The sequence below is a fragment of the Crotalus tigris genome, unplaced genomic scaffold, assembly GCF_016545835.1.
Source record: "Crotalus tigris isolate CLP2741 ecotype Arizona unplaced genomic scaffold, ASM1654583v1 scf7180000019001.135134, whole genome shotgun sequence".
Lineage (NCBI taxonomy): Eukaryota > Metazoa > Chordata > Lepidosauria > Squamata > Viperidae > Crotalus > Crotalus tigris.
This window is the reverse complement of record NW_024097318.1, coordinates 12,225-135,134: the sequence shown is the minus strand read 5'-3', so window position 1 is coordinate 135,134 and position 122,910 is coordinate 12,225. Positions and strand designations below refer to the sequence as shown.

Genomic DNA, 122,910 nt, shown 5'->3' with positions numbered 1-122,910 from the left:
TGTTCTTCTTCTTCTTCTTCTTCTTCTTCTTCTTCTTCTTCTCCTCCTCCTCCTCCTCCTCCTCCTCCTCCTCCTCCTCCTTCTTCTTCTTCCAATTCTAATTCTTCTAATTCTCCTCCTCCTCCTCTTCTTTACTTCTTCTTCTTCTTCTTCTTCTTCTTCTTCTTCTTCTTCTTCTTCTTCTTCTTCTTCTTCTTCCTCTTCCTCTCCTCCTCCTCCTCCTCTTCTTCTAATTCCAATTCTAATTCCGATTCTTGTTCTTCTAATTCTCCTCCACCTCCTCCCTCATCCCATTTGTTCTCTACTTCTCCTTCACAGTAGTTCACTGAATTCTTTTCTACTTTCATTCTTTCCTCCCTCCCTCCTTCCCTCCCTCTGTCTTCCTCCCTCCTTCCCTCCCTCCTCCTTTACCTTAATTGCAGCACTCACAACTGTACCCCTAGTTCCATAAAATATCACTTATCAACCCAATCTGGAGGGCGCACCCATCTTTGGGATCGCAAGTTGCCTCACTGAAATTCCAGACAAAAACACAGGGCTGGGTGAAGATGAATTTATTAAAGGGCATGGACATTTTGGCTAGAAATCAGCCGTCGTTTCCAATTGCTTGCAAAAATAAAAAAAAAACGGCTTCACGGCGAACAATGGCTTTGCTTAACAACCGCAGTGTTCGCTTAATGACTATCCTGTTTGCTTTCTGAGTTTTGGTGTTTGCTTCATAACTGCTGCTGCAAAAAAAAAAATCATAAAATTGGGTCTGGTCATGCTTTATGACCCTCACGGCAATTTGTAGGATTTAATTACAGTTGTAACATGAGGACTATCTGCACCTCTTTATGCATTTGGGAGACAAACCTTATTCCTTGGATTTTTAAAGATTTTGCTATGTTTTTTCTCACCTTTGATTTTTTTTTTTTTTGAGGTTAACTTATCCAGAATTATTCTTACACAAAGCTAAAGGGATTATATTCCTTGGGCCTTCAAAAACTTATCAATAATAATAGCACGATATTATAAGCCTCTTAATCTAGCGGTGCTTTATTTTATATCTTATAATTGATTAGTATGTTATAATATTACTGCTGTTTTTAATGCTATTTCTGTGCTGGTTTTAATTGCAGGTGCACAATAAATTCATTTAATGCTTACTACCAGAAGTACGAACCATATAAAAACACAGGAGAAGACGGGGAATGAGGAAGTAAGGACCAGATTCCGACAGAAGAGAATTTTTGTAGCTCAGAGTTGAAATAAAGGGTCCTTGGTGCTCTCTGAGCTGGGTGGTTTTCTTGCAGACATTTCATGACCCAACTAAGTAACATCATCAGTGCTAGAATGGAGTGGGGTTTGTGGAGTAGAGGAGGAAGAGAACTATGGGAATCTTGGTGCTCTCTGAGCTTGGTTGTTTTTTTGCAGACGTTTCACGACCCAAATAGGTAATATCATCAGTGCTAGAAGGGAGTAGGGCTTGCTTGCTCAGTCAGTGTTGGTGGTTCTTGGTGATTTTGACTTGTTTATCTAGTACCTTGATTGTTGGTCTAGTGTTAATTTTGGTTTTAAACTTGACTGTTGGTCTAGTGTTAATCTTGGTGTTAATCTTGATTTTTGGTCTAGTGTTAATCTTGATTGTTGGTCTAGTGCAGGGGTAGGCAACCTTGGCTCTTTTGTGACTCATGGACTTCAACTCCCAGAATTCCTGAGCCAGCCATGCTGAGGGGAAAGGGAGAGGTTTCCAAGCTGAGCCATGTTGGCTCAGGAATTCTGGGAGTTGAAGTCCACAAGTCATAAAAGAGCCAAGGTTGCCTACCCCTGGTCTAGTGTTAATCTTGGTGTTAATCTTGATTTTTGGTCTAGTGTTAATCTTGACTGTTGGTCTAGTGTTAATCTTGGTGTTAATCTTGACTGTTGGTCTAGTGTTAATCTCGACTGTTGGTCTAGTGTTCATCTTGGTGTTGATTTTTGGTCTAGTGTTAATCTTGACTGTTGGTCTAGTGTTAATCTTGGTTTTAATCTTGACTGTTGGTCTAGTGTTAATCTTGATTTTAATCTTGACTGTTGGTCTAGTGTTCATCTTGGTGTTAATCTTGATTTTTGGTCTGGTGTTAATCTTGACTGTTGGTCTAGTGACCAGTGCAGACACACAAGCTAATAGTAAACAACAACTTAATCAAGGAAACACCAAGAACACTCTCACCAACACTGAGGGGGCAAACCACTAGTACATAAAAATAAAAGCAGACCCCCTCACTCCCTTCTAGACTGGTGATGCTACCTAGTTGGGTTGTGAAATGTCTGCAAGAAAACCACTAAGCTCAGAGAGCATCAAGGAGTCGTCGTTGTCGTCGTCCTCCTCTCTGCAAACCCCATTCCTTCTAGCACTGATGATGTTACCTAGTTAGCTCATGAAACATCTGCAAGAAAACCACCAAGCTTTAAAGAGCCCCAAGGACCCCACAAATGACAACATGGCTGAACCCTAAAATGTGAGGGGCAACGGACCCGAAAAAGCAGCTTCTTCAGTTTGGCCATTGGATTCAAATCTCCAGGCACCAAATTTCTGAAAATCAAATCAGAAAGTCCAGTTGTACGGTCAGGTCAGAAGTCCACAAGTCAAATTACTTTCCTTACCCCCAACCCCCCCCCAAAATAATAATTTGGAAAAATCAACCTGCCTCGAAGGTCTGAACGGATTCAACTGATCAAGTAGAAGCGAGCAGGGATCCAAGTCCTGGGTGTGATCAAATGTGATCTGAACGTCCCGGGTTTTGACCAGTGATCCTGGATGGAACTGTAGAACCGAAGATGACAGGAGGTGGAAATTTACATCTAACAGGTATATGGTGGCCAGGGAAGGTGATCCAGCACCACGTTGCCTTGAGTTTCATAGCTCAGGTTGGACCATTCGATCATGGGTGGATCGTGGACACTGTCGGTAGAATTCCACATGTACACTTGCTGGATCTCTCCCTGAAAGAAGATCTCCTCGTGGTGGGCTCGGCCAAGCTGGACCAAAGCATGCGGTCTGATGAAGTAGCCTTGACGTACCATCTTCCTGGGCAACGTTTTTCCATTGAACTGCAAGGTGAGGACCCCCGTTTCAGATGCCCAGGTGATGCAGATCTTCTGCCACTCTTGGTAGAAATCCGGGACTCGGAAGCGCTGAGGCACACCGCCTATGTAGACCGTGTACCACCAAGAACCATCCAAACCTTGAACCTTCTCGATCAGGATTTCCTTGTCTTGGTCTTTGGTGGCATAGGAGAACAGAGCTTGTTTGGCCGGCGAGTCGGAGAAAGAACAGAGGCAGACGGTGATGTTCTGGAGAAATTCTTGAGATTCATCCACCTCGAAGATCACGTAGCCTTTGTGGGAGAAGATGAAGGAATAGTCCTGCAGATCTGGGGGAACGAAAAAAAAAAAAAAAAAGAGAGAGAGAGAGAGAGAGAGAGAGAGAGAGAGAAAAGAGAGAGACAGACAGACAGACAAAGACAGAGAAAAAAAAGAGAGACACACAGAGAGAGAGACAGAGAGAGAAAGAAAAAGAGAGACAGACAGAGAGACAGAGAGAGAGAGACAGAGAAAGAGAAAAAAAAAGAGAGAGAGACAGAGAGGAGACACAGAGAGAGAGAGACAGACAGAGAGAGAGAGAAAAAGAAAAAAGAGAGAGACAGAGAGAAAGAAAAAGAGAGACAGACAGAGAGACAGAGAGAGACAGACAGAGACAGAGAAAGAGAAAAAGAGACAGAGAGAGAGAGAAAAAGAAAAAGAGAGAGAGAAAAAGAGAAAGAGAAAGAGAGAGAGAGAGAAGACAGATTAATTCGTATTGTGTCTTAGTACATTTCCATCAAGACAGAATTTCCATCGCTGAGTTTTGCCCCATTTTACGACCTTTCTTGCCACAGTGGTTAAGTCCATCGCTGCAGTTGTTAAGTGAGCTACCTGATGATTAAGTGAACCTGGCTTCCCTTATTGACTTTGTTTGTCAGAAGGTTGCAAAGGACGATCACGTGATCTCAGGAGACGGCAACCGTCATAAATACGAGTCAGTTGCCAAGTGCCTGAATTTTAACCATGTGACCGAGTGAATGCGGCATTGGTCCTAAGTGTGAGGACCAGTCATAAATCCCCTTTCTCAGTGCCATTGTAAGTTCAAATGAACTTCCAACGAATAGCTGTAAATTGAGGGGCGAGGCCTAAAAAACGGCTGTAAATTGTGGGGCGAGGCCTAAAAAAACCCAAGATGGTCGCCATGAGATGATGGCGCTTCAATTGCCATGGTGGCCATCTTGTTTTTCAATCCTACCCCAGCTCCAAAGAGCTGCCCTCGTGCGGTGTTCATTCATGGGGTTGTTGCCACGCAGCCAGCAGGTCAATAGTGGTGACCTTCTCTTTTCATTGGTCATTCGGTCCTCGGCCAGCTAAGATTGCAGCCGGCTGGATCTCTGTGTGCCAATCTCACCCCTGGCATTAGACCAAAAAAAAATCATCCAGGGCAGTTTTTTTTCCCTAGTTTATCCACCCCCTTTCTTTATGCTCTTAGTTTGTTTGATATAATAATAATAATAATAATAATAATAATAATAATAATAATAATAATAATAATAACAACAACAACAACAATAATAAAGTTGGAAGGGACCTTGGAAGTCATCTAGTCCAACCCCCTGCTCAGGTAGGAAACCCTATACCGTTTCGGACACATGGCTGTCCAGTCTCTTCTTAAAAACCAGGAACTTTACGAAATACCAGCAAACTTTACGATCCACAGAGAGAGCAGAGAATACAGAAGAACGGGGTCATTGGAAGGGATCTTAGAGGTCTTCTAGTCCAACCCCCTGCCCAGGCAGGAGACCCTATATAATTTTAGATTCCTGTCCAGTTTCTCCTTAAATCTTCCCACAATTCCTGGAGAGAAGCTGTCCCACTGGTTAATTGTCCTCACTGTTAGGAAGTTTCTCCTTAATTCCAGGTTGCTTCTCTCCTTGATTAGTTTCCATTCGTTGCTTCTTGTCCTTTGGAGAATAGCTTGACACCCCCCGTCTTCTTCATGGCAGCCCCTCAAATATTGGAAAACTGCTATCATGTCACCCCAGAGTGGGAAGAATTCCTTTAGAGTTTTTCCAAACTTTATAATGGCAAAATTAAATGGAATTAGATCAGATGGAAACGAATCTCCTGGGGGAAAAAAACTGCGGAAAAAAATAAAATAGGGTCCTTCTCGACATCCTGGCTGGTGGATTTGGGAAAAACCGTGGCTTAGAAGCAGCCGAGCCGTGACCAAAACGGCTAAGCAACTGTCCGCCCCACTCCTCTTGCAAATAATAAAAAAGAAATTTCTGCTAACTTCTGTTCTGCTAAGCAAACTTTGGGCTTTTCAGAGAGAGAGAGAGAAAGAGAGAGAGGGGGAGGGAGGGAGAGAGGGAGAGAGAGAGAGAGAGAGAGAGAGAGAGAGAGAGAGAGAGAGAGAGAGAGAGAGAGAGATAAAAATAAGGGGGAGGGCAGAAAATCTGAAAATACTTCTGGATTGGCAGGAAATTTAGACCCACCCCTTTTAAGTTCAGGATAAAAGTCTAGGAAATTGGGGGCTGAAATCTGCAAAGCAGGCTTGGTTCCAGCTGGGTTGGACCAACTGTGCTTTCTCCTTCTGGTGGTGGCTATATCAGCATGAAGATCTTCTTCTCTTTTCTTCTGCCGGGCCTGCTGGAGGCGTTCTGCCAGGAAAGTGAGTATTAGCATGAAAGTCTATGGAGACTCTTGGTCATCTGGGCCATGGTTATCCCCCAGGTGCTTTTCCAAAAGCCAACTGGACGTGTTTTTTCTCTGAAGACGAGTCGCTTCTCATCCAAGAAGCTTCTTTGGTTCTGAGTGAATAGTGGAGGATGGAAGGACTAATATTTCTCGCAGTCCTCTGGTCGTTAGTGCTCCTCCTGAGAGTCTTTGAGGCCACTTGGAGGTTTATCTGTGCCCTCAGAGTCGTCTGAGTAGTGCAAATGGGTGTGGAACGCAGTCCTTTCGGCAGTTCCAAGAAGGTTCCTTCTTCTCCTTCTTCTCCTTCACCTCCTCCTTCACCTCCTTCATCTCCTGTTCCTCCTTCACCTTCTCTTCTTCCTCCTCCTCCTTCTCATCCACCTCTTCCTTCACCTCCTCCTTCTCATCCACCTCTTCCTTCACCTCTTCCTTCTCCTTCACCTCCTCCTCCTCTTCCTCCTTCACCTTCTTCTCCTCCTCATTCACCTTCTCCTCCTCCTTCTCCTCCTCCTTCACCCCCTTCCTCTTCCTCCTTTACCTTCTTCTCCTCCTCCTTCATCTCCTCCTTCTCCACCCTCTCTTCCTCCACCTTCTCCTCCTCCTCCTCCTTCACCTTTTCCTCCTCCTTCACCTTTTCCTCCTCCTTCACCTTCTCCTCCTCCACCTTCTCCTCCTCCTTCACCTTCTCCTCCTCCACCTTCTCCTTCTCTTCCTCCTTTACCTCTTCTTCCTTCACCTCCTCCTCCTCCTCCATCTCCTGCTTAGGTTTCATTGTTGTAGTCTTTGTATTTATTATTATTCCATTCTTGAGCTGATGCCTGATACGAACTGAAGATTGCAAAAATGAAAAGTGAGCATCTGCTCTCATAGAAACACCCTCAAAGACACATCCATTCTTGGAGAACTTTTTTTTTTTTTTTGCTTTCTGTTCTGCATCAGAGAGAAGGGACGCATTTCACAAAAACGGGGTTCCTTCCCCCAGGGCATTCTGGGAAAGATCAAGGTCTACTTAAGAGAAAGGCTGAGCGGTCTTGACGTCGAGATATCAGAAAGTAAGACGATCAGAGAGATGTTTCTGATCGGAAAGCTTTATAGGACCTCAATGTTGGTTGGGTGTAGAACTGTCAACAGTCAAAGCAGAATGCATGTTTAGGACAGGTTCCCTAGAGGCAGACAGGACCATTCATGATTCCTCTGTTGGTTTCCTCCCAGACTTTGAAGGGAAAGCCTTTGTGTTCCCGTTGGCTTCCAGCTTGGCCTTCGTGAAGTTGAAGATGGACCTCCAGAAGCCTCTGACCAGCTTCACGGTGTGCGAGAGGTTCCAAACGGACTTGGTGCGCCCGTTTGTCCTCTTCTCTTACGCCACTATGGACGACGACAACGAATTCTTGCTCCACACCAATAAGCAAAACATCCTGAGCGTCTTCATGAAGCAGGGGGTCGTCAACTTTGACACCTCCAAAACAGCTGTGTCGTCCACCTGCAAGGAACACCTCTGTTTCACCTGGGACTCCGAGACTGGATTGGCAGCTTTGTGGTGGAACGGGCAACCCTTACCTCGAAAAATCATTAAAAATCTCAACGTCCAAGGCAACGCCTCCATCATTTTAGGACAGGAACAAGATTCCTTCGGTGGCCAGTTTGACGCCAACCAATGCTTTGTGGGAGAGATTGAAGATGTCTACTTTTGGGACCGGGTCCTGCGGCCGGAGGAAATTTGCCGAGTTTGGGACAATCGGGGGGTGCCCCATCCGCTCATCAACTGGCGAGAGCTGGATTACCAAATCCACGGAAACGTTCTGGTGGCACCTTCCAACATCTGTGCCTGCCGCAGGGCGAACGCTTGGACTCCCACACAGGCGTGAAAAATTAGCCCATGGTCTGAAGTTTGGTTCCCACCTGAGTGACTCGGTCAAGAGTGGGACAGCAATGGCCCCTCTTTGGGTTATGAAACGCACCAGCGTTCTCTCACGAAAAGACCCTCCCTGTACATAAAAGCTGCGGATTTGCTTATTTTGTCTTAAGAGAATGTTTCGGTTCTGTCTTGAAAGCGCAGATGTTGTGTGTGTGAGAGAGAGAAGGAGGGAAGGAAAGAAGGAAGATGGAAGGGAGGGAGGGAGGGAGGAAGGAATATAAGAGGAAGAAAGGAAGGAAGGAAGATGGGAGGGAGGGGGGAAGGGAGAAAGGAAGAAAGATGGGAGGGAGGAAGAGAAGAAGGAAGAGAGGAAGGAAGGAAGGAAGGAAGGAAGGGAAATGGGAGGGAAGGAGGGAGAGAGGGAAGAAGATGGGAGGGAGAAAGGGAGGGAGAGAGGGAGGCAGGAAAGAAGGAAGATGGGAGGAAGGAGGAGGGAAGGAAGGAAAGGAAAGAAGACAGACAGAAAAAAGAAAAAAGAAAGACAGACAGAAAAAGAAATAAAGAAAGGAAGAAAGAGAGAGACAAGAAAGAAAAAGAAAAGAAAGAAAAGAAAGAAAGAAGGAAGGAAAGGAAAGAGAAAGAAAGAAAGAAAGAAAGAAAGAAAGAAAGAAAGAGAAGGAAAGGAAGAAAGGAAGAAAGAAAAAGAAAGAAAGACATTAATCAGAAGCTACCTTTTTAGCTAATGGGAATAACAGAACATAGAATGTAGAACAATAGGCTTCTAACTTAATAGGATAACAATACACTATTATATCTCCATATGTAGGATAATAGAATTATAGGAATGTTCTGAGTTAGGCCACGGACGTTCGCCAATCACCCCTGTGGACATTCTGCCTTTACTACCCCAGTTCCCTTCCTTTGGTTCTCTTTCTGTCCTTGCCAAATCTCACAGCTCCATACATTATAAGTCGAAATAACATCTTACCACCACGTTGTGCATGCATTAGCAGGTGTGGGATTGATGTTCCTTGTGACGCTTCCAGATCAGGCTAATTATTTGCTGGTCTCTCCAACTCCTGCTGCAATTATCACCCCCCAGCAAAACTCAGCGAGTGCCAGACGCTCTCTTTTTTTTCTCCTGGCTCTGATCAGTTGGCAGGTCGGCAGCCTTTGACCTCACCACCAGGAAATCTTTCAGACTGGCGCTTAAAAGCCGCAAACACACAACTGATCAGTTGCATAAGCAGAGGCACAGAATCAAAAACACATGAAGTGTTAGTACCGCTTTGTAAAGCCTTAGGAAGGCCACCGCTGGAACGTGGCATCCAGTTTTGATCGCCACGTTAGAAAAAAAAGGATGTCGAGACTTTGGAAAAAGTGCAAAGAAGAGCAACTAGGATGCTTAAAGGCCTGGAGATTAAAACACACGAAGAACGGTTGCAGGAATTGGGTATGGCTGGTCTAGAGAAAAGAAGGATACATGGTAGACATATTCCAGTATTTGAAGGGCTGCCCCAAAGAAGAGGGAGTCAAGCTATTCTCCAAAGCACCAGAAGGCCGGACAAGAAACAATGGATGGAAACTAATCAAGGAGAGAAGCAACCTGGAACTAAGGAGAAATTTCCTGACAGTGAGGACAATTAACCAGTGGAACCGCTTGCCACCAGAAGTTGTGGGTGCTTTTAAGAAGAGACTGGACAGCCATTTCTCTGGAATGGTGTAGGGTCTCCTTGCTGGAGCAGGGGGTTGGACTAGATGATCACCAAGGTCCCTTCCAGCTCTTTTCTGATGGATTGTCAACCCTTTAGCAGTGATCCAGGGGGTAACATCAGATTATTATCCAAAGAAGCCACAGGAAAGGGGGAGAGATTCAGAGAGGAAGGGGATCATGGGTAAGGAAATTGTTGTTGCACGTGTACATCTTGCCAGGGGAGAATTAAGGAAGGACGTGTTGTGGTGTTGGAACACAAATACATATCCTTTAAGGGTGTGTATTACAGTGTCCTCATGTTCACAAGGCAGCTCTATATTCACCAGCCCCTAACTGAAATTTAACATGCTTCGTTATTGATTCAGTGGATTGGTAAAGAAGCCTGTGATTGACAAGTACATATTTTTAAAAAACTTTAATAACTATTTGAGCACAATTGCTTTCCTCTGCACTAAAATGGTGTGTTTTCGATTAGGCATCAAATGCCATTTCCGAGGGAGGGTCTGTAGGTTTTGCCAGAGCCTCAAAGGGGTTCATGGAGCCCCCCCAAAGGGCATGGACCCCCCACAATGTTGCCACTTAAGTCCTTGTGTGCAAGGGAAAGAGAAGAAGGAAGGAAAAAAAGAAAGGAAAGAAAGGAGAAAGAGGAAGGGAGGGAGGGAGGAAGGGAGGAAGGAAGGAAAGAAGGAAGGAAGGAAAGGAAAAAGAGAAAGGGAGAGAGAGGGAGGAAAGAAGGAAGAAAGGAAGAAGGAGAAAGAGAGAAAGGGAGGGAGAGGGAGAGGGAGGGAGGAAGGAAAGAAGGAAAGAAGGAAAGGAAAAAGGGGAAGGGAGAGGGAGGAAGTAAAGAAGGAAGGATGGAAAAAGGAGAAAGAGAGAAAGAGGGAGGGGAGGGAGGAAGGAAAGAAGGAAAGGAGGGAGAAGGAGGGAGGGAAAGAGAGAGCAAGAACGGAAAGAAGAAAAAGGAAAGGAAAGGAAAGGAAAGAAAGAAAGAAAGAAAGAAAGAAAGAAAAGGAGGGAAGAAGCAAGAAAGGGAGGAGAAGGAGGGAGGGAAAGAGAGAGCAAGAACGGAAAGAAGAAAAAGGAAAGGAAATGAAAGGAAAGAAAGAAAGAAAGAAAGAAAGAAAGGAAGAAAGAAAGAAAGAAAAGGAGGGAAGAAGCAAGAAAGGGAGGAGAAGGAGGGAGGGAAAGAGAGAGCAAGAATGGAAAGAAGAAAAAGGAAAGGAAAGGAAAGGAAAGAAAGAAAGAAAGAAAGAAAGAAAGAAAGAAAGAAAGGGAGGGAAAAAGGAAAGGGAGGGAAGAAGCAAGAAAGGGAGGAGAAGGAGGGAGGGAAAGAGAGCAAGAAAGTAAGAAGGAAGGAAGAAAGAAAGAAAGAAAGAGAAAGAAAGAAAGAGAAAGAAAGAGAAAGAAAAAGAACAAAAGAAACAAGGAAAGGGAGGGAAGAAGGAAGGGAGGGAGGGAGGAGAAGGAGGGAGGGAAAGAGCAAGAAAGGAAAGAAGAAAGGAAGAAAGAAGGAAGGAAGGGAGGGAGGGAGGAGAAGGAGGGAGGGAGGGAGGGAGGAAGAGAGGAAGGGAGTGGAAGAGAGGATGGGAGGGAAGGAGTGAGAAGGAGGGAAGAGGGAGGGAAGAAGGGCTGGAGTAGCAGACACAGCCCCCTATGTGACTATCCAATGTGCCGACAGGAAAAAAAAAATCAGGTATGGAGCAAACACAAGCCCCGCACGGGAACTCTCTCTGCAAAATCTTGCAAAGATCCATCTTGACTTTCCTTACTCAAGGACCAATTATTGGGGAGGGGGGCAGGGAGGGAGGGGCTCGCCCCAAACCCTGGGTCTTGCAGCCCAATTTTCCATCAATGCCGTCCATGAGAATCCACTAGCTTTGGCTCTCTGCTCTTTTTGACACATACAAGAAAGGAAGTCAGAGAAAAACAAAGGATTCTTGACAGCCCCCCCCCTTTTTTTTTAAATTGATGTCAGGACGTTTGCTGCTGCCTCCTGTTCCGAGTGTGGAAAAATGAAATATTTCCTTATCAGCATCTGCCCAAACCAGCTGACTCTCCCCCTGCTTCCTTTATGGCGGCCGACTAATTAAATAATTTGTATCGCATAAATCATTTCCTTGGCCATTAACCTCCCGTTAAAATGAAATGTCATTTTCACCCCGTGTTTGCAATGTCCCACTGCCTTTCCGCTACCTACCGCCATTAGCCACCCCCAAATTCCACCCGTATATAATGCCCCCCGTTGAAGGGGTTTCTTAAACAAACATGACAGCGTTCATAATTCTAGCAATATGTGCTTTTTATTAGCTACGTCTAGGTCAAGTTGCATCGACGGCCTATTTTCCTTCCCAAACACCCCCCTTGTGAAGGGACTTGAGTTTCTGTTGAATTGAGAAGAAAAGAAAGAAGAAGAAGAAAGAGAGAATGGGAGGAAGGGAGGAAGGACTAAGGAAGGGAAGGGAAGGAAAGGAAGAATGAGAAGGAGGAAGGAAGGACTAAGAGAGAGAGGGAAGGGAAGAAAGGAAGAATGGGAGGGAGGAAGGAAGGACTGAGAGAGAGAGGGAAGGGAAGGGAAAGGTAGAATGGGAAGGAGGAAGTAAGAAGAGACAGAAGGAAGGGAAGAAAAAGAAAGGAAGAATGGGAGGGAGGGAGGAAGAAGAGACAGGGAAGGGAAGAAAAAGAAAGGAAAAGAAAGATAGGAAGGGAGGGAGGGAGGACTAACAGAGAGGGAAGGGAAGGAAAGGAAGAATGAGAAGGAGGAAGGAAGGACTAAGAGAGAGAGGGAAGGGAAGGAAAGGAAAGAAAGAAAAGGAAGAATGGGAGGGAGGGAGGAAGGACTGAGAGAGAGAGGGAAGGAAAGGGAAAGGTAGAATGGGAAGGAGGAAGTAAGAAGAGACAGAGGGAAGGGAAGAAAAAGAAAGGAAAGGAAAAGAAAGGAAGAATGGGAGGGAGGGAGGAAGAAGAGAGGGAAGGTAAGAAAAAGAAAAGAAAGATAGGAAGGGAGGGAGGGAGGACTAACAGAGAGGGAAGGAAAGGGAAGGGAAGGGAAAATGGGACGGAGGGAGGAAGAACTAAGAGAAAAAGGAAAGGGAAGCGAAAGGATGGAAGTAAATGGATGAAGAAAGGAGGGAAAGGAAAGGAAAACACAAAGCAAAGGCAAAGGCAAAGTAAACTAAAGAGTAAAGTAAAAAAAAAAAGTAAACAGTGCTGAGTAAAACGTAAAATAGCAAGACCAGTAGCCCAATCTTCTGGGCCAGGATTTTTTGCACCTTAAGTCGGTTTGAAACCTGGCCTGGAGACTGGGCTGCTCATCCACCTCGGATGACTCCACAAATACTCACTTTCCTGGAGAGACGTTTTGGAGAGACTGGCCAAGAGGAGCATGCAGACCCACCACGGGGCCATCTTCTCCTTGCCCCGGGAGAAGAAACCAGGCAAGGGGCTGGAGACGGAATTTGGTCCGTGGGAAGCTGAGCTCAGCGGTGGCTGCAAGCTGGCTTTGCAACCAGCAAATATATAGCCTCCCGGGGCCGTGTCTAAATTTATCCTGCAGCGTGATTGGGGTGGAATCCAATTCCTGTCCCACAAATATTTTGGGGTGGACTTCATCTAGCGGGGGCAAAAGAGGTCTTTTTAAACTCAATGTCTGTGGAGATTCTCAGTCATCCAGGGCATGGCTGTCCCCAAACTGCTTTTTCAAAATCAATCTGGACTTTCTTTGTTAATAATAATAATAATAATAATAATAATAATAATAATAATAATAATAATATGACAATATCTGTAATACCATCAAACATCCACATCTGCCTATCCCAGGTCCTGGGTAAGGACTCAATAGGTAGACAAAATGCCAAATCCAGTCTGAACATCTGGCTGACTGTGTGATGATCCATATTAATAATAATAATGGTAAAGTTGGAAGGGACCTTGGAGGTCATCTAGTCCAACCTCCATCTCTTGTTCCTGCCCTCTGGTGGCCCTTTAGATCTTTGCAGCCCAGATCTGGAAATCTTCTCCAGGACCATGGATGCTGGTTTGGGCCAGGCTGATGTGTCTTTAAATTGCCTTTGATGGACTTGTTTTCTTCCCAAGGAACAAAATCAGCGCTTTGTGTGTTGGCTCTGGCAAAGCGTTAAGAGTCAGGCGCTTCACAGCTGAAGCCGCCTGTCAGGTGCTCCAGTAGAAATGTCTTTTTTTCATGAAATTTGATAAATCAACAACATGTTGTTCCCGAAAGTCAGCTCTTTGGATTCTGCCTTGGGCAGAATGAATGTCGATCCTGTTTTTTGATGGTCAAGGGGTAAAATACATCTCAGCTGGGTTGAACAGGGTGGTTTTGTTCTCCAAACACGTCAAACTGTCAATCTGGAATAATACAAACACCATTTGTGTCCATGCAATGTGCTCTGCATAAACGGATAAACTATATTTAATTTCTTAAGATGGTGGCTTCTTTCAAGGCTTGTCATGGAGATCAGCCTTAGCTTGCAAGGTTTGACAAGTTTTCCTTCCTTCCTTCCTTCCTTCCTTCCTTCCTTCCTTCCTTCCTTCCTTCCTTCCTTCCTTCCTTCCTTCTTTCCTTCCTTCCTTCCTCCCTCCCTCTTCATACTCCTTTCCTTTCCTCTCCTTCTCCTCCGCCCATTCTCCTTCCTCTTCTCCTCTCCTCCTCTCCTCTCCTCTCCTCCCCTCCCCTCCCCTCCCCTCCCCTCCTCCTTTCCTTGACATTTTAAAGTAAGAAATGAGAAGGCAACAGCCTATGTCTACCCCCAAACGACGGGTGATTCACTTTCCTTGCCTCTCTCGACAAGCCGAGATCTATGCCATGTCCCCCGACCCAGCCAGGGGACAATTACAGACCACAGATGAGCTTGTCACTTCTTCTCCCACTGTGAAGCCATCTTGGATGACAGGGGACTGCCAAGCGTGGGCAGCCCTGGGGCCGAAGGCAGGAGACGAAGCACTGCCTCTCCTAATAACTTGTCAACTGCCCTGTCAGCGGTGAAAGAGCAAATCGTGGTGAGATGTTCCTTTATTAAAATAATAATAATAATAATTTTTTAAAAAAGGAGAGCGATCAGATCAGGAGACAAAGAACATCTGTGTGGTCAACAGAAGGCTGAACTTGTGATAGAGTCGCCTCTAGAAGAGATGGGCCATACACAAATCTAGTAAAGAAGTAAGCGTATGAATAAATAAATAAAGATGATTTATGGAATACAGGGTAACAGAGGACTTTGGATGCTGGTGTTTTCAGGCACGATCCCAATCCAATCAGAACAGAGCTGGAAGGAACCTTGGAGGTCATCTAGCCCAACCCCCTGCTCCAGCAGGAGACCCTACACCATTCCAGAGAAATGGCCGTCCAGTCTCTTCTTAAAAGCCTCCAGGGATGGAGCATCCACAACCTCTGCCTCTATTACAATATAGCCTTTCTCAATAAACATTATTTTAGCCTTCCTGGCGGAGTTGATTTCCTGATCTTTCCTGCCTCGTGGCAGTGACAACCCTCTTTTTTTTTTTTTAGCAACCTGGATTTCTGTCCGCCTCTTCGCCTGGCTGCCTTGCTAATTTGTCGTGTTTCTGTGGCCTGCTTTTAATGCAGTTTGACAATAATCACTTAGAGATGCACAAGCTTTGATGGAGGTCATTAGAGTCGAAGGCAAGGCAGTCCAATCAGCTTGTCAATGTGATGTTTTCTCCCAAGCAGATTTGGGAGCTCCAATTTGGCTGAATTTTCTGTTCGCCTGAACAGAAAAAAAGCCAGCCAGAGTCCTCTGGACACGTCGAACATAGATGCTTAGGACTGGAAGAGACCCTAGAGATCTTCCAGTCCAACCCCTGCTCAAGCAGGAGAATGTCTAATAAGAATAGAATAGAATAGAATAGAATAGAATAGAATAGAATAGAATAGAATAGAATAGAATAGAATGTAGAAAGAATGGAATGGAATGGAATGGAATGGAATGGAATAGAATAGAATAGAATAGAATAGAATAGAATAGAATAGAATAGAATAGAATAGAATAGAAGCTGGAAGGGACCTTGGAGGTCTTCTAGTCCAACCCCCTGCTCAAGCAGGAGAATGTCTAATAAGAATAGAATAGAATAGAATAGAATAGAATAGAATAGAATAGAATAGAAGCTGGAAGGGACCTTGGAGATCTTCTAGTCCAGCCCCCTGCTCAACCAGGAGAACCTATACCGTCTCAGATAGGTGAATGTCTAATAGAATAGAATAGAATTAGAATAGAATAGAATAGAATAGAGTAGAGTAGAGTAGAGTAGAGTAGAATAGAATAGAATAGAATAGAATAGAGTAGCGTAGAGTAGAGTAGCGTAGAATAAGGAGAGTAGGTAGAGTAGAGTAGAGTAGAGTAGAATAGAATAGAATAGAATAGAGTAGAGTAGAGTAGAGTAGAGTAGAATAGAATAGAATAGAATAGAATAGAATAGAGTAGCGTAGAGTAGAGTAGCGTAGAATAAGGAGAGTAGGTAGAGTAGAATAGAGTAGAGTAGAATAGAATAGAATAGAATAGAATAGAGTAGCGTAGAGTAGAGTAGAGTAGAGTAGAATAGAATAGAATAGAATAGAGTAGAGTAGAGTAGAGTAGAGTAGAGTAGAATAGAATAGAATAGAATAGAAGCTGGAAGGGACACTGGGGGTCTTCTAGTCCAGCCCCCTGCTCAGGCAGGAGAATCTACACCATCTCAGACAGGCGAATATCCAATCTCCTCTTAAAAATCTCCAGGGATGGAGCGCCCACGAGTTCTGGGGCTAAGTTGTTCCACCGTTCAGCTCGTCTTTGCCTTCCTCATTAGCTACAATCTTCGCTTCCCGAGGCTGCATTGCAATGAAATTTCGTAAGCCGTTGTCGTCGGCAATTCATAATCCGGAGAGGATTCATCCATGAGGCAAGGGCGATTGTTATCTTACAAGCTGCAATGCCGGGGGGGGGGGCTTTCCTCCCCTCCCTGGGGTGCCAGGCTCCCTCTGCGAGCATTTCCTATCCCTACCCTACGCTGCCAAGCCAAGGGTACTCATTACGAATTCTCTCGCTCAAATAATTAAGATTCCCAGGGGAGAAATTGCTGGGAAGCTGGAGTTTCCACCCCCCCCCCCCGGCTTCCAAATTAGAGAAGAAAGTTAACAACACCGGAGAACGCGGGAAAATGGTGCAGCTAACATCAAACATCCAAGGACTTTTTATTTAGAGCAGGGAGTGGGACTGTCACACTAGTCTGGAAAAAGGCAGAAACGAGACTAGACAGGTAGTCCTCGGCTTATAGTTAGTTCATTTAGTGACCATTTGAAGTTACAACGGTACTGAATAAGTGACTTTTGACCATTTTTTTTTTTCACACTCACCACAACTGCAGGATCCCCGTGGCCATGTGATTTACCTTCAGAGGCTCGGCAGCCTCCTACCTATCTATCTTGAAAATCTCCAGTGACAGAGCACCCACTACCTCTGGAGGCAGGCACTTCCACTGGTCAATTGTTCTCAACGTTAGGAAATTTCTCCTTAATTCCAGGTTGCTTCTCTCCTGGGTTAGTTTCCACCCATGATTTCTCGTCTTGCCTTCTAGTGCTTTGGAAAATAGTTTGATCCCCTCAAACGTTAGAACAGTGCTAAACACTAAATGAGAAGGACTCCTTTGCTATTTTTTTTTCCAAACCATGGATTGTGTTGATTTTCCTACAATTGTCTTGGAGGGAAGCCGTAATCAACTCTGGATCGACCCTTCCCAGAAACAGTCGGGGGCTGGCGGTGTCTATGAACCCCTTGATTAACAAAGACTTCCAGATGCTTTTCGCTCTGCCCAAAACCGGCATGTTTATTTTGGCACCTTGTCCTCCATTGCTTCCCAAAAGTCTGATTTAATCGCTCGGTACTTTGGCAGCGATCAGTCGCTTAAAGCAAGAGCTTTCTTGGAATAATTTTTTTTTTTCCTGGTGGAACAGCACAGTTTCCTTTCTTGGAAGGATCCAAGGCTGGAAGTTTAGAAGATCAGGAGAAAAGAGAGGGGTTTTCCTAATTAGGGATGTCCTTCTCGCTAACTCAAAGATATTAAGGTGCTTTCCACAAGGAAGGTGTGTAATTGTGAGTCTTTTCTGTATCTCCCTGGCTGAGCGAAGAATCTAAAGATGGTCATAAAGGTGGGGGCAGAAAATTCAGGATTGAGTTTGGTGTAGTTGTTAAATGAGTCATTTTTTTTAAAAAAAATGTATTCATTATTATCTCTAGGAAGTCCTATGCTCTCCGGAATTGAACAGTCATGTTAATAGAATAGAATAGAAATTAGAATAGAATAGAATAGAATAGAATAGAATAGAATAGAATAGAATAGAATTACAGAATAGAAACATGGAATAGAAATACGGAATAGAATTACAGAATGGAATGGAATGAAATAAAATGGAATGGAGTGGAATGGAATGGAATAGAATAGAATAGACTTGATTCAGCCAAAAGCATATGAGAAGGTACATTTTAAAAATATTTTATTTGCGATGCTAAAAAACACCCTGGTGGAAGACAGAAGGTGGTCTGTTGCATAGCGGAAGCTCAGATGTCAGTGCATCAGAGGCGGCCTCGGTGGCTTCATCCCAAGAGGCAAAGGAGACTGCTGGACAGATTGCTCAGGATCCAGATAGTCCTCAACTTACATCTATTCATTTAGTGATGGTCTGAAGTTACGACGGCGCTGGAAAAAGTGACTTGCCTTTATGATCATTGGGCAGCATCCCCACGGTCGCCTGAAACAAAGTTCAGATGCCTGGCAAACCAGGATATATTTACGACGGCTGCAGCATCCCGGGGTCAAGTGATCACACGACTTTCCCCAGCTGACATCGGACAAGCAAAGTCAGTGGGGACACGCTTAATGACCGTGTGAGTCACTTAACAACAGTCGTGGTTCGTTTAACCCCCTTAGCAAAAAGGTTGCAACATTGGGCACGTCTCATTTCAACAAACCGCCTTGCTTAGCGGGAGAAATTCTGGTCTTCGTTGCCGTAAGCCGAGGGCTACCTGTAGGGACTTTGAGGGGTGGTCTTCCCCGTTTAGGCCGTCTTTCGACGACAAAAGCCCACCCCCAGAATTAAGACGGGGCACAGGTAACAGTGGAGCATTCCCCATCCTTCCGACAGGCCCAGAAAGAGATTGAGATGTTCCAGAAATCTGCAACTTTGGGAAAACGAAGTTTCCTCCTGAAGCATGTCCAGGAACACGGCCACGCCGTAGGGACCCCAGAAAAGATAAAAAAACCAGCTGATGTTCAAACGGGGGTGCCCCCTCTCTCCACACCCCTTGAGACCCACGGTGGCGGAGACCACGATGAGCGGGAGAAGGAGCAGAAGCACCAAGCAGAAGGTCGCATGGACCAGGGACCAGGCGTGAAGCGTGGCGAGACGGTTTGGTATGCAGAGTCCATTGGCGCTGCTCACCAGCGCAGCTGGAACGGCGCAGAGGAAGCCCATGGTCCACAGCAGGGTGGCCAGAAGCGGCCTGGGGAGACCCCGGGGGCTCGGGCAGGCAGTGCCCGCTGCCAGCAAGGCCTGAGCAAAGAGGCTGCCAAATTGGATTCCGTGCATCGCTTGGCAGAGGCGGTCTTCAAAGGCCCAGTTCCAGCCGATGCCCAGGGCGAAAAACGGCAAGGTGGAAGCGAAAAGCAGCCCCGCGATGGCGTGCAGAGCAAGGTCCGCCTTGCCTGGCTGGCGCTGGTCCCAGAACCGAGGGCATTTGGCCAAGGCAACGCCAAGGATCACGTTGCTCACAATTCCCAGGGTGCAGCTGATCCCTAGGAAAACTGGAATCCCGCGGACGAAGGTGGAACAAAAGGTGAACTGGCACGGCTCGGCGAAGTTTTGGTACCAGTCGTAGTCCTCCGTTTGGTTCAGGGTGAAGTTGTCAATCAGCTGCCAGTAGTCCAGGTGGGCTGAGTAGTCAAAGAGGGTGGTGTTGCCTTCCTCCTGCCGCTGGGAGAGAGAAGGTGGAGAGGTGAAGGGGCGGAAGGGAATAAACGAGAAATGGGAAAGAAAAGAGGAAGGAGACAGGAGAAAGAAGGGGAAAACCAGGGTGACTGGTGGCTGAAGCTTCCCCGACAGACTTGGTAGTCATAGCCAGGACCGAAAATCACGTGAAGGAGCTAAATGGCATCGGGTGTTGGCAGTCCTGCTGGCCCCAGTTGGGTCTGGATTTGTGGCTTGGAAGGAGGCAGAAGGGGGTTGCCTGGTTGTCAAAGTTAAACAAAGATTCAGCTGTGAGTCTAATTGGGGTTTAGGTAGAGAAGCAGCTGGGGCCCTGCCTTTTGCCTCAGGCATCACAAATGCAGGTCTGTTGGTTCCTGGTCTTTGAACAAGGGGATTGTTTAAGCTGGTATTAGAAGGAGAAAGAAGAAATAAGGAAGGAGGAGAAAGAGGAGAAAGAGAAGGAGAAGAAGAAGGAGGAGGAGGAGGAGGAGATATAGAGGAGAAAGAGAATAAGGAGAGATGAGGAGGAGGAGGAGGGGAAGAAGAAGAAAGAAGAAAGAAAGAAGAAGAAGATAAAGAGAATAAGGAGAGGAGGAGAAGGAGGTGGTAGTGGAGGAGAAGGAGGAGAAGAAGAAGAGGAAAAAGAAGGAGAAGGAGAAGGAGAAGGAGGAGGAGGAGGAGGAGGAGGAGGAGGAGAAGAAGAAGAAGAAGAAGAAGAAGAAGAAGGAGGAGGAGGAGGAGGAGGAGGAGGAGAAGGAGAAGAAGAAGAAGAAGAAGAAGAAGAAGAAGAAGAAGAAGAAGAAGAAGAAGAAGAAGAAGAAGAAGAAGAAGAAAAGAATAAGGAGAGGAGGAAGAGGAGGAGGTGGAAGAGGAGGAGGAGAAGAAGAAGATATAGAGGAGAAGGAGAATAAGGAGAGATGAGGAGGAGGAGGAGGAGGTGGAGGAGGGGAAGAAGAAAGAAAGAAAGAAAGGAGGAGAGATAATGATACAGCCGAGAACATAGGAAGGGCAACACGTGGAAGATGTCATCTCTCTTTGTGCAAAATCTGGTGTGGGAAAAAATATGGGGCCTAGGGGAGTTTTTGCACATCCCAAGGTGGAAAAGCTGCAGGAGGATTGGTGGGTGTTTGTGTTTCAGATCTCAGAGAGCGGAGGATCTCCTTGGCTTAGGAAGAAGGGAGAAAGAAGGGCAGACCGGCTTGGCATGCGAATTTGTTTCCCTTTGATAACTTTATGCCTCCCTTGCTAGGCTGCTTCTCGGAATTAATGGAAATTTATCTCTCACCTTAGCCTTTCCTTAAGCCCGTTTATTATCGGGGAGTTATGTGGATGGCTCGCCAAACAGCCTGGGGGGGGGGGAAACTCACTTTTGGGAGGCTGAGAGAGAGAGACCTGCCCCAAAAGGGAAGCTGAGAGTGAAATGTTGGAAGGAGGAGGAGAAGGAATAGGAAAAGAAGGAATAGGAGAAGAAGGAGGAGAAGAAGGGAAGGAGAAGGAATAGGAGAAGGAGAAGGAGGAGATGGAGAAGGAGAAAGGAGAGGGAGAAGGAATAGGAATAGGAGAAGGAGAAGAAGGGCAGGAGAAGGAATAGGAGAAGGAGAAGGAGGAGATGGAGAAGGAGAAGGAGAAAGAGAAGAGGGAGAAGGAGAAGGAATAGGAATAAGGAGAAGGAGAAGAAGGGCAGGAGGAGAAGGAGAAAGAGATGATGGAGGACATGGAAGAGGAAGAAGGAGAAAGAGATGATGATGGAGGACATGGAAGAGGAAGAGAAGGAGAAGGAGAAGTAGGAGGAAGAGAAGGAGAAGGAGGAGAAGGAGAAAGATGATGATGGAGGACATGGAAGAGGAAGAGAAAGAAGGAGAAAGAGATGGTGATGATGATGGAGATGGAAGAGGAAGAAGGAGAAGGGAGAGGAAGAGGAGGAAAGATGGTGATGATGATGGAGATAGAAGAGGAGGAGGAGGAGCAGAAGGAGAAGGACAAAGAGGAAGAGGAAGATAGGTAGGAGAAGACTTTTAAGGTTGCAATCAGACAAAGGACCTCCAGTGCCATTCACACAACAGGGTTGAGCTCAGGGATTAGCCGAAAGACCAGACCACGGAAGGCTGAAGAAACTTTGGGGAGGGGGGTCTTGTATTCCTCCTCCGATGAAAAACACATCACGAGGGCCAGACTCCTCCTCAACCCCCCCCCCCCCCTAGGGAAAGCACCCCAGTCCCTTTGCAAAAATTGTTCAGTGTTTCATTGGGAAATATTTGTCGGACATTCAAAATCTTTGGATTCTGTCTGTCGGGCCAGTCCTCAAAATCCTGTAAGCAGACTACACAGCCAGTCCTTGATTTATAAACATTCATTTAGTGACCGTTTGAAGCTGCAGTGGCATCAGAAAAAAGTGCTTCTTTTGGTGCTCGGCCACTGACTCCTATTTATGACGGTTGCCGTGTCCCGGGGTCACGTGAACCCCTTTTTGTGACCTACTGATAAGCAGAGTCAATGGGGGAGCCATTCATATTTGAAAGGGAGATACTAATACTAATAATAAGAATAAAGTTGGCAGGGACCTTGGAGGTCATCTAGTCCAACCCCCTGCTCAAGCAGGAAACCCTACACCATTTCGGACAAATGGCTGTCCAGTTTCTTCTTAAAAACGTCCAGTGTTGGAGCATTCACCGCTTCTGGAGGCAGGTTGTTCCACTGGTTAATTGTTCTCACTGTCAGGAAGTTTCTCCTTAGTTCTAGGTTGCTTCTCTCCTTGATAACCTTTATTGTCATTTGTTTTACTGTGGGCACAACGGCCCGCATCAAAAATGAAATTTTGTTGCCTGCTCTCAAATAAAACACACAATTTCGTTGCCCGCTCTCAAATAAAACACACACATAAACCTACTATATACAGCATATGTATAGACCCACACCCCTACATATGGCGTAACAAATAAATATTAAGCACTGTCCATCTCTCTTCTTTTCCCTCTAAATATATGGCACAACCTGGTCTGGTTTGGTTTTGAGTACAACTTTGTCTGTTCCGAGGGAAAGGAGGTCGAGATGGACATCCAGGTTGGAGATGAGCCATTCCCAAAAGATTAAAACCGAAGTTTGTCTTTTTTTCATTAGGGCTGATGTTTCCATTTGCCAGCTGGAAAAAAAAAAAAACACGGTGCCAGTTTGTGTGTGTTGTGTTGTGTGTGTGTGTTGTGTTGTGTGTGCGTGAGAGATCTCTTCTCAGAGTGAAAGCTTGCTTAAAGCGTGAGACTGGTGAATTTTTATACATTTAATAACTCTTCCCTGTGGCTATCGCTTCATCCTGCGTGGAAGAAGATGAGGCCATTTTTCATTCTCTCCCTTTAGGTGAGGATAAGATCAAGGGCTTGAATTAGAAAAAGGCGCCGCACAGAGGGCAGCCTATTTATCCCCCATCGTGGTTTAATGAAGCAGAGATCCCTGGTTCTTCTAAAAACTCTTCCTTCCTTCCTTCCTTCCTTCCTTCCTTCCCTCCCTCCCTCCCTCTCATCTTCCTTCCTTCCCTCCCTCCCTCTCTCCCTCCCTTTCCTTCCTTCCTCCTTCCTTCCTTCCTCCCTCCCTCCTTCCCTTCCTTCCCTCCTTCCCTCCCTTCCTCCCTCCTTCCTTCTGTCCCTCCTTCCCTCTCTCCCTCCCATCTTCCTTCCCTCCCTCCCATCGTCTTTCCTTTTCTCCCTCCCTCCCATCTTCCTTTCTCCCTCCCTCCCTCCCTTTCCTTCCTTCCTTCCTCCTTCCTTCCTTCCTTCCCTCCCTCCCTACCATCGTCTTTCCTTTTCTCCCTCCCTCCCATCTTCCTCCCTCCCTCCCTCTCCTTCCTTCCTTCCTTCCTTCCTTCCTTCCTTCCTTCCTTCCTTCTTCCTTCCTTCCCTCCCTCCCTTCCTCATCTTCCCTCCTTCCTTCCTTCCCCTCCTTCCCTCTCTCCCTCCCATCTTCCTTCCTTCCTGTCTCCCTCCCTCCTCTCTCCCTCCCTTCTTCCCTCTCTTCTTCCCTCCCTCCCTCCCATTTGACTCCTTCACAAATATATTTCTACCCCATCTTTTAATTTAAAAAGAGCTCAAGCTGCTTTCCCAAGCAGGAACATCATTAAAATACCATAAAATTGCTAGATTGCAAACCTAATAAAAAACAGTAAAATATAGAACGCAGCAGAACATAATGAACAGCTTTACAGTAACATTCCAGAAGCGGCACAGAACATCATGAAGATAAGTCGTTCTGGACCAGAGTGGAGCCCCCCTTAGCTTAGTACAATCTCACTTGCACGCCAATCTGCCTGGAGGCCAAACCAAGCAGCGGCTCCTCTTGATGTTTCTTCTCCCAGTAAATGACGCGCTAAGGTAAACTACCCCTGAACATGGACGCTCTAGCAGGATAACGTATCCAAAACATATGGCTAGACCCGTATTTTGTGCCTTTCCACCTGGCCAATGGTTACACTGCTGGGAATTTGCCTCTTGCCTGTGATCGGTGTGGGTAACCAGGCTGTTGCACTCTTATTTTTGCACGCGAATTTGCACACGCTGAAACCGCTTCTCCTAATCTTTTTTTTGCAAAATCCGAGCCCGTCCTTGCGGAGTACCAGGGCTTCAGCCAAACCGAAATAAAAATTGCTCCTCTCTTGTGCCCCCCAGGCGGGTTCCCCTCGCACGTGCATTTGTGCAAATTGAGGAACTGTTTGCAGATAGTCCTCAACTTATGACGGATTTGCTTAGTGACTGTTTGAAGTTCCAACAGTCCTATCTGGGGGGGGGGTTTCTTACAACCTGGATCGGTCTCTTTAGCCTCCGAGCCGCTTTTTACAGACGTTTGCAGCATCCCGCAGTCACGTGACCCTGTTTTACGACGGTTTTTTGCTGAAAGTCAAGATTGACTTTTGAATTTCAGCAAAACTCAGCCCATTGATTTGCTTAACGACCAGAGTGTTCGCTTAACGAACAAGGATTTGGTGAACGACAGCTGCAAAAAAAGGGCATGAAATCAGGTTGGTCATATCTGGCTTGCTTTATGACCGTAATGGGGAGGCTCTATTGTGGTCGTAAGGCGAGGATTGCTTGCACAAAAGCCAAGGGATTTGGCTTTCTTTAATAATATCATATCATTTTGTTTATTGATATCTCAGACTTTTATTAGATCGATTGTCTAGCTTCTGTTTGCCGTTTTTGTGTTACCGTATATCAATACCGTTATTTCTGGGAAATTTGGGGAGAAGAAAGCTTTTCTTTCTTTCAGCTCATAACATATAAAATTTCCATTTAAATACCGATTTGGAAGATCTATATATTCTGAAGCCTGCTACAATTAGGGGCACGTATACCTGTCTTGTATCAAGTTGCATAATTCTTTCATTTTTACTCTCTGCGCGGGAAGGTCACAGGCTCCAGCGAACAAATTTTGCCTTCTTTTCATGATTATTTGGTAAGCCCCAGAAAGTTTAATGTCAGATTTGAAAGAAGAGTTCCAAACGTAAATTAATTTACTGGATGGTTTGAGGCTAACTGTGGAATTTGACTTTTGAAAAGGTTCAGAATCCATTTTTCTTTTTTTGTCTAAGCAAAAAAAAACCAAAAACCCAAACCCCACGTATCTTTGCTTCTCTGAAACTCGTCGTAAAAGTTGTAAGCGACCTGGAATTAAAGAGAAACTTCCTGACAGTGAGGACAATTAACCAGTGGAACAGCTTGCCACCAGAAATCGTGGGCGCTCCATCACTGGAAATTATTAAGAAGAGGCTGGACAGTCACTTGTCTGAGAGAGAGAGAAAAACACATAGAGAGAAAAACAAAGAGACAAAGAAACAGAGAGACACACACACAGAGAAAGAGACAGAAAGAGAGAAAAACAGAGAAACACACACACACAGAGGCAGAATGAGAAAAAAACAGACAGAAACACACAGAGAGAGACAGAGAAAAAAAACAGACAGAAAGACAGAGAACGAGAGAAAAACAGAGAGAGAAACAGAGACAGACAAAAAGGAGAGAAAAACAGAGAGAGACAGAAAAAGAAACAGAGAGACAGACAGAATGAGAGAAAATCAGAGAGAGAGAAACAGAGAGAGAGAGACAGAATGAGAGAAAAAACAGAAACAGAGAGACAGAGAGAGAGAAAAGGGAGAGGGGGAGAGGGGAAGGGAGGGAGAGAGAGAGAAAGGGAGAAAGAAAGAAAGAGAGAGAGAGAGAGAGAGAAAGAAAGAAAGAAAGAAAGAAAGAAAGAAAGAAAGAAAGAAAGAAAGAATGTAACTAGCTAAAAGCATCAATGGACTTTCCATGGCCAAGGCAGGAATTGAACCCAGGACTCCAGACTCCTAATCCAGCTCTTTCACCACTATCAGTAGTCCTCAATTTACGACTACAGTTGGGACCAGAACTTCTGTTGCTAAGCTCTCACCCACAACTTTTTGCTGTGGTTGCTAAGTGAATCACTGCAGTCCTTAAGTGAATCACATGGTCGTTAAGAGAATCCAGCTCCCCCTATTGACTTTTCCGGCTGGAAGGCCCTGGAAAGGGGGCAAATGGGGATCAAGGGATGCTGCAACCCTTGTAAATACATACCGGTTGTCAGGCACATAAATTGTGGGGACGCTGCGCCAGTCATAAGCTTCATCATTGTTACATGATAGTAGTACCCTCACCCTTCTTCCTCCCAGGCCCCCCACCACACACGACCTCAAAAGCCTTGGAAAGACTCACTCCGTGAACGCAGTTACCCATGATGTCTACACCGAGCCTGGTGGTAGCTTCTACCGACGTTTGGGATCTGGTAGCTCCAACAGTCTTCAGAAGTGGCAAATGGTCTTGATAGATAAGATGGGAGGGGGGAAAAATGGGGGAGGACGATAAGCAAGGTGGGTGGGTGTTCTTGGACAGGAAGCACCAAGCGGACTCCATCTTCTGAGTGGAAAACGGAAGGCGAAGAGAGACGGGCGTTTGGCAGGAACTTGAGGAAATATCTCCAGGGGGTTTAGAAGGCATGCAAAAATCCCCCAGTTTTGACCTTCTTCCTGTCTTGATAACCTTCTTCAAAGTGGGACAAAAGCAACAAAGAGGTCACAGAAGAGATTCCACAGGAGAGAGAGCCAGGTCAGGTTGGTACAACAAACCGACAACGTGCCTTGTATGGTGTTTTGAAGACCAACCCATTTCTTTAATGAGGGTTTGTGGCTGTGCAAGTCTTCTCCGTAGGAATATGGTGGAGAGACTGAGCTTTGTGTAGACCCAACCGTGTTGAAGACGAAGGAAAGAGGACGGGGGTGGAAGGCAGAAGGAGACTTATCTACAGATCAGGGTCTCTCAACCTTGGCAACTTTAAGAGGGGTGGGCTTCAACTCCCAGAATCCCCCAGCCAGCATGCTTTAAGGTGGATGGACTTCAACTCCCAGAATTCCCCAGCCAACAATCTTTAAGGTAGGTGGACTTCAACTCCCACAATTCCCCAGCCAGAATGGACCTCCCCCCAAAAGATACTTACCATACTCCAGCACCAAACACCCATTGTGAACAATGGGCTCCACTTAATGACTGTGGATTTGCTTAATGACCGCTGCAAAAATTAGGTTGGTTATGTGATGATCCACTTAACAACCGGCACGGGCTGAATTACAGTCATAAGTCCAGGACTACCTGCCATCTGTTCCCCTGTTTGACAGCACATACAGTCAGAAATATTCCTTTTATCTTTGCAGCTCCATTGCCTTTCTCTGGTTTTTTTGGTGGCCTTTGGTATTCTAAGGTAGACAGTCACTGCTCAGGGAGGCTCCACCACGTGCCTGTTGACCGTTCCCCTCCCAGGTCCAGCATCAGAGCCTCTCTGAAAAGCAGTCAGCACTTAGAAACTGTCTCTAGCAGAAATGATTGATTGCCCTGAATCAGTTAGAGAGCTTTTGGGGAGAAACATGTCAGCATTAGAGGGAGAAGATCAATTTGATCTGACTGTTGATTATACTTTCCGCCTTTTTTGCTTATATTACCATGATGATGTTTTATTGCTTTTATTCTTATTGGTATGATAATTTTTATCGTATTTTCTGACACTGCTCCATCCTCTGTAAGCTTTCTTTCTTTCTTTCTTTCTTTTCTTTCTTTCTTTCTTTTTCTTTCCCTTCCTTCCTTAGTCTGTCCTTCCTTCCGTCCTTCTCTCTTTTTCTTTCTTTCTCTTTTCTTTCTTTCTTTTTCTTTCTTTCTCTCTTTCTTTCTTTCTCTTCCTTTCTTTCTCTTCCTTCCTTCCTTCCTTCCTTCCTTCCTTCCTTTCTTTCTTTCTTTCTTTCTTTTTCTTTCTCTTCCTTCCTTAGTCTGTCCTTCCTTCCTTCCTTCTCTCTCTTTTTCTTTCTCTCTTTTCTTTCTTTCTTTTTCTTTCTTTCTCTCTTTCTTTCTTTCTCTTCCTTTCTCTTCCTTCCTTCCTTCCTTCCTTCCTTCCTTCCTTCCTTCCTTTCTTTCTTTCTTTTTCTTCCTTCCTTAGTCCTTCCTTCCTTCTTTCTCTCTCTTTTTCTTTCTTTCTCTCTTCTTTGCTTCATCTTTCTTTCTTTCTTTTCCTTCCTTAGTTCTTTCTTTCTCTTTCTTTCTTTCTTTCTTTCTTTCTTTCTTTCTTTCTTTCTTTCTTTCTTTCTCTTCCTTCCTTAGTCCTTCTTTCCTTCCTTCCTTCTTTCTCTCTTTTCTTTCTTTCTTTCTTTCTTTGAAGTCCATACAGCTTAAAGCATGCTGGCTGGGGAATTCTGGGAATCGATTCCACCCAGCTTAAAATTGCCAAGGCTGAGAAACGCTTCAGGAGAAGGAATATCACTATCACCATCATTATCCTACGATGTTCAATGAACTTTATTCCCCGCACACAATGCGCAAGATCGTATCTCATTCTTTAATTTAATTTGCACAGCGCCCGGCTTAATATTAATAAACATATAATTGCCTTTATATTAGACACGGACTCTTCCCATCCCAGGGCAGATACTGTTGGCAAGCTTCTCAAATTAGTTTGCAGAGCTTATTTCACTGTCACGTGTCAGTATTAAAAAAATGTGGGTTGTCTCTTTTTTTTAAGGGGGGCAAGGAAACCTCCCACACAACACCTGCAACATCTCACAATTGTGCGGTCACAAACACAACTGGCTTTACTGCCAGTTCCTGGCAGGTGACGCTTCCAGAGGGCCCCGTTTTCCCCGCCGGCGAATTCCTGCGCGGTTTTAGTAATTACTCAGGATCTGAATAATTCAGCAATAATTTTGTATAACAACCGAAGTTTCACATTCTTTAATTACAGCAGTGAAGTGCCAGAGAGTGTGCGCGCATTTGTGCTAAATTATTCATCACTTATCATCTCCACAAGCAACTATTAAGACAGATTACTCCGGGGACAGACCAACCTGTTTGCGGGGAACGTGCTAAATTATTGCTTTTCCACTGATTTATCTCTTCTTAAGACCCCGCCCCACGTCTTAGGGGCTTCTTTTTTCCTTCTCCAGAAAGAAAATCTGGGTTCCCATTTCTTAATTCTCTTGCAAGCAAACATAAATAATCTCTTTGGCTTTAAAGAAGCAACGGACGGAAACCAATCCAGAAGAGAAGCAACCCAGAACTAAGGAGAAACTTCCTGACAGTTAGAACAATTAACCAGTGGAACTACCTGCCTCCAGAAGCGGTGAATGCTCCAATGCTGGAAGTTTTTAAGAAGAGACTGGACAAACCATTTGTCTGAAATGGTATATAGGGTTTCCTGCCTGAGCAGGGGGTTGGACTGGATGACCTCCAAGGTCCCTTCCAACATTATTATTATTATTATTATTATTATTATTATTATTATTATTATTATTACTATAGCTGAAACCAAAGGAAATTAGCCCAGCCTTCAAAGTTTAATCAGGAGATGCTTCATGCTTTTGCACTGATTATATCCAGGTAAGTCCTCGACTTACGACAGTTCGTTTAGTGACGTTTCAAAGTTACAACGGCACGAAAAAAAGTGAATTATGACCGTTTTTCACACTTAGGACCGTTGCAGCGTCCCCAGGGTCATGTGATCAAAATTGAGAGACTTGGCAACTGACTCACATTTATGACGGTCTCGTCTAGGGATCCTGGGATCCCCTTTTGCAACCTTCTAATCAGCAAAGTCAGATTCACTTAACAACCGTGTTACTAATTTCACAATTGCGGCGATTCGCTTAACAAGCGTGGCAGGAAAAGTCGTAAAATGGGACTTAAGAAATTTCTAGCTTAGCAACAGAAGTTTTGGGCTGAACTGTGGTCGTATGTTGAGGACTATCTGTACACAGCTTCTTTTTTTCCTTCCTTTGGCCAGCTGTTTGAATGAAACCTCCACAAACTGGCGCAGTCTATCTTTCAAGACAGTGCCAGCAGCAGACCAGATCAGGTTTGAGGAAGCTTCTTGTCCACATCTTTGAGAGTATTCCAGTGAAATTATGATTATTTATATGATATACATTGTATTATCCAAGCCCCAGGTGTGTCGTTATTACGTTATTTCATTTTTCTTAAAGAGAAACAGAGTCCTCCATTTACGACCGCAGTCAGGATGAGAACTTCCACTGCTAAGCAAGGCGGATAGGTGAGCTGCACCCGAGTTTACAATCTTTGGGGCTACCGTTGTTAAACGAATCAGCTGAAGTCGTTAAATGAATCACGTGGTTGCTAAGCAAACCCGGCTTTGCCTTACAAATGGGGGTCGCACGGCCCCGGGATGCTACAACTGTCTTAGATACACTCCAGGTGTGATGATGTGGCCATGGGAATGCTGCCTTGGTCGTAAGTGCGAGGACCGGTCGCTAAGTCACCTTTTTCAGTACCGTGGTAAGTTTGAACGATCATTAACTGAATGATGGTAAGTGGAGAAGTACCGTATTTGCATTTCCCTTTAAAAAATAATAATAACGTGACTTCTTAAGCACTCAGAGGTGCTGAAAGGGCTGGGCTGCAATGCTAATCCCCAAAGACCCATGCTCCTTCACACCCCAAAACCCATTTCTTTCACTTCCAAAATAGTAAGAGAATAAATAGCTTTAATTCCTATTTATTGTCCCCCCCCCTTGGCCTAGTGGCCAGAAGGTGGCACTGTGGAGCTATCGATCCCAGCCAGACCCTCCCTCCATGGATGCTGCTGAAAAATTTGGGGTGGAGTGGGGGGGCGGTGGTGGAGGTAAAAATCTGGTGAATAAAAGACTGGGGGAGGGAAGAAATAAAGGAAGGAAGGAAGGAAGGAAGGAAGGAAGGAAGGAAGGAAGGGAGGGAGGGAGGGAGGAAGGAGGGAGAAGAAGGAAGGAACTTGCTGCAAAAGACAAATGGGCTAATTACACTCCAGGATAATCTCAATATAGCCTCGTTTGTGGCCCTCAATCAAGAGAGATGGCAGGCGAGGTGGGGTGGATTGGGGGCAAAGAAGCAGCTTTTCAAAATGGGGCCTTTCGGTGTGGTAGGATTGAAAGCTTTGATCCTCTTTCATCATCAAAAGCCATGATCAACCCATAAGGACCAGTCATAAGTACCAGTCAGTTGCCCAGCGTCTAAATTCTGATCACGTGACGGTGGGGGATGCAGCAAGTATGAAAAACGGTTCTTTTTACAGGGCTGTTGCAACTTCGAACGGCCACTAAACAAACTTGTTGTAAGTTGAGGACTGATCTGTCCTGAACCCTCTCAACCGGGCGCATTCCGCCATGTCTTCCAGGCGCTCACCAAGGTTCTCCCTCCTGTTTTTTTTTACGAGCAGGAATAAACGATCTGCCCGTATTATCCCTGTGTTCAAATTCCCCTTCTTGTTTTATTACGGTGGATGACAGATGGAGCCCCTGCAGGTCATGGAAACGGTAAGCGTTTCTGAGCTTGGTAACTGATGAGTAACTTCACGCGGCGTCTAGGAAAGGCGAGGCGAGGGCATCCATCTCGCAGGTAACGGCAAATTTCCACCGGGGAAGAGACTGTTTACGGGCTTGGCTTTATTACGATGATTATTTTTAACAAGAGGACTAGGGTTTTTCCTCAGCCTCGCCGTGGGAGAGATGAAATTCAGCGTGGAGGCGGCCGTGGGCGAGACGCAATCACGGAGTTGAGTGCCTAGAGCGTCCTCCCTTGCTGGGTAGGAAGCCAGGAAGAATATGTTAATATTTTGGTAGGGGTTTGGGGTCTATTTTTTGGGGGGGTGGGTGGGAGAAGGTGGGTGGTCCAGAGGAAGGCAAGGGGATGTGTTGGTAAGTTGGTTAGAAAAAAGGAGGCTATTTGTCGGCCAACCATGTAATAATAATAATAATAATAATAATAATTTTAAAAAAAACCATCCACATCTGCCTATCCCAGGTCCTGGGTAAGGACTCGATAGGTAGACAAAATGCCAAATCCAGTCTGAACATCTGGCTGACTGTGCGAAGATCAATAATAATAATAATAATAATAATAATAATAATAATAATGAAGTTGGAAGGGACCTTGAAAGTCATCTAGTCCAACCCCTTGCTCATCCCATGAGCCCGGGAGACATAGCGACCATCGTAAAAATGAGTCAGTTGCCAAGTGTGCAAAACTTGATTGTGTGGGAAACCGCTGCAGCGGTTGTAAGTCCCGTTTTCAGTTTGGAATGGTCACCAAAGCAACGGTTGTAAGTCGAGGACTACCTGTACCCTTACATGTGGGGAGAGGACCCCCTCCCCATGTGCTCCACTGCCCCCTCCCCACTGTTGGCCCTGTTGTTTGATTAAGGACACGGTTGAAATTCACGCCGAGCAGCCGAGCGGAGCCGAAGAGGGCAGGCAGAGCACGCCAGGTGCTGATGCAGCGCCCGGGAGATTGATAGAGGTCCCGGGTTTAATAGACCACACCAGTTTTTCTTTTGTCAGCTGAGAATAGGTCCTTCAAGGTCCAAGCCAGAAATTACTTTTGCAAAGAAGAAAACGTACACACGTACACAGCACAGGTGCCGGGCAAGAAAGGCAGAAACTCAGACACAAAAGCCGGCTGGTCAAAGCGCCAGACGCAGACCGGGGTGGGCATCTGCACACGCTTTATTTTTCACCCCAAGCGAAGATTCAAAAGGATGAAGAGAAGAGAATCTAAGAGTGCTTTATGCAACGCCTTGAGGACATCTTGTTACAGATATTGTGGAGGTCTGCTCTCAGATTCTTGCCTGTTTAGGGTCTCTGGATGGGTGCTTTGTTGGGGGGGGCATTAGAGTTAAGTGGCTAGACCTCTTGAGGGCTACACACACACACACACACACACACACACACACGGCTCCCTTAATAGAGTGCAACGGCATCTGGATGGTCGTCTGTAAGAAAGGTTTTCGCAGGAGAAGAAGAAGCAAAGCCTGAGGGTGGAGTCAAGAAAGGACTCAGCCTAGAATCGTTACGTGTCCACAAAGGCTTCAAGCCCAATCCCTCTTGAATTCCCTTAACCCATTTAATGCTGGCCGTTAGTTGATTCTTGGGTATAGCCATGAGATGTATATGTAGGGGTGTGGGTCTATACATACGTTGTACATAGTATGTTTAGGTGTGTGTCATGTATGTGTTTCACTTTGAGAGCGGGCAACTAAATTTCATTTTTGATGTCTGCCATTGTGCCCACAAGAAAAAAAATTACAATAAAGGTGATCTTATCTTATCCAACAGGAGGTTGAATTGGATGACCTTCGAGGCCCCGTCCAACTCCATGGTTCCATGAAGATCACTGTGGGGAAAGCGAATCCTTAATTCATCCGGGGGGGGCAATTTGATGAATTCATCTGATGAATTCGTCATTCGTTCACTATGAACCCCCCACCCCCACCCCCAAGCTGGAGGTTGGACTAGAAGACCTTCAAGGTCCCTTCCAGGTCTGTTATTCTGTTGTGTTCTGCTGTTTGAGAACACTCAGAAACGCTGACGATCTGAACATCAAGGATTTCAGCCAAGTGAGAAAATTAAAGAGTCCACAGAAATATCCAGCAATCTCTTTAGCAAGGAAATCCAAATTCCCAAAGGCAAATTCCAGATGTGAACATCAGCATTCTTGTCTCCTTTTGGCCTGCGAAACTGGAGCGCATTTGAGCAATTGAGCGAAAAAAGAACGAAAATCAGTTTTTGTGCTCCAGGAATAAAGTTCTAATGTTGGTGGGCTCAACATCCTTTGTAGTATCTCACCCAGGGATGTTGCCAACGGCGGTTTGGTTTTTGGGCAAGCCAAGCTGGTGGTTTTTTTTTTTCCTTGCATAATTTAAATTTGGGATAATTTAAACCATTTAAAGCTAGGTCTCTTAGCTGATGCTATGACCCGCGGCTGGCTGACAGGAATTGACGGGACAAGGAGGGAAGAGATACGATTGGTTCCTGAAATGCTGGGGTCCCGCCCACCTTGGACCGCAATCCTTCCTTGAGCAGACAGAACTCATTTAGCAACCGCTTCAGTTAGTGACTATTCACACTTACAACGGTAAGGAAGAAGCAACTGTGCTTTGTAACCAATCCTTGCGTTTGAGAGCTTTTGCAGGTCTGTAAAGCAAAGGAAAACTGAAGTCGGATGGCCAGTCGGTTGCGGCTTCACTTAGTGACTGTTTCACTTAACAACCAAATGGCTAGCCCTAAAAATGGTCACTAAACGAGAATTACCGTACCTATGCCTGCGTGGTTCCCATCTGTTGCATTTGTTCAAAGCTTTTCGAAAAACTCCTGCTAGACTAAAAGTTTTTAACCTGGGGTCCACAAACTTGGATGGAAAAACAGTGATGAGTTTATTTTCAATTAACCTTTAATTGAAACTTAGCTTTTCATTCAATAATGTTGTCGGCCACAATGTAATCTATGGCCTCTGAGCTACAACCCACTCGTTCACTTCAATAAATCTCCCTATCTAAAATTATTTTAGCCCTAGGAAAGGCTACTGTCTTGTTATTGATTTAACGGATGAATAAGGAAGCGCATGTATTATCTTACTTTTTGTTTTTGCTTTTTGAAAAATATTTTGAAGCCAGTGTTTGTGCAGAACCAGCCTTCTCTGTAATACCATCTGTAGTTATGTACACACTCTTTGGGCACAAAAAGGGTGCAGAAGCCAGCTTTCAACAGAGATCATCCCGTTTTTTAATTAAAAAAAAAACTTTGGCAAAGAAAGAAGCAGTTACGTAAAGGGTCTATCCACAGAATAACTATCCATAAATGTATAATGCAGAGTTGGAAACTGAAAGAGAATAAAAATAGAGAGGCTTCAGACGTGCAGCCTTCTCATATGCACAGACAAGTAACACCTATGCCAGCTTCTTGCTAAAACTGAGAAAGGGACCACTCACACCCAGACACACGTACAAACAAGACATGTGACTTCTTCATTGCAAAAGCAAGCACAAAGATATCAGAATTCATGTTAATGTATGCTGATTAGTGTACATTTAAAGAATTCTAATTCTTATTCTATTCTACTCTACTCCATTCCATTATTCTGTTCTATTCTATTCTGTTCTGTTATATTCTATATTCTATTCTATTCTATTCTATTCTAATTCTAACTCTATTTTATTGAATCCTAGGACCCAGTAAGCTTTCTCTTCCTTGCTCAAAATCCATTTCCGCAGGGGCTGAATTCACACACCTGCTAAACCCAGATTAGTAAACACAACACTGCCTTGTGTTCATCTCATAGGCGATGTCCAAAATTTATTACAGGTGGTCCTCACCTTTACAATTGTGCCGGAGCTTGGAATTTTCATAGTTAATTTACAATGACGGTAAGTCAAGACACCCATGTTGATTTTACAATCTTTTTTGCGGTGGCCATTAAGCAAACACAGCGGACGTTAAGCAAGTCAATACATTCCTAGGGGTGGTTTTTGCTCAAAGCCAGCTGAAAAAGCCCATTTCCAGCAAAAAAAAAAAAATAATTACCATATTATGTGACCACAGAATACAGCAACCATCTGTAAAGGTGAGCTGGTTGCCAAGCTCACAAAATGTGGATGTGACCATGTTTTGTGTATGTGTGTATGTGTGTGTGTGTGTGTGCACTGCTGTCAGCACTCTGGATATGGGTTGTAAGTACTTTTGGAAGGGGTCTGTCATAACTTGAAATGGTCACTAAGCAAGCAGTCATTAAACAAGGACTACCTGTGTGACTTACCTGGATTTGTTCACCTCAATTGCTTAAATAAGGATCCTGTTTTGGGAACACCGGAGGTCACTAACCATCATATTCTATTTTAGCTCAGTTGTGTGTTTTGCAGACCTGATCATCAAGTCTCTGCAGCTAGCCACGATGATGGAAAAATGATGGCCCAGACTTGATGAAATCACTCTGCAAAGTCATCCTTATCTGTTGGCAGTTTGGTATTGAATGAAATTAAAGATTAAACACATTTTTAATCACGGTAAAAGAGAACGAAAATTTTTGGGGGAAATAAATATGTATTAGCTTAGGAGGAACATGTATTTTAAGTAGTATGCTACCTTTTTATTTTCATTTACTCTTATTCTTTTTTAGTCTTATTTATTCCTTAAGAAAGGTCCAAGTATTGGGATGGCTTACTTGAGAAAAATAGACTTAAAATATTTAAATGTAATTAACTTTGAGAAAATCTTAACCAGTAAGAATGTCTTGAACATTGTGGGAAAAATAAATGTAAACAAGGACTGTAAACAGGATCTATGATGAGGCAAGCCAGAATGACTAGATAGAAAAGAAATATTATATTGATGCGACTATTATCTGTAGAAGCATTAGAAATTTTTTTACCCTCAATTGTTATCTGTCAAAACAACAAGAATTGTATAAACTTAAGGTGGGCAAAAGAGAACATTATGGGAAAAAGAGGAAATCAAATAAAGCTATTATGTGGATAATAGATCATAGAAACTAATTGTTAATGAATGTTTTTTTAAATCGAAACCCAGACAACACACTGTTTACCAAATATTAAGGTGACCATGTTAAAAAAAAACAATCAAATATATTATATTTGTGTTAAGAGCGTCCTGACAAATAGTTTTCTCATTCACCTCCTGCCCTCCAGATTCTCTTCCAGTTTCTATTTGGAATATGATGGTTTGAATGTAAGTGGAGAGACTTAATTTCATTACCCTACGATTCAAGATTTGTAAGGAAGAGAGGTACAGTTTTGCAAGGATAACCGTCATTATGAGAAGATTACCTGTCTGGGTTGACCATTTATGGTGCATCAGATGGACAGAAATATTGTTCAGAGCTTGCTCTCTCCAAATAAAGTTGGAAAATTCTCCTGTCTTCAGCCACCCATGTCGACAGGGCTGATTTCATGGCATCAAGGATGTGACTCAACCAAGGAAGTTCTCTTTGGTGGGTTTCCATGATAGCAATCTGAGCTTTCTCCATAGTCAGGAGTCTTGGAGAACATTTTGAGGTTCTCCAGGACTTCACCCACGCCTCCTCTCCACATGGGGCTTGTCTTGACCGTGAATTGTCCCCAGATCCAGGTCTGCAAAGATGGTCCACTCACCTGGTGCTCAGTCCTACCCAACCCTCTTGTGGAGCTTCTGAACGTCCACCCCACCGAGACCCCCTCCAGGATAGGAAAGCAGAAAGACGCCAGCAAGATCACATGTATTATCCAGATATATTTATAAGTTTATCTTCTGAGATTAGCACAGGATATTTAGAAAGGTTATAAAGGAACATTGACATCAGTTGTAATTCGTTTTTTTTCTCCCCACGTCCCCTGAAAGTTTATATACATACAAGAACAAAGCACAACAATTTTGAGACCGCCAACCTCACTTGTCCCCACAGCCAACCCAGAAGATTGCATGTGTGTGTGTGTTTGTGTAATGCATGTTTTCCTTTTTTAAAATTATTATTTTTAATTTTAGCTCAGTACAAATATGGCTTTTGGGTAAATATTCGGAGACTTTGACTCCAATCAGGAAGCATTTTTTGACCAATTCCAGTAAGGGGGCGCCAGCTGCCAGGAGAGACAATAATTGCATTTTTTTGATGCTAGCCAGCAAGATATTATATATATAATATATTATGTGGCCACTTACTGTGGTAATATATATATATATATGTATATATATATATATCTGTGCTGTTGCAATTCACATGCATAGGATTATATTAAGATTATGCATAGAAGCAGGGTGTGAAAGGTGGCTGAGATACAGCTACTGAGGATTATAATTCCCACCAGCCTCCGATAACAGGTGCAAAATGCTGGTGCGTGAGGGGTATTGTAGTCCAAAATATTGCAATACGGCCTGCAGCAAAGTCTGGGGGTTTTGTTTCTCCCTATCCCACCTCCACCATTTTTCGTTGTTTCTGGAGAACTTCTAGAGACCTTCTCTTCTAGGCCTGGCGAGCAGTGGTGGAAACAGGGTGGATGAAATGGAAATGAAACAGAAGCTACTTCTGGATGATAGGAAGAGCAGAATAGTTTTCCTCACGTAGAGGCCAATGTCCACCTTCTCTCCAATTGCCATCACCAATGGTGACCGTTGAGGTCTGTTTTTAGAAGGGCCGATAGCTCACATGGAGTCCCTCCATTCTTGAATGGCCAGTGGAGGCCGTTTCTCTGCCGTCCAGTGTGGGGTGGATTGGGCCCAGAGACTAAAAGGGCTATTGGGAAGGAGGATGGCAGGACAGCCTTCCTCACCCCACGGGTGTTTTAAGGCCTTGACCCAAAGGTGCTTTTTCAAAAGACAACTGGACTTGGTTGGACAGAGTCAAACTTTGTCAAAGTCCAGTTAACTTTTGGAAAAGCGTCTTTGGGGCAACCATGACCTGGATGATGGACAATCTCCATCGACACCTGGAGGAAAGGGGAAATCAGAGGCTGCAAATTGCCAAGTCCCAACGGAAGCCAGGCACCATCCATGTTAGCTATTGCCCTGGAAAATGAGTCAACCTTGTCTGCTTCCGACCTTGTGGCCAAAAAGGGAAGCAAATAGTCCTGCCCAACAAGAACAGTTTTTTCCCCCGTTTTGGAATGGCAAAATAACTTTCAATGGTGCCTAATGAGCTTGGATACAAGGAGAAACCAGAGGCTGCCAAATGGGAAAATTGTCAAGCCCCCCTCCCCAAAGGAAGCCAGAGGCAATCCACTTAAGCTTTTTTTCCCCCCTTGCATCAGGGCTTAGATGCTAAGTCAGGGGTCTTCAAACTTGGCCCTTTGATGACTTGTGGACTTCAACTCCCAGAATCCCTCAGCCAGCGTGCCTAAGAGTTTGGCTCCTCCAGAACGAAACGGAGCAGAAGCCACCAGGTTAGGAAAATGGCGCTCCTTGTATTTTATTTTTTTTAAAAAATAGAACGAGTGAAGGAAAATCGAATGCGTGTTCCCCATTCTCGCAAATGCATAGGCAGTGTTTAAAAATTTAAAAACGGGAATTTGTTCAACCTCAGAAGCATTTCTGTGGTTGGCAAGGTGCCAGAGGAAGGGATGATGGTTGTGAAAATTAAACACCCCAACTGGAACTAGAATTTACTTTCATGTAAGTGTGTAAACCTGGCTCAAAACGGGCTGGCTTTGAAGCATGATCTTGGAAGCTTGCTGATCAATTTATATCAATGCATTTCAAGTTGACTTCCCAGCATCCTTAGCATGGACCACCAGAGTTTTTTTTTCTTTTCTAACTGACCAAGTTGGGATGGTGGATACCATCCTTATCATCAGCCAAATAACAACATCCATCATAAAACTAGTGGGCTAAATCAGGGGTCTCCAACCCTGGCCATTTTGAAGACTTATGGACTTCAACTCCCAGAATTCCTTAGCCAGCATTTTTAACTTGATGACTGTGTTGCTTAGTGACAGAGTTGCTGGTCTGAGTTGCAATTGGTAAGTGACCACCAGGGGACAGTAGGTGACCGGTTTTGTCCTATCATAATCCCATGCTGCCTCCTGGTGGTCATTCTAAGTAAGAACACGCGCAACAAAGAGCTAGAAACTAACTTGACTGGCTGGGGGATTCTGGGAGTTGAAGTCAAGAAGTCATAAAGTCTGGAGACTCCTGACCTAAACTGTTGGGCTCCTGTTTGCAAACTCCATCGTTTTCATAAACAATGCCGTAACAATGAAATAAAACAAGAAAACCATGAGCAAAAGGTAAGTAAATTCACCAGAATATTGGGGAGGGGTAGACGTATAAATTAATAGATATAAAGTGGGTCTGGCCCCTTTGCCAATGTGGAATTCTGCTTCTTTTCTCACAATTCAAATGGGAAGTCAATCGTCTCTAGAGAGTCAATTGAAAAAAAACAACAACGGGAAAGTAGACCTTTGTTTTATCAAGCTAAGCAGTTTCTTTCTTCCTACGACCGTTGGCTCCATGTTTTTTTTTGGGCAGAGGAGTCTGTTAGCTGCAAAAGTGAAGTTTTTCCTCCCTTGGAACATTCCCAGATCCCAGTAAACCCACCTTTTAAAGTCTCTTTCAAATCCTGGGTGCAGAGACTACCTCGCAAGGCAGGCAGGCAAAATTAAATGCAATGGGGAAAAAAACAGGCAGGGCCAAAAACACCCCATCCGCACAACCTGCCCAGAAACACAACAACGGGCCTGAACCAACCGATTCTCATGCACGAAATCTCAGCCCAGATTCCGCCCTTCCACGCATCACCTTCCTAAGTTTGTTTGGCTGGACGCCTCCTCTGGTTTGCCTTCTTAAAAGATGGCTTCAGTGGATGTAAAGAGCAGCTTATTCAAATATCATTCGCCTTTTTTTTTTTTTTTAAAAAAAGGGGGGGAACTCACATTTCTGACAGTGGTTATTAGCTGAAAAAGCTGCTGATGGGTTGGAAGCAGCGGGAGCAGTGTGCTGGCATTTAGCAACGGAAGATCCCCTGTTTGTGTTAAAAGTGCGGAGAAAATAGTCTTGCAGATAGCATGGACATTTGCAAAGAGATGCAACATTTTGTGCACCTGCTTATCACCATCATAGCTCCCTGTTGGTGGTAGGTAAGAGTTTAAAAAAGGGGGGGGCTGATAGTATTGGAAGCAATATGAAGCAGGGAGGGGTCAATTTCTGACAGAACAATTAATCGGTGGAACTTACTTGCCTCCAGCAGCTGTGAATGCTCCAACACTGGAGGTTTTTAAGAAGAGACTGGACAGCCATTTGGCTGAAATGGTACAGGGTTTCCTGCCTGAGCAGGGGGTTGGACTAGATGATCTCCAAAGTCCCTTCCAACTTTATTATTATAATTAGAGGTCCTCAGGGGTCCCAATAAAATGCAGGGGCCTGGCCCAGCCAACCTCTGGAATCAGATCTCAAGGCTTGTGGACCGTCCGTTGAGGGGCTGTGACTATCCCCAAGGAAGAAATGAGGAGGATGGAGGTGCAAAACACAACAGATGCACAGTTAGCAAGCCTCTCACGGTGGTTGAGAAATTATTCTCGTGGAAAAATGGAGGCCGGGGAGACAAATGAGCTGACACACAATTGGTTCTTGCGAGGCTGATGTGCAGAATGAGGGCTGTTTCACACTGGAGAAGATGTTAACCGGATGACAATTTAGAGAGAGGACAACTTACAGACTTGGGGAGGGTGGTGGGACAGTTTTATAGCCCCCTCCCCCAGTTCCCAGGGGCGATTCGCACAGCATATTTGTATCTGTCACAACTTTAAGCGACGATTTGTCTTGATCTCTAAGGGCAGAAGCACAGTTGTGGTGGGGTGCCGATAGGATAATCAGAGCCAGACTTTTAAAAATGCAAGGGTGTGTGTGTGTGTGTGTGTGTTCCTTTTAAAAGTGCAAAGTGTTGTTTTTTTTCCGCCCTCCTATTTAAGTGATGTTAAGTCACTAAGTTTGTTATCCCTTATCTCTGCAAGTCTCATTTTGGGAAGACACAACAGGCTTCCCACCATACTATCCCCACTCTGGATGGGCAAGCTATTAAACCAGACTGGCAGATTTGGCACAACCACAATCCCCTCAAATGACATTTAACTCAGCTGACAATTAACTAGGTTTGGCACAATGGGCACGTTAGATGTTAGTTCACTGACCGGCTGGTTAGAAGACAGCTGAGTTTTAAAAATTTTGTTTTTTTTTAATGAGAGGGATTCTGCTCTTTCTTAGAACTGTGTTTTGCTTCCAATCTTTTGCTGATGCACTGTTAAATAAATAAATAAAAAAAAAACATAGGACTGGGTTCTTTTCTGGCTGACTGAAAAGACACAATTTATTTATGTTCCCCGGAGTTGTAACTAGATTTTGCAGTTCTTTGCCACTAAGATCGCCGCGGTGCAACGTTATTGGGATATTAGTTGCAGACCTGGTTATTTTTTATTTTAAGTTATAGAACGGCGGGCGGTGGAGAGGCTGTGGAGCAGAGTCTCTGCTCAACTCAACCAACCACACGGTCAATAAATCTTTGCAGTTTTGCAATTTAACAGCCTGTCTCATAGGAACAATTCCGTCCCTGCGTTTGAACCATACGTCAAGATGGAAACGCTCAGGCCTTCTCTCTCTTCTCTGTCTCAGGCTCAATTGATTCGTTTAATTGGTTCTAGGCTTTCTGGACCGTTTCCTTGCAGGGCTGTTGTGAGGTGGGGGAAGGGGGTGATGGAAGAAAGCAGGAGATTCCCGAAGAAACCTTTAGAGGGAAGGGAAGGGAGGAACAGGCAAAAAAAAAGTTAAAAAAAAAGATGTTGATCTTGAGGACTAGGAACATGGCTGGGCCTGGCCAGAGGGTTGAGAATGTTGGAGGAAGATGGGATTCAAGTGAGCAGAGTGCAAAGTGGGTGGGGTCAGAATGCAAAGTGGGTGGGGCCAGGACAAAACCAGGCAGGGCATAAAGTGGGTGGGGCATTCTCCTTTTCTATCCCTTTATTCTTATTCTCTTTTTTCCTTCTGCTTTTTATCCAGCTTTTCTTTAAATCTCGGTTGCCCTTTTCAGGGGTCTGAACTGATTTCTTTTTGTTTTTATTTTGTAACTGTGTCAGGAAATTAGAGGGAGAAGGTTGCAGATCAAATCCTTTCCCCACCACCTCAACATTTTGAGGATCTGCATCGCCTTTTGCATCAGACACCCAAACCTTACAAAGCACTGTCCTTTCTTCGATTCTGCTAATAAATACAGGGATTAAAAAAGCCTTGAGAAATAACGCATTCCTTTCCTACAAAGATTGATTTTTTTAAAAAAAAAGAACTGTGGTTTTTCAAGATCTGTCATGAAAGTGATCTCCTGAAAAGATGGCATGATAACAGTAAGAGCAATAATAATGACAATAATTATAGCAACAATAACACCACCAATAAAACCACAGCCCTCAATGGCCACCTTGAATTATTATTATTATTATTTTCATTTATCTATTCTTGCAGCGTTGTTGTTGATGATACAAAGCCATTTATTTCTTAGAGAGAGAGAAGAGGAAATAAATTCAGAAGGCCTCTCTATTCCAGAAACCAAATATTTACATGTCTGAAAAACTCATGGTTCTAGAATCTAGTCCATATGAGGGCATCCTTTGCATAATAGGAACAATTGGCACGGTATCTCTTTACGGACCCGTTGCAAAGCTTTATTACAAAGAAAGAAAGAAAGAAAGAAGAGAAAGAAAGAAGAGAAAGAAGAGGAAGGAAGGAAGGAAGGAAGGAATGAAGGAAGAAAAAAAGAAAGAGCAGTCCTGCAGGAGTTGAATTTTTTTTTCTTTTAGCAAAAGCATGTCTGAAAAACTCATGGTTCTAGTCCATATGAGGGCATCTTTTGCATAATAGGAACAATTGGCGTGGCATCTCTTTACGGACCCGTTGCAAAGCTTTATAAGAAAGAAAGAAAGAAAGAAAGAAAGAAAGAAAGAAAGAAAGAAAGAAAGAAAGAAAGAAAGAAAGAAAGAGAACAGCCCTCTAGGAGTTGAAATATTTTGTTTCTTTTTAGCAAAAGCAACTGCCTGTTACTCTTAAAATATGTCCTAACTGGCAAAGCCATGCAAACATTAAAATCCATGCGCTTCGGTTTTTAAATGCAACACAGACAGCTGATCTGAGGCTGAACCCGTCTTTTCGGAGTGGGGATTGGGGCAGGCTGAGTCACCCAGGGGAAAACAGGGAAATAAAACAGGCAGAGAATTTAAAACAGCAAAAGCAGCTGATCTGTTTGAAAAGGCAATGCAACCCCTGCATGTTCATTCGGGGTTGGAAATGAACACACACAAACCGCTGAAGAGGAAACATCCACAAAGGAAGCAATTGTTGCATGCGGAAAGAGACAGCCAGGGCAAAACACCGCCTCTAATTAGCGATGCACACAAAACACACAGCCACAAGTAACCTTGTGTTTGTCTTTCCAGCACACAAAGACCTTGAAGACTTCAATTGTCGGCTTTTTCTCATATTGATTGAGGCCTGGTGGATTTGCGCTCTTAAAACTTTAGGCCAGTATCTGTCCACCTTGCCAAGTTTAAGATGGATGGACTTCCAACTCCCAGAAAACCTGGCAGGGGAATTCTGGGAGTTGAAGGCCACCCATCTTAAACGTGCCAAGGGGGAGAAATACTGTGTTCGTAGGGATAACACCCACCCCAGATTGCCCCATGAAGAGGACATTGCTTTCGAAAAGAGAGACCAAGTGCTGAAAATCAAGTTTAATCCACTTTGTTGAATCCATGCCATTGGAAAAATCGGAATATCCAGAGAGCCGATTCCGACAGATGTGATCTGAAACATTGCTTTGAAGTTCCGAACAGAAGGGCTGGGTTGAAAATGTCCAGCTGGATTCCGACAAATCAAATTTTCAAGATCTTTTCCCAAATCATCCGAATGGCTCTGTTCCATTCAAGCCACTGAATCAGCTTGGGGGACTTTCCTGCACGGATTTGTCCCATCGCACGGATGCAACATGGAATTGCATAACCCCAGGAGATAACTCTTAATGAGATTTTCCATGGGTCCCTCACAATTAGATGTGGGGTAGGGGACTCAATCATCTATCCAGAGGTTGGGTTTTTTTTAGCAGCCTCAAATCACACGCTGAGAAATTCCAAATAAATGACCGGATGAAATAAATCCAGCTTATTCTGGAAATTCTAGCTATCTCCAGCCAGGCTGCAGATCTGAATTATAGAAGTTGCCAGAAGATCATGCATGGATACAGGTTGGATGTCCTCAAAAGTTGAGTGGCTTTGGAGACCCAGAATTGCAAAATCTGATCTGCTGGAGAAAGACTTCCCTCCCAAATGCTACATCCTGCCAAAACTAGGAATCAACACAAAAATTGTGTTGATTTTGTTCTCTGCCTGTATACCCATCCTACTAAATTTAAAAAAAAAACAACACTAAAAAGTTGTTGTAAACTCGCAAAGCTAAGGCAACAGATTTACCCACCCCGGACTGGATGTTAAAACGCCAAAAGTCAACCCTTTTGTTTCATGCAAACATTTCAAGTTCATGTTGCTTTATTTCATGCAAAGATCCACCACGTTCCTAGCCCTCACTGAGGCGTTGGTGAAAACGTTTAAAACACTGGCAGTGGTCATGTGATTTCCCCCCCCACTCCATTTACTATAGGCTTTTACGATAAAGCGGCCGGGTAGATGCTTTACTTTTTAAAAAGTGTGTTGTTACGAAGGTTTACAATTTGTTGTCGTATCGGCTGGCAAGCTTATTACTTTCCGGGCCTGATCTTCACACGCAAAAATCACGCGAGTTTCCTGATTGTGAGTAAACATAAACTTATCCTTCCGGGATCCCATTGTGAGATCGAGACATGGGATTTGCAACGAAACGGAGCACAAGTGAGTTTGCCAAACGCCACCATTTCCTGTCCGGGTGATAGAAAATGGCGGCCATTTGCTTGTAATTGTATTCATGGGGGGGGGGCGGGTGAGATCCGAGTGACCTCCCTTCTTCCCCATTTTGTAATTAGCAGTGAACAATAAGAGTTTATGGCGGAGGCGGTTGCTTTCAAGAACCCTGTTGGTGCAACTCTCCCCATCGCTGGACACTTTGGAGGCTGGAATTTGTGATGCTCCCCCCCCCAAAGTCCTTTCTCCTCTCTACGACAAGGAAGACGCAGAAGGGTGTGACACCCCGGTACACTGACACAGTGTGGCTCAATGAGGAAGACCCTGGCGAGGGGCCTCCATCCCGACCCCTTTAAAACACCCGTGTCCACCACCATCCCCACCTCCCAGGATTGGGAAGCTTTGACGACACCCAACTACACTGTCACAATTTTTTTTTTTTTTTGCCATGGGTTTGGGTAGAGACTTCAATTGGGTAGCTGGCGCCCCTCATTTACACAGACCACAAAAACAACATTCTTCTCTTCGGACAGAGAGAGCAACGAAACGAGACTGAAGGATAAAATCAGTTCACAAGGACTTTCCCTTCGGCATAGACCCTTCCCCACTTCCCCCCCCCCCGGGAGCTGGTACCCACACAAAGTAGGCGGATCCAAGTGCAGACCCCCCCTCCCAAATTTGTGCAAATCACGAGAACCGAAAGTAAGAGATACCGATTCTTCAAGATCACTCGAGCGATTGGTACTCGTTGTCCAAATCAAGCAGTTATCAAGGACCGATTGTTCCGAATCGCAAAAAATTCGAGCTGCTGGTACCAATTTGTCTGAATGAAAAGGATCCAAATCAATTACCCCTTTGTCCAAAACTTGGATCCGAATAACTGGTGCTCAAAATCAAGAGGACTGGAGTATTAATTAATTACTGGTATTAATTCGTCCAGATCACTGGCCCCGAGGAACTGACGCCAATTATTCAGAATTTAAATAACTAGTAGCAATTTATCCAAACCAAGAATCCAAATGATTTGAGATTAATTTTTTTCTGAATAAAGAGGATTCAGGTAACTAGTACCAGCTTGTTTGAAGAAGATTGAAGGAATGGGCACCAGATCAAGAAGGACTTCAAAAACAAGAGACCCTTCCTTCTTTTTCAGGACGACCCGGAAAGAAAAGATTCTTCAAACACCAGCGGCATCATTTGAGGCCCATGGAACTCTGTGACCTTTTAAAATATATCTTACTTTGTCTCTCAGTTCAATTAATCTGGACCTTTTGGTCCTTCACCCCCTCCAAGATCCGATTTGCAGGAGAAATTAAAAAAGATTTCTCACTGGGTGGAAGGACCTACAAAGCACCCGTGGGGGGGGGTCTATACTCCAGAGCAGTGTATGCTAACCTCCCAATTGATTGATTTGGTTTTTTTTTGTTTGTTTGTTTGCACAAGCTGATTTTATCCTGGAGGCCGTAGCCCACAATGAGGACCCTCCTAAAGAACGCAGACCCATCCAATCCCTCAAACGCTCCCCTAACCCTACCATCAAGACATGCCCACAACAGAAGGGGACAGGAACCAGAGACCTTGGAAAAGGAAAAAGGAAGAAAAAAGGAAAAAAAAAAAAGGGAGGGGGGGGGAAGAAGAGGGGAGGGGAGAGACCCCCCTCAAACCAACAGCCCTGAAAACAAGCCAGAAGGAAGGAAGGAAGGAAGGAAGGAGAACAGGAAGGAAGATAGCATCACCACTCACTCTTCAGCTCTGTGTGTTTAGTGTGAGCTTGTCAGCCGCAGGAATGTAGATACGAGCAAGCAGGAAAAGCTGGGGGGGGGGCTTTTGTTGGTTTCCAAGGATTCCCAATGTTCAGATGGGGTGGGGGGGACTTCCCCCCCTCCCACGTGGTTGCAATGTTTTATACAAGTTCAAGAAGCATCATGAGCCAGCTGATCTTTTTTATGCCCCTCCCTCCTTCTTTCTCTCTCTCTCTCTCTCTTTCTCTCTCTCTTTCTTCTTCTCCGTCTACCGTTAATCTCGGCCCTGCCTTTCTCCAGTCTCCCCGTCCAATTCTTTCCTGGGCACGAGAGAAATGCCATAGACATATTGGGTGGGTGGGTGCCGTTGTCATCCAATGGTTGAGGTCGGGGTCCAATTGGCCACTACTTCTTCCTTTTTTTTCCCTTCCTCCTCCTCCTCCTCCTCCTCCTCTTTCTCCCCCCTTGCTGCCCTGCCACCATGCCCCACCCTTCCCCTCTTAGATGAAATATTCCTTCTTGTCATCCCCGCCTGGTTGACCTCCCTCTGCGTTGATAATGGCTGTGTCGGCATCCGGGGCGTCGTCTGAGCCTTTGGCCTCGTGGGTCAGATAGGTACCTGTGAGGGAGGGAGGGAGGATGAGAAGGAAGGAAGGATGGTGATAGAGAAGAAAGGAAGGAAGAAAAGATGGTGATAGAGAAGGAAGGAAGGATGGTGATAGAGAAGGAAGGAAGGAAGGAAGGAAGGAAGGAAGGAAGGAAGGAAGGAAGGAAGGAAGGAAGGAAGGAAGGAAAGATGGTGATTGAGAAGGAAGGAAGGTGATAGAGAAGGAAGGATGGTGATAGAGAAGGAAGGAAGGATGGTGATAGAGAATAAAGGAAGGAAGGAAGGAAGGATGGTGATAGAGAAGGAAGGAAGGATGGTGATAGAGAAGAAAGGAAGGAAGGAAGGAGAGAGAAAGGGAGGCAGGGTGAGAAGGAAGGAAGGATGGTGATAGAGAAGAAAGGAAGGAAAATGAAAGGGAGGGAGGGAGAGCAGGAGGAAGGAAGATGATAGAGAAGGAAGGAAAGGAAGGAAAGAATGAAGGAAGGGAAGGAAGGATGGTGATAGAGAAGAAAGGAAGGAAAATGAAAGGGAGAGGAAGAGCGAGAGTGAGAGGAGGAGGAGGAGAGAGAGAGAGAGAGAGAGAAAGAGAGGAAGGAAGCATGAAGAGGGATGGAAGAAGACAAATGAGAGTTATTTGCCTCAATTCCTAAGTAAAAAAAGGACACACATTTTTGCAAATCTTCTTTCGACAAGCGGATAAAAAGGGAGGAACATCGGAGGCTCTAAGTTATTCCTGCGTCTTAGGCCAAGCGCTGGAATTTTGACCAGGTGACCATGGGGTGGCTGCCAGGGCCGTAAGCGCCAAGTTCGCCCTCCGTGACTCCTCTCAGTGACATTGTAACTTCAGATGGCCGCTAAATGAGTGCCTGTAAGTCCAGGACTTGCTGTCTGCCTCCAATTTGAGCAACAGATTAACCGAGGCCTAACAGCTAAGAGCTGGGGCAGTGGAACTCCAAGACACATGAAGATGGAATGAGAGGGACCGAAGGGACAGGAGGGGGCTGGCCCTTACCTTTGTGCCGAATCAAGTAGTGTCCCAGAACGATGAGGAGGATAAGGAGGAAGAAGATGATGAAGGCTACCACGCCCCCAACAATGGCGTGATAGCTGCTCCTTTGTGGTGTCATGGGACTGGCATCTATCCGGATGGAAGCAGAATGTGAGATTCAGGGGCTAAAGCAAAGATCATCATCTCCTCTGCAAAATCACTTTATTGCTTGCTATTTCTGCGTTTCATACCCATATACCAGAATACCTTCATTTGTCTTTAAGAGGCTATGATATTATCTCAGCAAGCTGGGATATCTAGGCTAGAGTATCCCGATAAGCCACTCAGAACATGGCTTGCTTGTTTGAAACCACCTTATGGAAACCTAGCCAACAACTGGCCCAAATTTATCTAGTGAGCTTCAATAGCTAATGGACTCAAGTCTTCTCAGTGCCTTAATCCAATTTTTCTTGAGTCTGGCAACTTTAAGATATGTGGACTTCAACTCCCAGAATCCCCCAGCCAGCCACGCTACCTGGAGAATTCTGGGAGTTGAAGTCCTCAGATCTTAAAATGGTCACGGTTGAGAAACGCCATCTTAATCCGTAACTACATTTGCTCGTTCACTGTATTTTCTCTTCGTAGCCAGAGACATTGTCATCGCCATAAGTTTGTGCGTTTCTTTTAAAAAATGCACACACCACAACAAAACACAGGTTACCCAGGGTTGCAAATTTTGCAAATAGCTGAGATGAATTTCTGAATTACACAGAAAAGATAGGCTCGACGTGTAAATGGATGGGTGGGCTAAAACAACAAAATTTGCACAGCATTGTGATATGCTTGGAAAGCTGCACCGCGACCGTTTGTAGCTTTGTAGTAACTTCACCAAATTAGTGAGGGTGTTTTTCTTCTTCGGGGAACTAAGGTTGATCATGAATGACGACCATTTTCAATTCTTGGCCAAGACGAAATGTAAACCAAATACTTTGGGATTTTCTACTTTCATTCCCTGACTCTACAGAGCTAAAATGGATCTTTCAGGGTTTCAATTTAGTTTGCTGTTGCAATAAAAGTTGCTAATCAGGACAAATATGGATATCCCTTCTTTCCTGTATCCACCAGGACCCTTGGTAGGCCAATCTTCGTAACAAAATTAGGACCTTTATTAGATTGCTCTAGATGAATTTTTTAATAACTCTGATATTGTCTGAAGTTAATTTTTAATGAGGTTTATTTGGGTTAATGACCTTTGCAGCCCCAGTGAATTTCTGCCTGTCCCTGTGTTGTGGAAAACTAGGCTGTAGACATTGCCCATAAATAAAGGAATTTGTCAAGGCTGGCACCTTCCTCACAATTGTCATTTGCACAACAGCCCTTTGAGGTAAGTGAAAAGAGCTTGCATGGGGTGAGGGCGTTTCCTAGGATTAGGGTTAAGGATTAGGGGTTGCCCCAAAGAAGAGGGGATCAAGCTGTTCTCCAAAGCACCAGAAAGCAGGATGAGAAGCAACAGATAGAAACTAAGCAAGGAGAGAAGCAACCTGGAACTAAGGAGAAACTTCCTGACAGTGAGGACAATTAACCAGTGGAAACACCTGCCTCCAGAAGCGGTGAATGCTCCAACACTGGAAGTTTTTAAGAAGAGACTGGACAGCCATTTGTCTGAAATGGTATAGGGTTTCCTGACTGAGCAGGGGGTTGGATTAGATGACCTCCAAGGTCCCTTCCAATTCTATTATTCTGTTAATAAGTCATCTAGGAGGCAGAGGGGCTACAAAACACGTCTTACCGCTGACGGACAGGGTGTATTTCGCAGAAGACCTGCCCACCAGATTGGAAGCATAGCAAATATAAGTCCCACTGTCGCTTTTGTTTAGGTTGGGGAAGCTGAGGATGTCATCTTGAGCATCCAACAAGGCCGTGTCAGCTCCATCCTTCTCCCACCTGTATTCCTGAGGGCTGTAAGGAAAGGAAGAAAAGAGACGTCTCAAACGATTTCAAACAGATCCATGGATCAAAGGGAAGGGAAGGCGTTTATTTTTTTGGCTTTGTTTAGTCCTTGCTTAACAACCACTCATTTTACAATGGTTCGACGTTACCACAGGCATGGAACAAGTGCTTCAGGGCCCGTAAAACGAGGGTGTCCCAACCTTGGCAATTTTAAGACTGGTGGACTTCAATTCCCAGAATTCCACAGCCAGCATGGCTGGCTGAGGAATTCTGGGAGTTGAAGTCCACAATTTCACTTGTCTGTCTGTCTGTGGAATTCTGGGAGTTGAAGTCCACAACTTCAACTGTCTGAGGAATTCTGGGAGTTGAAGTCCACAATTTCACCTGTCTGTCTGAGGAATTCTGGGAGTTGAAGTCCACAATTTCACCTGTTTGTCTGTCTGAGGAATTCTGGGAGTTGAAGTCCACCACTCTTAAAGTTACCAGGGTTGGACACCCCTGCTGTAAAGCACCCCCTGGTGGTCACAAATGGTTCTGGTGCCCCCTGTGGTCACGTGACCATGTCGTCAGCTGTACAACTGTCACGATGTTCTGCAGTCACGTGACCACCATTTTGTCAAGGTTTCACCCATTTCTAGCAGAAAAACACTCATTCAAATGAATCGGCTGCTTAATCATCACAGCATTTATTGAACGATCACCATGAAAAAAAAACACACCAGAAATTCACTTGTGGTCATCCAGTGCCTCGACTTATAATGTAATTTTGAGCTCAGTTGTGGCTATAAATTGAGGAATATTTGTATTTATCATTTCAATTACTATAGAAATTGAAATGATAAATACTAATATTCCTTGGAACCTATCCCTGAAAAATTAAAAGAAACAATAAGAATAAAAGACTGAAAAATAGCCAGGATTGATTCCACGGTCTGGCTAAGGTTAATTTTTATCTGCATTCCTACTCACTGCCCCCTTCAAAATATGCTTGCATCTGCTTCTTTGCTTCTAGTTTTATTTTTATTTAATTTTATTTCATTATTTTTGCTGCTGTAGGACTTTTATTCAATCATAAACCATTTATTATTTTTTGCAGGATACTGAAAGCGCGCGCAGACACACACACACACACACACACACACACACACACACACAAACACAGTATGTAGGCAGCTGAAAAATAAAACAGCACACTTACTGGCAATAGATATGCTATTTACAGCAAAACACAAGCACAGTTCTGTAGGAATAAAAAAAAAAGCCAAAGGGACACCATTGGTTACAAATTTGACTTCCGGAGGATCTCCAATAAGTTTGTAGTCCTCATGGTTAATGATGTGTTGAAAAAGCTATATATGCTATGCTTGGCTGAAAAGTGCCAAAGCCAGAAGTGCTTTTCTCAACAACACTTCTTTTTCCAAAGCAGAGAAAATTCAAAAAAGGAAAATGCAAAATAAAAACAATTATGCAAATGTTCCTCATTTTAGTCTCCTTTACGTGGGCTGCCAAATTTCGCTTCTCCTGGGTGAGCGAGTGTGGGAAGCTGCGAACTCAAAATCACAACTGTCTCCCACACAGACCCACCTGTTTTAAAAAGCAACTTAACTGTCAACATCCAACTTGAGAATCCAAATAAAACTCCGGGTTCATTCCGTTTCCAAAAATCTTAACTGGTTTTATTGAATGCACGGCGTGGTTACGTCGAAGCAAAACTAACTCTGAGGTTCCAATTCCTAGACTTAAACAATAGTTTTCCCAGCCAAACCCCCAACGTCTTACTTAGTCTATATGAACAAGTTCACTTTGTTATGGGAACCGTCTGCTTCAAATCCACACCTGTTCTGGTGTCCTTGAATAGGTTTCAAGCTCTCACAGTCTTCAGCTGAATCGAAGAGGTTTCGTTTCTCCATTTAACCCACTTGAAAATAACACCTCCCTCCCCGCCTTCATTTAAAGGCAAGTTGAAATGCAGAGGCCTGTAGCTGAAAAGGTTTCATCCCTGACATTAACTTCGTTAAGCCTTTGGGAAGATTTGGGTAGCAGGATTGATTTATTTTCTTACCGCAAAAATTTCAGAGAGAGAGCCCACCGTTAACCCACTCTCAAGGGGGTTGGACTAAAAGACCTCCGAGGTCGCTTCCAGCTCTGTTATTCTGTTAAGGGGAGACCCACAAAAGATAAATTCTCAGCTCCCGTTTTAAGCTTGGTTTTCTCCGAGATCAAAAGCCACAAAGCTGGAAGAAGAGGTTGGATAGAGGCTGGAGGAAAAACGGCATTTTTAAGAGAGGACAGGACACTTACATCGGATTCCCTTCTCCTTTGCACTGAAGCACTAAGCTGTCCCCTTCTTGTGGATGCTCCGGTTTGGATTCGATTTTTGCCGTCGGTTTGTCTGCGGAGAAGACGACCAAGGAGAAAAAAAAGAGTTAGCAGTTGATAAGATAGTCGCCCGGTTGTTAAGTGAATCTGGCTTCCCCATTGACTTCGCTCGTCAGAAGGTGGCAAAAGGGGATCACGTGATCCCGGGTGGCTGCAACCGTCATAAATAGGAGTCAGTTGCCAAGCGTCCGGATTTGGATCGCGTGCCCCTGGGGATGGTTCAAAGGTCGCAACTGTGAAAAGGGGTCCTAAGCCCCTTTTTTCAGTGCCGTTGTAATTTTGAACGGTCACTAAACGAACGGTTGTAAGTCAAGGACTACCTGTATTCCGTCTGGACAACTATGGATTCATTATTATTCTTTATTGGGGGTCACCAGAATGCAGAGATGAGTCATTCTATTGCCCTGGCATCTGCTTCAAGGCCTTCCTTGCCATTTTGAAAGCTCTTTCTCTCTCAGAACGTTATTTAAAAGACATTTTTAATTAAAAAAATAATAATCAATGAGACGCTGACATGCTGCAAAGCAAGGCGATTCTCTTTATTTATTAAAAGCTGGTTTTGCCCTCTCTCGGTATTCCAGAGTGGCCTGCCACAGAATCATCCTCGTTATTTCAAGAACACAGTTTAGACCAGGGGTCTTCAAACTTGGCCCTTTGATGACTTGTGGACTTCAACTCAACGCGTGCTTGGCTGAGGAATTCTGAGAGTTGAAGTCCACAAGTCATCAAAGGGCCAAGTTTGAAGACCTCTGGTCTAGAAAGGCGCAACATTAAAGGAAAGATAGAGCGGGAGGGAGAAGGAAAAATGAAGAGCAATCGAGGCAACTCAGTTTTGAATTGTGTGTTTATGTGTATGATTTTCTTTAGAAGAGTGCAAGGGTTCTCGTCATTTTTATTTCAAGAAGGCCTTTTAGGGAAATTAAAAATGGGGGGAATTCTGGGAAGTGAAGTCCGCCTATCTCTAAGTGGCCAAGGCGGACGAATGTGATGGGAGTTAGTTAGACATAACAATATTGTAATAGTGTGTGAATTCAGGGCTTTTGAAATAAGAGATGATAAGAAATGGCGGGTTGGAGTAAAGGAGGGGAAGCCTACATTTCAAACTAACTGGAGAATGTGATTTATGACTGTTAATTGGAGGAGGGAATTGTGCTTTGATACTATGGGCTCAGGGGAGGGGAATCCAGTTTTTGGCTTCGACTGTGTTAATGCCCCACGCTTTGCTTCTCAAATAAAGATTCTTTAAGGTAAACAATGCCTTGAAGTTCTTGGAAGAGTTTCATCTGTCAGAACCAGGACAATCACATTAAAAAGGTATTCAAAGGCCAGTGCTCTGACAGATGAGCACAATTCGAAGCGCATGGACGATGTCCCCTGGAATGGAGACGAAACGTTTGCAACCTAATCGAACAAGCTCAGAGATCAAAGCAACAGGCCAGGCTTAGAACTGATGCCGTCATAATTTTGAAATAAGTCACGGGCGTCTCCCGAGTCACATACAGAAGACGGAGAGACGCTGCGAGGCGGATTTCTCAAAGATTTGCAGAGAGGAGTGGTCCACCGTGCACGTAACGTCTGCTCCATCGTCCTCTTTGCCAACCATAATTTCGACTTGGCTGCTGACTGTAAAAGTTTTCCCATTTGCATCTTTGGAGACTTCCAACGACTGGCCTGTTTGGGAGAGAGAGAGATAGAGAGAAAGAGAAATCACAAAATCAAGTATTTATATATTGGCATGTAATTTGACACTACTTAGAGATAATTAACTTGCAGATAACTAACCTGGCCACAGGTTACTGTATTTTAAGGCGCTAAATCTAGAGAGGAAAACTAGCATCTGTGTTTCCATGTTCAAATGCAGTCTACCAGTCAATATAGAATGGTAAAGGTAGGGCTCTTAATTTTACGAAGGCTTCATTAAAACCTTGACTACATCTGGGAAGCAAACTGGATGACCCATTCTGACGTCCTTCTTAGGTTTTTGAATAGCCTGTTTGTGGCTTACCTGTCAAGACTCTGTCACCTTTATTCCATCTAAGCTGAGCAGCTGGCTTACTGCCAGAGGAGGCACACGTCAACAGGGCTACGTCTCCTTCCCTAAGAGGACCTGAGTAACCCGAGATTTGAGGTTTCTGTGGGATTCCTGAAAGAGAAGAGGACAATGAGGACTAGCGACTTAGAATATCCCGGAGAAGACGCGCTTTGAAGTGTTGGCTCCCAGAAAGGATAATGCCTTTGAACTTGGAGTGAAACTGTAGCTCTGAGATGGGATGATGACATTTCTCCTGCCTCATTAATTTTTTCATAAGAATAGATTAGAGATATAGAATAGAATAGAAATACAGAATAGAATAGAAATATAGAATAGAATAGAATAGAATAGAATAGAATAAGGAAACAGAATGGAATAGAATAGAATTAAGAATAGAAATAAGACTAGAATAGAATAGAATAGAATAGAATAGAAATAAAAATAGAATAGAATAGAATAGAATATGAACAGAATGGAAAATAGAATAGACAATAGAACAGAACAGAACAGAATAGAATATGAATAGAATAGAAAATAAAATAGAATAGAAGACGACTAGAATAACAGAGTTGGGGAGGAACCTTGGAGGTCTTCTAGTCCATCCCCCTGCTCAGGCAGGGAACCCTATGCCATTTCAGACAAATAATCTCATGTTTGGGATGTACAAAACAGGGCTTCCATTCCTGGAACATTTCAGTCAACCCCAAAAGAATTCTTGTTTTCCTCTGGGAATCTGCAACTCATGTCCCTGTATTCAGGAGCACACAGGTAGTCCTTGACTTACAACTATTCGTTTACTGACTGCTTGAAGTCACAACGGCACTGAAAAAAAGGGACTTGGGACCAGTTTTCACACTTACGACCGCTGCAGCATCCCCACGGTCACGTGATCAAAACTCAGAGGCTTGGCAACTGGCATGTACTTATGACAGTTGCAGGGTCCTCTGGTCACGTGACCCCCCTTTTGCGACTTTCTGACTAGCAAAGTCAACGGGGAAGCCAGGTTCACTTCACAACCGTGTTACTAACTTAACAACGGTATGGTTCGCTTAGCAACAGGGGCAAGAAATGTTGTAAAGTGAGGCAAAGGCCACTCAACAACTATCTTGCTTAGCCACGGTCGTTAAGTCGAGAACTACCTGTATTTCCCAGACAGGAGAGGACTGGGATTTTTTTCCAGCTGGAGCCCACCCCGAGAACTTGGAAAGGCTGAAATGTTCAAGGAAGAGACCCTCCCGTTTCGGACAGGGCTGGCCACTGACCCCTTCGCCTCACCCAACACAGTGACCATCGCTTTCGCAGTCCGGACGGGCCGGGTGAATATCGTGCAGGTGTATTCTCCCTCGTCGGCCAGTGTGGTGTTGTCAATGCTTATGCTCAGCTCGTTGGCCGTTGAATTCTCCAGCTGGATCCGAAGGTCTCGTAGTGCTAGGGGAAGGAAGAAGGGTGAGTTAGAGAAGGGGCAAAGGGGGTCATCTTAGGCCGGCCGGCCTGCCTGCCTGTCTATCTGTCTGTCTATCTGTCTATCTATCTATCGTCTATCTATCTATCTATCTATCTATCTATCTATCTATCTATCTATCTATCTATCTATCGTCTGTCTGTCTATCTATATATCTATCTTATATCTAATTTATATAGCCCATCTCATCAAAAACAATATTTTTACCTCCCTTCCTTCCCTTCCTTCTTCCCCTGTCTATCTTTTTATCCATCATTTATATAGCCCATCTCATCAAAAACAATCTTCCTTCCTTCCTCTCCTATCTATCTATCTATCTATCTATCTATCTATCTATCTATCTATCTATCTATCTATCTCATATCATCTATCTATCTATCTATCTATCTATCTATCTATCTATCTATCTATCTATCTATCTCATATCTTCTATCCATCTATCCATAGCATCTATCTATCTATCTATCTATCTATCTATCTATCTATCTATCTATCTATCTATATCATATCATCTATCTATCTATCTATCTATCTATCTATCTATCTATCTATCTATATCTATCTCTAAATTATATAACCCATCTCAATGAAAAAAACCTCTGGGTGTCATATAACAAAGCTGAAACAGTGAACAAATATTTTTTTGTTGTTTTGGAACAAAACAAGGACATTTGTTTACTGCTTTCAAGAGCTTGAAAAAGTTCAGATTTTTCCCCCCTATCCTGGAAATTTGGTATATGTCGAGATTTTAAACCTCATCTAAAATATAAAATCAGGAAAAGCTCTCAAGTGCAAAAAAAATTATCTCTTTTTAAACTTTAAAGCAGAGTTTCTCAAGCTTTTGAGTTTCTCAACTCTCAACTTTTAAGATAAGTAGACTTCAACTCCCAGAGTTCTGCCAAGCCACCACACTGGAGTGGCAAAGCTTAGGATTACCACTAGAGGACAGCAAAGAGATAGAGAAACTGTCTGCTTGCTGCCATCTAGTGGCCATTTCTGTGGTAGTACATTGGATTCCCAGAATTCCCATGGCTGGCGAAACACTGCTCTAGAGAATGTCACACCCATAATTACAGGAAACCACAAAGAATGCTGGATTTGTGGCGGTAAAAAAAATACATGCTGGAGGGAATTGCACGCTCCAGTTGAACGCGTGAAGTCTGTGATTAGGGAAAATTTGTGGCAAACGAATCAGAAAGAGATTGCAAATTGTTCAGAGCCACCTGTCTTTGTGTGGATTCCAGATCAAAATGCTACAGACTCTTTCTATATGACACTTCCTTAGGAGACAGCCTGTTGCAAACTGCCCTTCCTGCTAACATTCATCTTCACATCTTCAGATAAATAAACAAAAGTTGGAACTAGCAAGCCAAGGCTTCAGGGAATCGCTACACCATCCCTGGCTGCAAACAGAAGGAAACAAAAAGACCAAATTTAAAGGGGAAAAAAAATACCACCAAACGTCTCCCCAACTCAAAACAAAGGAAAAAAAAAAAAAACGAGCTATCCACAACTGTTGTAAATACTATTGAAAACAGAGTGACATGACATGACATCCATGGAATTTACAGTATGGAAATCAATCGGCTTTCCTCTTAGATTTATGGGGCTGGAGCATTAATCAATAAATCATTGATCACATTCAGATAACATCTCTGCAGTTCCACAAATTAACAGCAGCAAGTGTTTCTCTCAGCTCCGAGCCTGGAGCAAAATGATCAGTTTGGGACTTCTCACAGAATTGCCTTCTTTTTGAGGATGGCAAGAAGAAAAAAAAAGTTTAATCTGTTTAACTTTGGGCGTAGACATAGTCAGGGCTTCAGGTCTGGAATGCACAATAAGAAAATAATAGAACAGAATAGAACCAAACAGAATATGATGGAGGGGTATTTGGGCTGGTTTTTGGAAAAAAATTAGGTGAATGTGTAGAGAATCCAGACAGTATAAGACAGTGAAAACAATAAAGGAGACTATTGGTAGCTCAGGGTGGACATGAGGTTGGCTGACGTGCTTCGCTGAGCTGGGCGGTTTTTTTGGAGACATTTCATGACCCAACTAGGTAACATCATCAGTGCTAGAAGGGATGGGATGGAATAGAAAATGGAGTGGAGTGGAGTGGAGTGGAGTGGAGTGGAGTGGAGTAGAGTAGAGTAGAGTAGAATGCTGAAATAGAATGGAATGGAATAGAATGGAATGGAATAGAATAGAATATAGAATAGTTTATAATAGAATAGGGAATAGAATAGAATATAGACTATAATAGAATATAGAATAGAACAGAATATAGAATAGAATATAGACTATAATAGAATATAGAACAGAATATAGAATAGAATAGAATAGAATAGAATAGAATAGAATAAAGAATATAGGATAGGATAGGATAGGATAGGATAGGATAGAATAGAATAGTTGTAAGGATGAGGACCAGTCATAAATAACATTTTTAGGACCACTGTAACTTTGAATGGCCACTAAACAAATGGTTGCAAAGTCAAGGACCATCTGTGGCTGTCATTTAAGATGCTTAAAAAAGGACAATCTGCCTTTCACACAAAACCCAATTAGATGTGTTTGTGTGTTTGTGACCCAAAATATCTTGTTTTCAGTTTGGACCAAACCACCCAAAAACAAACAAACAAACAAAAATCTCCAAGAGCTGATTTGGGCTCTTTTAAGCAAGCGGTTCGTTTTGCTTTTTAACGCCGGTTTCAAGTATGGACTTTCAAAACTTGTTAGTCACCCCTGCTAGCGAGAAGGAGGAGGATACTGAAAAAATATAGATTTACATCAACAATAAAAAATGTATTGTGTTTGTAGCATAGTCATAGCTTCAAGGTGGAGAAAATAAATCACCCGTATTCTCCTTGAGGGGAAAAAAAAAGGAAAATGTTTTGCTGGTCGCTTGGAGGCAATTTCGAATCACCGCAGGTGAGGAGGAGAACCGACATGTTAAGGTTTGTTTGTAGATAGTCCCTTATCTCCTTTACCCAGGCAGGAGAAATCCCCATTGAAGCAAATGCTCCATTTCCTCTTATTTGACAGAGTTGAGATTTTTGGAGAGGCCTCTGGATTTTTTACCTTTCCCTCCGTGACGTCAAGAGGGGGCTTGAAGGCAGATTTGGACACCAAAAAGTGAGAGGTGAAAATGCCCAAAAATATAAAGCACGACAACAGAAGCTCGCTTTGCAAAAACCTGCTTCCAAATTGAGCCGGAGGGATTCGGCTGGCAGCTAATTGCACTTGTTTTTGGCGGCTCTGACAGTCTACAGCGTTTCCCAGTCGTTGGGATTTAAGGACGGGGATGGATAAATCACGGTAAATAAATCTGGGGACTGTCACCGGCGGTTGCCAGAGCTGTTGGCCTCCCACCTCTGGGCTTCGATGCCCCCCGGCCGGCCTTACCTCGTTTTTCTCCAAAGTAGAGCGTCTGCTGAGCAGGATTGGACCACTGGAGCGAGGAATCTTCCGGATCCTCCACCTTGCAGGAGAGAATCACCTTTGAACCCGCCACCACGACTTCATCGGCAGTCACCGGCTGGCTTCCTAAAAAGGAGAAAGAGATTAGCCAATGGATGGGACTCCTTGAAGCTTGTTTGGTCCCTCTTGGCCCAGCCAAAAGAATCCCTGAAACCCACTCAATTTTTTTGCCAGTGGGGAGGAGTGCCAGCCTCTCTGCCTCTTTAGCTTCCTCGAGGACTAGAAGCTTAGGTCAATTTAGGATGCTAGCCACGCACTCTTTCCCTCTAACCAAGAGAATCCCTGAAATCCACTCAATTTTTTTGCACGCGGGGGGAGTTCCAGCCTCTCCGCCTGTTTAGCTTCCTCGAGGACTAGAAGCTTAGGTCAACTTTGGATGCTAGCCACGCACCCTTTCTTCTGCTTCCCGCCGCTATTTGACCAGTGACCAGCGAAGGAGAGCAAAAGAACCACGACTCTTAGCAGCACTAGAGCAAAACAGGAAACGCTTCCTTTCATAGTTGACCCCTTACATATCCAAGCCAAAGCATTTCATTGCCCCCTTCTCCCCCCCCCCCCGGTTCAAAAATGCAGGGGGTGCCTTCCACTCAGCACATTCTGCACCGCCTAGTTAATCCAGGAAACGCAGTTCATGTCCCCCCCCCCAGTTCCACCCTCCTCTGTGCCCATCCTCTGAAGGACTCGAAAACATCTCTTGGCTGGGTTCCCAAGCCTGGAGCTTCTGCTGCTGCCGCTGCGGCCACCCCCTCGCCAAGGAACAACCAGCCCCTTGTCTGCCCCCCCCCCCCGGTTGCTATTCAGAGGCAGCCCTTTGGAAACAGCCACATGTGGAAGCTTCCAAAACACTTCGCATGATGGGGCCAGTCTGCCAAGGAATTCCGCCCAGTGGGCGCAGGATCAGGCTCCGTCCAAACGGCTAGATTAAATTTCAGAAGCCCCCCCCCCCCCGGGCACAGCAGGGGAGGGTCCCGAACCTGGCAGAGAGGGGGCGCTTCTGCAACAAGAGCTGGGGGTCCCCCAATCTCCCTTGCAGCCCCCCCCCCGAGCGGCGGTCAAGAAAAAGCAGATAAAAGCCAAGTTCAAATGCCAACCGGTTCGAGACCGTTTCTGGCTTGGTGCTCACTGGGGTGTTTTGCTGCTTCGCCAGTCGCTAAATTGGGACTGGCCTTCGCGAAACGTGCAGATCCGCGGCCTGCATAGAAAAGGCTTCCGTTTTCCTACGTTTGATGCATTTATTGAAGTAGAGTTTAAAATGCAAAAGAAAATAAGAGGAAAATAAAGGAGGGGAAAGGGAAGGGAGGGAAGTGTAAGGCAGAAGGGGAAAAGGAAGAAAAAACGTTGACTTCCGACTCCTTTGGGTGCAGTAGAATAAGGTAATGGCATAGAACCTGGAATATTTACTTTTAGATAATACAGGTTGGTCCCCGACTTACAACAGTTCGTTTAGTGGCCATTCAAAGTTACAACGGCACTGAAAAAGAATGGAATGGAATGGAATAGAATATAATAGAATAGAATTAAATAATAGAGTGGAGTGAAGTAGAGTAGAACAGGAATAGAATAGAATAAAATAGAATAGAATAAAATAGAATAGAATAGGAGCTGGAAGGGACCCTGGGGGTCTTCTAGTCCAGCCCCCTGCTCAACCAGGAGGACTTATACCATCTCAGACAAGTGAATGTCTAATAGAATAGAATAGAATGCAGAAATAATAGAATAGAATAGAATGGAATGGAATGGAATAGAATAGAATAGAATTAAATAATAGAATGGAGTGGAGTAGAGTAGAACAGGAATAGAATAGAATAGAATAGAATAGAAATAAGAATAGAATGGAATGGAATGGAAATACAGAATAGAATAGAGTAGAGTAGAGTAGAGTAGAGTAGAGTAGAGTAGAGTAGAATAGAATAGAATAGAACAGAATAGAAAATAGAATGGAATGGAATAGGAGATTTATTACCATTTTTCAGACTTACAACCATTGACAGCATCCCCCTGATCAAAATTCAGACGCTTGACAATTGACTCGTATTTATGACGGTGCAGTGTCCCGGGATCCCATTTTGTGACCTTCTGACCAGCAAAGCTAACGCAGATTCCAAGCTCACTTAACCACCATGTTAATAACTTAACAACTGAATGACCGTGGCAAGAAAAAGTCGTAAAAACGGGGCAACACTCCCTGAACAACTGCCTCATGTAGCCATAGAAATTCCAGGCTCCCGTGTGGTCGTAAAGTCGAGGAATAGTTGTAATGTATACCAGCCGTTTTTCTCTAACCACAAGCCTATCAAATCAGCAAGGCCCAAAAATCTAAAGTTTCTTCCTTCCCCCCCCCACCACAAGCACAAAGCCCAAGAGAGGTTTCCAGGCAGAAACAAAACTAATTGTGTTCTTTTTTAGCCGTCTCCGGGATGAAAAGGCTTCTAAAGGAGATTGTTCCAGCCTTGCAGGTGAGGAATGGGTCACGCCAGGTGTGCCGAGTGTCTTCCTGTCTCTGTGTCTCCTCGTCCTCCGAAGAGTTAATCCTTATGCTGCGATAAGCTTAGTTACCTTCTGCTGTCAGAAGTCAATCCCTGTTCTGGCTCTTTAGTTACCATGGAAAGGAAGTCTTTCCATGTCTTCCTAGCTCGGAATAAGGCGACCCGGGACCTGTCACTCTTCAGCTGTCAATTTTCCCGGCTCAAAACCGAACGAGGACAAGGTGGAGTTATGGGGAGGAAACTGGGTCAAGGAAAAACTGCATGGCGGCAGAGAAGGAAAAGATCAATTTTATTTCTTTTCTTTTTGTTCCCACCTCCCCCCCCCCCAGACAGCAAAAGAACAAGCTGATTTATTTTTTATTTTTTTGGGCCTTCATCCCTCGCAACCTGTTTCTGTTTGTTTGGTAGCCAGAAAGAAAGGGGGAAAAATAAATAAACAAATGCACAACATTTGCCCATGGGTGAGGCTCGCAGGAAGGAGGAAAATGTTTTTTTTTTTTTTAATGTTTTATGTTTCTCCCGGCTACAGACTTTGGGGTGGGAAAAAAAGAGATTTCCGGAGGCGAAAAGCAACTTGACATGAAAAGCATCTGTCTGCCACTTGGCAAAGTCCAAGGGAGACTGATGTAAGACTTCAAAAAAAAAAAAAAAAAATGATAAAAGGGAAGAACCGGGGATGAGATGGCTGAACACTCGCCCGATCCGCCAGCCCGAATCCTGAAATCTCCTGTGAGATTTTGAGGGTTTTTTTTAAATTATTTTTTTAGCCTTGTCTTGCAAACTTTTGGGGAACTGAGGCCACCTGGAATGTGGGAATAAATAGCCAATTTCCTGTGGATTCTGTGGCCAGCGGTTCCGTTTCCCTTTTCGCATTCAAGAACTCATCTGAAGCCTCTTATCCAGAAGCCGAGAGGGGCTGAGTGCAGATCTGGACTATTTTTTCTAGCCCATGATGTGATCTCCGTTAAGATTACCCCGTGGTGTTCAGGAGACGTCGGGAACATGTTCAACTCTCATCTGCATAAGCTCCACCCTTCATTTGCATATCCCAGTCTCAAATTCTCACTCTTCCAGTTGTAACAGACGTTCATGCTCTGAGTATACTCTGCAACCACAGAAAACTGACTTACTATAGGTAGTCCTTGACTTACAACAGTTCGTTCAAAGTTACGACGGCACTGAAAAAAGTGACTTATGATCGTTTTTCACACTTATGGCCATTGCGACATTCCCATGATCAAAATTCAGATGCTTGGTAACGGACTCACATTTATAATGATCAGAGCATTGCTGGGATCACGTGGTTCCCTTTTGTAACCCTTCTGACACACAAAGCCAACGGGGGAAGCTAGGTTCACTTAACAACCGTCTTACTTAACAACTGCACTGAATCCCTCGACAGGAAAGTGGCGAGAAAGGTCGCAAAATGGGGCAAAAACAATATCTCACTGAACCACAGACATGCTGGGCTCAATTGTGGTCGTAAGTCGAGGAGTACCTGTAGAAGAGGGGAGGGCAGGATGGAGGATTGAGGATCCCGGTTGCCACCCCAAACCGGCATGCAGAAAAGATGGTCCTCCAGGTCTGGGTACTACAACTCCCAGAGTTCCCCAGCTGCGAATTCTGAGGAACCAAAGATTGTCTTTCAGGTCTGTGAACTACAATCACTCAAATCTTTATTACAGTCGTAGACCAGCATATTGTGAACTACAACTCCCATGTTGTAGTCGCTGCTGAGAATTTGGGGAGCTGGAGACTCTGCGAACAGGCCACACAACCTTTTAATTTCTGAGCCAAATCTCTAGCAGACCCCATCTTGTTTTAATCTGCTGTTAGGTGAAAAAAAAATGGCTATTTTTAAAGGGAATAAACGTGGATCTCTCTCTCTCTCTCTCTCTCTCTCTCTCTCTCTCTCCTCTTTCTCTCTCTCTCTCCTCTTCCTCTCTTTCTCTCCTCTCTCCTCTTCCTCTCTTTCTCTCCTCTCTCCTCTTCCGCTCTCTCTCTCTCTCCCAGATCCATGCAATTTCCTTTTCATGCTCTCCATGTCCACAGCTATGCCAAGGCAGGAACCTTCCGTTTGCACCCTGGAAGCCTTCCTGGCCTCTATGCTTGGCTTGTGTTAGCCAGCCCAGCAGGCCTGCCAATTAAATCCGCGTTCACTCGGCAGGCCCACACGGGGCTGAGCAGCAAGGTGCCCCGTAATAAACATTCCCTTTATTGAATGCGCTCGGTGGGTTGGGGTGCCTCCTTCCTTGCCTGCCAGACTTGCCAGCTTTCAATGTTCCTCTTAATAAAGAGAACAAAAGAGATGCCTCTCCCACTTTCCCAGGGAAGAAGAGGAAGGAAGGAAGGAAGGAAGGAAGGAAGGAAGGAAGGAAGGAAGGAAGGAAGGAAGGAAGGAAAGCATGGAGGGAGGGAGGGGGAAGAGAGGGGAAAAAGGAAAGATATGGAGAGAGGGAAGACAGGGAGGGAGGGAGGGAGGAAGGAAGGAGAAGACGGAGGGAAGAAGGAAGGAAAGGGAAGAGGGAGGGAAGAAGGAGGGAGGGAGGAAAAAAGACATGGAGGGAGGAAGGAAGGGAGGAAGGAAGGAAAAGAGATGGAGGGAGGGAAGATGAGGGAGGGAGAGAGGGAGGAAGGAAGAAAGGAGAAGAACTTGCTGCTTAAAAAGTGAGGGACGCCCATCTAGGCTAATCTGAATTTTATGTTGAGGGGGCTGCTTGCAAAAGGGGTGCCCCAATTGAGCAAGAACCCCAAAGACCGTGCCGAGGGCCACCCTCCAAAATAGAAGGGTGGCTAAGAAAGGAAAGGGCTGGAGTCACAAAATAGGTCGTAAATTCGGCCACGACTCATTTAACAATGGAATCGCCGGTCCTAGTTGTCGTCGTAAGTTGAGGACTATCCATAATCACTGTCCGGCATCTTTTTCTGGCCCAGGAAACAGCTGCCAGGGGGAGGCTGCAGTTCTGCAGCTCAGACTTGAGCCCCCATAACTGCCCCCCTCCCCCCTGGAATTCATAGCCAAACCCTCATCCACCAAGAGAACAAACCTACATTCCTGGTCTGAGCTGGGCCTGGCTGTTCCGCAGCCCTGGTTCTCCTCCTTCCTCTCCCTTTTTCAAAAGCTCTCTTTTCAGCCAGGCAAGAGGGCTTTTTCCGAGCTCTTACTGTAACCATAAACCTCTCTTTTAAAATAAATCAGGTTTATTTTGAAATAACCCGATCCAAAGGACGTGTTTTTTTTTTTTTTCTGGGAAGATGATTAAGCCCGTCCTGTAAAAGCTACCGAACGACTGGAGGGGCAGTTTGTCACCTTGAACCAAGGTCTTTCCTGCATTATTAAGAGACTTCGACAAATGTTTCCGAGAGTCTCTTTTGGGCTTGCTCTATCTCTGCATTTCCGATATTGGCTGAGTTATTGACTTCCGGGGTCTCTTTCCAAGTCATTCATCGGCTGCCTACTCCAGATTTTATCCGTCAGTGCTGTGAGCACCGGAAGCTCCTAAAGAGAGAGCGTAGGCCACCGAGATCTGGTGCCTTTTAATCAGAATGCCAGAGTGGGAAGGGACCCTGGAGGTCTTCTAGCCCAACCCCCTGCTCAGGCAGGAAACCCTGTCCCATTTCAGACAAATAGATGCCCAATCTCTTCTTAAAAGCATCCAGGGTTGGAGCACCCACAGCTTCTGGTGGCAAGCTGTTCCACTGATTGTTTCTAACGTATAAGGAACGGTTGCTGGAATTGGGTATGTCTAGTTTAATGAAAAGAAGGACTAGGGGTAACATGATAGCAGTGTTTCTATATCTCAGGGGCTGCCCCAAAGAAGAGGGAGTCAAGCTAGTCTCCAAAGCGCCTGAAGGCAGGACAAGAAGCAACGGATGGGAACCAATCAAGGAGAGAAGCAACCTAGAACTAAGGAGAAACTTCCTGACCGTGAGAACAATTAATCAGTGGAACAACCTGCCTCCAGAAGCGGTGAATGCTCCAACACTGGAAGTTTTTAAGAAGAGACTGGACAGCCATTTGTCCGAAATGGTGTAGGGTTGGTCTAGAGTAGAAGACCACTAAGGTCCCTTCCAGCCCTATGATTCTAAGAAGGTTCCATTTGTTCGTGTTAACAACAGAAGGAATTCACAAAATGGAATGGATTGAAACCAAGGCTGGTGTTTAGAGCATCAGTTTGAACCTCCCTAAGGCAGAACATCAGAATATATATATTCTCTCTCTCTCTTTTAATAAACTTTCCAGAATATATATATATATATATATATATATATATATATATATATATATATATATATATATATATATATAGAGAGAGAGAGAGAGAGAGAGAGAGAGAGAGAGAGAGAGAGAGAGAGAGAGAGAATGCTCCAAATCTGGATTCATTTCACAGAGTGGGGCTGGAATGGATGACCTCTTAAGATCCCCTCCAAATTCCATGAGTCTATCACCTTTGTCACACTGAAGAGGAGTGTGTGTGTGTGTGTGTGTGTGTGTGTGTGTGTGTTGAAATGGCTTTTCCACCCTCCCGTTCTCATTCAGTCTGATGGAAGAGAATCTGCTTTTGAAAAAAAAATTTTTTTTGAAAGAAGGTAATTTCGTTGGAAATACTCCCGGGTGAAGAGTGGTGATTGTGCACTTATTTCATTGCAGAGGGGCAGTGTGTGTGTGTGTGTGTGTGTGTGTGTGTGTGTGTGTGTGCACGTGCATGTCTTTGTGTGTCTGTGTATATGTGTGTGTGTGTTACACATCCTCCCTTTCATGCTACAATTCTCTTTCTCTCCACAAGGAGAGAAGCCTGGCCTTCTCTTTCTCGCTCTCTCTTTTCTCTCTCTCTCTCTTTTTTTCTCTCTCTCTCTTTTAATAAACTTTCCAATTTGTCCAGAAAACCAGGCTTCCATCTGGCAGGGAAGGAAAGATTTCATTTTAATACGGTGTCTTGGCTCAGCAGTGGGGTCTCCAAGCTGAGCAAGATAAGGTGGGAGGGAGAGGAACAAGGGTAGGGCGAGACCGCGCTCAACCGTTGTGTTTTTTTGTTGTTGACACAACCCAGAAAGGACAAAAACAAAACAAAACACAAAAACGTACTAAGAGACGTCGAGGAGGTGCTGGAAAAAAGAATTCCCCAGTGGTTGATAGCTTAGATCAAGGCGAAAGCAATCGTGCGATCCTTCTTACTCTTGTTACGCTAGGCTAAAGAAACGAAGCCCAAGCAATAAAACCAGACACACACACACAAACACACCAGCCTACAATGTGGGGGCAGCAAAAGAGAGACCATATAGCACAGAGTTGAAATGAGGGGGTCCTTGCAGCTCTCTGAAGCTGGTGGTTTCATTATCCAGCTTGGAGGAGGAGGAGGATGACTGTGGAGTCCTTGGTGCTCTCTGAGCTTGGTGGTTTCTTCCAGACATTTCATTATCCAACTAGGTAACATCATCAGTGCTAGAAGGGAGGGGTGTTAGTGGAGAGGAGGAGGAGGAGGACTGTGGAGTCCTTGGTGCTCTCTGAGCTTGGCTGTTCTGTTGCAGACATCTCATGACCCAACTAAGTAGCATCATCAGTGCTAGAAGGGAGTGAGGTTTGTGGAGTGGCGGAGAAGGAGAATGGGTAGAAGAAGAGGAGGACTATGGGGTTCTTGGTGCTGTCTGAGCTTGGCTGTTTCCTTGCAGATGTTTCATCACCAGCTTAGGTAACATTATCAGTGCAAGCAGACAGAATGGAATCAATAACATCAACACTGATGTGGTTACCTAGTGGGGTCAGGCAATGTCTGCAAGAAAACAATGGAGCTCAGAGGGCACCAAGATCCCAACAGTTGAACCCTGAGCTACATTTGGTCTCCTCCACCGAAAAGATAATTCTCCAGGACTCTATTTATAGTTTATGACCCTTTTTTTCATCCAATCACCATCAATCTGGGCTTGCAGACAAAACATTTCCAAGCTAAAAGTCCCCAATCTCTTCCTTTAAGGAAAGGAGCTGTCCAGCGTTCCTTAGCTGGGAATTCGCTCTGTCTTTGTGTGTGTGTGTCTGTGTGTATGTCTCTGTGTGTGTCTGTGATCTTTAGGTATCCGAAGAGCACCAAGGTGGGGAAAGAAGAGAAATTCAGGCTGAAATTTAATCACATTGGAAGGAGTGTCACGGATCATTTAATCTCAGTTTCTGCCAGGCAACGTTTTGGCTACGATAGCATCCTTGATTGACAGCCCTCCGTGGGAACCATCCTTAGTCATTATCATTTACAACTTTCGCTAATACACAGTGAAGTGTTTTGCACACATCGTTCCCTAATACTCCTACTCCTCCTAGCTACACACACACACACACACAGCCAAAATTTTAAAAGCACCATTTCCATGTACGCAGTTTCAGGGCAAAGATGTTCAATTTGGGAAGATCACACAATTCGGATCTGCCCCAGGCACCCTCTTCAACCCAGAGTTGAGTGGATCCCAAGGGATCAGACTGAGCTTCTAATGTGGCTGAAACAACCTCCGTGTTGTGGTCAGTTGTAACTCTCTAGCCAATCAGTGGAAAATTCTGTCACAACCGAAAGACAAACATTATTTTTCCTAAGAGAATTTCTCAGCTGGCAGGCATGTCACCAGATTTTTAAATCTTTCAAAAAAAGGGATTGAATATTATGTACAGGTGGTTCTCGACTTTTGACCACGACTGAGCTCAAACTTTCTGTTGCTAAGTGAGACAGTTATTAAGTGAATTTTTCCCCATTTTATGACTATTCTTGTCACAGTTGTTAAGTTAGTAATACGATTGTTAAATGAATCCAAATTTCCCATGGATTTTTGCTTGTTAAACGGTCGGAAAAAGGGATCAGACAACTCCGGGAGACCCTGTGACCGTCATAAATATGAGTCCGTCGCAAAGCATCTGAATTTTGATCACGTGATCATGGTCGTGTGAAAAACGGTCGCAAGTCACTTTTTTCAGTCGCTAAATGAACTGTTGTAAGTCAAGGATTACCTGAATGTAAGATAGACAGCCACTTCTTAAATCTTGAAAGATTTAAAAATCTGATGACATCCGGTATTCCCTCTACATTCTAGAATATTCCTGAGTCCTAGGAGTTAGCTTTATTTTAATCCAACAAATTATGATTAATAATAACCGTACTGAAATGATAACGATGATGGAGAAGTAGAACGTGGCTATCCACATGCATTTTTTTTCCTCTCCTTCAAACTAAGGCTTTACAATAACAGTAATAAGAACAAAAACGAAGAGAGGAAATTAAGCAAAAGGAACCACGACTATCTAATAGTAAAAAATAAATTCAAAACCCGGGATCAAAAGCCTGAAATGTAGCAGACTCATTAAACATTAAAAGCTTTCAGAATTTCTGTCTTCATTTGATGTATGGTCCAAACATTTCTACCAAACACTGCTTTTGCATAAATTGAATCCCAAAGATTTCCTTTCTCTCCAATTCTTAAAATTACAAATAATTATAGCATAATAAAAGTCCTCGCAACTGTACGCGGAGCTGAAAACAGCGTGGAAGCTATTATTCTGACAGTCAATCAATTACAGGGTCCCCCAATGCTTTTAATCTATTAACTGGCTCTCTTTGGCTTAATTAATTAATTAACTAATTAGTATAAATATTACTCTTCCGATATAGGTGATGTTATCTAAGATGACAGTTTTTCTTTAATTAATGTAAGGGAATCATATCCAAGAGAGGAAAGGCTAAAATCAAGAGGCCTCTGTTCTCTCCAGATCATATCCCTGTAATAATCCACTTTTCATAAAAAAAAAATTATGACTGATTTGCCCCGGACCAATTTTCCAGTTTTAATTGCTCTCAATTAACAATTTATAATTTTATTAGCTTGTTATTAATTTCTACTGGCATCCTGTTAGGTCTTTGGTAACATGGTGTTCAAACTTTTCTGGGACTTTTCCGTTGGCAAATTGTACAACAGCCCTGCAGGGGAGTCTGTTACGTTCTATCTATTTCATACAGCTCTCCATTGGGCATTTTATTTATTCACAAGGCTGACACCCCATTTTTTCTCCAGGGCTTAAGCTGGCACACAGATATTCCTTAACCCTTATTCAGGATTTGCCCTAGAGCAGGAGTCTCCAAATCTGGCAATTTTAAGACTTGTGGATTTCAACTCCCAGAATCCCCCAGCCAGCATGCTTTGAGATGGGTGGACTTCAACTCCCAGAATCCCTCAGCCAGCATGCTTTGAGATGGGTGGACTTCAACTCCCAGAATTCCCTAGCCAGCATGCTTTGAGATGGGTGGACTTCAACTCCCAGAATGCCCCAGCCAGCATGCTTTGAGATGGGTGGACTTCAACTCCCAGAATCCCCCAGGGAATTATATTATATCGATATTGAGTAGTTGAAAGTTTTTATTGATTAAGGAAATTTATATTTAGATATATTAATGAATTTATTTGAATTTAATTGATTATAATTTCTACATAGATAGAGAGGGAAGTTTTAAGAAATATTGTGTGAATTGTATACATATAATGTTATTGTTTTCTCTTTGTAATTGACCACCATATCTCCACGCTGGTTCTTAAGCTTCTGTTGGTGTAAAATGGAAAAATAATAAAAAATTGTTTTAAAAAAAACAATGCTCCCTCCAAATTTTCTCCAACTTGACCCTAAAAAGGGGACATTTAAATATTTTAAATGAGGATAAAACTTGTCTTAACTCGCTAATTAGAGGGGAAAGAGGTCCTTGTCATTTAGCAATGTCTGCTGAAGCAGAGCTGATCCAATTTGCAAGAGTTGTTAATGATTTCATCACAGCGATGAAGCCAGCAATCTTTGCCACAAATGTCAACAACATTACAGGTAGTCTAACCCATTAGCGGCCATTCAAACTTACAGCAGCATCGACAAAGATGACTTATGACGGCACCTCGCATTTATGACGGCTGCCGCATCCCAGGGTCACGTGACCAAGCATATCCATGCTTCCCACAAGCAAAGCCAATGGGGAAGATGGATTCCCTTAATGAACATAGGATCCACTTAAAAAGTGCTTAATAATCCATGTCAAAAAGATAAAATTGACAACGCCTTGCTTAGCAATGGAAGTTACGGTTCCGATTGTGGTTGTGAGTTGAGGGAGCATCTGTATACAATAGCTTGCCACTGGCTGCTCCATTCCATAAAAAATCTATTATTGCACCAAAGTCTGCTAAAGTCTCGAAAACAAACAGATGACCTCCGGGATCCAGCTTTGCTCCACGGAGTTCGAAACTGGGGGGAGGATTTGATTTCATTCTCAAAGAGATCCTCAAATCCTCAATTCGTACCAGAATTGTACCTGGATCAGAATTTCAGCGTTTGTGACATGGCCTTTTTCGCCCCTTTTTATGACCTTGCCACAATTGTAAATTGAATCGCTGCAAGTATTAAGTTAGTAAGTCGGTCGTTAAGTGAGACTGGCTTTCCCACGTTGACTTTGCTTGTCAGAAGTTTGCAAAAGGAGATCACCTAACCCCAGGACACCCCGACCGCCATAAATATGAAGCATTGCCCAGGGTCTGGATTTTGATCTCCCGAGCAGGGGATGCTACAACGGTTGTAAGTGTGAAAAACAGTTGTAAATTACTGGTTGTAACTTCAGTCACTAAACAAACTGTTGTGGGCGACTTGTAAATTGTTTCAGTCTACCCACCAAGTGAGAAGAACTTGGTTTTAAATCCTGAGCCAGCCCCAAAGCTTTCTAGGTAACCTTGAATAGCCTGGATCCTTCTCAAGGTCCTTGAAGGAAAGATGAGACATGGCTATAATTTCCTAAAAATATCTGGACAATGGAAAGAAAATCGCCCAATCTAGCACGAAGACATTTTGCATCAGCCCAGGCTAGAATGAAGATATAAGAGGGAAAACTTGCTTTTAGTTTAGTGGTTCTCAACCTTTTTAATGCCGCGACCCCCAACCGGTCGTAAGTCAAGGACTACTCAACTGGTCGTAAGTCGAGGACTACTCAACCGATGCAGCACCGTTTGCAGAATGGGACTTTTGGTGGGCTCAGCAGGGCAGAGACAGCCTGGACAATTCCTATTGGCTTTCAAAAGCCAATAGAATAAAAGGGAGTAGCACAGCTAAGGAAAAGGGGGAAAAAATGGCGGACTGCATTGTTTGGCAACCCCCGTGAAATGGTCATTCGACCCCAAATGGGGTCCCGACCCACAGGTGGAGAACCACTGTTTTAGTTCAAATGGTAAACAGATGCTCTGTGTGTATGTTTGTGTGTGTGTGTGTTTGTGTGTGTGTGTAGTACGGGCCACAATTCTCGATTTCAAAAACGCACAACTACACATTCCAAGATGGCATCCATCCCCTCCGACCCCTGAGGCTGCAAAATCTGTTAAGAGGTGGCCATTTTTTTTGCGTGAGAGGCGAACATAATTAAACAGACGACTAAGAAAGAAATCGAATTAGCGATATTTAATTGTAACTCAAATCTGATGCAAATGAAAACCAATCCAATTTGGGTTTGGTCCTGGCTGGCTTTTCCTGCTGCGTCTGGAAATGCAACTCCATGGCTGCTGTTTGAATGCCAAGAATATCTTTTTTGTTCTCTCTTAATGTTTTGTTTTACGCGAAGGGGAATTCTGTTTCTCTGCTTCTCAAGCTCATGGTATTTTTTCCAGTTGGTAATTTGTTCCCAGTGAGTTATGACCTGGTCATTCCCGGAATTGTTCCAGAAAAGTGGCGTTGGCAAAGCTGCCTTGCTTAACAACGGTCCCAACTGTGGTCGTTAAGTCGAGGACTACCTGTAAGCCTCTCTTTTCTCGGGTCCAAACTGAAAATTAAAATAAACGCATCATGTTTTCCACAAGACTGCTTAGGGGGTCTTCAGTTAAATGAACTATCTTCCACTTTCAGTGCTTGCTCTGCAAAGGTAGACTGCCTTTGAACAGGGAAGCTCTGCTCACAGGCAAGTTGATTCTGAATACTGACGGGAAACAATAGATGTGCGTAATTCCTTCTTTCCCCCCCCCCTTTTCGTGTTTGCCAAAATATTTCTGCAAGATATTTCCCTATACCATTACAGACAAATAGCTGTCCGGTCCCTTCTTTAAAAACTTCCAGAGTTGGAGCATTCAGAACTTCTGGAGGCAAGGAGTTCCACTGGTTAATTGTTCTGTCAGGAAACTTGGAGGCCTGACATGCAAAGTGTGACTAACTTAACAATTAATGACAAGGAAGGTTGTAAAACGGGGCAGTAAAATGGAGCAAAGCTCCCTTAACACCTGTCTCGTTTAGCAACGGAAATTTGGGCTCATCTGTGGTCATAAAGTCGAGGACCTGTAATTTGATGTCTTTCAAAGAGGAGGTTAAAGACTTTTTGATTCTATTGAGGGGTTTAGCGTAAGGGCGGGTTCTTTTACGTGACTCTCATTAAGGCTGGTTAGGATTTATTTTAGATAAATTATGGATGCCTACATGTCATTCAGCATTATCCGGCTTCCTTTAAATATGTATGGCCCTTTTGTTTGCCTTCCAAATATTGGTTTAGGAGGTTGGTGCTTAAATTGTGAACTAATAGGGCAGCATTGGTAACAACTGTGATTTTCTTTTGATTGCTGCTACACCTTGGAAAAGACACGTAATAAATTCTTATTAGAAGTAATGAATAGTGAATTTACCCGGCACTTGGTATACACAATGACATTTACACCTCTGATCAGAGAATAAACAGAACGCCATTTATGTAAAACAGAGGGGTGTAGGAAAAAAAAGAGATTTCTGGGTGATTTATAGCTTGTCAACTAACATTTCTGACCTATCTTGTGGATAGAAAGGCCTTCCTATAATCCACTATGACATGTTTTCAAATCCAATCAAGGTTCCTCAAAATAATTGCTTTTTTAAAAAAACTGTCATAAACATGAATCAGTTGCCAAATTTTGATCACATGGCCACGGGGATGCTGCAATGGTTGTAAGTGTGGGAAATGATCATGAGCCCCCCCTTTTTTTTTTCAGTGCTGCTGTAACTTTGAACGGTCACTAACTGGACTGTTGTGAGTCGAGAACTACCTGCACTGGAGAAGCCTATGTTATATTTGAGCACCATTGTTAGAATTTTCCAAATAACTGACAAACGATTGCCTGAGCTGAAATGTCTAGGGCGAAAGAGACGCCTTCAAAGGCAGGCTATTTCAACAGTTAAACATAATATAATAAGGCTTATATAACCTTCCTATATTATTCATTTAAAGTCCATTTATATCGCTCCATCAGTTCAGGAGCTCAAGTTACATTGCGCTTCTTCCTTCTGTTTTCCAAGGGTCGATCTGTTTTACTGTCAACCTTTCTCTGGCTTCAAAAGTACTTTGCTAGCTTGCAATGAGGACTCCAGCGTGAGTCAGTGGACGACTGTGCATTGCCTGGAAACAGAGATGGAGGCCTTTTCTCGGCTTTGATGGGAGATCCCAGCTGGATGGACCTGCCTCTCAAGGGTCTTGTTCAAAGCTGCTGCTGTTTCCAAAATAACAGAAGGGACCTTGGAGGTCTTCTACTCCAGCCCGCTACTCAAGCAGGAGACCCAACTGGTTGTCCAATCTCTTCTTAAAAACCTTCAGTGATGGAGCACCCGCAATTTCTGGAGGCAGGTTGTTCCGCTGGTTAATTGTTCTCACTGTCAGGAAGTTTCTCCTCAGTTCTAGGTTGCTTCTCTCCTTGGTTAGTTTCCATCCCTTGCTTCTTATGCTGCCATGGTTCTGAGCTACAATTCTGGCAACTGCTTTGTCTGGGTTGGTTTCCTGCTCATCATGTCTGCTCCTTCACCACTGCTGAGCTGTAACGTCTAGCAGAGGAGGAGGAGGAAAAGGGTTGTGGGGTCCTTGATGTTCTCTGAGCTTGGTGGTTTTCTTGCAGACATTTCATGACCAAACTAGGTAACATCATCAGTGCTAGGAGTAGGGCTTGCAAAGTGAAGAAGGGAGGAGGAGGAGGAGGAGGAGGAGGAAGAAGAGGAGGAGGAAGAGGTTTGTGGGGTCCTTGATGTTCTCTGACCTTGGTGGTTTTCTTGCAGACATTTCATGACCAAACTAGGTAACATCATCCGTGCTAGGAGTAGGGCTTGCAAAGTGAAGAAGGGAGGAGGAGGAGGAGGAGGAGTGTGGGGACCCTGGTGCTCTCTGAGCTTGGTTGTTTTCTTTCAGACGTTTCATTACCCAACCAGGTAACGTCATCAATGTTCATCACACAAGACCCGTCAACGGTCCTACCGAATCAGGCATTGGCTGTTTTGGACACCCACTGATAGCTAGGATAGCCCTTTCAATGCTGGTTTGATGCCGTCCTCTTTTCTCCAGCACCCACCAGCAGCTAAGACTTGGCCTTTGTGCGCATCTATCCCAATGGGGTATCAAAAAGCCAACCTCAAGAACAGGATTCATTGCCCTGGTTTTAATCTCGGGGTTATCGCAGCACGTACAACTGGAAGAAAACCTTGTTAACACGACAAAGGCAATTAAAACGGAAAAAGGGAGTAAATAAAACAGCGTCCCCACAGTGCGGAGGGAAATAAATAAATAATAAAAAAGGCAGACCGATTTCGATTAATAAGTTTAAAAAAAAACAAAACAATTTGCAGGAAACAAAGCGTGACACCGACTCATATTTGCGGCGGAGGTCAACACTTCCTAACAGCCCTAATAACACCAGATGTAACACCAGGATAAAGATGTACAAATGAAACTAATCAAGAAGCAGTGAGCAGAGCGGGAAAAAAAAATACAGGAATTGCTTTCTACTGACACGGTCCTAATAAGCGAGGGGGCATTAGAGGCCATCTTACCAGCTCTACTTGATGAGAACGATCCAGGTTCAAATCTTCCGTCTCCACCAGGACAAATTGTTGGCATCATTGAATATTTTTATTTATCCACTTATTCATTTGCATTCCACCTTTATTATGTCTACAAATAACTCAAAGCAGTGAATATATCGCACACACCTTCCTCCTCTTAATATACTCACAATAAATTGGTCCAAAGTCACCCAGCTAGCTTTCCTGCTTAAGGTGGGACTAGAACTCACCGTCTCCTGGTGATTGGCCCAAAGCCACCCAGTCAGCTTTCATGCTTAAGGCGGGACTAGAACTCACCGTCGCCCACTTTCTAACCTAGTGACTTAACCACAAGACCAAACTGGCTTTCTTTTATAAAATATCGACGGCTTCGCTCTCCAAAACTCTTCCTTTCTTTGCTAGGTTGTTCAAATCTTGGTTGAATGTAAAAGGGGGGGGGGAAATCGCCATTCTAAACCATCAACGCACCTCATCTGTTAGCGGGCTACAGATCAAGCCAGGAATTGAGCCAAAAACTGATTCCAAGCACTGATTTGGTTTGGGAAATTAACCTAATCTGATTTGCTGATTTTTATCAATTTGCAAAAAGCAATGTAGCTTCGGTTCCCATCAGGCCATCCAATCATATCCATTTGACACAGATTTCAAAACTGATTCAGGGGGAATATATCTATCTATCTATCTATCTATCTATCTATCTATCTATCTATCTATCTATCTATCTATCATCTATCTATCTATCTATCTATCTATCTATCTATCTATCTATCTATCATCTATCTATCTATCTATCATCTATCTATCTATCTATCTATCTATCTATCTATCTATCTATCTATCTATCTATCTATCTATCCCTTTTCACTTGCACCAAGCACCCAAATCGTCCAGATCCATACGGATTTGCTATACAAGAGAAGCCAGAAAAACAACAACAGAGTTTCTGTTCTCCGCTGTGGACGTAAGCCGAGGACTACCCGTAAGTCTGTTTCTGCTGGAATGCAAGATTCTTTCTCTGTCCCTGGAGGTGGGGCAGCTTCCAGACCTCTGAAGGATCAGAAGAAATGCCGGTGTCCTGCCACTGCTCCCGTCCTCCCTGAGCTCACCCACTTATAATAATAATAACAATAAAGTGGGAAGGGACCTTGGGGGGTCATCTAGTCCAACCCCCTGCTCAGGCAGGAAACCCTACACCATTTGAGACAATTGGCTGTCCAGTCTCTTCTTAAAAACTTCCAGTGTTGGAGCATTCACCGCTTCTGGAGGCAGGTTGTAATAATAATAATAAAGTTGGAAGGGACCTTGGAGGTCATCTAGTCCAACCCCCTGCTCAGGCAGGAAACCCTATCCCATTTCGGCCAAATGGCTGTCCAGTCTCTTCTTAAAAACTTCCAGTGTTGGAGCATTCACTGCTTCTGGAGGCAGGTTGCCTGCCTGCCTTCCCTCAGACGTGGTCCAAATCCGCCACTCGGTCTCAGCGCCTGGCGATGCCGACAGCTTTAACTAACAGATGGGAAGGCCGGAACCCATCCCTCCAGCCAGCTCCGTTTAATTAAAAGAAGTCCCCAGTTGTAACCCACTGGCCCTTGACAGAATGGGGTCAGGGCCGTGGCAGGGATGGGGCTTGTCTGATGCTGCCTGGACAGGGTTCCAGTGGGAAAAGGGAAGTTTTTATCTACCTTCAAGAAAAATAAATACAGTTGGTCCTCGAATTATAATTGTTCATTTAGTGGCCATTCCAAGTTACAACGGCACTGAAAAAGGGAGGGGAAAGGGAAGGGGGGGAAAGTGTAAGGCAGAAGGGAGAAAGAAAGAAAGAAAGAAAGAAAGAAAGGAAGGAAGGAAGGAAGGAAGGAAGGAAGGAAGGAAGGAAGGAAGAAAGGAAGGAAGGAAGGATAGCAGTCTTCCAGTATCTCAGGGGCTGCCCCAAAGAAGAGGGAGTCAAGCTATTTTCCAAAGCGCCTGAAGGCAGGACAAGAAGCAACGGATGGAAACTAATCAAGGAGAGAAACAACCTAGAACTAAGGAGAAACTTCCTGACAGTGAGAACAATTAACCAGTGGAACAACCTGCCTCCAGAAGCGGTGAATTGCTCCAACCCTGGAAGTTTTTAAGAAGAGACTGGACAGCCATTTGTCAGAAATGGTATTATAGGGTTTCCTGCCTGAGCAGGGGGTTGGACTAGATGGCCTCCAAGGTCCCTTCCAACTTTATTATTATTAAATGTTGACTTCTGACTCCTTTTGGTGCAGCAGAATAAGGTAATAGCCTCAAACCTCAAACTTTTCACTTTTCGATAATACAGGTAAGTCCATTTAGTGGCTGTTCAAAGTGACAATGGCACTGGGAAAAAAAAGGCGACCTACGACCGTTTTTCCCGCTTAACGACCGTCGCAGCCTCCCCGCGGTCACGTGATGTCTATTCAGATGCTTGGCAACTGACTCGCGTTTACGACGGTTGCAATGTCCCAGGGGTCATGTGATTTTTTTCCCCTCTGCAAGCTTCTAGCCAGCAAAGTTCATAGAGAAATTCACAATTCACTTAACAATTAGTAATTTAACAACTGCAGCAATTCCCTGAATAAATGTGACAAAAAATGGGGCAAAACTCACTTAACCAATCTCTCACTTAGCAACGTAAATTTTGAGAACGGCTTGTAGCGCGAAAAGTGTCTTCTGTAGACGAATACAGTCTCCTCCTGTTCTTTTATGTTTATTTATCGTTATTCGCCGCCCAGTCAGCCAGATGGTCAGGCTGGATCTGGTCTGTTATTACTTGTGTACTGTATTCTATTTCTACGCGTTGGTGATCTTTCCCTGTGTCAAGAGCAGTCTTGGAAAACAACGGTAGGCTGAAAAGAGCACTCAAAAACCCGGAGGAAGAGACGCTAGGAGGAAAACCACATCCAGTAGGAAAAGTTTGCGAAACCTCAACCGCCTCCCCTAATGAGATTTTTGCCTTATGAAGAGCGGCAAGGAAGACATATATCCTGAAGATTAGAGAAATCAAAAACACATTTCTGGTTCCCAGTCGCCAACCTGAGATCAAGTCGTTCACACACACACAAACACACACACACATAAACACGTTCCCCCATCACTGCTTTTCAGGGTCTTAAAGCTTTAGTTGCTAGGAGGCAGTAATGTGCTTATTCCAATTTTTTTTTTTTTACACAGAGGTAAACCTCAAGCTATACCATCCTGAATCTCTATGGCAGTGGTTCTCAATCTTTTTAATGCCGCGACCCCCAACCGGTCGTAAGTTGAGGACTACTCAACCGGTTGTAAGTCGAGGACTACTCAACTGGTGCAGCACCGTTTGCAGAATGGGACTTTTGGCGGGTCAGCAGGGCAGAGACAGCCTGGACAATTCCTATTGGCTTTTGAAAGCCAATAGAATTAGACTCTATTCAAGAGAGTCTATTCTATTGGCTTTCAAAAGCCAATAGAATAAGAGGGAATAGCACAGCTAAGGAAAGGGGGGGAAAAATGGCGGACTGCGTTGTTTGGCGACCCCCATGAAATGGTCGTTCGACCCCAAATGGGGTCCCGACCCACAGGTTGAGAACCACTGCTCTATGGAATCCACCAGTGCCATCTCTGGCCAATAGTTGTGTAGATCTACAATGCTGTCCTCATTTGCCCGAGAGGCAGCTTCATTGAACTCAATGGGAGTTCCTTTGGAGTTGGTACACCCACAATCTCAGTGAAAAAGAAACCAATGCCGAAGATAGCTCTGTCCACATTTTGGACAGAGAGGACCGCTGCTTTGAAAGAGGGTCCAAAGAGGCCATCTAGGTCAAAATTGAATAGCCCTCTCCCAAACAAAGGGGGGGGGGAGAAATACAGCATCTTCTATTTCCAATCTACAACACAGTCCTTTCAGCAGTTCCAAGAAGTCTTCCACCCACCCATTTGCACTAGTCAGGTGATGCTGAGGACACAGGTAAACCTCCAAGTGGCCTCAATGACTCTAAAATGGATGCAAATGACCAGCAGTCTGCAAGGAGTATAAATCCTTTCCATTCCCCACTATTCGGTCAGAACTGAAGAAGCTTCTTGGATTAGAAGCGAAACGCCTTCAAAGAAAAGCCAGAACGTCCAGTTGCCGCTTGAAAAACGCACTTTTGGGACAATGCCAAAAAGTCTACAGGGAGTCCCTGACTTAGTGACTGTTTGATGTTACAACGGCACTGAAACACACGACTCGCAACCAGTCCTTGCAGTTAGAAATGTCACAGCATCTCCACGGCCACGTGGTCAAAATTTGGGTGCTTGTACTCAGCATGAATTTCCAAGGGTCGTGTGAACACCGTTTCCGACCTTCCCAGCCAGCTTCCCACAAGCAAAGTCAACAAGGGGAGCTGGTTTACTTAAAAACTATACGGTGGTGATTTGTTTAACAATCCTGGACTCACTTAACAACCGGCTTGCTTAGCTCAGTCAAGGGCTATTTGGAATCTAGGGAAATTGTTGAGAGTAAGTGACAATAACAACAATAACAAAATGGAAAGAGGAAGGGGGGGAGTAGAATAACCAACGTGTTCCTCCCCTTTCTGGTCTCCTTGGGCTCAGAAGGGCAATTTTCAGAGTTGTGGGGTGGTGTGTGTGGAAAGCAAAAAAACAAAACCAGAGAACCATGTACAGCTGGTGCAACCGCACCTGTTGCCAGGTGTGAGCTCACGACACCTGCGCACAGCCTCCTGGGATCCTGGGGATAAACTCGCTTGCCAGAAGGGACAGCCTCTTCCCCTCCTTCACATCAGGGTTCTGTTCAAAAGTGTTAAAAATGTTGTCATCTGTAGCATGAGAGAAGCTGAAGTTATTAAATAGGTGATGGTATAAATTATCCTATAGATAACTTTAAAGCAGTGGTTCTCAACCTTTTTAATGCCGCGACCCCCAACCGGTTGTAAGTCGAGGACTACTCAACCAGTCGTAAGTCAAGGACTACTCAACTGGTGCAGCACCGTTTGCAGAATGGGACTTTTGGCGGGCTCAGCAGGGCAGAGACAGCCGGGACAATTCCTATTGGCTTTTGAAAGCCAATAGAATGAGACTCTATTCAAGAGAGTCTATTCTATTGGCTTTCAAAAGCCAATAGAATAAAAGGGAGTAGCACAGCTAAGGAAAAGGGGGAAAAAAATGGCGGACTGTGTTGTTTGGTGACCCCCGTGAAATGGTCGTTCGACCCCAAATGGGGTCCCGACCCACAGGTTGAGAACCACTGTTTTAAAGGGTGTTTGTGTGTGTGGGGGGGAGTGTTGTTCAGACTCTGGGCATGCTGTTAAAATGCCAAAGGTCAGAGAATGTGCCTAGAATGGTCCCTGAACATCAGAGATTTTTAAAATGTATTTACGTTATTTGTTTTATTATTCCTGCCTTATTATTTTCACAGATGACTCAAGGTGGTGAACATATCCACCTTCCTCCTCCTCCTTGCCCCACAATAACCCTGTGAGGTGGGTTGGGCTGAGAAAGAGGGACTGGCCCAAAGTCACCCCTCTGGCTTTCATGCCAAAGGCAGGACTAGAACTCAGGATCCCCTAGTGATTGGCCCAAAGTCACCCAGCTGGCTTTCAGGCCTAAGGCGGGACTAGAACTCCCAGTCTCCTGGTGATTGGCCCAAAGTCACCCAGCTGGCTTTCAGGCCTAAGGTGGGACTAGAATTCCCAGTCTCCTGGTGATTGGCCCAAAATCACCCAACTGGCTTTCAGGGCTAAGGTGGGACTAGAACTCCCAGTCTCCTGGTGATTGGCCCAAAGTCACCCAGCCGGCTTTCATAGCTAAGGCAGGACTAGAACTCACTGTCTCCTGGTTTTTAGCCTGGTGCCTTAACTGAGCACTTTCTTCCAACCGGAGTGATATCCCCCCCATCCCAATTCCTGAATCAGGGTAACCCCTCAGTATTAAATGAAGGTTTTCAGCTCTCCCACATCAAAGTTCCTTGACGGGGACTAAGTTTGTCTGTCCTCGTCAATGCGGCAAGAACTCAAGAATGTTCGACGGCTGATATTAAGAGATGGAAAGCAACAGCTCGGGGGGAGGGGGCATTGATCTCACCCAACACGGCACTCCTGGTGTTCTTCACCATCAAGTGTCCAACCGAGGGAGATCGTAAGGAAGCAGAAGGTTGCAAACCAGGCCCATCAACGGTGAGCGCCCGAAGCGGAGGAGAACATGAGAAATGGCCCCATTAGATCGCCAATGAGGGAGCTCTAATGAAACTGCTGGAGAAACACAGTCCACCAGTTCATGGGCAATGGGCGAGAGACGGTGGGATTGGAAGCGTGGAAGATGGAGAGCTGGGCGTTGGCAGGAGCTGAGAGAAGACCGCTGGGCTTTTCAGGACCCTGGAGAGCCCCTTCCATTCAAGGCCTGGGGAGGACGCCAGAACGCCAGATGGAAACTCAAAATTTTGATTATTATTATTATTTTCCTGGGGAAGCTTTGGAGAGAAATACAACGACGCTGAGCCCTTAGCTCACCATCCTGTGCTACTTTTTTTTGGCGTGCAAAAAAAGCAAAAGTGTTTTGGCTTTCAGCCTCTGGGAAAATGAAAAGGGCTGAGAAAGACTACCAGAAGACAAAGACAGGTAGTTCTCACCTCAACACGTGACTACAATTAATAATAATAATAATAATAGTAAAGTTGGAAGGGATCTTGGAGGTCATCGAGTCCAACCCCCTGCTCAGGCAGGAAACCCTATCCCATTTCAGACAAATGGCTGTCCAGTCTCTTCTTAAAAACTCCCAGTGTTGGAGCATTCACCACTTCTGGAGGCAGGTTGTTCCATTAGTTAATTGTTCTGACTGTCAGGAAATTTCTCCTTAGTTCCAGATTGCTTCTCTCCTTGATGAGTTTCCACCCGTTGCTTCTTGTCCTGCCTTCCAGCGCTTTGGAGAAGAGCTTGACTCCCTCTTCTTTGTGGGACTCCTCAAATATTAGAATACTGCTGTCATGTCCCCCCATCCCCAGTCCTGCTTTTCTTCTGTATAAAGAACATTTTAAGCCTTCAAGAAAGAGTGACAGTGTACGTAGAGACATATGTTTGGCCCAAGAGATCCCGTGTTTGACACATCAATACCACCCTTGCTCTCCAGCTCTGTTTTTCGATATCCAAGGAAATGAAAACACTTGGAAATTAGTCAACGCACAAGGACTGTTGACAACAGAGGCAAAGCCACACAGACAGGCGCCTGGTTCTTTTAATCAACAGCTCAGTGCTGTCCTTGTTTTTAAAGCTTTGTGGGTCCCAGGGGTCCCCTGGCAAGGAGTTGAGATGGAGATGTTCCGTTGACAACAGCAACAAATATCAGAGTTTCTAAAAGACCTTGGGGGCCTCTGGAGGTTCCAATATGTGCGAAGTCTCTGAGTCAAACTCGGCTTTATTCCCGAAACCTGGATTGGAACTGCAAGCCAGGATGGTAGAATGCAGTGTTTCTGAACTATGGTTACTTAAAGATGTGTGGCCTCCGACTCCCAAAATTCCTCAGCCAGCACACTTGAAGATGTGTGGACTTCAATTCCCAGAATTCCTCAGCCAGCACGCATGAAGATGTGTAGACTTCAACTCCCAGAATTCCTTAGCCAGTAAGCGTGAAGATGTGTGGACTTCAACTCCCAGAATTCCTCAGGCTAGCTTGGGAATTCTGGGAGTTGAAGTCCACACATCTTCAAGCTGGCCAGGTTCATAAACACTGGTCTAGTGGGAGGAAGAAGCACTGCAGGTAGTCCTCAATTAGTGACGGCTTGTTTTATGACCCCAGGACACTGCAACCATCATAAATAGGAGGCAGTTGCCAAGCATCCAAATTTTGAACACGTGATCAAGGGGGGGATGCCGTAACCTCATTGAGTGTGAAAAGCAGTCACAACTCACGTAATTTCAAACGGTCACTAAATGAACGGTTGTAAACTGAGGATTATCTATATGTTGAACAGCCAGCCCTGCCTCCAAGTTTGATGAATTTTCTCAGCTCAATTTTGTTTTTAACTTGCATCACAGCATTTAACTCCCACCAGATCTGTAACGCTCCCTTTATTCTTTTATCACTTGCTTTTCACCAGCCTAATTCTTCACAGAATTAGCCCCAGTCATAATGTGATAATTTATAGATATAACACATCTTTCCCTCAAAACGGATCTCGTTTTGCAGCCATTTTTCCTGCTCCGGTGGGCACGAGGGCAACGTAACTGCCCACATTTCAGGTGAGCTGCGCCACAGGATAAGATGGCGTTTAAATTGTGTGGGCTTCATTGCTGTCCTAAAAATAACACAGCTGGCCCTCAACTCTGTTCTTCTGTACAGGTAGTCCTCGACATACGACCACAATGGAGCCCAACATTTCTGTGACTAAGTGAGACACTGGTTGAGCTTTGCCTCATTTCATTGCCACCATTGTGAAGGGAGTCACTGCAGTCGTTGTTAGTGACAGGGTTGTTAAGTGAATCTGACTTCCCCTTGACTTTGCCTGTCAGAAAGTCGCAAAAGGGGATCAAATGACACCCCGGGATGCCGATGTCATAAATGTGAATCAGTCTGAATTTTGATCCCGTGACCACGCAGATGCTGCGAAGGAAAAACAGCTCTAAGTTATTTTTTTCAGTGCTGTCGATCACTAAATGAAGCGTTGTAAGTGGAGGACTAACTGTAATAGGCTATGGCAGGGGTAGGCAACCTTGGCTCTTTTATAACTCGTGGACTTCAACTCCCAGAATTCCTGAGCCAGCATGAGGGAAACTTTGGCCTTTTTATGACTCATGGACTTCAACTCCCAGAATTCCTGAGCCAGCATGGGGGAACTATGGCCCCCTCATGACTCGTGGACTTCAACTCCCAGAATTCCTGAGCCAGCATGGGGGAATTATGGCCCCCTCATGACTCGTGGACTTCAACTCCCAGAATTCCTGAGCCAGCATGGGGGAACTATGGCCCCCTCATGACTCGTGGACTTCAACTCCCAGAATTCCTGAGCCAGCCACACTGAGGGGAATGGGAGAGGTTTCCAAGCTGAGCCATGCTGGCTCAGGAATTCTGGGAGTTGAAGTCCATGAGTTATAAAAAAGCCAAGGTTGCCTACCCCTGGGCTATGGGAACTATATTCACCACAACTTGCCTCCAGAAGTTGTGAATGCTTCAACACTGGAAGTTTTTAAGAAGAGACTGGACAACTGTTTGTCTGAAATGGTATAGGGTTTCCTGCTTGAGCAGGGGGTTGGACTAGAGGATCTCCAGGGTCCCTTTCAACTATTCTATTCCATTCTAGGACTTAGAAATTAAGCTGCTTTGCAAGCACAAACCACGGGCGTCACAACCTGAGGTTGTAGGAAAGTGACACTTCTCGGCTGTCAAATGGGGTCTTGATGAAAATTTCTGGGCAACGCCTCACTGTGTAGCTTGCCAAACTGGAAAAAGTTGATTATAGACGGCGAGGCCTCCCGTCCATCAAATTTCAATTTATGTCATGCTGTCTGTGCACTTTATCTACATCATTTTCAAGAAGACATAAATCAGGGAAATGGTATAAAATGTGGCAATGACATCCTTTTGCCCACTTACCCTCTCCTGCCCACTTAGTTTCGTAAAATAGATCTCATTGTGTACATTTAAAAAAAAAAAAATTAAACATAGGTTTAAAAACCCCCTAGGCTGCTTCAAATCTCGCAAACTATTTTCAGCACATTAAAAATAATGAAGGACAATACATGGATGATGTTTAGAACAAAATAATATATAATTATGGAAAATTCAATTTATCCAGGCCTAGCCTTTAAGGCAGTGTTATTCAACATTGACAACTGGAAGACGCGTCTACTTCAAGTCCCAGAATTCAACAGCTAACTCTGGTGGTTAAGATTCTAGACCAGTGTTTCTTAACCTTGGTACATTAAACCTATGTGGACTTCAACTCCCAGAATTCCCCAGCCATCATGCTTTAAGATAGGTGAACTTCAACTCCCAGAATTCCCAGCTAATATACTTTAAGATAGGTGGACTTCAGCTCTAAAATTCCCCAGCCATCATGCTTTAAGATGGGTAGACTTCAGATCCCAGAATTCCCAGCTAATATGCTTTAAGATGAGTGGACCAGCTCCCAGAATTCCAAGCTATAAGATAGGTGAACTTCAACTCCCAGAATTCCCAGCCAGTATGCTTTAAGACGGATTGACTTCAGCTCCCAGAATTCCCTAGCTAGCCAAGCTAGGCTGGAGAATTCTGGGAGTTGAAGTCCACATATCTTCAAGCTACAAAGGTTCAGAAACACCAGAAGCATTACAAATAGTCCTCCATTTACGACTGATTGCTTAGCGAGTGTTCAAAGATACGTGCATGGCGAGGGAATTCTGGGAGTTGAAGTCTTCCCTTCTTACCGGTACCAAGATTAAGAAACGTTGTTTTAGGCACTGGTCCAATATCTCCAGTCAAATATATGCCCAATCAAAAGTCTGAAAGGGGACACTTTTGTCCAATCAGCTAACCAATTGGACAATCTTCAACTGACTGCTCCATCTTAAAAGTTAACCCCTTTCGCCATCCGACGAAAAGCACTACTGAAAGAAAAACAACCTGCTCCCCGTCCTTTATCAAGCAGCTAATTTCTTAAGAGTCTCCAGCAATCTAGACAATATACCATATTTGGCATTTCGGCTCCAGTCCCGATCTCTCCGCGGCCGGTTAAACCAAGTGTTCAGAAACAGCCCAGTGCAGGCAAATTAAAGCCACTCTTCTTGTATTGCGCACTACTGGGGAAGGTGGGAGGGGAAAAGGGAGAAAAATCAATATTTCCTTAATTAAACTATTTTGCACTCCTTTGCAGGACTCACTGTGAATATTTATCGGGCGGTCATAAGAGAACGGGAGTTGGGGCAAAGACACCCAGGTGAGAGATGCTTTCCGGGCATAGCTGCGAAGGATTTTGCTAACTGGGTTGACCACAAAGATGAAAATGTCCTGGTATCACAGTGCTGCAGATGAGTGGATTTATAAAGATAGTTCTCAGCTTAACGACCGCAATGGGGACTGGAATTCCCATTGCGATTGTTAAGTGACTCGTGCCCGGTTTTACAGCTTTATTTGCCCTGGTTGTTAAACGAATCACTGCTGTTGTTAAATGGATACGTTCGCCTCCTTAAGAGATTTGTGAAATATTGCCCAAATATGGTGAACGTAATAAAGGCAAGATACAAATAAATCAACGGCAGAATTTTGAAAGCTGATTTGCCCTCCCCCCGTCCCTCCTTACACCCAAGAAAATCAAGGTGGGAAAATAATAATAATAATAATAATAGTAAAGTTGGAAGGGACCTTGGAGGTCATCTAGTCCAACCCCCTGACTTCCCCAGCTGTTGTTTTCCTCCATCCTTTCATCAAGGTTATTTCCATATTCCTCTACAAACATCCTCCAGCTCAACCATTCAGAGACTCACATCTGCCTCGGTGAAAAGGGCGCAGAATAGCAAAGTGGGGGTCCTCCACATCGGAGGGTGACCGAGACTTTGGCCTCATATCCTGGACTGTGTGGCAAAATCAAGCCACTTTGAACCACCCTTTCTGCGTGGCGGAAATTTCAGCAGAACAAAAGCCTCGATTCAGCTCCCCGGAGAAGCGTTGTGAAAAGAGCCAAACGTTGTGCGTGAAGCAGCCAGCCCAGTCGGAACACTGCAGCCTCAGCTGATTTTGTGGTTCAACAATATTCAAATGACTCAAAGGAACCCGGTGAGTTCCTTTGTTGTTGGCATCTCCTTAAATTGTTCTTGAAAGGAGACATCTATTTTTCCAGAAGACAAGGCCAGGAAGGTTGATTTGGACCGGGTTTTTTTTTCCTCCCAACCCCCCCCCCCCCCAAAAAAACCTAGAGCGACAACAAAGATGATCAGGAGACTGGAGGATAAAACATATAAGGAACGGTTGCTGGAATTGGGTATATCTAGTTTAACGAAGAGAAGGACAAGGGGGGACATGATAGCAGTCTTCCAATATCTGAGGGGCTGCCCCAAAGAAGAGGGAGTCAAGCTATTTTCCAAAGCGCCTGAAGGCAGGACAAGAAGCAACGGATGGAAACTCATCAAGGAGAGAAGCAACCTGGAACTAAGGAGAAACTTCCTGACAGTGAGAACAATTAATCAGTGGAACCACCTGCCTCCAGAAGCGGTGAATGCTCCAACACTGGAAGTTTTTAAGAAGAGACTAAACAGCCATTTGTATGAAATGGGTATAGGGTCTCCTGACTCAGCAGGGGGTTGGACTAGATGACTTCCAAGATCCCTTCCAACTTTATTATTATTATTACTATTATTATTATTATTATAGAAAGGATGGGTCCCAGCAAAGGGATGCTGAGAGAACAAAGATAAACAGCAGGAAAAAACTTACAGGTCAGTCCTCAATGTGCAACAGTTCAACTCCCTGTATTTTGTATCCTCATGAGGACTCGGATTGTTAGGGGCAAAAGTCCGACTCTATAAACCGCTTAGAGAGGGTGCAAAGCACCACCAAGCGGTATATAAGTCTAAGTGCTGTTGCTATTTTCATTTGTGTCTCTTTTTCGCTCAGGTCGTAAGATCTCCAGATGTTTCCTCAACCAACATCTCTCCACTGGGTGCTTGCAATTCTTCTACGGCTTTTTCTCAGCCTGGGATTAGAGACTTTTTCATTATCCATTTTGGCTTCGACTGGGCATGGATGTCAGGGGGAGAATTGCACCCCCGTTTCCCCCTTTTTCTGCTTTTTAAAGGGAGGGTTAAGCCAAATGCTATTACTTTCCATCAGCACCACAACTGATAATAAACGATGATCTGGCACAATTCGGGGGGGGGGGGTAAGCCAGCAGCTGCTGCAAAATAAACTATGGGTGTCACATGGAGCTTGCAAAAATTTATAATCCGTTCTTGTTGGTCTTCCCTGCCAGTTCTCCGCCTGGCTGAAGGTCCTCAAACTTGGATCTTCGGGATGTTTAAATCCGTGCTGCGAAACGCAAGGTTTTATTTAATTCCCTGGTGCATCTTTAGCTGGAAAAGATCGAAACACCCCGGGATGAAAAACGTTGAGTGTAGCAAAAAGTGCAAAGGAGAGCAAATAAAATGAGAAATTTCCAGACAGAACAATTAAACAATCAGTGGAAAGGCTTGTGGGTGCTCCAGCACTGGAGGTCTTCCAGAAGAGATCGGAAGAGTACAGGGTTTCCTGCTTGAGCAGGGGGTTGGGCTAGATGACCTCCAAGGTCCCTTCCAACTCTGCTCTTCTGCTTGGTCTCCAAACTTTTTCCCCTAGGAAAAGGAGAGGGGAGGGAGGGCAGCTATGAAATGATGGCACCTAGCTGAGAGGGTCAGTGTTGTTGCCATTTGCACACATACAAAATAACTGCAATTCTCCTCCCAAGTCAGAAAACGCCAGCAGAAAACGCCAGCTGCTACAGATGTTGGGCTACAAGAATTAAACGATTGGAAACCGGCTGGTAATTAGCAATCAATAGGCAATTAACAGCCCACGGAAGGTGTTAGGAGATGGAAGGGAATGGAGAAAGGGGGAAAAAAAAATCTGGACAATTGGGGTGGGGGAAGAGGGAATTCTGTCCAAACCTGGGCTAGATTCAGAACCAGCTGCAACCGTCATAAATACATACCGGTTGTCAAAGGTCTGAATGTTGATCACGCAGGCGTGGGGACGCTGTGACGGTCATATGTGCAAGGACCGGCTGTTAGTCACTTTTTTCAGCTTTGTTGTAACTTCTAACGGACACTACACAAACGCTTGTAAGTCAAGGAGTTCCTGAACGCCAATATTGTCCAGCGGCAACATACTGTTAGTGAGGGTTATTAGCTCCCACAGGACAAATACTCAGATAGGGAGAAAATTAGCCATGTTTGTTGAGTGGCCTAGCTCAATGGAACTTCCAGGTTTACTCACAATCTATCTTTGAATAGATGTAAGTAAAATTTAAAAAAAGAGAGAAGGGAATGGATTCCTTTATGCCCTGCAAGTTCTAAGCTTTAAAGAAGTTCTAACTGCCACTTCCTCTGGATCTGTCTTAAAGCAGGCTGGCTGGGGGATTCTGGGAGTTGGTCCACCCCTCTTAAAGCATGCTGGCTGGGGGATTCTGGGAGTGGAAGTCCACCCCTCTTAAAGCATCCTGGCTGGGGAATTCTGGGAGTTGAAGTCCACCCCTCTTAAAGCAGGCTGGCTGGGGAATTCTGGGAGTGGAAGTCCACCCCTCTTAAAGTGGGCTGGCTGGGGAATTCTGGGAGTGGAAGTCCACCCCTCTTAAAGCGGGCTGGCTGGGGGATTCTGGGAGTGGAAGTCCACCCCTCTTAAAGCTGAAGAGGTTGAGAACACTGCCTTAGAGGGAAAGGCCAGAACTAATGAGTTGAAATTTCAGGGAACTAGATTTCAGGGTCGATTTTAAACAGGGATTCCCCCCAAATAAATGTTCCATCAGTAGAACAGGCTGCCCGATCTGTTGGCTTCTCCCTGGAGGTCTTTGAGCAAAAGCTATAGTCTCTCTCTCTCTCTCTCTCTCTCTCTCTCACACACACACACACACACACCGGGGGGGGGGGGAGAGAAAAAGCTTTAGTGATCTTGCCTCAGCCAGGAGATGGACTACTAGATGACCTCCAAGATCCCTTCCCCCTTTAGGGAGGCCACACCATCTCCTCTTGCTCTCAGCAGCCTGTGGTGTCTTGGCAGATCATCTGTGCTGGCCTGGAGTCTCTGTTGTGTTTACACTTCTTGATGTCAATTAGCTGAACAAAACACAGCGGTATTGCAAGCTGATTCCAGGCAGGCCAGAAGTGGGGAGGGGGGGGAGACTAGGGAAGGGGGGGGGTTGGAATAGAGCTTTTAATAAGGTGACCAACTTTTTTACAATGAAAAGGAGGACACAAATAAATTGAGGAAAAAATATTGTAAATAAAATTGCCTTCAGCAGCAATTCCTATTGGCTTTCTAAAGCCAATAGGGCAGGGGTTCTCAACCTTTTTAATGCCGCGACCCCCCAACCGGTCGTAAGTCGAGGACTACTCAACCGGTCGTAAGTCGAGGACTACTCAACCGGTGCAGCACCGTTTGCAGAATGGGACTTTTGGCGGGCTCAGCAGGGCAGAGACAGCCTGGACAATTCCTATTGGCTTTTGAAAGCCAATAGAATTAGACTCTATTCAAGAGAGTCTATTCTATTGGCTTTCAAAAGCCAATAGAATAAAAGGGAGTAGCACAGCTAAGGAAAAAGGGGGAAAAAATGGTGGACTGCGTTGTTTGGCGACCCCCGTGAAATGGTCGTTCGACCCCAAATGGGGTCCCGACCCACAGGTTGAGAACCACTGCAATAGGGGGAGTAGCACAGCTCATGCAAAAGTTGAAAAAAATCTATCAAAAAAAAAAAAAAGGTGCCGGAACGCCGTTCTGACCGTTCTATGAGAAAAAAAAAAGCCCTGCAGACTTTTTGAGGGAGGACAGAACTTACAAAAGAAGGACTGTCCTCCCTAAAGGAGGACGGTTGGTCACCTTACTTTTAACCAAGTATTATTCCTGGCAAGCAAATATCCTACATTTGTTCCTTTGACTCTCCAGGCACCGTGGGAAGGTCAAGGCTGCCCCCCCCCAAGGAACCCTATTTGGAAAGGGCGGGAGGGCTGGACCCCCAAGTTCCTTTCCTCAACTTCAATGCCAGGATTTCCCTCGGTGGAAGATAATTCGCCAGCAGATCTCTTGAGTGAAAACCTTGAACTAGGGACAGATTTAACCTAGACTTCACTTCAGTCCATCAGTCTGGTGAACTGTTGTGACCGCAGGTTGTTCACAACCTTTTAAAACAATTGCAAATAGTGGCAATTAAGAAAGGAAGAAAAAAGGAAGAAAAAACAGGCAAGAGAATGAAGTTAAGATGGAACCAAGGTTACGATTAGCGATGCCGAAGGGTAAAAGAAAGCAAGACCAAGATCTAACTGATGATGGAACTCCATCCATAAGAAGGGGGTTTGGTTGTTCCGTCTCTGATTCCTTTATCACTTTTGTTTCCTTTCTTCTTCTCCATCATCACCATCATGTCCTCCTCCCTCAGCTTCACCTCCTTCTGATCCTCCTCCTCCATCATCTTCTCATCATCTCCTCCATCATTATCTCCTCTACCATCATCTCCTTCTTTTTCTCCTCCTCCTTCATCAGCTTCATTGCCTTCTCCTCCTTCTCGACTTCATCTCTTCCTCATCCTCCTCTCCCTCCTCCTCTCCTTCCCCTCCTCCTCCATCTTCTGTTCCTCCATCATCCTCATCATCCTCATCTCATTCTCTTCCTTCTCCATCAACCTTTTCTTTTCCATCATCTTGTTCTCCTCTTCTTCTTCTTCATCATCATCATCTCCTCCACCTTCTCCATCTCCTCCTCCTCCTCCCTCAGCTTCATCTCCTTCACTTCATTTCTTCATCCTCCTCCCCATCCTCATCCTCTCCTCCTCCATCATCTTCTCTTCCTCCATCATCATCTCATCATCCTCATTTCATCCTCTTTCTCGATCATCAACTTTTTCTTCTCCATCATCAACTCGTTCCTCCTCATTCTTCTTCAACATCTTCAACATCCCCACCTTCATTGTTATTTAAAGGTTGCCTCTCTTCAGAAGAACGACTCTGGGTGGCTTAGACTTAAAAAATAGGAAACATGAAGAAACGCACGAGCATCTGGACAAAGCATGCTCCACCAACCATAAAACGCAACTGACAGGGCTCAACAAACACCTTACTCCAAGGTCTGGGAGAACAGCCAAGTTTTTAAAGACTTCCAGAGCATCCTCATCAGGACGGGAGCCAAACAGATCTCTGAGGAATGCTGTGCCAGTGGGCAGGTGCCACAACGGAGGAGGCACAATTCTTGGGTCCTTACGAGATGGCATGGTTTGGTCAAGGAGACTCAGAGAGTTCGTGATCAACTCTGCCCAAGCCTACCAGATGGGCAGAAAGCATAAGACATGGCATCTATCGTCATAAAGGAGGTAATCAATAATGTCATTAATTCGGCCAGCCTCATATGGGCAGGGGCACTCTGCCACTGGGCGTTTACAAAGTTTCCCTTCAAGGTAGGCCAAAGGTCCATATATGGAGAGTTCTAAGAGCCTCCTTCAATGAAGCATGGGTGATGCTAACCAAATCCTGAAAGGGGGTGTGATGCTTCTTATAATGGGGATGCCAAAATGGAGAGACTAAAGTTGGTATAGATATATAGAGATAGAGATGATAGAGATATAGAGATGGGGAGAGAGATATAGAGATGGAGAGAGAGAGAGAGAGAGAGAGAGAGAGAGAGAGAGAGAGAGAGAAAGAGAGAGAGAGAGAGAGATGGAATAGATGGATGATAGTTAGATAAATAGAGATAGATAGGTAGGTAGGTAGGCAGGCAGGTAGGCAGGCAGGCAGGCAGATAGAAAGAGATAGAGAGATAGAGATAGATAGATAGAGAGAGAGAGAGAGAGATAGGCAGGCAGGCAGGCAGACAGATAGAAAGAGATAGATAAATAGATAGATAGATAGATAGATGATGGATGGATGGATGGATGGATGGGGACAGAGATATAAATATATAGATATATATAGATACTGATATATAAATATAGAGATAGAGATGATAGATGGTAGAGATATATAGATATAGATGATATATTTGATACATGGTTGAAGAGGCAACAAAGAAATCACTTCAGTTACTATATGTGTCCACTTGCAGAATGAACACCTAGACATAAGGGATGGTCCTGTACGGACTATTTCTCTACGTAATTTTCCACTTCTTTTAAACGTGTAGGAAATTATTCTAAAATGGAGCTCCCTCCGATTAGGCTAAAATGGTTCAATCCACTGCTGAGGATTTTTGGGGCTTTATTTATTTATTTTTTGAGCTGTATGCAGCTAAAATTGGGGTCTGGGCCGTGTGGGGAGAGGGAGGGAAGAAGCCTTTGGACCGGGGAGCCTGGTGCCTTGAACACAATTAACAAAACAGCCACAAGCTTTAGCCGGTGCAAAATGAGGAGGGGAAAAAAAAAACAGCTTCCCTTTCTTTTCATGCATCATCTTAATCTCATTGCCTTGACACTCCTCCAGATAAGTAGTGGAGGGTGACTCTCATTATTGCAAAACAGACATAGCATCATCATCCATCTCGGGCAGCTGAAACTGACTAGGGACCAAAAAAAAACCCTGTTTGGGTTCTGGAGTTGTTTAGATGCCAAGTAGAAAGAGGAGGCTTGCCTAGATGCTGAGATGTGTGTGTGTGTGTTTGTGTGTGTGTGTGTGTATTACATTGAACAGTCTTGTTTGTATTTTCATCCTGGTGTTCGATTCTTTCGTTGTTTTTCTAACATGCACACACTCAGGATTCGTATTTTTAATGTGATTAAAGACATATATGTGTTTGTGTGTGTATAGATGTATATGTGTGTGTGTGTGTGTGTATATATATGTGTGTGTGTGTGTATGTGTGTGTGTGTATATCTATCTATCTATCTGTATGTGTGTACATATATGTGTGTGTGTATATATATATATATGTAGGTCTTTGGTTGTTTGGGTTTTCTCCCGCGTAAAATTGGAAGTGTCTTGGCGACGTTTCGACGAAGTCCCATTCGTCATCTTCAGGCTGGTGTTTTCAGCTTCGTGCTTCGTCGAAACGTCGCCAAGACACTTCCAATTTTACGCGGGAGAAAACCCGAACAACCAAAGACCTACATACAAACACCCGCGAAAACCTCAGAAAACATATATATATATGTATATATGTGTATATATGTATACATGATAGCAGTGTGTCACTATCTCAGGGTATGCCCCAAAGAAGAGGGAGTCAAGCTATTCTCCAAAGCATCCGAAAGCAGGATAAGGAGAAACGGATGGAAACTAACCAAGGAGAGAAGCAACCTAGAACTAAGGAGAAACTTCCTGACAGCGAGAACAATTAACCAGCGGAACCACCTGCCTCCAGAAGCGGTGGATGCTCCAACACTGGAAGTTTTTAAGAAGAGACTGGACAGCCATTTGTCCAAAACAGTATCAGGCTCCTGCCTGAGCAGGGGGCTGGACTCGATGACCTCCAAGGTCCCTTCCAACTTTATTATTATTATTATTATCCTCCAAGGATCTGGGGCACCAACTGAGTCAGGAATTAACCTGTTATCTTTTCAACTGGTTAAATCTGCTCTGGTCTTTTTCCGACAGACTCTTTCAACCATATCCCCAGTCTGAAAACAGGAATTTACCCTCCTCTTTCTGACTCCCCATCATGAACAACTTTGGCTGGCGAAGCAGCTGCCCGTCTAATGGCTCCATGCATGCAGTTTTTACACACAGCGTCTTCTGTGTCCGGAGCAGAAGAGATGAAAAAAAAAAGTCTCCAAGGCTTTCTTTCCAGCCCCCAGGCCAGTTTTTATTCTATGCCGTGAAAAAGAACCAGCTTTCAAAATGTCTTTTGAAGGAAAAGTGTTGTTCTCACCCTTAGTTACCAGGTGGGCAGAGTGTGTGGGTTGGTATGAATGCCCTGCTTTTCTGGGTATAGTCTTGCCTGCAACTTCTCTCGCTTCTTGGAAGGAAGGAAGGAAGGAAGGAAGGAAGGAAGGAAGGAAGGAAGGAAGGAAGGAAGGAAGGAAGGAAGGGCCTAAAAACATAGATATAAAAAGTGAGAAATTGGATGGAAGGAAGGAAGGAAGGAAGGAAGGAAGGAAGGAAGGAAGGAAGGAAGGAAGGGCCTAAAAAACATAGCTATAAAAAGTGAGAAATAGGAAGGAAGGAAGGAAGGAAGGAAGGAAGGAAGGAAGGAGGGAAGGAAGGAAGTTAGACCTGGTAGAGGAAGATCATTGTGTGGAGAGACCTTTCTGCTTCCTGTTCATTCTGAAACACAAATGCTGAATTTCCACTCTCAACTTCCACTCCTGGGTGCTCTGCTGCTAGATTAGCAATACAGGTGGCCCTCAAATTACAGCCATTCATTTAGTGAATGTTTGAAATTACAATAGCACTGAAGAAGTGACTCACGACTAGTCCTCGCACTTACGACCATCACAGCATCCCCGCGGTCAGGGGATCAAAGTTCAGACACTTGGCAAGCATCATGTATTTATGATTGTTAATAACAAAGTAACAGAGCTGGAAGGGACCTCGGTGGTCTTCTAGTCCAACCCCCTGCTCAAGCAGGAGACCCTATACCATTTCAGACAAATGGCTGTCCAGTCATGTGAAGTGTTAGTACTGCCTTCTAAGGCCTTGATAGGACCACATTTGGAATATTGCATCCAGTTTTGTCCACCGCAATATAAGAAAGAAGTTGAGACTCTGGAAAGAGTGCAGAGAAGAGCAACAAAGATGATCAGGGGACTGGAGGCTAAAACATACAAGTAACGGTTGCTGGAATTGGGTAGGTCTAGTTTAATGAAAATAAGGGCTGGGGGGACATGATAGCAGTTTTCTAATATCTGGGGGGCTGGAGAAGAGGGGGGGTCCACCTCTTCTCCAAAGCACCAGAAGGCAGGACAAGAAACAACGGATGGAAACTAATCAAGGAAAGAAGCAGCTTAGAACTAAGGAAAAAATTCCTGACAGCGAGAACAATTAACCAGTGGAGCAGCTTGCCACCAGAAGTTGTGGGTGCTCCGTCACTTGTCAAAAATGGGGATGGGGTCTCCAGCTTGAGCAGGGGGTTGGGTCACATGATCATCCTCTGCAACTTTCCCAGACAGCTTCCGACAAGCAAAGTCAATGGGGAGGTCATTTAAAAGCTGCGGTGATTCATTTAACATCCCTAGCAAAAAAAAAAAAAAAAGCCCATAAGATTGGGCACAACTCATTTAACAACTGCCTTGCACATCAGTGAGAATTCTCACCCCAATTATGGTCATAAGCTGAGGACTGCCTGTATGTTTTCATAAATGGTCAGTTTTTCGCAGGAAGTCAGCCAGTATAGTCCCAGCTCCCATTTTATACATCCTCCAGCAAACACTATCCAAAGGTGTACTGCTTTTGAACGAGGCTACCTGGTCTTTTTTTGATTTTTGCATCCTTCTGAGGCAAGACCTTTTCTTGGGTTTTTCTGCATAGCCCTCATGAGATTTGATGTTATCATTCTATCAAGTTTGCAACCTCAAAATAACTAGTTGTTCTCCGATTGGCTAGAGCGTATCACCAACCGACAGAATGCTCTTTTTTTCCATCTGCCAAGAAAGGTGTGAATTTCAGTCAAAGATGAAGATAAAAGCACGTAACAGCTGAACTTAATTTTCTCCAATCTTGGGTGGAATCCAAGGCTCCAAGTTTCTTTACCCTCAGCAACCATTTGCACAGTTAAGCCACGTAAAACAGCGCCAGATAAAGCCTGCATTTAATCATAAGTCGGTTACATTTTCCTCCCTCTTTTTTTTTTTTGGCAAAATAATAAAAAAGCCCCGACATTTGCATTTAAATTGTATGCAAAACGGCCCTCTAAAATACAAAAAATTGTGTGTGCCTTCCCCAAGCCAAGAACTGTATGGCATCATTTTGGGGGGAAAAAAGGATGTGATTTGGAGAAAAAATGTTCCCATCCACATATTAGTGCAAATGAGGTTGTTTGGATGTAAAAAAATATAACCCAAATAAAAATCCGCCCCTCTCTATAATCATGAGCCAAAATTGTGCACTTTGCTTTGATTCGGCTGTTTTCTCTGGACCGAGGAGGCTTTTTGAAAGGTTTTCAAAAACAAAACGAAAACAAAACCTTTCCATTTTGACCAGGGGTGATAGAAAATGTGTGTGCTCCATTGTCCTGCCTCGGGGGAATGGAGCCATCTGTCTCTGTCTGGGTAGCTGCCTGATTTTTTATTTTTATTTTTTTAAGGCTTCCTTTCCACATAATATCGGTTGCTACAGGATCTGAGGGCTATGAATGTGTGAATGAGGACCCGGTTCGGTTACCATAGCTGCATAACTCTGCTCTGTCAAAGCAAACAGAGAGAGGGGTCTGGGAAAGCTGGATTTATTTATTTATTTTAAAAAAGACACACTCTCTGGCTTGTTCATCCGTTACCTGAATCTCGGCATCAGCAGACACCGAACCGCAGACCATGGAGGCCTGCTGTTAGCAAACTCAATCTCTTTAGCAAACAAGTTGGGAAAGTGATGACTTGAATGAAATGGCGAGGAAGTGATCACAATGGACTGTCACAATGCCGGGGGGGGGGACACCAGAACATAGTGCTGACATAGCCTGTGGAACAGCTTGCATTTGGAGGGATGAGACGGTTTGCAAATTTTGGAACACGGCTGCATTTTTTAAATTAAACGGAACTTGGCCAGTTGAGTTTGAAACAATTCGGATCCATCTTCTTACTTCACCCGAATTGGTGCTTTGGGCTGGTTTTATCTCATTTGGATGGGAAAAGAGATTGTTTTTTTTTTTTTTTTTTTTTGAGGAGGTCCACGTCTTCTCCAAAACCCCTGAAGACAGGACCAGATGCAATGGATGGAAACTAATCAAGGAGAGGAGCAACCTGGAACTAAGGAGAAACTTCCTAAAGGTGAGAACTATTATCAATGGAAATGAGTTGTGGATGCTCCATCGCTGGAGGTTTTTCAAGAAAGGTTGGGCAACTATTTGTCTGGAATCATACAGATAGTCCTTGACTTACAACAGTTCATTTAGTGACCGTTCAAAGTTACAACAGCCCTGGAAAAAATGACTTCACACTTATGACTATTGCAGCCTCCCCATGGTCAAGTGATCAAAATTCAGACACTTGACAATTGACTTAGTTGCAGTGTCTCAGGGTCATGTGATCACCTTTTGAAAAGCCAAGTCAATGGGGAAGCCAGATCCATTGAACTACCATCTTAACTAACTTAACAACTGCAGTGATTCACTTAGCAACTCTGGCAAGAAAGACCACTTAACAAATGTTTCACTTAGCAACATCAATGTAGGGCTCAATGGTGGTCGAAAATTGAGGACTACCTGTGTAGGGTCTCCTGCTTCAGCAGGGGGTTGGGCTAGAAGACCTTCAAAGTCCCTTCCAACTCTGTTATTTTGGCTGATGACACAGTCCAGCCAATCAGAGAGCCCAGAGCTATCGGACGATGCTCCATTCGGGAATAATGAGATTGATTGATTTCCTCGAATGATGTCATAGAGCCAACCAAGGTAAATGGATGTCAAGGCATCCATTTCTGTTGGTCATGCTGTTTCTCCCAGGAATGACGCTTCTCTTTCATGCAAGGGGCCTACAGGCCCAACAACCCAGAGCCTGGGTCCATTTTTCAGACAGTCTGAGCCAACCTGGCGAAAAGCAGCAAAAGCAGGCTCAGATACGACATCGCCACCACCACCTTTGCCCCCATCGCGTCAGCTCGCTCTCCGGGTGCAATAAATCCAATGGTATGCTTGCAAACTCTCTGGCCTTTCTGCACCCCCAAACTGCATTCTTAGTCTCTCTTCCCCCCCCCCCGCCTGCTAAGCTCTAACCTGCTCCCACTCAGTCCTCCTGTAGCCCCCCCGCGGTGTGCAATTGCTGGCGGGCAAATATACCCTATTCTACACACGCCATTGGGGTGGATTATTTGCTTTTTTCAAAGAGGCCTAACCTGCTGATGCTAATGAGATTTGCCAGATAGCTGAGTGGCTGCTTTGGAAGCCTGGCTATTTAGCAAAGGGGATTTCTCCACCCTTTTGTCCAGTATCCTTGAACGCTGCAGGCAAAAATGCCATGTCAGGGAACACTGCAGTGCCCAGGGAGGCTCTGAATGGTCTTGCAGGGAGGGGCCTGTCTCTTTTTGCTCCGTTCTGCACGAGGACCCGATGCGTCCTCTTCCCTCCAATACTTGTACGGGGAAGATGTGCAAAACCACATACACGGGAGGCAGGATACAACAGCTGCATTACCTCTCTTCCCCCCCCAGAGATGAAGGAAAACAGACAGCAAATAACACTGTAATAGATTCTAAACGCGACACCACCTGAGCATCAGAATCTGGATCATTCCTACAACTACTGTGCAGATAGCAATAGCACTTAGACTTATATATTCTTCACAGTGCTTTACAGCCCTCTTTGAGCAGGTTATAGAGTCTCTCAACTTGCTCCCCCCCCTCCCAAACAATCTGGGTCCTTATTTTACCGACCCCGGAAGAATGGAAGGCTGAGTCAACCTTGAGTCGGTCAAGATTGAATTCCTCGCTACGCCTGCAATATTGCATTCTAATTACTAGGAAGGAAGGAAGGAAGGAAGGAAGGAAGGAAGGAAGGAAGGAAGGAAGGAAGGAAGGAAGGAAGGAAGGAAGGAAGGGCAATAGCATTTAGACTTATATATCGCTTCATGGTATTTTACAACCCTCTATAACAGTGGTTCTCAACCTTTTTAATGCCACAACCCCCAACTGGTCGTAAGTCGAGGACTACTCAACTGGTGCAGCACCGTTTGCAGAACGGGACTTTTGGCAGGCTCAGCAGGGCAGAGACAGCCTGGACAATTCCTATTGGCTTTGGAAAGCCAATAGAATGAGACTCTATTCAAGAGAGTCTATTCTATTGGCTTTCAAAAGCCAATAGAATAAAAGGGAGTAGCACAGCTAAGGAAAAGGGGAAAAAAAATGGCGGACTGCATTGTTTGGCAACCCCCGTGAAATGGTCGTTCGACCCCAAATGGGGTCCCGATCCACAGGTTGAGAACCACTGCTCTATAAGTGGTTTACAGAGTCAGTATCTTGCCCCCAACAATCTGGGTTCTCGTTTTACTGACCCCGGAAGAATGAAAGGCTGAGTCAACCTTGAGCCAGTAAGTCCTGAATTGTCTTGAATAGTCCTGGACTTATTACCTTTCCTTTAGTGACCATTTCGAAGTTACAACAGGACTAACGTAGCACCCACAGTGATTCTCTTAACAACTGCAGCCAGAAAGGTCGTAAAACGGGGCAAAATTCATTTAACGAAATGTCTTACTTAGCAACAGAAATTTTGGGCTCAACTGTGATCCGATGCCGAGAACTTCCTGGTGTACATTTCCAGCATATATAAGCTTGCTCCTTAAAAACAACAAAGCCATTGGCTCTCTAAACCAACTTCATCACCACATTCTCAGTCTATTGAGGATCCACATCCCAGCAGCTGGATTTCCACCTAATCTGCCTCACAGGGCTGTTGTGATATTTTTATTGACATTCTGTTCTCCTCGAGGGAAAAGGGAACAGGATAAATGTAACTGTGAACAAGCAAAATTCAGTAAGGGGATCAATATTTAGAGCCTAAATGCTTTTTAATGCAAAGCTCAACAATTCCAGTTTCTCAGTAGCGCACTTGCTGTACGCTCGCCAGAGTGTTGCTGCTGATGGGGGCTCATTGCGAAAAGCAGGATGGGGTGCTGCCCCCTTGTTCTTTGCATCTCCTTTATTTGTTCCCATGTTTATAACTGACTGCTCAAATCTTGTCAGGACCAGAATTTGGCTTAGTTACCTGAGAACCCCTGCCCCCCCCCCCAGATCTCTATTTAATTTGCTGCCCTTTACCAGCACGGCAGCCATGGATTCAAACTGTGGGTCTGCTTTGTTTTGCAGGGTTTCCTCAAGGAAAAGAGCCAAAGGGATGCTTCATGGTTTGGAACAGATATCAGGACTGCATTTCTGACCAATTCAGCAGCAGCACCTGGCAACCTTGGGTAAGTGCCAGGCCTGGGCAATTTGCAGAAGTAAGCAGATTATACCTGGGCTGAAATCCTCCAGAAAAGCAAAAGAGGGCAGCAGCGGGTAGAGAATTGTAACGCTTTGCTGCCACCTAGTGGCTGTTTCGGTATTTGCAGCTCAGATATATGTTGCTCCTAGACCAGTGGTTCCCAACCTTTTTAATGCCACGACCCCCAACCGGTCGTAAGTCGAGGACTACTCAACCGGTCGTAAGTCGAGGACTACTCAACTGGTGCAGCACCGTTTGCAAACTGGGACTTTTGGCGGGCTCAGCAGGGCAGAGACAGCCTGGACAATTCCTATTGGCTTTTGAAAGCCAATAGAATTAGACTCTATTCAAGAGAGACTATTCTATTGGCTTTCAAAAGCCAATAGAATAAAAGGGAGTAGCACAGCTAAGGAAAAGGGGAAAAAAAATGGCGGACTGCGTTGTTTGGCGACCCTCGTGAAATGGTCGTTCGACCCCAAATGGGGTCCCGACCCACAGGTTGAGAACCACTGTCCTAGACAGAGACAAAATATTTCTTGTTTTATCCTTTATATATCATTACTATTCTCTAGATCCAAGCTTGGATTCAACCTGAGGTTTCTTTTTTTTCGTTCCCCAATAGCTCTTCAATCAGATAGCACTGCAGGAAAATTTCAGGAGTCACAAGTTCTAAAGACAGATAAATTTTTGTTCGGCTTTAGGCTAAATTCAGAAAAAGCCAGCTAGCCTTATCTAAACCTTGGTTCCTGAGTAAGTTTGTCTGCTTGTGGTTATACAATACAGTTTGAAGACCTGTATGAAAGACCACAATCAATTATCTGATAGCTGCTGGCTGTGTATGTTTTCTGAAAGGTTATAGATAAGAAACAGCACTCCCACAATCTGCATTTTCATGGATATAAATGTTCCCAGGATTCCTTAATTGTAACCAGATATTACTTGAAACCAAGATGCTCAACTATTTTACACACATGGGCTGTGTGCACAAAGCAGGTAAGGCCAAGTTACAAAATCCATTGCCGTTAATTAAAATATGATTTTTTCACCTAACCTGCTAAGAACATGCCTCTTCCTTCGCATGAAAAATTACAATTCTGTTCCATCTTCTAGACAGGCCCCGGGGATCACACCCCAAGGTTTTCAAAAGGTCTCCAGCTGTGTATTTCTGTCTGCATCAGAAGTGGGGAAAAAACTTGTGTGTCATCTTTAATAAGGCTCTCCACATCAGACAAAATTCTGATCTCAACTGTCCATACGGTTCAGATCTGCCATCCCATTTAACCCAGACTTCCGAGAGAGAAAAATCAGCCAAATTCAAAGGTTCGGGCTGAACTGATTTGGGGAGGGAGGTTTATTCAACTTACAAAGAGCCCCTAAGTTGCTCCTATCCATCTGGGGAAATCCAGTTTTGATGCTTTAAATCCAGTTGGCAAATCAGAATTGGGTCAGAACGTCCAACTGTAGCTTCCTTGAACCAAGTCTCAGCACTGGGTCTTTAAAGCACTATTTAAAATATTAAAGCGGGGCTTTAGTATAAAGCAAGGCTGGCTGGGGAATCCTGGGAATTGAACCTTGGAGTTGCCAAGGTTGGAAAAGGCTACTCTTCAGGGGAGAGAAACGACTTGCAGGGACTACAGCAATGGGCCAAATCAACCCCTAGTACTGATGTTACTTAGTTTAGGTCATGAAACGTCTGCAAGAAAACAAGCGAGCTCAGAGCACCCCCACAGTCATCCTCCTCCTCCTCCTCCTCCTCCTCCTCCTCCCTTCTAGCACTGATGATGTTACCTAGTTTGGGTCATGAAACATCTGCAAGAAAACAACCAAGATCAAAGAGCACCCAGGACCTCTCATATGACATCTGAAGACCTTTCCTGTCTCCATCATCATCCAAACCCACATTATGGCATTTAACTTCAGACACACTTTGGGGGGAGGTGTTGTGTTTTAGGAAGTCTGGATAGACTCAAGGGCTTCTGGTGAAAAGCAGTAGGAGAGTCAAGATGGTACCTTGGTGAAGGTTTAGGCATGGAAAAACCCAGATCAGATCTTTCTTTTCAGTCCAGCCTACCCCCATGGGGCTTCTATTGGGGGGCGAATAGGAGGAGGGACCCTATGTCTTGAACCCCTAAATGAAAGGCAGGTTACTAAATCTGGTAAATTTGGAAGTAAATCACAAAATTGCATCTCACTTACTTCAGCCATGTCATGTGGGGGAATTCACTGGAGGAAGCCATTGTTGGGAAGAGTTAGCGGTAAAAGGGAAACCAAGCTTGCAAAGAACACAGTGGCTGGGCACACCATCAAAGGTGACACCAGCCAGAGCAGAGAACTACTCAAAAAGCAGCGCAAGATCGGAAGATGTGGGCTCAGAGAACTGCCCGAGTGTCGGACACGACTGAATGGATAACATCAACACCATCCACTTTTGAAGTACAACAAATGTAAAAACCTAGCAAAGGAATCATTAGCTGACAATGATTCAATTGTCTGCTCATGGTTGGAAATAATTCTAAGTTGCCTTGTTGGGTTAAACTTTTAGATGGGTTGAATTCCAATCCAACGCTCAGTCAACAAAACCCTACATAGATGGAGGCCTCCAGGGGATAGGGGGGTGGGGAATGAAGGCAGATCAATAAAGCCAAGTGATATTTCAGATCGCTTCCTCTCTCTTTGGAAAGTCCACAAATCAATCGTAACAGCAGCTCCCTTCCTTATTATTGACCCTCCAGCATTTGATACGATTCACAGATAGACTGTTTCTAGAGCCCAAAATCAATGTTGGCCAAGTGGTCCATTTTGAGCAAGGAATGGAGAACATTAAACAAAGGAAGATCAAGAGTGGTGGAGATACTGTGTAACTTCAGTAATTGTACGGCACCAATGGAAAACCAGGCTAGGGACAGATTATCATGTGGAAAATCTGCAGTACTCTGCGGTTGCTAGAGGTTTGATCCAACTTGATGACACCACCATCCATCGTCAGAACTGACTGGTGGAAGAGACCTAACCTTAACCCTAAGTGGGTTTTACCCCAATGGGATAAAATCGATTGTGTTGAAGCCAAAACTGGGGGTACCATAGTTGCACTGTGGGTCTTGACCAGAGCATGCGTGGAATGACACACTCTACAGTCTCAGGATTTCGTTTGGCCCAGCTCCATATTTCCATCATAGCTTCCATAGCAAGTGTTTCACAACCTTGGCAACTTGAAGACGGATGGACTTCAACTCTCAGAAGCTGGCCGAAGAATACTAGGAATCGAAGTCCACTCATCTTCAAGCTGAGGAACACCATCTGCCCATCTCCAAGGCTGAGGAACACTGTCCACCCATCCTCAAGGTTGAAAAACGTGTAGTATTCAAGGATAGAACACAGGGTGATGGAGAATCTCTCTCCAGTAGGTCTAGAAACTAGAAGAAGTGAGACACCAGAATAGAAGCGAGATGTCTCAGGAAGGTGACCCTGTTGGTGCCAGCTCAGAAGAAGGAACAATTTGACTCTTCCGTCTCGTGTGACCTCATCACAGCCTTCTGCTGCAACTTTGGAAACCTGACTTAATTGAGGCACTCGCTGTACTGGCTTAATGGAGAAGACAGATGGATCCAGAGAGAGAGAGGGAGAGAGAGAGAGAGAATGAACAAGAGACAAATGGAGCGATAGGGGTTGGGAGGCAAATAAGCAAAGATCGGAAGGCCGATAATACGCCGGCCAGCATTAAACGGATCTTCCTAAAGCACCACCTGCCTACTTAATCCAAGCACAATCCATCTAACTGTTGCCAGGGATGACTCAAGTGAATATAAGGGGGAGCATTATATCATAGGTATGTTCCTTAAGCACGAAACTAGTATAGCATCCTATCAGTTATTTTTCAAGAGAACCATCCAAACTCTGTGCTTAGGAGGTCAGGTCTAAGTCCAAAGATGACACAGCGAGATCCACTCTTTATTCGCTTATAGCCAATAGACTAAATCTTGCCAGACTAAAGCTATAACCTTGTAACACATTGTTTTTGAACCTTGAAGATGGGTGGACTTCAGCTCCCAGAATTCCCCAGCCAGCAGGGCTAACTTTAGGCCAATCACCAGGAGACGTGAAAGCCAGATGGGTGACTTGGAAAAATCACCAGGAGACATTGAGTTCTAGACCTGCCTTAGGCATGAAAGCAGGCTGGGTGACTTTGGGCCAGTCACCTGGAGATGGTGAGTTCTAGTCCCGCCTTAGGCCTGAAAGCCAGTTGAGTGACTTTAGGCCAATCACCAGGGGATCCTGGGTTCTAGTCTTGCCTTTGGCATGACAGCTGGATGGGTGACTTTAGGCCAATCACCCAGGAGACTGCGTGTTCTAGTCCCGCCTTAGGCATGAAAGCCAGATGGATGACTTTGGGCCAATCACCAGGGGATCCTGGGTTCTAGTCCTGCCTTTGGCATGACAGCTGGATTAGGCCAATCACCCAGGAGACTGCATGTTCTAGTCCCGCCTTAGGCAAGAAAGCCAGATGGGTGACTTTGAGTATGGCTAGCTGGGGAATTCTGGGAGTTGAAGTCCACCCATGTTCTAGCTGCCAATGTTGAGAAAGGCTGTTCTAAGATAATAGATATATCTTGGGAGATTCCAAGGGGATGGCTACCCTGAACCTCTTCCTACTCCTCCATCTAGTTTAGGATTGTGCAGTCTCTTGCGATGGGCCCCTCTCCGGAATCTGCTGCCTTCTTTTCCTAGGAAACAGTGGTGCCACTGCTGGCATTTGTCCTCCCCCCACTCTTCTCCAACTACCCATTTCATCACAATGGCATGCAAGGGCAGCTTTGAACCCAAATGCGCTGCCCTCCTTCCTCACTGTCTTTCTGACGTCACCCTGTCGCCCAAACTATGGATCCGGTCTAGAACATCTCACATTCCCAGCTGGCCTCTTGAAGACGAGACACCCGTCGTTCTTTGCCGAACGGATTCTGCATCGAGTGGAAAGAGAATTAGTAAAGGGACTTAGGGAGTATTTTTTCCTTCTCTGTAATTCTAGTTTAGAGCAACCCAGCGCTCAAAAATTGACTGAAGCTGTGCGCTAACGATGCAAAGTCCTCCAGACTCAGTTCAGCTTCAGCAATTCATTGCATTTGCATGAGCCTGTATAAGAGAAGTATTTTGGGGTGTGTTAAAGGAATGTCTGGAACATTCTGCCATGTGCCAGAACAAAAGGGTGGGTGACTTACGCTGGGTCAATGTCTGTCTAACATTGCTTGAAAAAGAGGCTTAAGACATTTATTGGAAGCACCAGAAGCAAGGCAAGAAATAATGGATGGAAACGCATCAAGGAGAGAAGCAACCTGGAACTAAGGAGGAATTTCCTGACAGGGAGAACAATTAAACAGGGGAACAAACAGCTTTCCTCCAGAAGTTGCGGGTGCTCCATCACTGGAGGATTTTAAGAAAAGACTGGACAGCCATCTATCTGGAATGACAGAGAGTCTCCTGTTTGAGCAGGGGGTTAGTCTAGAAGACCTCCAGGGCCCCTTCCAGCTCTATTCTGATTGGAGAGTCAGAGGTTTTTCACCCCTCCTATTGGTCGTCTTGCAAATGGTTGAAAGAAATTTGCTTTTCGAATGTGAAAAATCTCCATTCTTGCACTTATTAAAAAGGTGGTCCAGGGATACGTGTGAATGTCCTGAATTTCATTCCTCTGTCCTTTTTCTAGCAGCTTCCACTCAACTCTGTGGCCCCGTGCCAGAGAACACTAAGTCTGTTGAATGTCTCCTCTTTCTGCAAGCTTAAGAGGCAGCTGTACAGAAGGAACAAGAAAGGGCATGGTGGGCGCCTAAATTATACATACGCACTCCCTTATTAATATTTAAATTAATGACATTTCAAGCACAGGCAGGTAATTCAACCAAGCAATTTCTGGAGGGCTCTCTCCAGACTTCTGGCCAATGAGAATGGTGATGCTGGGATAGCTGTTCAGGAGAAGCTAACCTATGAATTTCATTAACTTCAACCAGGATTCTCCAAACAAGCATCTGAGGCCTGACTGGCTGGGGATTCTGGGAGGTGAAAACGTCTGATACAAGCAGACCATATCCACAGTCTTTATAGCAGCACGTGGTCCAGACGGGATACATGCAAAACCTTCTATGTCAGCAAGAATAGAATTAGAATAGAATAGAATAGAATAGAATAGAATAAGAATAGAATAGAATAGAATAGAATAGAATAGAATAATAGAATAGAATAGAATAATAGAACAGAATAGAATAATAGAATAGAACAGAACAGAATAGAATAGAATAGCATAGAATACAGAGTAAAATGAACAGAATAGAATAGAATAAGGAGAAACTTCCTGACAGTTAGAACAATTAACCAGTGGAACAACCTGCCTCCAGAAGCAGTGAATGCTCCAACACTGGAAGTTTTAAAAAAGAGAATGGATAGTCATTTGTCTGAAATGGTATAGGGTTTCCTGCCTGAGCAGGGAGTTGGACTAGATGACCTCCAAGGTCCCTTCCAACTTTATTATTAGAATAGAATAGAATAGAATAGAATAGAATAGAATAGAATAGAAGCTGGAAGGTACCTTGGAGGTCTTCTAGTCCAGCCCCTTGCTCAAGCAGGAAGAGAACATTCTGGAAAAATCCATATGGTCCTCAACCTCAGCAATCCATTCTCGGGAGGTCTGTTGGTACAGGCAGTCCCTCAATGTACAACCTCAACAGAGCCCCACATTTCCATTGTTAAGCAAGACAGTCGCTAAGTGGAGTCTTGCCCCATGTTTATGACCTTTCATGCCACAGTTGTTAAGTGAATCAGCACAGTTGATAAGTCAGTCACCTGGTTAAGTGAATCCGGCTTCCCCCATTGACTTTGATGTCAGAAGGTCGCAAAAGGTGATCACGTGACCCTGGGAGACACGGCAACCATCATAAATACGAGTCAGTTGCCAAGTGTCTGAAATTTGATCACATGACCTTGGGGATGCTGCTACGGCCGTGAGAAAAACGGTCATAAGGAACTTTTTTCAATGCCGTTCTAACTTTGGTCATTAAATGAATGGTGGACTGCCTGTGTTGACTTCCAGTATGCAGGGCGAACCTCTGAAAAACCCACCAGATCAGCCCCAGGATGTGTGGGTCGATGCGGTGCTAATGGAAGGTTCTAGATTCCTCTTGAATGTTCCATTTTTCCGAATGGCAAGTTTTGTATAGCTTTGGTTCAGAATATCATCAGATTTATAGCCTCCCCAGATGTCAGGAGGCAACTGACACACTAATTCAGAAAATACACGCTAGCTAGCACACACAAAATATGAGACCAAAGTTTTTGCAAAATACATGCCAGGTGATCAAACAGGAATAAAATTCCATGTGGGCGGGAAAAATTTGGAGCTTTCCATTCCTTCAGCAAAAAGTTATTTTCATGAGAAAGACTGATACTCACAAAACAGTCCAAGATCTCTTGTGCTGGTAAGTTCACTAGAAAATAAATCTTATCTAATTCCAGGCTGCAATACACTAGAAAGAACCCCAGGTAGCAGCAAAGAGATACAGAAAAAAATAAAATATCCTCTGCTACCATCTAGTGGTCCACTAGGGGTTTGCAGGACAGTTCTAACCCCGATTCAAGTAGGTACTCTATTTCTCCCTTAATCTTTCTTGAACCTTACAGAGCAACAGGGCATCGTGCCCAATGTAATCCATTAGTTAGGACAGCATATCAAACTTGGTTCCTGAGTTAATCCATCTTTCACGATCACGCCATCTATCAAAGCATAAACTAATTGAAGAATTTGAGCCGGCCCATCACACAAAGTGCAAAACCAAGGTTAAAAGCTAAACAACACTTTGTACATTTGCACAAATGCATCAGCTAGGTTTTCCACTGACCTGGTTAAGTGTGTGGTGTAAACCAAGCCTTTCTCTGCCAAGAACTTTTCTTTCTCACACATACACACACGTAATCCCTGATTGGCTCCCTCAGATGCTGCCCAGACACATTAATCCCGAGAGCGAAGATTACGGCCTGTTTAGCACGCTGTTGTACTTGATCAATAGAAACCGAGTCTGTCCAAAGTCTGTCAATGCAAAGGTCTGACAAAGAGACACAACAATGGTTGGGAAAGTCAACAAAGACCTGATCATCATCCAGCAGCCTCAAACCAAGAGCTTCTAAAGCTGGACCCTTTCAGCCTCGTTCCTTGTGACGGAGATCTTTTTATGAGTGCAGTAGTCCATTACTCAAAAGAAAATCCCTTTTGTACTTAGAAAACACTCTGTAAAGTTGGTTTGTGTGTGTGTGTGTGTGTGTGTTAGGATTAGAAGATCTGGTGAGAGTCCCAGTGTCTGGTGAGGATCCCAGGTGCTTCATCACTGGAGGTTTTTAAGAAGAGATTGGACAGACACTTGTCCGAAATGGTACAGGGTCTCCTGCTTGAGCAAGGGGCTGGACTAGAAGACCTCCAAGGTCCCTTCCAGCTCTATTTTGATTGATTGATCGATCTCTTCCCCAGGTCTCCTGGAAAGAACAAAGGCCTCCTTTCTCTGCTTCCAATTCCAAAGAAGTTGTCACTCTTGCTCCTGTGAGTTCTCCAGAAGACAGGAAACGGCAAGACTGCACAGTCACGGTGCCAGTTTCTCGGTCGTGGCTCTGCCAACTGGAAGCGAGTTGTACTCGCACCTACGAAGTAGGATGTCAAACGTTTTGCTCTGAAATAAAGCTGAGGATGGTCCAAGTTTCCAGCCAGGGCACTTGGCCATGCCAAGGAACCGGCTACCATGGAATTGGAGAAGGGCCACCAACTTAGAGGGCTTGAAAATAGAAGATACCTATCGTGGCCTTTAGCTCAAGGACTTTGACCCAACCCAGTGGGCTTCCGATGCTCTTGGTTGCTAGACTCCATGGAACCTCCAGGTTCAAAGACAGCCTACCCCTGAAGCCGAAGATTAGGGAATAAGAGGGAGAAGCTTGACCAAAGATCTCCCAAGGCTTGCCAGAAGAATGTGAGATGAACTTGGCTTTGACACAGATCTAAACCTTTTCCAGTTCTCCACTGCTAAGAAAGGTTCAGGTCACTTTCAGCTCATGTTTGGTTAGTAATTCAACCCTGCCGGTTTTATAAGGGAAGGCCCAACCCAGCTGACCCCTGCCTTAAAGAAGGCAGAGCTGCAGAGCTGCAGAAAGGATCCAGCCATGGCCACTTCAAAGGAAGCCAACTTTTAGACATTGCCCAAAGAGGCTCATCATGAGACTCTCAAAAGCTGCCTTCCCCCAAGAGAGAGGCTGTTTTGCCAAAGGTTTCTTCCCCTTTAGACTTGGCCTTCACGACAAACAGAAGCTGCGTTTGTTTGGCTTCCAACGTTTGCAAATATATAAGATTCTCCCCTTCCGGTTCTTACGCAACAAACGCGAGTCCACACAACAGCAAGCAGACCAGGCGTTGCTGGTTCCAACACGGGGAAGGAGAACGTTTCTGAAAGCAGCCAGCTCAAACTTCTCTCTACCTAGGATGAGCAAAGGCCAGGCAGGACCATTTCAGGGACAGACAGACTGCAAAAACATGTGCTTTTATTTATTCTTGCAACAAAAACCCCCACACAAAACAAAAAAAGCACACACTCCTTTTCTACCTCAACAGCCTTGAAGAACCCAATCGCTGGAATGTCACTGCAGCCTGATTTATTATTTTTAAACGGGGTTGGGCAGGGCATAACACAAAATCGCCGAGCACCATTGCCCCAGCCGCCTCCTTGGGGAGGTTCCCCCCCCCCAAAGCATCCAACGCCTGCCACTTGTGCAAACAAAAGCCGTTTCAGAGAATTGCTGCTGTGGCATCCGCCAACCTCTCTCGCCTTGGCAAGGGAAGGGAATGGCAGTGCCCGCTCTGCTGCCGCAGCAGTTGCCCCGTTTTCCCCCAGCCAGCCGGCCTGTTATGTTCTTTGCAAAGGGTAGCAGCCACCTCCGGCGCCTTCCTCCCTTCCTCCACCTTCTCCCTCAGCTTCTCCCCCCCACCCACTTAAGGGCTGCTCCCTCCCAAGGTGGCTCTGTTTGCATACATTAGAACTGGCAAAGATTCCTGCAGTCGCCTCCTCTTCTTCCTCCTCCTCCTCCTCCTCCTCCTCCTCCTCCGCCTCAGTCAGACACATCAACACCAACCAGCCGAGTTGCTATCCTGGGGGCTTCTCTCCCTCTCCCCCCCCCCGTCTTCCTTCCATCGCAAGCAAGCAAACAGCAGTGAATCCCCCCTCCCCTCTCTGCCAGTTGTTTCCCTTCCAAGGGCTGCTCCCTAATTTTAAATGCAGGACGCCCCTTTGGAAAGACCCCCCCCTTTTTTGCTGCCGCTCTTCTTAAAGCGACCCCCGGACCGATTTTTGAGAGAAGGTGCCATGGGGAGGGGGCTGGCAGGAGCAGAGAGGGGGGGAGAGAGAGACTTGGGTGCCTTGCAAGGAAGTCTTTGGCTCGGCTTGGCTTCCCCAGCTTTGGACTCCGGTGGGATAGCTGCCCCTCTCTCTCTCTCTCTCTCTCTCTCTCTCGTCCGCCCCTTCCCCTCTTTTCTCGGTCTCCGTGCAAAGCATCCCGCCTCGCAGCGCCTGGAAACCCCCCTGGATGGCCGAGGCTTCCTTGCAACGGCGGATAAATAAAACAGCAGCCAGCCAGGCTCCCTCCCTCCCTTCGGCGCCTTGCAGGGCACTTCGCCGCCCCTTCCCACCCCACTGACGACCCCCTCCCTCCCCCCCTCCCACCCAGGCGTGGACTCACGATCGTGCGAGAGATTTCCTCGGCTGGCGGCGATCAAGCCCGAGCTGACCAGGAGCCACAGAGGCAGCATGGTGGGCAGGGGGGAGCCGCTGGCCGTCTTTCGGGGGGAGGGGAGAAAGGAGGAAGGAAGGAAGGAAAGGAGGAAGGAAGGAAAGGAGGGCAGCGGGGAGGAGGAGGATGGAGGAGGAGAGGGGGAATCCGACGCCTCCCCCCGGGCGGGTGGGCGGCTAGCAAACTTCGTCCTTGCCCCCTCCCCGCCGCTGGAGGGGGGAGAAAAAGAAGGGATGGGCCGAAGAGAGCAAGCAAGGGGGGGCTCGACCTTTGGCCCCGACCCCTCCCGCCCCGGCTCTGCCTCCAAAGCGGGACCGCAGTGGCGCGACGCCGGCCGGCCCGGAGGACGCCGCGGAGGGGGTCCAGCAGAAAGCCGGGGATGCTGCAGTGACTGGGATTAAATAGAGCACCCGGGAGAGACCATTGGGCCGCCGCGGAGAGGGGAGGACGGAGCCAGTCGGAACGCCGAAAGGGAGAGGCGGCGGCGGGGTGGAGAGAGAGAGAGAGAGAGAGAGGTGGGTGGGTGGGTGGGTGGGTGGGTTTGTGCATCATCCCACCCTCTTCTATGCAAATCGGGGAGGGTCCTTCCAGGCCAGGTGGGGCGGAAGGGGAGAGGCGGAGGCGGCAGGTGGGCGATGCCCGGGCAAGGTGGGGTGGTCCCGGCTTGGGAATCCACGCTCAGCCAGGCTTGGGGCGGGGGGGTGAGGGGGAGCGAGGAGTGGGGGGAGGAGAAGAGAAGCGAAGCTCCCACTCGCCTCCCCCTCTTAGTGCAGACTTGGTGCGGTCCAGATGGCTCCGTTAAAACCCCCCCTCTTCCCCCAAGGATGGGGAAGCTAGAGCCAATATTAAGACTGGAGTGAATGCTGCTGCTGGACGTTGGGGGGAAGCAACAGAAGGGGGGCGCTGGGAAGGGGGCGATGCCGTATCCTCCCCCCACACACACACCCGGCTTGCAAAACACGACACGGATAGGAATCGTTATAATGCATGCGTCTGAGGGGGATGATGGGTAAGAGGGTCCTGGTTGGAGATGAGCTGTCCATCCGGATGGTGGAATTCGGACTTGGGCCAATGGGATCCTGGATCCAGGTGTGACGGTACCTGTGGGCGCTCCATCACTGTACATTCACTTGTCTGAGACAGTATAGGTTCTGCCTGAGCAGGGGGCTGGACTAGAAGACCTCCAAGGTCCCTTCCAGTTCTATTCTATTCTATTCTATTCTATTCTATTCTGTTCTGTTCTATCCTATACTAAATTCTATTCTATTTTTATTTCTATTCTATTTTTATTTCTATTCTTAATTCTATTCTCTTCTATTCTCTTCTATACTAAATTCTATTCTATTTTTAATTCTATTCTATTCTTATTTCTATTCTATTCTATACTAAATTCTTTTCTATTTTTAATTCTATTCTATTCTTATTTCTATTCTATTCTATTCTTATTTCTATTCTATTTTTATTTCTATTCTATTCTATTCTATTCTATTCTATTCTATTCTATTCTATTCTATTCTATTCTAAAGATTCAAGATTGTTTGATGCAGCTTTGTGTTTTTAAAAACTTCTAGGTTGTTTGCCCAGGGCATGGGTGGGGTGGGGGTCCAAAAAATCAAGATGGCAGCCGTGCCCATGGGATCAAGGTCCCACCTGTTTAAAAAAGACGAGTGAGACATCAGATCACCTGTCAATCAGGGCTTCCATGTTGATTTTGTTGATTCCTCTGTCTTCGCTGGAGGGGGCCAGTTGGAATCTAGCCACATACTACAGGTGTTTTAAAGAAGTACAGAGAACCCTCAGCTTAACAACTGTCATTGTGCCCACAAGTTTGGTCATGGGTTGTGATGGTCATAAAGTGGATCCCCAGGTCCCAATTTTACAGCCTCTTTTGCAGTGGTCGTTAAACAAACCCATTGTTTGCTATGGGGTGAACCCAAAGCCAATACTGCTTTCTGGCAAAATGGTCATAAATGTGGGCCCATTTCCGAGTGCCAAAAAATGCAGTCACATATCCATGGGGCGGACCCCGACACTGGAACTTTGAATCTGGGTTGTAAGTCCTATTTTGCGGGGTGTGGGGGGGTCTGTCATAACTTCAGACACTCACTAAGCCAGGGGGTCTTCACACTTGGCCCTTTGATGACTTGTGGACTTCAGCTCCCAGAATTCCTCAGCCAGGCTGAGGAATTCTGGGAGTTGAAGTCCACAAGTCATCAAAGGGCCAAGTTTGAAGACCCCCCTGCTCAAAGGGTTCAAGGCTAACTTAGTGGGAATCTCCCCTAATTGTGGGTCCTTGGGGGGGGGGAGACAAAGCTAGATTGTAAGACTGAGAGACGTGACACAAATCAGGGCGTTCCCCGATTGATCAAGGCTTGATGCTGGCTTGTCCCAGCCCAAGTCTTTCCCTTAACCACACCCCTTGGCAAGCTTATTAGAAGTGAGTGATATCGGGGCCGTTTCGCCCAACAAGCCCCCTTGAACGAGTTTGCACTAATTTTCCAGACAAAAATTCACAATAACAAAACAAAGCACACCCCCCCCCCCCATACAACTCATTGGAATTCAAGGGATGAGAGAATCCGGGGGACCAACCCCACCCTCTCCAAACCTTTGTGCTAAGTCTCAGACTGCCTGCAGGGGGGGCACCAGAGTCAAAACAGGTTTCAGATGTTATTAACTACCTTTATAGACCACGACAAAGATCTGGAAGGGGTTGAACATCCCCACCCAAAGATAGTTTAGAATTAAAGCGGCAGTCGGTCAACATCCAATGCAGCTAAAGTCATCCCTGTGGGGTGTAGAAGGGGGGGGGGGGACGAAATGCTAGGATACAGCTATGAAACTAGCCCAGTATGATTTCTACTTGTGAAAACGGGCAGGCTCAGAAGCTCAGATTGGTTGTTGTTGTTTTAAAAAAGAGCTAGTTTAATTATCTCATCCATCACCTAATTCAATTAGATGTTTTTTTTGTTTTTTACAATTCTGGCTGGGGAATTCTGGGAGATGAGGTCTACGCTTATCAAAGCTGCCAAAATTGAGAAAACCCTGATTTAATATGGGCTTCTGGCCAGATTGAACTGAAAATGAAGTAAAAATGAAATGGATTAGGTGAATGTGCTTTTTTTTTTTAATGCATTCTTGCTCTGGAGTCAATTCCCTCCATCCTTTTTTGGCTTCTGAAGCTCCCTCTTATGCATGGAGAAACAAGCAAACATTGGACACTTATTTTTAATAAAATAGATTATAACAGTGAGGAGTCAGGGAGCAGTTTGGTGGGGGGAGAGATGGCAAGCAAAATTAAACTCCATCAAGATGCGTGTGCAAAATAGATTGTAGGAAGAGAGCTGCATTTGTCAATGGTACTGTAGCCCCAAATTAGGAGGAGTCTGACGAACAGTGTTTGGGAAAAGACATAGGAGTCTGTGAGCTGCAGCTGTCTTTAATAGAATTTGTTAGCTGAAAAATGTGCTGCCCAGATTCCCTCTGATGTTTTTGGTACCTTATAGAGAAATATGCGGATGGACTTCAGGGAGAGAAGGAGGGGAGCAAGGAAGGAAAAAATAGAAGGAAAATGGAAGGAAATTAATGTTGGGCTGCATTAACAGAGGGATAGAATCAAGATCACGTGAAGTATTAATACCACTTTACAAGGCCTTGGTATGGCCACACTTGGAATGCGGCATCCAGTTTTGGTCACCACGATGTAAAAAAGATGTTGAGACTCTAGAAAGAGTACAGAAAAGAGCAACAAAGATGATCAGGGGACTGGAGGCTAAAACATATCAGGAAAGGTTGCTGGAATTGGGTATGTGTAGTTTAACAAAGAGAAGGACGAGGGGGGACATGATAGCAGTGTTCCAATATCTCAGGATGGCCCCAAAGAAGAGGGAGTCAAGCTGTTCTCCAAAGCACCTGAGGGCAGGACAAGAAACGGATGGAAACTCATCAAGGAGAGAAGCAACCTAGAACTAAGGAGAAACTTCCTGACAGTGAGGACAATTAACCAATGGAACGACTTGCTACCAGACATTTTGTCCAAAATGGTGTAAGGTTTCCTGCCTGGGCAGGGGGTTGGGTTTGATGACCTCTGAGGTCCCTTCTAACTTTATTATTATTATTATTATTATTATTATTATTATTATTATTATTATTATTATTATTGATCATCGCGCAGTCAGCCAGATGTTCAGACTGGATTTGGCATTTTTGTCTACCTATCGAGTCCTTACCCAGGACCTGGGATAGGCAGATGTGGATGTTTGATGATATTACAGATCTCGTCGCAGGATGGAAGCAGTTCCTAGTAAGGCCGCCTTTTGCAATTGACTAATGGCGAATTTGTCAATGCCGATGATGGTGTTCAAGTGGTGCTCCAGTTGTTTTGGGATTGCACCCAAGGCGCCTATGACTATTGGTACTTATTGGTTGTTGTTGTTATTATTATTATTAAAAGAAGAAAGGCAGGAAAAAGGGAAAGGGAAAAGGAAGGAAGGAAGGAAGGAAGGAAGGAAGGAAGGAAGGAAGGAAGGAGGAAAGAAAGGAAGGAAGGAAGGAAGGAAGGAAGGAAGGAAGGAAGGAGGAAAGAAGGAAGGAAGGAAGGAAGGAAGGAAGACAATGTTCATTCCAATCTTAATCTTAGGATCAATGGGGAATGATGACTGGGAATCCAGTTGCCCATTTACCAGCCTCCCTGGCAGGGCTGGCACTGCCTCACCCTCTTTCCTTACGTAGCCCTCCTCTTTCCATCTCTTTTGCCAATAGCTGGCTTTGCAATTAGCAGGGCTGCTAACAGCCATTGATCAGCTTTCCTTGTGGATTAGTTGGATCCCTTTGTTACACAAGGAGAGAAGACCAACCCGGCTTGTTCAATATCACCATCTCTCCCAATAATTGCAGTCCCGAAATCGAATTTGTCATTTCTTCCCTGAAAAAAAAGAGGCTTCTGTTTTTCTGCTTTATTCTCAGAGTACTTGAGACGTTCCTTCACATTTCTTTCCTCCCTTCTCCTTCTATTTCTTTAACCTGCTTTATGGCAAAGGGCGCAACTGCTAATCTTATTGATTTTATTTTATTTGTATACTTTTTCCCATCTCTCTAAACAATGTTTTTTTTTCAAACTTGTGGACTTCAACTCCCAGAATTCCCCAGCCAGCTTGCTTTAAGATGGGTGGACTCCTGGAATTCTTTAGGCATCATGCTTTAAGATGGGTGGACCTCAACTCCCAGAATTCCCCAGCCAGCATTCTTTAAGCTGGACAAACTTAAACTCCCAGAATCCCGCAGCTAGCATGCTTTAAGATGGGTGGACTTCACCTCCCAGAATTCCCCAGCCAGCCTGCTTTAAGATGGGTGGACTTCAACTCCCAGAATTCCCCAGCCAGCATGTCTGGTTAAGGAATTCTGGGAGTTGGTCCACCAACTTTTAAGGCTGCCAAGGTTGGAGACCCCTACTCTAAAGCCATCCTCCCAGTCTGAACGAGCTTCACCCTCTCAAAGTCGTTGGACTACAATTCCCAGCATCCCTCTCCAGCAGCCATGCTGTTGGAGCTGCTGGTAGTTGTCATTTGGCCATCTCTGGAGCCCCCCCCCGCTTTCCGCTTTGAAATGTGGCCTCATTCTGGAAAGCCAAATTTCCTTTGGCTGGCCCAGAGGGATTTATAGAAAAGCAGTTTCAGTTTTTGATTCAGTCTCCCCTGCAACGGGGATGGTTTCCTCACCTAACTTTATTTTTCTTTCTCTGTCTTTCTGTCTCTCTCTTTCCCAGAAGCGCTTTCTGAGTGTTGTTTTTGCTTTCTTGAAAGGCCACGGGGAATGAGGGATTCTTCCTCCTCTTGAGAGTCAGTTAGGCCTATTTTAAATTCAGGCTGCCAGTCTTGCGAGCAGCAGGGAAGACAGGAAAGGAAGAATGGCACTCTCTATTCATTAGTCACCCAGGACGAGTTTATTGCAATAAACGTCTGAATTCCACCTTAAAGCGTTGGCATCTTTGGAAGGAGTGGCGGGCAAAGGCGGAACAATAATACGCAGCAGGTTCCCCCCACTGCGCGCATATGCGCAACACACTGGTGCATATCTGCCTGCCAAAGACACAGAGATGCTCTCCTCCAGGCTAACCCCAGGTGATAGGCAAATGCCTATCGGTCCATGGCGAGAAGCGCATAGACCTAAGGATGGGAGAGACTTTAAATTAAAAGCTCAAGGGCCAGTGGCCAAACAAGGGAACCCAGGTCTTTGGAAAGGAGTGAGAGTTGCATTTGCTTTTCAGTTGCACTTTGCAAACCTTCACATCCCTTGTGTCCCTAAGAAAGCGTAATTCCTTTTTTTTCTTCTTTAGGAGGATAGTATTTTATGCACTGTTGCTCTAGGTCGAGGTGCATGGGGAAGTTCCATGCTCTTTTATGGAGGATTAATGAACTAACCAAAGGGCCTTCAGGTCCAGGCAGATGGCCGGACAGATGCTCCAGAAAGTGGGGTGTAAAGGTGACACCTTTGTCCTGTTCCTTTTCTAAAATCAAGGGACGTTCGGAGGTAAACTGCCTCTGGGTATGACGTCCCGTCTAGCCGTACGAAATTGGGGTCTGTGTCCCATTGAGAGCAGAGCTGGCATCGTGGTTAGAGTGCTCAGCAAGGATTGGGGAGGGTTAGGGTGGAGTTTACTCACCTGTGAAAGTGACCTTGGGCTACTTCCAGGTTTATTGTAGCGAGAGCGGGAGAAATCACCTTGGACTCCTGGAAGAAAAATGCAAAATAAACAGATTTTTCTTTTGGAAATGTTTGCCTTTTTTCAACCGTCTCCCTTCCCCTAGGTGTCCAAATATACAACACTTGTAAAAAAAAAAAAAAGACATGGTATCAACTACCATCTTGACTTTTTTGATCTCAAAGGACAGCCTTGTGTGGGAGGAGGGTGTGCAGAACCAAAAAGCCTCCCCCCACTTTTTTTTTTTTTTTTGCAATTCCCACAACTGCCTGCAGGAAACTTCCCAACTCCACTGGGTATTGTTAAAAAATGTGACTTCTAAAGTAGATTTGATCCAGGACAGAGAGACAGACAGACAGACAGATATGGATGAAGATAGATAGATAGATAGATAGATAGATAGATAGATAGATAGATAGATAGATAGATAGATAGATAGATAGATAGATAGACAAAAAGACAGCCAGATTAGATAGATAGATAGATAGATAGATAGATAGATAGATAGATGGATGGATGGATGGATGGATGGATGGATGGATGGATGGACGGACAAACAGACAGGCAGACAAAAACAAAACTCCCAAACATTATTCAGCCTTTAAAATTAGACCCTTGGTCAATTTCATCGTGATCAATTCAGTCCTTCCATTTCTTGATTAGGGAATTTGATTTGATGATTTGATAAGTAATTTTCTAGGCAAGGGATGGCTTTAAAGATCCCCCCCCCAGTCCCAAACAGCAATGAAGCTGTGGAAGTACCAGCCAGTATAAATCAATTTATCGATACCTTTCACTTCTAATATTCTGCATGTGTACCTCTAGTACTTGCTGTATAAGTATAAAACAAAGAAGTCAAGAAAGCAGAAAGTTTGATCTGTCAAAAGATGGTTATTTGATTGATCAGGGGCCATCAAGTCAGTTTCCACTCTCAGTGAACACATCAAGTAGACAAAATTTTGAATAGTTTATTTCTTTCTGGGTTGGATGAACTGGCATAGCCAGCCCAAAGAGTTGCATGTTATAAATTTTTTTTTGGGGGGGGGGCTGGGTCACATTTCAGATTTCAAGAGCATCCAATGAGCAAATTCACATAATGTCTGCCAAGATCTTGCAAACTCCAGCATAGTTGCCATCTCCTGCTACTAAACAGCCCGTTTTCTAGAAGGCAAGTTTGTCTCCTTGGATGCTTTTTTTTCCCCCTTCTCAAACAGCTTCCTTGAAAATAATTAGGATACTACAGACAGCTTGTTTTGCTAAAGAGCTATTGCCTAAAGATATTTTTTTAGGTAAGAGTTATTTTTACAAGAGCCCGGATGCATCTGGTGCTTGATGGGCACCAAAGCAAATGTTTTAGATTACACTGGAGTTGCCGGGCGCCATTTTGTTCATACCTAACCTATGCTGTAATGTCCAAAAATGTATAAAGGCATACATTATACCAGATGTGTTGTACATTACAGGAAGTCCTTGACTTAAACAACCATTTGTTTAGGGCAGGGGTCTTCAAACCTGGCCCTTTTATGACTTGTGGACTTTGACTCCCAGAATTCCTCAGCCAGGCACACTTTTTTCCCTGTGCCGTTGTAATTTTGAATGCGCACTAAAGGAATTGTCACATGTAGAGGACTGCCTGTAGCTGATAAGGGAGAAAAATCTAAATTTCCCCCAAATTTAGTTCTGCCAGATTACTGCGCATGCTGGTCGTGCTTTTCCCACGTCCTCTTGGAAAATGAACCCGGTTAAACTCAGCAGAGACCTGTTTTTGAGTCGACGTGCTAAAAGACCAACCTGTCAACTGAGAAATTGGCCGGAGTGAGCAAATTAAGCCCATTCTTAATTCATTAACACGCTGGATCCAATTCAGCCTGACAACTCATTTGAATCCGTGGCATCCCCTTTTAAAAGCTTGGTTTCCATGCAAGCCCTTATTAAGAAAAATAAATAAATAAATATTGCATTTGGCAAGCCTGGTCTTAGATTTGTCTGTCTGCTCATCCCGTCGGTAAACAATGAGACAGTGGAGCAATTAAAGATGTTCCTTAGAGGCCTTCATCGGATCGGAAGTGAAACCTCCTCATAAAGCAGGCTGGGGCATTCTGGGAGTTGAAGTCCACAGGTCTTCAAGTTGCCAAGGTTGAGGACCCCTGTCATACAGGACATATAGCTGACTCCGTTGCTCGTTTTTCTGATGTATTTTTCATGCTTTGCAGGCCGTTCTTTTGCTTTCCTCCGATTCACGGGGCAGATTTCGAAATGCTATCGTGGTTATTAGGGTTTGTCGCCCGGTCAGCCAGATGTTTGGACTGGATTTTGGCATTTTTATCCACCTATCGAGTTTCTCCCAGGGATTTGGGCTGAGCAGATGTTGTTTGGTGATGCTAGGGAAATCGTCGCAGGAGATCAGCTGTTGCGAGTCAAGCTGCCTTTTGCAATTGTCCTAGGGGGATTTTGTCAATGCTGATGGTGTTCAAGTGGTGCTCCAGATGTTTTAGGATGGCACCCTATGGTGCTTATCGCTATCGGTCCTGTCTTTGCTTTCTTTTGCCACAGTCGTTCTACTTTTTTTATGTTATCTTTCTCTTCTCATCTGCTGTATCCACTATCCAGACTTTTTTTAGAATAGAATAGAAATAGAAATAAGAATAGAATAGAAATAGAAATAGAAATAGAATAGAATAGAATAGAATAGAATAGAATAGAATAGAATAGAATAGAAATAGAATAGAATAGAAATAGGAATAGGAATGGAATGGAATGGAATACAATAGAATATATGGGATAGAACAGAATAGAATGGAATGGAATAGAATAGAATATATGGGATAGAATAGAATGGAATAGAATAGAATAGAATAGAATAGAATAGAATAGAATAGAATAGAATAGAATAGAATAGAATAGAAATAGGAATGGAATAGAATAGAATATATGGGATAGAATAGAATAGAATGGAATGGAATAGAATAGAATATATGGGATAGAATAGAATAGAATAGAATAGAATAGAATAGAATAGAATAGAATAGAATAGAATAGAAATAGGAATGGAATAGAATAGAATATATGGGATAGAATAGAATAGAATGGAATGGAATAGAATAGAATATATGGGATAGAATAGAATAGAATAGAATAGAATAGAATAGAATAGAATAGAATAGAATAGAATAGAATAGAATAGAAATACAGAATATAGAATATAGAATATAGAATACAGCATAGAATAGAAATACAGAATAGAATAGAAATACAGCCCCCTAGTCTGCTATCATCTACCATTTGTATTTTCTGAGAATTCTTACAGGAATCAACAAAGCTGCCGAAATGCTTTGTTGATAAAGAAGGCGCTGTATTACAATGACAAATCATTAATAAGGAAAGGTGCTGGAGATCAACTCAGGGTTTTCTTATGTGTCCCACCCTGCCTACCTCTACATTTCCAAAACATCAAGAAGATCAAAGGGATGATATCTGCCTTTCTAAACAGCTTTACTTTTAACTTTTAAACGCGATAAGCGATGGCTGTAAATAAAATATCACATTAAATGGAATATACTTGTTTTTGATTATATCCCAGCAATGGGCATATTGTCAGGAGACAATCATGCCTCAGAACATGGAGGGGGAAGAGGAGGAGGAGGAGGAAGAGGAGGAGGAAGAAGAGGAGGAGGAGGAAGAGGAGGAGGAGTGATCAAACATCAAGATCTTCTGAAATTTGATAGATATTTTATCTTTGGGTGCTTCTTCCGTAGCATCTTTTGGTTCTTGCTTGCACAAAGTGTTCTATATTTATCTCTATA

General features: G+C 44.7%; 4 protein-coding genes and 1 long non-coding RNA gene across 8 annotated transcripts; 2 read left to right on the top strand and 3 right to left on the bottom strand.

The window, feature by feature from the left end:
• Positions 1 to 2,336: 2,336 nt before the first annotated feature.
• LOC120314729 (serum amyloid P-component-like) lies at positions 2,337 to 12,922 on the bottom strand. 3 transcript variants are annotated; one of them, XR_005558517.1, is made up of 3 exons: positions 12,659 to 12,922; positions 2,669 to 3,398; positions 2,337 to 2,557 (listed from the first exon to the last, which is right to left on the bottom strand). XR_005558517.1 is itself a non-coding variant. In XM_039358114.1 (2 exons), exons 1-2 carry the CDS (start codon positions 12,720 to 12,722, stop codon positions 2,827 to 2,829), a joined length of 636 nt encoding a protein of 211 aa, XP_039214048.1. In that variant the 5' UTR covers positions 12,723 to 12,922; the 3' UTR covers positions 2,337 to 2,826. The 3 variants fall into 3 exon arrangements, 2 of the variants coding, with proteins under 2 accessions (XP_039214048.1, XP_039214050.1); XM_039358114.1 differs by having other exon boundaries at positions 2,337 to 3,398; XM_039358116.1 differs by lacking the exon at positions 12,659 to 12,922 and adding an exon at positions 8,592 to 8,658 and having other exon boundaries at positions 2,337 to 3,398.
• LOC120314730 (serum amyloid P-component-like) lies at positions 5,500 to 7,744 on the top strand. The gene is made up of 2 exons (XM_039358117.1): positions 5,500 to 5,722; positions 6,961 to 7,744. The coding sequence occupies exons 1-2, from the start codon at positions 5,665 to 5,667 to the stop codon at positions 7,611 to 7,613; spliced, it is 711 nt and encodes a 236-aa protein (XP_039214051.1). The 5' UTR covers positions 5,500 to 5,664; the 3' UTR covers positions 7,614 to 7,744.
• Positions 12,923 to 17,806: 4,884 nt separating the features above from the next.
• Positions 17,807 to 26,107, bottom strand: ACKR1 (atypical chemokine receptor 1 (Duffy blood group)). Of its 2 annotated transcripts, XM_039358112.1 has the most exons (3): positions 26,004 to 26,097; positions 22,285 to 22,432; positions 17,807 to 19,299 (listed from the first exon to the last, which is right to left on the bottom strand). In XM_039358112.1, the coding sequence occupies exons 2-3, from the start codon at positions 22,423 to 22,425 to the stop codon at positions 18,385 to 18,387; spliced, it is 1,056 nt and encodes a 351-aa protein (XP_039214046.1). In that variant the 5' UTR covers positions 22,426 to 22,432; positions 26,004 to 26,097; the 3' UTR covers positions 17,807 to 18,384. The 2 variants fall into 2 exon arrangements, with proteins under 2 accessions (XP_039214046.1, XP_039214047.1); XM_039358113.1 differs by lacking the exon at positions 22,285 to 22,432 and having other exon boundaries at positions 26,004 to 26,107.
• A 61-nt stretch (positions 26,108 to 26,168) lies between these two features.
• On the top strand, positions 26,169 to 41,368 carry LOC120314727. The gene is made up of 2 exons (XR_005558516.1): positions 26,169 to 26,398; positions 32,924 to 41,368. It is a non-coding gene; the product is annotated as an uncharacterized LOC120314727 (long non-coding RNA).
• Positions 36,856 to 112,793, bottom strand: CADM3 (cell adhesion molecule 3). Its single transcript, XM_039358111.1, has 9 exons — positions 112,357 to 112,793; positions 59,560 to 59,700; positions 55,968 to 56,120; positions 54,666 to 54,803; positions 54,161 to 54,331; positions 52,583 to 52,673; positions 50,121 to 50,290; positions 48,356 to 48,481; positions 36,856 to 47,355 (listed from the first exon to the last, which is right to left on the bottom strand). The coding sequence occupies exons 1-9, from the start codon at positions 112,424 to 112,426 to the stop codon at positions 47,237 to 47,239; spliced, it is 1,179 nt and encodes a 392-aa protein (XP_039214045.1). The 5' UTR covers positions 112,427 to 112,793; the 3' UTR covers positions 36,856 to 47,236.
• Between the last annotated feature and the right edge of the window lie 10,117 nt (positions 112,794 to 122,910).

Bases quoted from the DNA above. Each gene is read 5' to 3' on its own strand.
- LOC120314730 (XM_039358117.1), top strand. From the start codon at position 5,665: ATGAAGATCTTCTTCTCTTTTCTTCTGCCGGGCCTGCTGGAGGCGTTC. The intron at 5,723-6,960 runs GTGAGTATTAGC...GTTTCCTCCCAG, and splicing joins GGAGGCGTTCTGCCAGGAAA to ACTTTGAAGGGAAAGCCTTT.
- LOC120314729 (XM_039358114.1), bottom strand. From the start codon at position 12,722: ATGGCCCCGTGGTGGGTCTGCATGCTCCTCTTGGCCAGTCTCTCCAAA. The intron at 3,399-12,658 runs GTGAGTATTTGT...TCGTTCCCCCAG, and splicing joins CAAAACGTCTCTCCAGGAAA to ATCTGCAGGACTATTCCTTC.
- ACKR1 (XM_039358112.1), bottom strand. From the start codon at position 22,425: ATGGAAACATCAGCCCTAATGAAAAAAAGACAAACTTCGGTTTTAATC. The intron at 19,300-22,284 runs GTTGTGCCATAT...TCTCTCTCCCAG, and splicing joins TCAAAACCAAACCAGACCAG to CGGCAGGAGGAAGGCAACAC.
- CADM3 (XM_039358111.1), bottom strand. From the start codon at position 112,426: ATGCTGCCTCTGTGGCTCCTGGTCAGCTCGGGCTTGATCGCCGCCAGC. The intron at 56,121-59,559 runs GTAAGGCCGGCC...TCCTTCCCCTAG, and splicing joins CTACTTTGGAGAAAAACGAG to CACTACGAGACCTTCGGATC. The intron at 48,482-50,120 runs GTAAGACGTGTT...CCATCCGGATAG, and splicing joins ATACACCCTGTCCGTCAGCG to ATGCCAGTCCCATGACACCA.